Source organism: Sycon ciliatum, chromosome 9 (assembly GCF_964019385.1).
Source record: "Sycon ciliatum chromosome 9, ocSycCili1.1, whole genome shotgun sequence".
Lineage (NCBI taxonomy): Eukaryota > Metazoa > Porifera > Calcarea > Leucosolenida > Sycettidae > Sycon > Sycon ciliatum.
This window is the reverse complement of record NC_088651.1, coordinates 26,969,098-27,113,276: the sequence shown is the minus strand read 5'-3', so window position 1 is coordinate 27,113,276 and position 144,179 is coordinate 26,969,098. Positions and strand designations below refer to the sequence as shown.

Below are 144,179 nucleotides of genomic sequence, written 5' to 3'. Positions count from 1 at the left end.
GAAGATCCCTTTCTTCCAGTTTCTCTTCCAGCTGCTTGTTGTAGGTTTTAACCGCTTCGATTTGGTAGCAAAGCTCGCTGTTTGCAGATGATCCACACAGGTCAACTAGAACAGGTGAAAGCAGAGCAAAATCTCCCAAGAATATCAACTGTTATCTCGGGTCCGTCCGTAATTATCCATCACTACCAAACGAAACACATTGTATTTAGGCGTGTGTAGGACTGCTGTGTCCCTGTGAGCGTACTCAGTAGGAATCAACAGACGTTTAGTCCGGCTGAATGTGAAATGGTATGCAGCTTTAAAAGCATCCAAAAGTGATATCGGTATGTTATGTCTTTGGAGCTGGAAACGACCACATTGCCCGATTCAGACCTTTCCAATGAGCCTCATATCTAGGAGGTCCAACAAGGTATGGAAAATGGGGTTCGATTTTGTTCCATGACGTGAATGCAGTTTTTGAAACGAGGTTAAGTGCGTTGACAACCCAATCGCCCTGGGAATACGAGGCCAACAGTGAACATGTCTCAACCCTTTCAGTCAGTTACCATGCTCAAAAGAAAATCCCGTTTGCATTTCCTTCAAGTCCATTTGGCACATCTCTACTCACGGATAGTGCAGTTCAAGGTTTTGACGATCCCTAGAAAGGACTGCCATCCGGAGCACACGAAGCACAAGAAGCGTGTGTTCCTAGTTGGAACAATCAACTTCATGACTATTACCGCCGAAGTCGCAACTTCTAAGTTCGTATTGTTGTCCCTCACGCGGACGTGCGACTAATTGTTGGAGGTGACAGCGTTGCGAATAGCTATACTGGCTCTCAACGTAGGTTTATCACAACTCCATGAGCGACTCTGACTCACGCTGCTACCTGGAGCTTCACGAGGTGTTTGTCGCGCTGGAAACAAAGCGTCTCTGTAAGTTTGTATCCCTGGTGATGGTTTGGCCTGGAGAGCAGTATATAAGTGGTGCTTTTCAGGCACAATCTTCCTCAGCCTACTCAAGCTCAACTGATGAGGGGTGAATTCCCCGAAACACCGTGTATTGAGCAGGGAGTGGTGCTTTCTTGCAGGTTTGCCGAGTGGAAGGCGCGACGTGCTCCTCGTGTGCTCCGGATGGCAGTCGTGAGTCAGTCAAGTGTCAAGTTCGGCAAGAAGCGTGTGTTCCTAGTTGGAACAATCAACTTCATCTCTGTAGTCTGTCCACGAATATTGAACTTCTGTGTTCCTGTCCTTTCTGGCCTCCAAAATACACTGTATGTCTGCGGTTTCCTAGACCTGTCAAACTATACTGCATTCGACGCCATCAACAGTATGACACTTACCTTGGCAGTTAGTACCATCTCCCTTGTACCCAGATTGACAGTAACAAGAGTATGAACCAACAGTGTTATTACACATTGCATGTTCATTACACTCATGTACACCATCTGTACATTCATCTAGATCTGGAAAGAGAATGTGAATAAAGGGAAAAGTCCGGGTATTCAACCAGTGCAATATACACATGACAGTGCTGGAAGGATGGGAGGTAGTCGTCCAAACTGTTATCATTAGCCACTGTTCAGTTTCGGTACTAGGAGCATAACTTGAAATCATATTCGGATGAATAAGCAAAATCATGATCATAAGAGAACTCGTGGCCGCATCATACTGCTGCTACACTTCAACTGAACGCAGGAGTATTTTTAATAGCTCACACGATGAACTCTTTTGCTGAAACTAGCAACATCGCGATTACCACAGCTAACTAACAAAAGTGTCTGCTAATGCTTGGCTTCATTTGCTCTCTGTCTCTTTCTCTCTCTCTCTCTCTCTCTCTCTCTCTCTCTCTCTCTCTCTCTCTCTCTCTGTCTAGATATTTATAATGACACCAATAATATTCAACATTTTGAAGGACGCTTCACGCAGCTTCATTGCACTTGACAATAATATTTTAGACAAATGACCCTCCGTATGTATGGCAGTTTATAGCCGAGCCCGACAAAAGTCTTGATCTCAAAGGCTTTTGTAACAGTAGACAATGCTCAGTGATCATAGAGGAAAACTGGAGCAGTTAAATGGGATTCAATGGGACTGCAGGGTATGACATTCCATGACACAGTAGGAAATACGAAGTTTGCTTCAATGTTGCCAGGACAAGTATGAATGAGGCTGCCTCCAATTTTAGCCATAACACGCCCAGCGACGTGCCTTTACTTGGCCTCATTGCCGGATTTCCCCAGTGAGTGGTTGCTATATTGAATTTGGCTTCGATTGGTTGCCCAGTTGGCAATGCCAACACATGCTCCCCGGTAACTCACCATTACACAAGCGTCCATCGGCTTTGAATCCCGTGTTGCATTCACACCCAAATGATCCATGAAAATTATAGCAAGTTGCCACAGCGGGTTGGTCACAGTTGTTCAAGTCTGGTTGACTACACTCATCTATGTCTGCACGTTCATGGAGTGTGGACAAACATACAAAGAAATGCTTACTGATGAGCTGAGGTGCTAATTACTTGCAGAAGTGATGGATACAACGAGGACAGGGGCAGAACACACAAGTTAGCGAGGGAAAAGGCTACTTATTAACTGTTCAACGCTGAGTTCCATTGAAATTCACCAAACTTCTACTGTATTAGCTCACTTATGAAATGAAAATACACCAATAGCCTTTCATTCATAATATCTTTCCTTTGTAGTGTGATGACGATCTCTGATGATTCTCACATAAAAACGACGTTCCAATCGTTTAAAAAAAGATTGTTCCATTGTTCTCTTGGTATGAGTGCACTCACTTTGCTTTCATCAATGTTTACATTTTGTTGCTTTTGTTGTACAAAATGAAGGGAAGCCCTTTACAAAGGGTTTCGCTTCTTTTTCGATGATCCTGCATGACACTCACCTGCATCACACCTCCTTCCAGTCAAACCAGCGGGACAAATACAAACAGCAAATTGCTGTGTAGTGTTGAACACACATTCTCCAGAGACTGAGCAAGGTAGGCGACTTGTGAAGTCAGCTGTGGGGCACTCTGGCGTTCGATCTGGATACAATTTGAGCGAAGGCAGAGCAGATGTCAGGAAAGAAAATTAGCAAACTATTCGGCAATTCCAAATTGATGTCACAGCAATACTGAACCTAGGAGAAGGCAGTGCATTGCCCCTGGTTTTTATTGGGCTATCCTGAAATATCCTATGCATTCGTTCTGATGTCTTCAGTCATTATCGGAGTCTTATATCCTCTAATCAGAAGTGGTTTTCCTAATTGTGACTTAACTCCTGCATTTGTGATCATGATAATCCTCTGGAAATTTTCAGCAGCAAGCGCTTCCGCCCGTACAGTAGCACCCTCACTTAGCTCCTGTCATGTTGTATTTCTCGCGAAATATTTTCAGTTGCAAATATGGCATCGGGTGTGTTCTTTATTGTCGCTTCTTTTCCTGACTTCTTCAGTCAGTTTTGAGTCTCACCAGTGTCCCTGCCCTCCCACCCTTCATTTCTTTGAATATTATCATGGCTTTTAACACTGTTTGCAGTGATGTGCTTGCCATGCCTACATGATGCCTAATCGCCATTGGGGATATACACCCGTTTTTTTCCTCACAACTGCGTCCGTAGTCGCGAGGGTTTTTTTCCCGGCTGGCTAGGTCCAGGAAAATTAATCTGACGGTCCCAATTGGTTCTGCATCATGGCCTATTTTTGCTATCCACTGGCACGCCTATTCTATCTGAGACACTCTGTTCTCAGTCCTTGCTTCCATACCTCACTCGTTATCCGGTTCACATCTGGCTGCGGCCAACTACCCTTCACTGTGTATGTTGTCGCTATTGCTGTCTATGTCTCTGTGTATGCCAGTATATGTGCAGCGAGAAATGTCTGGCATAGCTTGTTGGTAAGTTACATCGATTAGCTTGTGGCACATACTTGACATGACAAGGGAACTTATTTGCTTGATTCGACGTCAGTTTTGTACCAGCTGAGCTCATGAAGCAATCTCCTATTTATGGAGTCGAGTAATGCTGATAAATGCATGGCGGAAGCTTAATAACTACTATTGAGGTCTGCATGTAGGGAACATACGTCACAATGAAGCGGAGCTACCTGGCCATCCATGTGTATGCGCATTTTAACACTGACATCTAGCGATAACGTGCTTTTCAAATAACAAAAAAGAATTGTCGTGAAAACATTTTGACTTTGTGACTCGTTAGACTTTCCGGTTTTACAGCATACAAGTCTGTAGGCGCACGCCATTGTTCAGGGTTACAGAAGGAATGTGATTGCCATATTATCCAGCTTGGGGGGAAGCACTTGTGTGTGTGTGTGTGTGTGTGTTTGTCAGTGCGCGTGTGTGTGCGTGTGTGTGTGTGCATGTGTGTGCGCGCGCATGTGTGTGTAAGCTTGTTTGGATGCGATAACTTCACTTTGTCTTCTATAGAAAAATAGACATCTGAAGACTATTTGGACACAAATCGCGATAAACAATATATTTGAGAAATGTTGAGATTTAGAGCTTAGTATGCTCAGAAGGTTCAGGGGCACATTCCAACCTGACTATAACCGCATGCACTTCACAACTGGTAACACATAATGGATTCCCGTTTTGAGTCTTTCCCTCAAACCAGTTAACATAATGGATTTATAATCAAACCGCAACTATCTTTGTTGATCATTTTCCGAAAAAAGGTGAATGGGGTACTATTTGTGCTGGTACTCGTTAGCAACAATCCGAACTAGCGCACACACTGCACTGCATTGCTTTGTACTGCATCCAAGACTGACGTCATGCGCTTTGTTTTGCTGCGTAATCACAAATGGCACCCAGCCTCGTTTCGCTGAAAAGAACAAACAAATCTTGCTTGCCCTGTTGTGCTCTTCCAGACAACGGATCGAGCTTCAGCAGTGTTTCTTTTCCCACCATCCCTCCCTATCCAACTTATTGAAACCATCATTATAATTATCGTACCCACTAATCGGGTCCACTCTCACAACTGGTGTTATCTAGCTATTTGCTGCGACTCTGCCTTGCGCTATAACGTGATTACATTCATTTAGCATTGCAGCTTACGTTGAACTAACAGCAGCTCTACTTTGAGCTAACAGCAGCACTACTTTGAGATAACAGCAGCTCTACTTTGAGTTAACAGCAGCTCTACCTTGAGCTAACAGCAGCTCTACTTTGAGCTAACGCAGCTCTACTTCAAGCTAACAGCAGCTCTACTTTGAGCTAACCGCAGCTCTACGTTGAGCTAATGGTAGCTCTACTTTGAGCTAACAGCAGCTCTACTTTGAGCTAACCGCAGCTCTACTTTGAGCTAACCGCAGCTCTACTTTGAGCTAACCACAGCTCTAGTCTGAGCTAAAAGCAGCTCTACTCTGAGCTAACAGCAGCTCTACTTTGAGCTGACAGCAGCTCTACTCTGAGCTAACAGCAACTCTACTTTGAGCTTCAAACCAGTTGTTTCGAAACCAGCACTCCTCAATCCAAAGATGCCTCATTGCTGACTTGTTTGTTTGAATGATGGGGCTGAATGGGTATAACATCTTAAAGGGGAAGTAAGCCTGAAATCAAATTTTCGCCAGATGTAGTCTTCGGGGTGCTGAGTCGAATGGTCCTGGTCCGAGGAATCTGACACGCTCCCTTCCTCCTGTATTCCCAATTGAACTCGAGCACTTCTACCGAAACTGGGTGACTGAGCCCTACTAGATGGGGATTTGTATGCAAAATGTCACTGAAAGCGCCATGTCGTTCTTATAAAAGCACGGATGACCACGATTGGCCCATATGTTGTAGCCGTTTGGACGCTGAGTCGACTAGTTTTGGTCCGAAAAGGCTGTAATGCAGCGTTTGGCCCTTATGCCCAATCGAACATGGCCGAACAAGCGGTCACGTGCTGCTGCGTACACCAGTCACCTGGTCACCGCGCCAGCAGGCGACAATCTTCACACCAAGGTTCAAATAAAAGGTTCAACTCGAGTGACAGAAACCCAGTTGTACTTACTCTAAGATTGTGCAGAAATAACAAGGTCTACTTACGGATGCAGTGTTTGAGGTCTGCTGCAAGCTGCGGTGCGTAACCCAAGAGGAGACTTAAGAAGAATTGCTCTTGGTGCTTGACAACCTTCTCATCTAACATTGCTTGAATGGCAGCTGGTGTGTTGGGAATGGTGAGAGCTCTTGCACGACTGGAGTTGGCAATCAGTAGCCATTCCGTCATGCAGCTGGTGTCTTCAGTGACCATCGCAGCTGGTGTATCTATTGACAGAGCGACAAAATATTGGAAATTGGAAGTTTGAAGATCAAAAAATTGAAATAAGGTAGGCACAGCCACAATCAAGAATTAGTGTAATATGCCGTCACGGCTATGTCTTCACACTCTAGGGCTAAGCGTGTAGTTTTCTCCAATCCAAAATAGAGCTTGTGTGCAGTCACTTCTCATCCTTCTGCGGGACTACGGGAGTATAATCAATACTTCAAGTATAGGCATAGCCGCGTGTACATGTAATACCGGTGTGCCGCGGCCACAGATTAGTTTAGGATGAAAGGCTTCAATGAAAGGAGAGAGGAGAGAAAGAAACGGGAGTAGTGGATCAAAGGTCAAGACTTTAAACAGACGGTTTTTGCCAAGTTCTAGTATCCGTGCATTGCTAGGATATCACCAAGATTGAACCACCTAAGACAGGAATGTCAGTCCTACTTGGAGTTTAATGGTGAACTATCATCAAGATTCCGGATGCAAACACATTAAAACCAAGTATTGATTTCAGAAGTAATGATACGAAAGGCTTCATCCGATCTACAACTTTGTCTCTTCGTGCGCTAATATGTTTCCCTCATGTTGCGTGGTGATGTCTGAGGCATTCATACTTTCTGTAGCTCTTATCAAACTATTGTGTCTGTATAGATAATACCTGTTCCAGTGCCTGTAAGACGTATCCCCTCATCTCTACCGTCAGGTGCTGCACCTGCCGCTGGATTTATCGGGTGCTTGGGGCCATCTTGACTTCCAATTGGGGAATGGACACGATAATTTACTTTTACTTAATTTGTTATCATCAAGATGATGTTCTGTCCTCATGAAACCCGTAGACTAGTTGTATCCGACTATGCTGACTACAGCGTTACGGTTCTCCAGTCCAAACAGTAAGAACTGGTTTTCAAAATGAAAGTCCACAACTGTGCATCCTGCATTGTTATGTCATATTACCAGGATTACGGTCCTAACCTTCACTAGTAAACACATTACAATCCTAGGTGAGAAATATCTTTTTCCCATTTGCAAATTCATAATGTCAGCTGGTCAGGTTGGCATGATTTCAAAATTATACATGTTTTGATCAATATTTATGCACTTTAGAAAAATGTGGGCACAATGTATCCTATCGAGTCCACCAGCTAAAACAGATTTTGAACGGTCAGACGTGCATAATCTAGCACAAAATCACGTCGGACTGTTCAAAAATCTGGCTTAGTTGGTGGACTCGATCGCACAACTTGTGCACTCACTTTTGCATGCTATAATATTTCCCTTGGTTCACCATCAAAGGTCTTTAAAAATGTATGTACTTTGGATGATAATTGGCGAAATGTTCACGAAGGTACACCGGTTGTGTGGCTACATCTTACATTTTCGTAAAAATAAAATCCGGTGAATACATTAGTTTTACCACGCACTCGCTTCTGAACAGAACAAAATTAATGATGAATTTCAATTCAAACCCTTCTTTTTGCTGCATTTTGTCCAAGACTTATTGTCAATTTTTGCGAAAGGTGAAACGATATCCATGTGAACTAGTGGTGGATCGGTATATAGTACAATAACAAAGCTTCCAATCTCTCTCTTGTGTATGTGTACAATACACAAAAAGCGAGAATTCCCAGAATTCCTAGAGTGCTCAACAGCACAAGTATGGAGCAATACCACAAAGGCAGACGAGAACATATACAAGAGTCCAGATCAGAGTTGGAAAGCTGCGTTTCATTCATACATGTATGGTACGGCTAAGGTAAACCTCAGACAACTGACTCAGTTGTCTGAGGTTTACCTTAGCCCTGCCATGTGCATGAAACGCAGCGTTTCAACGATGATCTAACTGGTTTGCTCTGTTGTCTTGTACATTCTACAATGTACACTGTACATGCATTACTTTCTTGCATGCACTTAGTCGCTGGCTGCTTTGACAGGTTCCTGTCATACAGCTGTCAACAGACCAGCCCTGTGCAGTAGTGAGTTCAGCAGGGGATGCATGACGTTATCAGTTTATGCTTTGGCTCAGAGACCATACAGTCCTGTTAGTGAGTTTTACGCTACAGTGCTGCTGCAGTTATGTACACAAGTCAGTGGACAGCAACAGTTACTGTTTCGCTCTGTTAGAGCTCATCAGCACAGCTCAGAGGACCGAAGCGCAGCTCGTCGCAATGAAATACGTTTCCGTGAAGCAAAGCATTTTTATAAGAGCTCCAAACCCCTTACAGTGGAGACAAAATGCTGTGCAGCTATAACTTCAAGTTAGTCTTGGCCATCATCATACAGCAGCACTTGGATGCATGCCAAATGCTGCTGTATGATAATCAATGAAATGAAAATGGAATTTACAGCCACACCGGCTTCCGCCTCCATTGTATGTTAATACTGATCTACCAATTAGTTCATAGAGCAGTCAGATTTAAGCTGCCCTGACCAATCTGAATGTTTAGTTACTCCTTTAAAATTGTTTCTGACCAGTTATAACAAAATTGAATTGAGTTTCATGCACATCACACCGCTGATTGTCATAAACGTCAACACACACAAGATAACAATGTACATGTACGTCGTCTACAACGTACGTGGTGTTTGACTGTTATCAAACTTCTTACCGCCATCATCCGGCACCACTGGTGTTGGTGAGGCCATAGCCTGTCCACAGTTCACCGTCATCACCAGCAGCAGCAGCAATGGAGCCAGATACAGTAGTAGGCATGCCATGATACTGCCTAGCTGTAGGCTGCGCATAGCTACACCTGATGATCCCAGAGGTTAGTTCGCAGTATCACTATCAGACTAGTGGGTGAGCTATCGGACTCGAGAACACCTGATGATCAACTGGAGAGGAATTGGTTGAGAAACAAGAATTGTGGGCCAGTGAACGTTTTCAGCACCTAATATTCTAACTCACTGCCGCTTATACTCATGTACATATGTTGAGCGGAGTAAAGCTTGAATATGTACATTGCGGCCTTGGCGGCTCCAAATCCGTGCCTGGAACGGCGATCGCGAGTCACCTCACGCCCTAGTAGTGACAACCTGTCTGGTTACAGAACATGACACTGACAGTTTTGCACACAATAAACCAGTCCATGGCTGACAAAGCAACGTTGTCCTACATCACGTATACTCACGCCTGTACACAGTTGAGCATGTCCGTGGTGTTTGCATGCTTGCAGTTGCTAGGTGATGTGTGCTACTCCAAGTACATCTACGAGTCTACTACATAACAAGGTTTATCTAATACTGGTTTTGAACCAGTGTGAGGTTATAATAATAATAATAATAATTATTATTATTATTGCAAATAACGCTGAGTAATTACACGAATGCATAAAAACCAGCATTTGCTTCCGGGAAGGATTCACAAACATAAGACAAAAACACCATGGCTCAATGTAACTGCACATACGAAAAGCAGCATCTATTGTCAAGTTCGAGTGGCAATGTCAGAAAGATGGTAGACTGTTCGGCGTGCACGATGTTCAACCTGCAGGTATTATTATAATAATACCATGTAGTTAATAGTAATGTATTCCAGCTCAACCACATTTGGCGACACCAATATTCCGTTCTACCTACCAATGATCGACACTGACCCACGCTGCTTTCTGGCGTCACGTGGTGATCGCCGCACTGGAAACCGAGTGTCTCTGTACGTTTCCAGGCCTGGTGATGTTTGGAACCACAACATTATACAACCTTGTTGTGGTGCTCTTCGGACAGAATCTTCCTCAGCCCACTCAAGCTCAACTGTTGAAGCGAGGATTCCCGGAAACATGGCCAATTGAGCAGAGAGTGGTGCTTTCCTGGTGAAGTCAAGTCAGCGGGAAAGCGCCAGCTCCGGTGTACGGAGCAACAAACGTTGATATGACTGGAAAAAAAAATTTCGCATGAAAATGATGAATGGATGATGGATGAAGAATGAATTATGTTGAAGTTAAGATGCTATACTGCGCCATTACTAGATGTACTTCTGAAGTAAATAGTAGAACACACATCAGAACTAGTTACAAGTATAGTAACTTTAACATCCAAGACTGTAGCAAGATAATCAGCAGGCTGAAGGTGCAGATCGTCCAAGATCTCAGAGGCATGTCAGTTCTGTGCCTTTTCATTGCACGTTCTGACTGCTTATTATCTTGTTACAATCGTGGATAGTTGTTTCAAAATTAGTTCTCACGTGGTTCCTTCTCTTTTAGATAAATTATTTACTGATGAATGAATGCTTTCACATGAAAATGTTGAATGGTGTTGCCAGGTGGGAACACAACTGAAGAAGATGACCCTCGTCTTACATGTCCTCCTTCGCCTCAGCGCTGAAGGATGCGATCATCCAAAGCAATTACTTGTTGTCTGTTGCTGCTGTGCCACTATTATCAGCTCTTGCACTGTGCTTGTAATTGAAGTAAAAGTGCTGGAAACTGAAATCCGACCCCCTGGGCGGCGCGGCGCGCCGCCCAGGGGGTCGGATTTCAGTTTCCAACGCTGTACATGTACAATTTATACATGTACAGCATTCTTGAATATAAGTAGGATTGTCCGTATTTTGCTGTGGTGATTCAAACAGATTTTGTTGTTTTGAACTTCGAGTTGAACGTTGTCCAACACTTTGGTTATCAAAATATGCTATACGTGTATGGGCACGTGCATGTGTATGCAAACCTACGTCGTTAAGCCGGAGGCATGACAGCGCTGGCACTTGGATGCACTGTAACTTGAATCCAGTGCTGCATTGTAAGTCTCCGCTGTGCAACACATGCTACACGCTATGTATTGTAGTTTGACGTTCATGTACTAGTAAACCTCCACCACACCTAAGACGGGACCTTTCAAAACTGTCACTATTATGCTACGGTAGTGCTGGTTCAACTTTAAAAAAGTAAGGCTCAACTCTCTGCATTACAATCGTCTTAGAAAGCTAGGGAGCAGATTTATTGGTTTGAACCTATAAGCTCGTCTCAATTTGTTGTGGCATACAATTCTAACAACCACCTGGCAATTGTCCTTGGCATGCTCATACATGTATTGCTGCCAGACTAGGAAAATGTAGATACATAATGTTGTATTTCAAGTAGTTACTGAATCTGAGGACAGAACTGTTTCGTCCTTTGTGGACTCATCGGCGCACCACAGAGAAAATTAGGCAGAACCAGATATCGGTAGTAATGAAATGTAAAATTTCCAAAAGCCAGATTTATACCAGGCCGGAAAGTACCTTGCAGGGCTGCTCAAACTGACAAGTCAATGAGCTCTGCATAGCGCAAACAACAAAGTCACTACCCATACGAGAGAGGTCAACTGCTACAACCTCAAGAGGAGGAGCGAAATGCTTTTAAAATCTACGGGCAGAACTGTTTCGTCCTTTGTAGACTCATCAGCGCAGCACAGAGAAAATGAGGCGGAATCTTATGGCAATGAAAAATAGAATTTCCAAAGCCAGATTTAAACCAGGCCCAAACGTACCTTGCTGGAATGCAGTAAATATTGAACTTGGACAGAATATACAGGTATAGGTACATGCAGATAGATAATAGATAGAGTGAATAGAGAGAGTGAATAGATAGAAAGATCTACAGACAGGATACAATGTAGAATAACGGGAGACAAGTTGCATGTTCTAACGCCATGTTTCCTGCCCCACGGCGACTACCAGAAAACAATACAAACTACTAGATTGCTACATAGATGGAAAGAGGGGAGAGAGAGAGTAGAGAGGGGGGGGGGGCAGAGGGATTGGGAGGCAAACAGTTAGTTCTGTTGATTATTGCAAAGTTCTTCGATATGCAGAGTGGATGTGAGGGTACCTGTACCAGGGTGGTAACCCAGGCGATAATCGCTTGTACCGCATTGTGCCTCTATGTGTGTAGAGAACGACAGCGGACCTGAAGTGTTGATATTGCAAATACCACTCACAACACCAGCATGTATTTGAAAGTGGGCTGTTGAACCAGAGCTTCCACTTCTGATAGGGGCTGGGTCTGAACAGTCTCTGCCGTTGATACGCACTGACACCTTCACACAATGCCAATTATTGCCCCCATGCTGAAATCCAATAGAGGTTGTGTACACCACTCTGATAACAGTGTCAGGTCTAGTCTTGTTGAACACGACTCCACTGAACGGGTTTCTAACACTACTCGATGTATCCATTGTAAATGTCTTCCATGATACAATACCGCACTGCGAATGACATACATGTAGAAGATATGATATGAGCGTAATATGCCCAATTTGTGGCACGCGGTAGTGATTGTTAATTAGCCAGAACAATGTTGAGTAGCCATTTTCACTGCTGTCAAACAGGGTTAACTGGGCCGTCGTGAGTTCCATTAGGGAACGGACACGATAATATACTCTTTTTGTTTACTTAAACTCCCGAATAGAGACGGAGGTGAGGTAGTGCTGGGAGACAGCTAAAACAATACTTCTGAAGTTATAAGCAGTTATACCTCAGAGAGCATCAATGGACCAGACTACCAATCTCTCCCGGCCTTAGCCCATCATGAAACTGTTAAGCACAAGCCAAGCAGACTGTGTGTAGGCAGTGGAGACGTCCAGTGGAACAATTATTTACACTACAACTGCCAAACTGTGACAATCTTATCGTTCTCCTCTTTGAAGTTGTCACGTATATTATGTACATATAGGTACAGTTTGTTGACATCTTGCTACTGCCAGTTAGTTTCCTGTTGCGCGTTCTCATTGTTTCTGTAGTTGTGGTTCATTCTTCTCTAACCTGATTCATGACATGTTTGGGTTGTCGTTCACTTGAACCAATCCTGAACTCAGTTGGAACTACTACACGCAGCAGTAAAAACCACTAGACATTGTACAATTACAAATAAAGCTGTGGAAAAAATTGTGGTTTTACCGAATATAGGCTTTCTTACGACTGTGGAAAAGACTCGCAAAGCAGCACCAAGGAGAGCCCTTGTTTCAACATTCACTTGCAAAGAGCATGGTCTGCACCAGTTGACTCTGGAAAATAGGGCATGCCTTCAAAATGAGCTTGGAAGAAAATGTTTATAAAAAAAATTCCTTACATAATAATACGTATCAACATAATCCGATCACCTGCCGGTATCAAGTCTACTATGCATCTCATTTAAACCTGCTTCAAGCCTTCAACAGCCTTCGAACAAAGCTACCCCTCCTCAGTACAGTCCAATTCAGGCTCTCCTTCTTGCACTCTCTTGACTCTAATCTCTCCCTCTCAGGCTAGTCACGTGAATCGATTAGACGCCGAGGCCTCTTTTTAAAAGTCATTTCAAGGAAAGCACTTCATACTCTTAGTCGTATTGCTAGTATTCTATTACATTGCATAACAGAAATGCTTAACTAACCTTCTTTCTTTCCTCCTGCAGAGTAGCACTGATTGTTGAAAGCTGCTCAACAGAATGTTGCTTAATAGACTTGAAATGTTGCTTCGTCTGTTGGAAAAGATTTGAAAAATGATCAGATAGACACTACTGAAGAATAGTAAACGTGTTTTGCAATATATGTATGAAGCTATTTTGTATATAGTATGTTCCCATTCCGTTTTTGCTTTGGTGTAGCCCTGAGGTTGATTGCTTATTTATTTCTACCCTCCTCTCTCCATACTTCTGTCCCCCCCCTCTCTCTCATTCCTTCTGTCGTCCACATGTATCAAAGGAGGCGAAATCGCCTGTTTGTGGTGCGACGTTAAATAAACTTCTACAACAACAACAACAACAACACTAACCCTTTTCTCCGGTGTTTTTCAAATATTCTCATTCATTTTTAATACTGGCATGAATTACAGAATCCTAGATAAATATGTGCATGTTCCAGTCTGAGGATTTAAGTTGCATAATAAACACTGTCACTCTGCAATATGTGAAATACCAAAGATTAGGTGAAAAAGTCGATGTTTGACGACTTGAGCCAGACTGTTTATTAGGAACGTACATGACTGTATCTCTGGATATCTCGACAAAACTACAGAATGTGTGCTCTGACTGATTTCATGTTTTGTTTGGCGTTAGGTAAAAGCTTGTCCTGCCATCTGTGCAAGCAGTCGGGTAAGTTGCTGCCCATTTGGCCAATTGAGCATTGAAGTCTGCTTGGAAGGATTGTGGCAACTCTGTTGTGATTCATGGTTGATTATGATCTCTTGGCCTGGATGGAATACCCTGGTGCAGTGATTGAGATTTCCATCCAGCACATTATTGCAGTTCTGATCTACTCGAGTATCACCTGCTACAAGGAGCTGTGACATATGCCCCTTGATCTGCTCTCAATAACAGAATCCCATGCAAGCCGTACGGCATGCACCTTTCATATCTAGGAAATACTGCATTGCTTTCCTACCTTCTGTCCTTCCTCCGTCAAAGTGGCATTGATTGCAGCAAACTGTGGAGCAGAATGTAGCTGCATGTTCCTGAGGTGTTGCTTTGTCTGTGAGAAGGAGTTCAAGTAAAATGAATTAGACTCAAATGTACCAGGACTTTGCTTGCCCAGAGCTAGCTTGACTACACACTCACTCAGGTTGTCTGAGCATGCCAAAGTGTTCATTGCCTAGCTACCGATTCGGATCACTTCCATTTGCTGTAGCTCTGGGAGAAAAGTACTCTTTAACGTTCTTCAATGCAGACACCGGGTCCTGTGTCTGCTCTTCCGAGAGGTCAAAAGTTATGCGACTCTCAAAATTCTATTGTCTCATGGACGACGTAGGTGTGGGATCTTCCCAAAAAAATTGCGCGAGACTCATTCGGAAACCGAATTTTCCGCATCCGTCGGAACAACACCACCCTTCAAGGATCAAGGCGCAGATCCTCCCAAAACTCGACTGATATTAAATTAGGCTGAGTACTGTGAACTGATTCGAATTTCTACAGGAAAATCAGGTGAGTTTAATGGAGACTTGGTCATGACATCACGGAGTCAAATCCTTACTGAACATCCAACTGTTTACAAACAACAACTTCCTACTCCGTTGTACATGTATGCAGACGTATCACTTTTTTAGTAGCTGTGTCTGCGTTTAAATTTTCAGCCTGAGTGAATCTCACAAGGCGTTTGAGATATTTTCAATTGGATAGGGCACATTCACACACACACACACACACACACACACACACACACACACACACACACACACACACACACACACACACACACACACACACACACACACACACACACACACACACACACACACACAGGCTTGGATGCCTTGTATTATGATACCAGTGAAATACTTCATTGTGGTACGCTTACCCTTTGCCCTTCTTCCAGCAGAGTGGCGTTGATTGATTCAAACTGCTTAGCAGAATGTTGCTGGATGTCCCTGAAGTGTTCTTTAGTCTGTAGAAAGAATTGAATTAAAATCAAAGGAACTCACTTTCCCCTGGGCTTGCATTTCATAACCAAACATATGCAGACCCTAAAATGTCTGTTTTGAACATCTATGGCCCAAATGAAGCCAAAACAAAATATCCGTCCGCTTAGACACTACAGGAAGTTGAGGCATTTTTGTACTTCATATCTTCGATCATATTATGATCACCTCCAATCGCAGCTGGATAATACATTTGCAATAATTGCTATGTTGCATATGGCCACTTGGATTGGAATTCTTGGAGCAGTGTTTTTAATAGCAGGTTCCCTTCCCTTCTTCTCCTGTGATTGCTGGGATACGTTCAATGACGTCATGTCATCCTTAATGGAGAGGAGTTTAACCTTGTTCCGCAAATACAGCGCAAACCAATATCCTGTGTGAAAGGAGCCAAAACAGTACTGCTACATATTGCTGTAGAGTGTCAGAAAAAGTGTTGATTGTGATTAGATGTTTAAAAACCAAACGAGAAAGCCACAAGAGATTGTCACCTGAATTTCCATTTGATCCACCTTCGTCTTCTGCTGGACAAATATGGTTGTCAGTACTTTCATGTCGGAGAGTAGTTTATTGATTTGGAGATCCCTTTCTTCCAGTTTCTCTTCCACATGCTTGTTGTCGGTTTTAACCGCTTCGATTTGGTAGCAAAGCTCGCTGTTTGCAGATGATCCGCACAGATCAACTAGAACGGGTGAAAGCAGAACAAAATTCCTCAAGAATATCAACTGTTATCTTGGATCCGTCCTTAATTATCCATCGCTGCTACCAAACGAAACACATTGCATTTAGGCGTGTGTAGGACTGCCGTGTGCCTGTGTGCATGCCCAGTAGGAATCAACAGAATTTTTAGTCCGACTGAAAGTGATATGGTATGCATCTTTAAAAGCATCTAAAACTGATAGTGGTATGTTATGGCTATGGAGCTGGAAATAACCACATTGCTCGGCTCAGACCTTTCCAATGAGCCTTATATTTAGGAGGTCCAGCAAGGTATGGAAAATGGGGTTCGATTTTGTTCCATGACGTGGATGAAGAGTTTGAAAGGAGGTTTAGTGCGCTGAAAACTCAGCCGCCCTGGGAAAACGAGGCCAACAGTGAACGTGTCTTAATCCCTTTCAAAAGTCAGTGACCATGCTCAAAAGGAAATCCCCGTTACATTTCCTTCAAGCCCATTTGGCACATGTCTATTCACAGATAGTGGAGTTCAAGGGTTCGACGATCTTCCGAAAGGAACAGAATGAAATCTGGTTTTAACCGCTTCGATTTGGTAGCAAAGCTCGCTGTTTGCAGATGATCCGCACAGATCAACTAGAACGGGTGAAAGCAGAACAAAATTCCTCAAGAATATCAACTGTTATCTTGGATCCGTCCTTAATTATCCATCGCTGCTACCAAACGAAACACATTGCATTTAGGCGTGTGTAGGACTGCCGTGTGCCTGTGTGCATGCCCAGTAGGAATCAACAGAATTTTTAGTCCGACTGAAAGTGATATGGTATGCATCTTTAAAAGCATCTAAAACTGATAGTGGTATGTTATGGCTATGGAGCTGGAAATAACCACATTGCTCGGCTCAGACCTTTCCAATGAGCCTTATATTTAGGAGGTCCAGCAAGGTATGGAAAATGGGGTTCGATTTTGTTCCATGACGTGGATGAAGAGTTTGAAAGGAGGTTTAGTGCGCTGAAAACTCAGCCGCCCTGGGAAAACGAGGCCAACAGTGAACGTGTCTTAATCCCTTTCAAAAGTCAGTGACCATGCTCAAAAGGAAATCCCCGTTACATTTCCTTCAAGCCCATTTGGCACATGTCTATTCACAGATAGTGGAGTTCAAGGGTTCGACGATCTTCCGAAAGGAACAGAATGAAATCTGAAGGTGATTGATGGTGGATGCTTCCTGTCGCAAATATTCATGAGTATCTCTGTAGTCTGTTCATGAATATTGAACTTCTATGTTTCTGTCCTTTCTCGACTCCAAAACTCACTGTACGTATGCGGTTTCCTAGACCTGTCAAACTATACTGCATTCGACGCCATCAACAGTATGTCACTTACCTTGGCAGTTAGTACCATCTCCCTTGTACCCAGATTGACAGTAACAAGAGTATGATCCCACAGTGTTATTACACATTGCATGTTCATTACACTGATGTACACCAGCTGTACATTCATCTACGTCTGGACAGTGAGCACAGTGGAATTTATAGCAGATACGTCTTTAACTGTAGGTTGAAAGGTGTTTGTGGACGGAAAGCTCCATCCCGTTCTTTGCTTTAGATGTAAAAAGTCCGCTCGGTTTCTAATTCAACCAATAGCAACTAGCCAAGCCATACTACGCTATCACACAATTCTCTAAGTATCCCGCAGTAGGCGCAGATTATGCTCGCGCAATCATTGCAGAATACTTTCATGGCTGCTCGAATTATGCTCGCAATATCCTCATTATTATTCTTTGGTATGCAGGCATTCTTAATCACGAAGTTGTACTGATGGAACCTCAAAGTTCGGAATGTTATGCGTTTTTCATACTTGCAAGTGGCTACATGCACAGCAAAATAGATGAGTTTCGCCATACCAAGGTGTCCATGCATGCTAGAGATCCGCATAGAAAAGAAAAAAATCATCAGTTGACTTCTTTTGTGAAATACTTCTTCATTGCCAAACTCAGATCGAGCCACCGTTGAACAGTATCTTAATCAACTGTCTTCATTTTCGCCATACTCGTCCGGCACGTCAACCTCACCCTGCGAATAATCAGCTCATCTCTCCCGCAGCTCCACCTCTCCTTTTATCATGACTGAACACCTCGGACCTCGGGTAGACGAGTACAGAATAGTACCCGAAAACCCGAAGTCGCAGATGACATCATGTACAGTGCAGGGAGTCTACGCCGACGTCGCACTAACCTCTTCTTCACACAGTTTCCATAACTAAAATAGCATGCACCACATGCAACTTCCAAAAGGCTCTCCGCAAAATTTGTCTACATTTTTGTTAGCTTTTTGTGAAGACTGACCCAAAGCTTAGGGGTAGAGCATCGCAGGACATTAGAGAGGGTCTCTGGTTCGAGTCTTGGTGGTGACAGTCATTTTGTCTTCAGACCTTTCCAGATTGAAAATTTCCCCTCAAATAAAATGATTTGTGGATTAATGTTTTGTTTGTGGGCTTAGTGAGCTACTTCGGAACATGGTGTAGCTGTCATCCCAGCAAAGACCGTTCATCATTTTCTTCAGATTTCGTAACTCACGCTTCCGTATCTTACAGTATTATGCATAGCTGAATTTACCTCTGTTTAGTAGAAAGGCTCTCGGGGGGGGGGGGGGGGGTACACTTACCCTCACATTCTCGTCCGTTGCCATCAAATCCTGTATTGCACTCACACCCAAATGATCCATAACTGTTAATGCAATAAGCTACAGGCGGTTGGTCACAATTGTTCAGATCTGGTCGACTGCATTCATCAATATCTGTAGAGGAGAAATTTCAAGAACTGATCATGTGGCTTATAACAGGAGTTTTCGATGATGCACAGTGTGCGCTTGCGTGGGTGGTAGTAGTAGTAGTATTTATTATATAGATCTAGGAACCGGGAATCGCCAAGCTGGACCGCTTCCCCGAGCCTGCGGCTGGACACTGGAGTCAAACAGAGCAGCACGCTAGAGTACTACAAGCTCAGAACACAATGCCAGGGCAGTACTAGCTCTGAACACGGTGCCAGAGTATGGTATAAGCAACAGCAGCAGCAGCAACAGCAGCAGCAGCAGCAACAGCCGCTATGCCGGAGCATGGTGATGTATGCCACTAGAGTACAGCTGGTGGTGGTGGGGGTGTATTCTGAACTTTGCTATCCCATTATCGGTGCAGTACCTTCTGCACACTAGTATTATGAAAGAAGCCAGCATTTCACTCACCTACGTCACACTTCATTCCGGTCATTCCTGCTTGACAAACACACACCGCTGACTGTAGTGTAGCGTTGAACACACATTCTCCAGCAACGGAGCAAGGTAGATGCCTTGTTAAATCCGTTGTGGGGCATGATGGCCTTCGACCTGCAATGGCATTTCAGTGAGGGTAGACCAAACGCAACGAAGGAAACTTAGACACGCAGCAAGTCCAAATCCATGAATGCATAATGGATAGGCGAAATCAGTGCATTGCCCAGCTTTCCCAATGTCCTAGCTTGTACAGTCATTGCCAAACAAATCCGGCCAGTGCTATGCTGGCTACCCAGGCGCGTGCCCCGTATGGGTTCCTGGGTGCCCGGAACCCCTTTTTTCACTCAAAATGCAGGATTTTGCTTCATTTTTTGAAAATTTTCCCGGGGGAGGTCCCCCCAAAAACCCCCCTTGAAGGGCACCGGCGCACGCGCCTGCTACCGGTAGCTGTGGCCGCACACACTACCACTGCTAGTATAGTAGTACTACTGTCCGAGTGCACTGAACATGCGCTGCCGTCAAGGCCTGCATATACTCAGTGCAGTGCTCGATACGACTGCAGTAGTCGACTGCATGCGGTGCTGGTAGACTACGAGTACTGAGTGCATGCATTCCGCCATATGAACGGTGAAGGCGTACCATACGCGAAGGACTAAAGGGACCGTCACTTAATTTTTTAATTTTTAATTTTTTTCTGTATCCATGACGACTGTATTAGTGTTTCTCTCAAACCAGTGAATATTGTATTAGTGTGTTTGTGTTTGACCTGTTGTCTCCGTTTTTCTCCAGTAAATATAGTGTAGTTTCTCGCTTGTGGCACGTAAATTCTCCACCAAGTTCTCCCAAGAAGCGCCTCCTCTGCCACTAACTCTACCATCAGTTGGCTTTTGAGTTTTGACGCCTCGTCGACGGTGGCATATACGGCATAGCTGGCTGGTGTGTCAGTTTGTATGGTGTAGGGAACCTAATGTGTTTTAAAGCATCGTTTTGTATTGGGCTCGATCCGGTCAAAACTACTGCACATCCACGTGTCGCATGATCTACAGACAATATTCTCTATCCAGACTACGAACACGAAAGGTACCTAAGTCAGAAACTTCAGCAACCATGCATGGCTGTACGTCTTAGTGCTGGCAAGGAAGGCAAAATATTGCACTTTGGTACGCCAGCGTTGACAGAATGTGGGGCCGCTTTATGCAGGTCAGGTGCGGCACTTGGTATGCTAAAAGTGATGTGACGCAGGTGATTGCTGTTTCTGGTGCAGCGACAATGCAAAAATGCCTGTACTGTATAATGGAAAATTGCCATCAAAATTAGGTAGTCACGGGTACAAGTGTTACTTAACTGGCAGATACCAGGGTTAACTTACGAATGCAGTGTTTAAGGTCTGCTGCAAGCTGGGGTGCGTAACCCAAGATGAGACTTAAGAAGAATTGGTCTTGGTGCTTGACAACCTTCTCATCTAACATTGCTTGTATGGCGGCTGGTGTGTTGGGAATGGTGAGAGCTCTTGCACGACTGGAGTTGGCAATCAGTAGCCATTCAGTCATGCAAGTGATATCTTCAGTGACCATCGTAGCTGGTGTATCTATTGACAAAGGGACAAAATATTAGATATTGGAATTTGAAGATCAGAATGTGTCTGCCCACTCTAAGGCTGAGCGTGGAGCTGTCTCTCAACAGTATTTGAGTTTGTTTGCAATCATCTCTCATCCTCCTATGAGCCTATGCGAGTATAATTATTATAAGCATCTCCGCGTTGAAATGTAATAATAATCGGTATGTCACGTCAACAGCTTAGGTTATGCCGAATGGCTTCAATGAGAGGAGAGAGGAGAGAAGTCAAGACTTTACAAAATGTTTTTGTCAAGTATTAGTATCCATGCATTGCTAGGATATAACCAAGATTGAGCCACCAAGGTCGGCAGAGCATCCCAGACCACGCCACCACTCCCTAACTTGACAGGAACGTCAGTCCTACTCGGAGTTTAATGGTGAACTATCATCAAGATTCCGGATGCAAACACATTAAAACCAAGTATTGATTTCTGAAGTAATGGTGCCAAAGGCTTCATCCGATCTACAACTTTGGTTCTTCGTGCGCTAATATGTTTCCCTCATTTTGCGTGGTGATGTCTGAGGCATTCATACTTTCTCTAGCTCTTATCAAACTATTGTATCTACATCTATATAGTTTTGGAGTGAGCTATCATCAAGATAACACCTGTTCCAGTGCCTGTGAGACGTATCCCCTCACCTCTACCGTCAGGTGCTGCACCTGTCGCTGGATTGTTCGGGTGCTTGGGGCCATCGGGAGATCCATTCGGGAATGGACACGATAATTTACTTTTACATAATTTGTTATCATCAAGATGAAGTTCTGTCCTCATGAAACCCGTAGACTAGTTGTATCCGACTATGCTGACTACAGCGTTACGGTTCTCCAGTCCGGACAGGGAGAACTGGTTTTCAAAATGAAAGTCCACAACTGTGCATCCTGCATTGTTAAGTATTATTACCAGGATTACAATCCTAACCTTCACTAGTAGACACATAACGATCCTAACCTTGACTAGTAGACACATTACAATCCTAGGTGAGAAATATCTTTTTCCCATTTGCAAATTCATAATGTCAGCTGGTCAGGTTGGCATGATTTCAAAATTATACATGTTTTGATCAATATTTATGCACTTTAGAAAACTGTGGGCACAAGGTATGCTATCGAGTCCACCAGCTAAAACAGATTTTGGACAGTCAGACGTGCATAATCTAGCACAAACGTACGTCAGATTGTTCAAAATCTGGTTTAGTTGGCGGAATCGGTCGCGCAACTTGTGCACTCACTTTTGCATGCTAAAATATTTCCCTTGGCTCACCATCAAAAATCTTTAAAAAAATTATGTACTTTGGATGATAATTGGGGAAATGTTCACGAAGATACACCTGTTGTCTGGCTACATCCCTCATTTTCGGTAAAATAAAATCCGCCGAACACCTTTACCACACACTCGCTTCTGAACAGAACAAAATTTATGATTAATTAAAATTCAATCCCTTCTTTTTGCTGCTTTTTTTCCAAAGGATTATTGTCAATTGTTACGAAAGGTGAAACGATATCCACGTGAACTAGTGGTGGATCTGTGTACATGTCCAATATACAAAAGCGAGAATTCTCAGAATTCCCTGAGTGCTCAACACCACAAGGATGGAGCAATACCACAAAGGCAGACGAGAACATAGACAAGAGTCCAGATCAGAGTTGGAAAGCTGCGTTTCATTCATACATGTATAGTAGGGCTAAGGTAAACCTCAGACAACTGATTCAGTTGTCTCAGGTTTCCCTTAGCCTTGCTATGTACATTAAGGTGGCCCCATACATGGCTAAAAAAACGTGATATTTTGGACTTGGAGCAAAATTCTGCACACTTTCGCGTGTTTCCATGATACGACAAGTTGCGCACGGTCTGTTCACAATCACTACAGTGCTGCCAAAAAATGACAGCGTGCAACAAAAAATCTTTCCTTGCAAGGGCATATTTTCGGCCATATCTCTTGAAGGGCTGGTCAGATCGAGACAAATTTGTCAGAGATTTTGCAGCTATGCATTCTCTTTGAACTGATGTAGCGTTCGACATAAATTTACAAATTCGATTTTTTAGGAAATCTTTGGGTGATATGCCTACCCATAAATTTCATATGGCATTCAATTGACCGTAACTTTGGTGTCTCTCAATGGATTTGAGTGACATTTTCACACACACTCCTGCCACTATCCTGGTCCTCTGGACATGATTTAAATGTTCTTGCGCCTCACTGGAATGGCTTTCCAGGCCGGAAAAACTCAAAATTCCGGCATAGTGCCACGGTGTGCGAGCCATCCAGGAGCCAAAAAAATGCATTTACAAATTTTTTTCACATTTTCTTGCCCATTCTGTCCCTGCGCGGGATCCAAACCTAAAAGAAGTCCAGAAGCAGCCATGGGTGATGGGATAGGGCCCTCAACGTGCCCCTGGAATTTGTCACAACGGCACGAGTGGGCGTTCTCTCACAGACTGCCACAGACCGAAGTAAATTTTTAATTTTTTTTTGTTTAGCACGTGCTACGAGGTCGTACCTTTGATACAACATCCAGTGCTGGGACCTCCACAGCAAGCCATTTCCACAGCGCTGCAAACCAAATCCAGGATACCCGCAAAATCGGCAAAGACTACCACTCACGTTCCACAACTGCCTAGTACTGAATCCTACCTGACTTCTTGACACGACTCAAACTTGCCAAAGTCACTAACTCAACGTCAACTACAATAATCAAGCCACATATCTGCAACGTAACGGGGGTGCTGGCAAAAGTCCTGCTGCATGGCGGCGGGCGAAGCCCCCCCCCCCCCCCGCTATGCAGCCCAAAACATTGCTAAAAAACGTGATTTTTGGACTTGGAGCAAAATTCTGCACACTTTCGCGTTTCCATGATACGACAAGACGGTCTGCCCAGATTCAAATACAGTGCTGCCAAAAAATGACAGCGTGCAACAAAAAATCTTTCCTTGCAAGGGCACATTTTCGGCCATAACTCTTGAATGGCTGGTCAGATCGAGACAAGATTTTCAGAGATTTTGTAGCTATTCATCCAACAATGATCTAGCTGATTTTCTCTGTTCTCTTTTACAGTCTACTATAATTATGTATGTACATGCATTACGTTCTGGCATGCAATTATTTTGTACTACTTTGTGTCTGGCTGGTTTGACAAGTTCCTGTCATACAGCTATCACCAGACCAGCCCTGTGAGTGCAGCAGGGCATGCATGACTTTATGCTTTGGCACATACAACTGTATAGCCGGTGGTAACGCGGACGTGCAAACTTTACTTTACTTTACAGAGATCATACAATACTCTTAGGCTGCAATGCTGGTACATGTATGAATTGTACAAATTGCTAGCTGTACATGTACACATACAATGGAGACAAAATGCTGTGCAGCTGTAACTTCAGGTCTTGGCCACCATCACACAGCAGCATTTGGATGCATGCCAAATGCTGCTGTATGATAATCACCGACATGAAAGTTGAATTCACAGCCACACTGGCTTCCGCCTCCATTATGTCGTCACTGTTATTACTGTTCTATACATTAGTTCATAGAGCACTCTGAAGTCTGATTCAAGCGGCATCGACCAATCTGAATGTGTAGATAGTCCTTTACACAAGAGAGATAGATTGGAAGCTTTGTTACAACTCTGAGGTTCACGTAATACTACGATCAGCAGGCAGCTGATGGATCCAAAACAGGCAGCCAGAACATAAGGGGGAGCAAGGTGGGAAATTCCGAGCGGTATCATAATCCTATAAAACTGTTTCTGACCAGTCATAATGATCACAATGTACATGTACGTCGTCTACAACGTACGTGTGCATGGACGTTGGGTTTGACTGTTATCAATCTGCTTACTGGCATCATCCGGCACCACTGGTGTTGGTGTGGCCATAGCCTGTCCACAGTTCACCGTCATCACCAGCAGCAGCAGCAATGGAGCCAGATACAGTAGTAGGCATGCCATGATACTGCCTAGCTGTAGGCTGCGAATAGCTACACCTGATGATACCAGAGGTTAGTTCGCAGTATCACTAACAGACTACTGGGTCAGCTCTCTGACTCGAGAACACCTGATGATCAACTGGAGAGGAATTGGTTGAGAAACAAGAATTGTGGGCCAGTCAACGTTTTTAGCACCTATTCTAACTCACTGCCGTTCATGTACATTCAAACGTTAGACGGAGTACAGCTTGAATATGTACATTGCGGCCTTGGCGGCTCCAAATCCGTGCCTGGAACGGCGATCGCGAGTCACCTCACTCCCTAGTAGTGACAACCTGTCTGGTTCCACACATGACACTGACAGTTTGACACACAATAAACCAGTCCATGGCTGACAAAATAACTTTGTCCTACATCACGTATACTCACGCCTGTACACAGTTGAGCATGTCCGTGGTGTTTGCATGCTTGCAGTTGCTAGGTGATGTGTGCTACTCCAAGTACATCTACGAGTCTACAACATGTCCATGCTCATGTGGTTACTATAAATGTATTCAAGCTAGACCAGATGTAGCAACACCAATATTATTCCGTTCTGCCTACCAAGGATCGACACTGACCAACGCTGCTATCTGGTGTCACGTGGTGATTGTCGCACCACTGGAAACTGAGTGTCTCTGTACGTTTGCAGCCCTGATGATGTTTGCAGCCCTGGTGATGTTTGCAGCCCTGGTGATGTTTCCGGCCCTGGTGATGTTTGCAGCCCTGGTGATGTTTGGCACCCAGAACATTATACTAACCCTCTTGTGGTGCTCTTCGGACAGAATCTTCCTCAGCCTACTCCAGTTCACTGTTGAAGCGAGGATTCCCGGAAACATGGCGCATTTCCTGTTCTGTGCTTGAGTTTTTGTGATTTTACAGGTATTCATCCCAAGTGGTGATGGGTTTTCACCACAGTTCAACCGGCGGTCTCGAGGTCCCTTGCGTGAGGAACTCCCGCCATTTTCCTAATCAACATTCCAATTACCGCTATCTTCTGGAAGAACGCTCTCTCTCTACTCACTGTCAATCCCTTATTACACAGGATATCAGTGTGGACAGTGGCATATACCGTAAAACAGCATACATCTTACCACACTTCTTTCTTGCAATATGATGATTTCTTTTGACCTTTATGACAACCCCATTTCATTATTGCAATTTCAAATTTCATTATTGTTATTAACTTATTACTATTGCCAGGTCTCATTGTTGTAGCATCAATGTATGCATGCTCTTATACCATTAACTTTCCAACAAGTTTAAAAAAATGGAAACCGAGCACAGACGTGTGTATGTGTCTTTGCGTGTGTTTCGTGTTCGTGCACAAGGAAGCAAGATAGTGGGTGGGTGGCTATGACAGACAGATTATATTGAGTCACACTCTACTGTACTTTGGTCTTTGGTCTTATTATATCTATGATAGTATTGTGCGTCACAACAAGACATCTCGGATCTCATCTCGGATCTCAATGCAATACTCCTCTGTGCTTTTATAGTGCCACAAAATCAATGGAAAAAGAAATAAAATTGAAGATAGGCTGGGGTTTGAACCCACAACTTCATAGTCCACAGACAGCAAAATAATAGCAAAAAAGGTTATGAGTTGAAGATAGGCTGGGGTTTGAACCTACAACTTCATGGTCAGCAGACAGCATGCATAACCACGAGGCCAAACAGACATACGTAAATCGCGGGTTTTTGATAAAAATCGCTACTGGCGTCCTGGGCAAAGTCGAAACCATTGGAAAAGGCCGGAAACCTGGCCGAAATTCTAACTCCTTAACGGCTGGTCCAATTGTTCCGAAACCTTCACAGAAAAATTTGCCGTGTCCTAACAAGCCATTCCATGTACTTTGTTGTCCAAATTTCTCTTATCTTCATACTTTTTAGGACCCAAACCTGATTGTAAATCTTTTTGAAACAGACCGTACATGTATTGGTTACAGTGAAACCTGTCTAAGACGACCACTCAAGGGACCTTCAAATTCTGGTCTCTGTTACCAGGTGGGCTGCTTATCCAGGGTCATTAGACTGGAAATAGCAACCCTTGGTTCTGGCTAAAGTGGTCTTCTGGGGCAGGTGGTCGCCTTATCCGAGTGGTCGCCTTGACAGGTTTTACTGTACATGTACTTGACAATCAGTTCATGCGATAGCATTGCACGACACTGAAACTATTGTTAGTTGTAGAATGTCAGTACCGTCGGTCAGTGTCGTGCAATGTTATCGCATGAGCTGATTGTCAGGTAAATGGTGATGTTAGTGGACCTTATAGCATAATTTGTAGTTCCTTGGTCATTAAATTTCTGTAAAGCACCGCTGGATCTCCATCTGAGTCCACTGTGAATCTTACTGTGTAAACAGTTCTTCTGAAAACTGCAAATTTCATGAAAATTGGGACAAAGAAACGTAAAACAGCTGATGACGCCCGCATGGGTGCAAATTTGGAAGAGATCTACATGTATTTGAAGCGGGGCAGTGAAGGACTAAACACGTTTCTGCAGTGACTAAAGAACAATTGTATGATAGCCGAAATAGAAAGGCAGTGAGTTCATCGTATTCATTACGAAACACAGTATTTCATACTGGCAGCAGACATATACAATGTAGATGCATTTGAAACAGACTGCGGGTATTGTTGAGACGTAGACGACCATAGACATACAAGTACATGTACTCGTGCTGGTCGGTGTTGGTACGGGAAAGATAATAGAATGCACAGGAGAAGTTTTAGTAAAGATACAACTTGGCAAGGGGAGGCTGGTTAGAATGTATAGGATAGAGTGGGTGGATACAACAACAAAAATCGACGGGTTCGCGTACCGGGCAGGTCAAGAACAAGGAGTCGTACAACTCCCGGGTCAAGAACTACCTTTCGGCTTCCGTGGGACGCCACCACCCCATGATCATGCGTCAGATGCGCCTCCTAAACGGTGGGGATGGATAGATCAATGGATGCAAAGAATGTTCAAACGATTGGGTAAGCTGTAGAAGGAACAGGAAACAAGTTGAATGTTAAAAAGAAAAGAGACAAGAGCACTGTATACTGTACTAGTACAAGTAATAGACCTTTTTCTGTACTTGTGCGCTCATATCTGCCAGTAAAAGTGGCTTCTTCAGTACACTTAAAAAAAAGGTTGAGTGTTTTAACGCCGTGTTTCCAGCACCAGGGCGACTACCAAACACAGGTACAAACTTCTAGATTGATACAAAGATGGTAAAATGGAGAGATAAGATAGGGGTCAGGGGATGGGGATGCAAATACCTAGTTCTGTTGATTATTGCAAAGTTCCTCGATATGCAGAGTGGATGTGATGGTACCTGTACCAGGGTAGTAACCCAGGTGATACTGGGATGTACCGCATTGTGCCTCTATGTGTGTAGAGAAGTACAGTGGACCTGAAGTGTTGATATTACAAATACCACTCACAACACCAGCATGTGCCTGATAGTGGGCTGTTGAGCCAAAGCTTCCACTTCTGATCGGGGCTGGGTCTGAACAGTCTCTGCCGTTGATACGCACTGACACCTTCACACAATGCATTGCAGTGTTCGGATGATAAAATCCAATAGAGGTTGTGTACACCACTCTGATAACAGTGTCAGGTCTTCTCTTGTTGAACCGAACTCCACTGAACGGGTTTCGATGGCTACTCGATGTCTGCATTGTAAATGTCTTCCAGGATACAATACCGCACTGAAAATGACATACATGTAGAAGTAGATTACAAACATGCACATGATATGAGTGTAATATGCCCAATTTGTGGCACGCGGTAGTGATTGTTAATTAGCCAGAACAATGTTGAGTAGCCATTTTCACTGCTGTCAAACCCAGGAATAGGGTTTACTGGGCCTTCGTGAGTTCCATTAGGGAACGGACACGATAATATACTCTTTTTGTTTATTTAAACTCAGGAATAGAGACGGAGATGAGGTAGTGCTGGGAGACAGCTAAAACAATACTTCTGAAGTTATAAGCAGTTATACCTAAGAGATCATCAATGGACCAGACTAACAATCTCTCCCGGCCTTAGCCCGTCATGAAACTATTAAGCACAAGCCAGGCAGACTGTGTGTAGACAGTGGAGACGTCCAGTGGAACAGTTTACACAACAACTGCCAAACTGTCACAATCTTATTGTTATCTTCTTTGATATTGTCACATATAGGTACAGTTTGTTGACATCTTGCCACTGCCAGTTCGTTTCCTGTTGCTCGCTCTCATTGTTTCTGTTGTTGTGTTTCACTCTTTTATAACCTGATTCATGACATGTTTGGGTTGTCGTTCACTTGAACCAATCCTGGAACTAAGTTGGAACTACTACACGCAGCAGTAAAACCAACTAGACATTGTACAATTACAAATAAAGCTGTGGAAAAATTGTGGTTTTACCGAATATAGGCTTTCTTACGACTGTGAAAAAGACTCGCAAAGCAGCACCAAGGAGAGCCCTCGTTTCAACATTCACTTGCAAAGGGCATGGTCTGCACCAGTTGACTCGGGAAAACAGGGCATGCCTTCAAAATGAGCTTGGAAGAAAATGTTTATAAAAAAATCTTCCTGACATAATTGTACGTATCAACATAATTCGATCACCCGCCTGTACTAGTCAAGTCTACTCTGCATCTCATTTAAACCTGCTTCAAGCCTTCACCAGCCTTCGAACAAAGCTACCCCTCCTCAGTGCAGTCCAATTCAGGCTCTCCTTCTTGCACTTTCTTGACTCTAATCTCTCCCTCTCAGGCTAGTGAATCGATTAGACGCCGAGGCCTCTTTTTAAAAGTCATTTCAAGGAAAGCACTTGTTACTCTTAGTCGTATTGCTAGTATTCTATTACATTGCATAACAGAAATGCTTAACTAACCTTCTTTCTTTCCTCCTGCAGAGTAGCACTGATTGTTGAAAGCTGCTCAACAGAATGTTGCTTCATTGACTTGAAATGTTGCTGCGTCTGTTGGCAAATATTTGAAAAATTATCAGATTGACACAAAGCCCTTTTCTCCGGTGTATTTCAAATATTCTCATTCATTTTTAATACTGGCATGAAGTACAGACACCTAGATAAATATGTGCATGTTCCAGTCCGAGGATTTAAGTTGCATAATAGGCACTGTCATGTTGCAATGTGCGAAAGGCCAAAGATTATATGAAAAAAGTCGATGTTTGACGACTTGAGCCGGACTGTCATTTGGAACGTACATGACTGTATCTCTACATATCTCGACAAAACTACAGAATGTGTGCTCTGACTGATTTCATGTTTTTTTGGCGTTAGGTAAAAGCTTGTCCTGCCATCTGTGCAAGCAGTCGGGTAAGTTGTTGCCCATTCGACCACTTGGATTCTGCTTTTGTAAGGATTTTAGAAACTCTGTTGTGACTCACGGTTGATTATGATCTCTTGGCCTGGATGTATGGAACACACAGGGGTGCAGTGGTTTGGATTTCCATACTTTTAGCACAGTTCTAATCTACTGGAGTATCACCTGCTGCAAGGAGCTGTCGCATGTGCCAGTTGATCTGCTCTGAATAACTGAATCCCACGCAAGCCGTACGGCATGCACCTTGCATATGGAAACACTGCATTGCTTTCCTACCTTCTGTCCTTCCTCAGTCAAAGTGGCATTGATTGCAGCAAACTGTTGAGCAGAATGTAGCTGCATGTTCCTGAGGTGTTGCTTGGTCTGTGAGAATGAGTTCAAGTAAAATGAATTAGACTCGAATATACCAGGAATTTGCTTGCCCAGAGCTAGCTTGACTACATGTACACACTAACTCAGGTTGTCTGAGCATGCTAAAGTGTTCATTGCCTAGCTACCGATTTGGATCATTTCCATTAGCTGTAGCTCTGGAAGAAAAGTACTCTTTAACGTTATTTAATGCAGACACCGGATCCTGTGTCTGCTCTTCCAAGAGGTCACAAGTTACACTATTCTCAAAATTCTATTGTCTCACGGATGACGTAGGTGTGGGATCTTCCCAAAAACTCGACTGATATTTAATCAGGCTGAGTACTAAGAACTGATTCGACTTTCTACAGGAAAATTCACGTGAGTTCAATGGAGACTTGGTCATGACATCACGAGTTCTAATCCTTACTGGACATCCTACTGTTTACAGGACAACGACATCCTACTGCGCTGTACATGTATGCTCGCGTGTCACTCGTTCAGTAGCTGAGCCTACAATTAAATTTTCAGTTTGAGATATTTCAATCGGATAGGGCACATTCACATACACAGGCTTGGATGCCTTGTATTATGATACCAGTGAAATACTGCATTGGTATGCTTACCTTTCGCCCTTCTTCCTGCAGAGTGGCATTTATTGATTCAAACTGCTTAGCAGAATGTTGTTGGATGGTCCTGAAGTTTTGCTTGGTCTGTGGAAAGAAATGGATTGAAATCCGCAAAGAAACACACTTCCACCTTGGCTTGCATTTGTTGACCAAACGGATGCAGACACGACAGCGTGTTTTTTGAACATATATGGTGGAAATGAAACCAGTAAAAATATCCACCAGCTTAGTCACTACGTCTAAGACCATGATTGAGAAACGAGAGGTACCAGGTTCAAGTCTTGCTTGGAAGCGGAAGGATTTTTCCAACCGTGCTGCGACCCACAGTAACTGTTAATTGGGAACTCGTGACCTGGCATGAGTAAAACATGGATGCGGCAAATGGATTGAGGCCTTTGGCCTCTGGTTGGTGTGGATCTGATCTAGCCTCTCCCACGGTTTAGGAGCCGCATCTGACGCCTGATCACGGGATGGTGGCGCCACACGGAAGCAGAAAGGTGGTTCTTGACCAGGGAGTTGTACGACTCCTTGTTCTTGACCTGCCCGGCACGCGAACCCGTCGATTTTAATTTTTTTCAATTTTTAATCACTACGACAAGTCGAGGCATTTTTGTACTTTATAACTGCAATCATTCTGTATGATTGAGATATTTTCAATCGGATATGGTACATTCACACAGGCGTGGATACATGTTAATATCAGTGAAATACTGCATTGCTCTGCTTACCTTTCGCCCTTCTTCCTCCAGAGTGGCATTTATTGATTCAAACTGCTGAGCAGAATGTTGTTGGATGGTCCTGAAGTTTTGCTTGGTCTGTGGGAAAGAATTAAGTTTTAACCGCAGGGACACATGCCCATCGCTGGTAACCAAACAGATGCAGAAATTTAAGGTTTTGTGTGTGTATATTAATACTCCAAACGAAGCGAGTAAAATGATTCGGCCTCTGAGACACTTGCTGTAATTATTTGTACGTATATCTTCCACCATTCTGTGGTTGGTCTTAACTGATCACCTCCAGTCGTTGCTGGAAATATTATTTACAAAGATATCAGTACTGCATAATGTACATATGGGTTGGAATGCTTGGAGCAGATTGCCGAGTGTCTGCATTTTCTATCACACTTTACCTTCTTCTCCTGGGCTTGTTGGGATAAGTTCAATGACGTCATTTCCTCCTCAATCGCGAGCAGTTTTATCTTATTCTGCAATTATAGCGCAAACACAGTAATCCGTGTGAAAGACTGTAGATTTAATGCTGGTTAAACTCGGATACTGAGCCAGTCATAAATGTAAAAAAGAGAAGAAACACATGAGAACGAGTTATGCAGCAACTATCCACGACTGTAACAAGATGATAAACGGTCAGAAAGTGCACTAATATGGCACAAAACTGAGAGGCTACTGAGACATTCAGCGACCCGAGACCTAGCTCTAACACATCTCCAGGGCGCAAACCAACGCCTTCCAACTTGGAAGGCTCATGGTTACGTAGGACGAAGAGGGGAAGGTGAGCGGAGCGAAAATGTGCACAAGCTAAGTCCCGCGGCAAAAAAGAATGCCGACTGTTACAGGACGATGACGAGACCAGTTAATAACATGAAAATGCGGTCTGACTTGTAAATATAGAGATAACACTGTGGTAAATCGACTGCTTGTATTGTTACAATAGTTCTGACGATATTAGTTATTTGATTGTATTCTTACTTTGTAGCTGCGTCCAGGCTCGTTGGAATTCTCATCACGGACTCCATTCTAGTTTCGAAGAGATATAATTATATTCTTGTCCAATTGTTCTCAACAAATTCCTCGTCTTGTGTATTTGTTATCAAACAAATTCTTCGTAGTATTTGCAGTACGTAGTCTCGCGCTCTTTGATTTGTTTGACTCGCGCGTGACTTTCCTTTCTTTTCTTTTTGTCATGTATGACGTATCGGTATGACGTGAGTGTGTACGCACTCTGTTTATGACCACGTGACTGCATGCTCACGTGGAACTACAGTCAGTAGGCTAGTGCATTTTAGCGACTGCAGCGATCCGATCTTCTTGCTGCAGCGCTGTTTCTTCTTCTTCACTTGTGTCTTTTCTTTGGTCGCTGCACTAGTTTGTGATTACCATGATTACGCGTCAATGGACGACATGGTCGCCATTTTGTGCATGTCCTTTTTCCTGATGGATCTTGGATCTCGTGGAAAAAGAAGGGTTTTCTTTTCTCCCAACTTTACCACTATTTCAATATTTCAACTCTCTTGATTCCTTGTTAATAGTTGTGGCTCAGTGCATGTGCGAGTGTGCTGGAGTGCTAGCTGGAAGAGATAGAGAGCATAGTGGTGGAGTAACAGACTACAATTCGAAGCAGCAAAGCAACACACCACCCAACTTGGGTGGGCCAGCAATATCAGAGATAAAGGAAGGGGGAAGCTTCGCGAAGACGAATTGTACAAAACTGGACGCCAATATCTAACGGTACGCCTCATGCATGATACTATTGTGGACGAGTTGACTACGTAACCATGAACCTTCCGAGTTGGAAGGCTGTTGGTTTGCGCACTGGAGATATGTTAGAGCTAGGTCTCGGGTCGCAGAATGTCTCAGTAGCCTGTGAGTTTTGTGCCATATTATCGCACTTTCTGACCGTTTATCATCTTGTTACAGTCGTGGATAGTTGCTGCATAACTCATTCTGATGTGTTTCTTCTCTTTTTACATTAAATGCCTCAATGCTGTGTCATACTTTTAGGCTTGGAAACAGGGAGGAATACGATGCACGTGCAAGGAGTGGATGGAACAATTTCCAGGCTCACAGATATTGGTGAGGCATAACAGGAAAGTTGAAGCAGTGATTTTGATGATGGGCACTGATTGCTGACCAAAGTTGTCACCAATGGGTTCGCTCAGAAACACGTTGAACATTTTGAAAACATCCTAAATAACAATATCTACGTTGGGTTGTAGTGTGTCACTACAAGATTGATTTGGTGACTGTAATCAGAAGTTAAAACAAAACAGGGAGGCCACAAGCGTTTGTGTGTGTACCCTTTCCCGTCGCTGGTAACCAAACAGATGCAGAAATTTAAAGTTTTGTTTGTGTACACTAACACTCCAAACGAAGCCAGTAAAATTATTCGGCCTCTGAGACACTTGATGTAATTTGTACGTATATCTTCCACCATTCTGTGGTTGGTCTTAACTGATCACCTCCAGTCGTTGCTGGAAATATATTTACAAAGATATCAGTACTGCATATGTACATCTGGGTTGGAATGCTTGGAGCAGATTGCCGAGTGTCTGCATTTTCTATCACACTTTACCTTCTTCTCCTGGGCTTGTTGGGATAAATTCAATGACGTCATCTCCTCCTCAATTGCGAGCAGTTTCACAAGTTTTATATGAGCCGTCAGATGAGAAAACAGACCTTATCGAAAAACTGTACAGTGCAGAAAAGTGCACTTGAAAGTTGGCGAGTTTACCCACTGGTGCGTCTGGACAACCAAGCTACAAACCGTCTTATTTCAGTCAAATATCGGTCTTTTGGGACAATCCAAGTATGTAAATCGAAGAGAAAACTCCAAGGAATCCAATGCAGCAAGCGCGATCGTGGCACGATGCTGCGTTCCCGAGATGCGAAGCCTGCAAGATACGTCACGGCACTTTGCATTTCTACACGCGAGTCAAACGCTCCAGACCAGGGATTTCCCCCTTTTCAAGCAATCTACGATCTCGGCAACAGGCTCAGTCAGACGTCTTGGAAGCGCTCACTGCATCTTCACGAAAAAAATTGGGCGTCCTGGGATAATGGAGATGGAAATGGCGAGCGATTTTCGTGTGACGGCGCAAGTCTAGCGCTGAAGCGATGTCTGAAGCTTGTTGCGCTGGAGCTGTGCTTTATTTGCTATCGGATTTGGGCCCAACGGGTTGCTTGTAGCCAGAGCTTTCCAGAAAGCCCAAGTTTGTTGAAATCGGTCAAAGGAAACAGAAAATATTATCCAAAGTAGGTGAAACAATTGTTGGTATTGCACCCAAAATTGAGGTGCAATTTGTAATGGTCTCCTACTGTCGAGGCTATAACTTTACTTTCCCTGGTCCAAATCAACTCTAGTTTTCTGCATACGATTTCTGGTGCTCCTGGCAATCAGATAGCACCACAAACAAAAATATGACTTTTTTGTGATAAGGTCTGTTTTCTCATCTGACGGCTCATATTACTCTGCAATTATAGCGCAAAAAAACAGTAACTCTTTGTGTGACATACTGTTCATGAATTTCTGTGTCCTACTTTTGTCTTGGAAACAGGAAGGAATGAGATGCAAATGGAAGGAGTGGATGGAACAATTTCCAGGCTCACAGATATTGGTGATGTATACTAGTAACAGGGAAGTTGTAGCAGTGATTATGATGATGTGCACTGATTGCTGACCAAAGTTGTCACCGATGGGTTTGCTCAGAAACAAGTTGAACATTTTGAAAACGTCCTAAAATAAGAATCTCTACGTTCGATTGTAGAGTGTCACCAACAGAATGATTTCGTGACTGTAATCAGAAGTTAAAACGAAACAGGGAGGCCACAAGCGATTGTGGGTGTACCTGAATCTCCATTTCATCCACTTTTGTCTTCTGTTGGACAAATATGGTAGTCAGTACTTTCATGTCGGAGAGTAGCTTATGGATTTGAAGATCCCTTGCTTCCAGTTTCTCTTCCAGCTGCTTGTTGTATGTTTTAACCTCTTCAATTTGGTAGCAAAGCTCGCTGTTTGCAGATGATCCGCACAGATCGACTAACACAGGTAAAATCAGAGCAAAGTTGCAGAACAAAATTTTTTTCACGATAATCATTGTTTTTCTAACAGGCGGCGAGGTGACAACAATTTTAAGATGGCAATAAACAGAATCAACTGAAGAGACATGTTACGAAGGTTTTATTGAGATGTGAAGTGGAATGGTCTTTGTCCATTACCACTTTACATCTCAATAAAACCTTTGTAATATTACGCTTCAGCTGATTCTTTTTATTGCCATCTTAAAATAATTGTTTTTCTTTCCCTGATATTCAATGTTGTGCATTCAAACCCAGTCAGTCCCAGACGTTGAAAAATTCTTCATGAATTGCCTCACGGAGTCTTTCTCTGCGGCTGACCACACGCACTTCCCAAAAAAGCAAGAGGTTCCTTCTGACCACCTAATTCATTCGCCGGCTGTTTTCTGTCAATGACACCTGATCAGAAATTTGGTGGAAAAATATGCACAAAGCTGCAGCCTCTTTCTGTGGTAGGAAGTGTATGTGGTTGGTCACAGATCGCGATGGATCCGTACTCGGAGATTAACTTTCCGGACTTCTGCCCTTCCAAAATTGGAATATTTATCATGCAAGTCAGTGAAGTCTTTCCAAGCGTATTGTGCTTCTTTGTGTGTCTCGTCCTGGGTTTGTCCATATCTAGTACTTGTAATATTGAACACCGTCAACAATGTGACACTTACCTTGGCAGTTAGTACCATCTCCCTTGTACCCAGATTGACAGTAACAAGAGTATGATCCAACAGTGTTATTACACATTGCATGTTCATTACACTGATGTACACCAGATATACATTCATCCAGATCTGGACAGAGAGCGCAGTGGAATACATAGCAGAAAGATACTGATACATCAAGACTTTCAGTAAGAAACGTGTTTCTCTAGTACAAAACAGAACCAGTATTTGCTTTCTTGGCATTAGATGCACGCGGTCCGTTCAGTTTTCGAACAAACATAGAGGTAAACTGGCATTGGCAAAAGGCACATACAGGTAAATGAAGGGTCAATGATTGAAATAGACTGCACACAATGCAATCTTCAAGAGAATTCCCAGGAAAAGTCTTTATTATTTATTATTATTATTTCACCGTCCAATAACAGAAGCCAATGCAAAGGAGGGGGCGTTAGCCAGCCACGGCAAGAGAAGAAAAAATGAGGGTGTCCGTCATCATGTCACAAAATGAGGTAAGTTCAGGTAGGGATTGCGAAGGAGGGCGATACTGACAGCGAATGAGTATAGGATTAGCACCCAGGTCTGCAGGAAGTCCAAGCTCAACCCATATGTTTTCGCGTTGGGGAGAGTCAAGGTCTGAGCGCTGGGCTGCATGCAAAAATGTCCCATCTCGTACAAGGATGGCAACACCACCATAACCTCGGAACTGGGCCCTTTGGTTTGCTGGTATTTGCCTATCTCGGCGGAAGCACGTATAACCGGGTACACTGAGCATATGTATCGGGCAGAGCCAGGTTTCTGTCAGACATAGGATAGTCGGTGTGTTGGATCGACACAATGCATGGAGTTCAGGGATTTTGTTCGACACGGAGCGACAATTAATCATAACAATAGTGATATTATGTTGAGTCTTAGGAAAATATGGGAAGGCCTGGGCGCTCAGCGGTGCGGAAGCCATCATTCTGACGACGTGGAGGTTTTACCTGGCTTGTTCGTATTTGAATCTGCAAACCGCCACTTTCTTACGGTTTGCTGGATAGTTGCAGGCCAGAATCCGTCACCCAGTACCTTTTCTGTAGCTGAGGCTGGGAATGTCACTCTGGCGTAAGCTGTTCCGAAGGTGCGGGATTCCAAGATGGTGCAGTTGAGCACATCCTCTGCACGCTCTTGGCACCAATCCTTGATGGAGTCGGCACTGCAGCCCATGTGGACGTTTCCTACATAGAATATCGCTTTGTCCACCTTTTCGACACCTGTCAGGACTACAGGGTTTGTTTCGGCCGTGGGCATAGGCTTGACGTACCGAGATGTGACCCGACGTCGTACAACATCTACCCAAGTCCATCTGATTTGTTGCGGGAACTGCTGTCCGTAGTGACGTGACCGTTGCTAGCAGGTCTAGGTGCTGTACGAGTAGTGTCTCTGGACTGGGAAGCGGCACGTGGTTGCGAGTGCATACCGGTAGTACGGTCATCTGAACTTGAGCGTGCATGCTGCGATGTGGAGGTGTGCTGTGATTGCGGTGCAGTGGTGATGGATGTGTCAGTTTCATACAGGGAGGGCTCTACGGTAACTTCGTTAGCACTTGTGCGACGGTTGTGGGTGTCATTGGCAGTTTGAGAAAGTGCGCCTGTAGTGAAGTTCCTCAGCTCTAGTACTTCCAATTTTAGGCTGGAAACCTCATCCCGAAGTGAAGAAACAAAGGCATTATCATGCTTCGCTTGCTCAAGTTGCTCTCTTAGCTCTATCACTACACATACAAGCTCGTTTAGAGACTTCAGACTACTGGTAGTACTTTAGGGTTCTAATATAGCTATGAATAGGATGAAGGCCGCAGACATCATGCAACTACGTTACTTGTTTGACATGTATTACTGTGTATTTTATAACAAAAATATTATTGAAAACCCAGAATCGATTTTCTCGTTCCTATCATCAGTGGGAAAAAACGGAACTAAGGATACAACCAAAGAAACTGAAGTTAAGTACTGTAAATAGAAAGGTGTTAGAAATAACATCAAGATACAAGTGCAATAAAACCACTAGGGGAAACGCAAAAACTGTGTATTTTGTTATAAAATACACAGTAATACATGTCAAACAAGTAACGTAGTTGCGTGATGTCTGCGGCCTTCATCCTATTCATAGCTATATTAAAATTATTATCTCCACGTAGGTTACTTTAGGGTTCGTTCGTTTTATTATTGGTAGGCTGATTTGGCTGAGGTTGGTCAAACTGCAATGTGCTCTGCTCTTCCCCTTTTTGTCCTGTTCCTTGACTCCCTGGAAACACGCACTGTGAATGCCTGAAGGCGAAACCTCAGATCAGCGGGATACGTCAATTACACCACCAGAGATGCGAGTTCAAACCCCTCTACTTTGCAGTATCTGTTCCTCAGGTGTGTGACCTTTCGTGAACAAAGTCTCTCGCCCACAATCGAATCATCACAGTGGTGTTAAATTATCATCACGCTTACCCCCGCACACTCGTCCGTTGCCATCAAACCCTGTATTGCACTCGCAACGAAATGATCCATACATGTTATAGCATGTTGCCACTGCGGGTTGGTCACAATTGTTACGACCTGGTGCATTACATTCATCTATATCTGCAGTGAAGCAATCGCAAGAAAAATGAGCGAATGGGTGTCAATAAAAAAGAAGTTGGATGAAAGCCAACAATCTCGTATTCCAATCTTTAATATCAGATTATCGGTGCAGGGCCTATTACAGACTAGTATTACAAAAGAAACAGCGGTAGTAGTAAACTCACCTACGTCACACTTCTTTCCAGTCATTCCTGCCTGACAAACACAAACAGCGGACTGTTGTGTTGCGTTGAACACACACTCTCCAGCAACGGAGCAAGGTAGACGGCTTGTTAAGTCTGCTGTGGGGCATGACGTCCTTCGACCTGCAATGGGATTCGAGTCAGGAAGACCAAATGTTAGAAAGGAAACTTTGACATACAGCGAGTCTATAATTATGCATTTGCCCATCACAATAGATTGGTGAAACTAAAGCATTTCGGTGTCTCTCCTATGTCCTGTCTTCTTGTGTTTGCGTTTGCCCTGACGTCTTCTGTAGAAAACGTGTCCAGTGATTGTAATGTATTTTTACCGCTGTGCCACTTCACTCGTGAAGTTAAAAAAGTGTAAATTACCAGCAACACTCTCACATCAAGCCCTTATATTGCCACCCCTATCATTAGTTTGCTCGTTTACCCATCATCGATGCATGGGTGGTGACATATTTGGCATAGCATGCTTGTATATGCACCGCAATTTGTATGGTGTGACAAACCTAATGTAAGAGAAACTTGCCTGTTGTGCTGGACTCTATTCACTCCAAGCTACAGCACATCCTTGTTTTTAGTTTTTCTCTACAAAATCCATGCATCTCCCGACACTCAGGTGAATGTGTTGGATGACCTACAGACAAGACCCCAGGCTACATCCAAACTACGAACACGAAAGGTACCTATCCCAGAAATCTCAGAAACCATGCATGGCTGTACGTCTTAGTGCTTGCAAGGAAGGCAAAATATTGCACTTTGGTACGCCACCGTTGACAGAATGTGGGGCCGTTTTCTGCAGGTCAGGTGCGGCACTTGGTATGCTAAAAGTGGTGCCACGCAGGTGGTTGCTGTTTCTGGTGCTGTTTCCATGCAGAAATGCCAGAAGTGGAAAACTGCAATCACAATCGCGAGGTCACTAATACAGGAGATACATTATACCAGGTTTAATGTTACACTACTGGCAGAAATACCAGGGTTAACTTACGAATGCAGTGCTTAAGGTCTGCTGCAAGCTGCGGTGCGTAACCCAAGATGTGACTTAAGAAGAATTTCTCTTGGTGCTTGACAACCTTCTCATCTAACATTGCTTGAATGGCAGCTGGTGTGTTGGGAATGGTGAGAGCTCTTGCACGACTGGAGTTGGCAATCAGTAGCCCTTCAGTCATGCAATTGTTCTCTTCAGTGACCATCGCCGCTGGTGTATCCATTGACAAAGCGACAAATCATTCGAAAATGAATTTGAAGATCAGAAATTTGGAAATTGGGTTAGCACAGCCACAGTCTTAATGATCAGTGCATTGTGACGTCACGGCTGTGTCTGCCCACTCTAAGGCTAAGCGTGGACCTGTCTCTCGACAATATTAGAGTTTGTATTTTTTTTTTTTTTTTTTTTTTTTTTTTACGAGAAACCACGAACCTCGAGAACAGAATACTGCATGGTAGAGGTGGTTGCAGACGCAACTGTGGTGGTGAAAACTGGAGCATCTCCGCCGACCTGAGGTCTCGGCTTCAGCGACACTTCAGAGCACCAAAAACTGGGGAGGAGTAGGCACAGGGGGAGGGGAGGGGGGGGGGTACATTTATATAGAGGAAGGAAAAACGGAAAGATGATACATGTGATAGAGGAAGAAAATAAAAAATAAAAATAAAAAATAAATAAAATAATAAAAAATAAAAAAATAAATAAAAAAGGGGGGAGCCAGGGTGCAAGCAGAGAGGGTGTTCAGGGAGTGTTCAGAGGGCATCTGTGGCTGAACGCCAGTCTCGGCTGCGGAGCGACTTGTAGGCGCCTTCCTTGAATGCCTGCATTCCCTTCTGCGTGGGAAGGTTGCGTAGCAGGGCAGATGGGAGACGATTCCAGTCTTGGATCGTGGCATGGGGGAATGATCGGAGAGCACTATTACGGGCTCCGGCGGGCAGTGTCGGTGCTAGTTGGTGCTGGTGCTGGTTCTTTTGCTGGTGGCGAGTGGAGCGCCGGTGCTGGTTTGCAACTGCCCTCGGTGGTGTCATGGTGGTCAGGATTGGGGGACCGTCGATCCAATGCAGCTTGTACAGGAATGTGAGTGCTGCGACTTGACGCCGAACAGTGAGGCTTGGGAGGTATGACCCTGGGCCGATGAGCTTTAGGGCTCGGTGCTGTACCCGGTCCAGCTGGTTCAGGGTAGACTGGGACGCACCCAACCATGAAAGCGGGCAGTACTCAAGTACTGGGCGGACGAAGCCGCGATACACTGCATACTTGGCCTTGCTGTCGAGAATGGGCAGGGCCTTCCTCATGAAGCCAAGACGTTGGTGACCACGGACTGCAACCTGTCGAATGTGGGAGCGAAAGGAGAGGCTCCGATCAAAGAGCACTCCGAGCAACTTCAGCTCCTCCACTTTCTCTATGGCCACCCCATTGAAAGTGGCTGGAGGAATCGGCCAGGGTTGACGGTGATGCGAAGTTGTCAAGACTTGCGACTTTGTCGGCTCGAATGCGATCTTCCAGCTCTGGCCCCATTCAGCTAAGGCATCCACAGCAGTCTGGAGCTGCGCTAGGCCAACTGGGAGAGCGGTCAGGGATGGGATGCACTGATAAAGCGTGGTGTCATCTGCATATATGGCGAGCTGGGTTGTGGCTGGGAGGTGGTCCTCCATGTCATTGACATATAGGAGGAACAGAGTGGGGCCCAGTATGCTCCCTTGCGGCACACCTGAGCTGATTCGGAATTTAGGTGAGGTTTGTCCACTCACAACGGCCTGGATTCGTCTATCCGCCAGGTAGCTGTGGAGCCACTTGAGGAGGTTCCCGGACACTCCGTAAGCCTTTGCCTTGTGAAGGACACCTGCGTGGGAGACTTTATCGAAGGCCCCCGCAATGTCGACGGCAACAATACGTACAGCACCGCCAGCAGCTGCTATCTTGCTCCATTGGTGGTGTAGTCCTGTTAGGAGATCAGCAGGTCCTATCCCTCGACGAAAACCGAACTGGTGGTTTGAGAGTATATTATTTCGTTCGAGAAAGTTGGTGAGAGCACGGTTAACAACTGCTTCCATTGTCTTGGAGATGAGCGACAGGAGGGAAATGGGCCGATAGTTCGATGGGGCTGACTTTGACCGTTTCTTATGGACTGGGACGACACTTGCCACTTTCCAAGACTGTGGTTGTGTCCCCGACGTCATGCACTGGCGGAAGAGCAAGCATAGTGGCACTGCAAGGTGCTCAGCGTTGGCTTTGAGGACTCTGCCCGGAACTGCATCAGGGCCTGACGCTTTCGAAGGATCAAGGGCCCTCAGCAATTTACGGACCTCAGCAGGGCGGAAGCGAATACTTAGGAGACGGCTTTGGGAGCGAGGCTGGACAAAGGGGAATTCAGATTCCTCATTGAAGTCCTGTGGGCCGAGGCTGCACTTATCGGCGAAGTACTGACCAAGGCACTTGGCCTTCTCCTGACTGGTTGTGTACTCAGTTCCATCAGCAGATCGGAGTGTTGGTATATCAGCGCTGCGGCCCTTGCCACCCGCACGCTTGATAGTGGACCACCATTCCTTGTCCCGAAGGCTACCAGTGGTGAGTTTCTGCCGGAGCATGGTAATATGCCGTTCTCTGTTTCGCTGGATGGTACTGCGTGCAGAGGCTGCAGCTGTGCGGTAGTGTGCTTTCTTATCAGCACTGTCGGGATTTGAGCGCATCTGGTGCCACATCTGTCGCTTGGTGTTGACTGCAGCTGTACACTCCGGTGTCCACCAAGGTTCGTCGGAGGGGCGCGATGAGATAACTCTGTTGGGTATGAATTGTGCCATTCCTTCGAGGATCCTCTTGGTGATGTTGTCGCAGCTGAGATCCGGTTCAGGTCCGAGCATGCTCTCCCAGTCTGTTGTTCGGTAGAAGTGGGCAAGCCGCTCCCAGTCTGCGCAGTGGTATCGCCAGACTCTACGCGATGTCTTGGGCTCACGGGTGAGCTTCACAGGAAAGTCAACTTGGAGGACAGCATGATCAGAGAGTCCAATAGGCGGGTGTGCCTTAACAGTTGCTGGTGAAGGGAAATCAGACATCACCAGGTCCAGGGTGTTATCACCTCGGGTGGGTACGTCGACATGTTGACTCAGGCCATGGTAGCAGCAGATATCCTCTGCATACTCTCCAGCTCGGGTGGTCTTGTTGCTGCAGAGCCAGGCAGCGTTATGCACATTGAAGTCGCCGGTCACAATGACATTTGATCCGTAGGTACGGGATGCCTCCAGCGTGTTGTCCAAGTATTCCAATAGCTGGAGATCTGTCTCCGAACAGGACCCGGGCCGATAGGCTGCACAGATAACAACTTTCTGTCCACTCTGCGTCGTGACACTCAGCCAGATGATCTCGTGATCATGGCACTGGATGTGATCAAGATGTTCATATCCTAGGCCAGCCTTCACCCAGACTGCTACTCCACCACCGTGTGCAGAGCGATCCTTGCGGATGGGGGTGTGATAGCCAGGCATGGCTGCTTCAGATTCGCTGCACTTCTCTGGCGTAAATTTTGTCTCTGTAACTACTGCTATATCTGGCTTCAGGGTCTGGAGGGTGTGGCGGAATTCTGCAAGCTTGGACGATAGGCCAAAGGCATTCGTCACCAAGAGTCTGAACATCGTTGGTTGGCTACTGGGCATCGTGCATGCTAGACGATCCCTTGAGGGCACCAGACGATTCATCAGTGTGCTGGAACTCACCAAGTTTGGATTGCAGTCCTAAGGCATTTGTCAGCAGGAGCGTTAGGCTTGGGGGAATCATTTGGATTGCTGCTCAGTGCGTTCCTTAAATCGCCATGGCCTCGCGTACAGGGGCCTTGGCCAGAAATTCTCAGTTGTGACCAGGGTGAGGTCCTTAGCGTCCACAGTTAGGTGGGTAGACACTCTTCCTGCCTCCGTGGTGTGGAGGCTGCAAGTGTGCACCGTTGCCGTACCCCCTGCTGCAACTGCACGCTGGCGGGTGAAGCATTTCAGTCCCTCCTCAGTACAGCTTGAGCTTAAATTGCCTACATACAAAACTGCCCTCCTGGACCTGGGAGGCTCTCCTGACACCAGTTGCCAGCTGTCGTCGTCTAAGACCTCCAGGACTGGCTTGGAGCGATGTTTAGCGCTCCTGCTGTAGGGGCCCTCAATGCCAATGTCAATGATCTCAGAATTACTGTCTTCCTCACCGGACGCCTCAGGGTCACTGCCAGTGTCACCCACGCTACGGGGCTCACCCGTACTAGCAGTGCACGCGGCAGCCTGGCCTGTGCGGGTACGGGTACGATTTCTTGACGATTTCGTAGATCTACTCTTCGTACGCTGGCTCTGCTGAGGAGCTTGAATATTTGGGAGAACACTTGCCTTGGCAATGGCGGCTTCCTTGAGGGAGACAACTTCCTGAGTCAGGCCTGACACTTGCCGCGACAGGTCATTGATTCTTTTGTTGAGGCGATCCTCACGATCGGCCGACTCGGACGCTAAGTTCGCCAGGGTCTTGATAACCTCAATCACAGACGACTCGATACCCGGGAGGGAGCACAACAGTTTTGTCTCTACCTCTGAGAGCCCCTTGAGGGCGGCCTTTGTAGCTGGGGGCATGGCCGCCAGAGGTGGGCCAGCCCTACTACACGATACTAACTAACTAATACTGCTAGTGGTCCTCTTGGCCACGCCGACGGGCTGCCAGAGACTGAAAAACTGCGGAGCTCAAAAATTTGCTTCCACTTCAGAAAAAAAACTCCAATATATGTATGCAATCATCTCTCATCCTTCCACGGGACTACGCGAGTATAGTTACTATAAGCATCTCCGCGTTGAAATGTGATACCGATATGACACGTCCACAGCTTAGGTTATGCCGAATGGCTACAATGAGAGGAGAGAAGTCAAGACTTTGCAAAAGGTTTTTGCTAAGTATTAGTATTCATGCATTGCAATGATATAACCAAGATTGAGCCACCTGGGACAGGGACGTCAGTCCAACTCGGAGTTTAATGGTGAACTATCATCAAGATTCCGGATGCAAACACATTAAAACCAAGTATTGATTTCAGAAGTAATGATACGAAAGGCTTCATCAGATCTACAACTTTGGTTCTTCGTGCGCAAATATGTTTCCCTCATGTTGCGTGATGATGTCTGAGGCATTCATACTTTCTCTAACTCTTATAAAACTATTGTGTCTGTATAGATTAAGTGAGCTATCATCAAGATAATACCTGTTCCAGTGCCTGTAAGACGTATCCCCTCACCTCTACCGTCAGGCGCTGCACCTGCCGCTGGATTTATCGGGTGCTTGGGGCCATCGTGACTTCCAATTGGGGAATGGACACGATAATTTACTTTTACTTAAATTGTTATCATCAAGATGATGTTCTGTCCTCATGAAACCCGTAGACTAGTTGTATCCGACTATGCTGACTACAGCGTTACGGTTCTCCAGTCCAAACAGTGAGAACTGGTTTTCAAAACGAAAGTCCACAACTGTGCATCCTGTATTGTTATGTCATATTACCAGGATTACGATCCTAACCTTTACCAGTAGACACATTACAATCCTAGGTGAGAAATATCTTTTTCCCATTTGAAAATTCATAATGTCAGCTGGTCAGGTTGGCATGATTTCAAAATTATACATGTTTTACAAATAATCTACGTGGAGGTAAAAGTTTAATAATAGCAATGAAAAGTATGAATGCCGCAGACATCACCACGCAACATGACAATTTGTTCAAGGTTTGGTTTTGCGTGTTTCCAAAATCGATTTTCACGTTCCGATCATCAGTGGAAATACGGAACTAAAGAGATCAAGGGAAAAACAAAGGTTAAAAATCCAAAGAAGTGTGACACATGACGGGTAACTTGTGGTAAGTATTACAAAAAGTGAGAACTAAAATAAAGAGTAAGTGTGACAAACGGGCATGAACAGTGCAGAAACAACTCATGAACACGGGGTGCAAACTCACGAAAATAACCTAAGTGCTAAAACATGTTCTTTTTGCTTACACAAATCGGGCTTATGCGTACGAATACAAACAGCTTCAAGGAACGATGAAATTGTAACGTCAATATACAGGAAACCAACATTTACCGGACAATATATCGTGTTTGACTCGTATTGTTCGTACCTGTATAAGGTCAACCTGGTGAAGAATCTGGTGGATAGAGCGCGGCGAATCTGTTCCCCCTCTCGACTCAAGGATGAGCTAGGTTTTCTGAAATCTGTGTTTCTCAAAAATGGTTACCCGGAGGAACTGCTAAACAAGCTACTAAAATCAGCATCAAAACCAAAGGTCGTCATCATAGGTCCAAGTCGTTGCCCAGTCTACCTTTCCTTACCTTGGAAAGGAGAGGCATCACAGACATTGTGCCGCACAATCAAAACACTAGTTACACAAACATACTTTGCGGCGCACTTCATCCCTGTGTTCACTACGATTCGTGCGTTCACGGTGAGGAAGGATGTCCTACCATCCCACCTATTGAGCCACTTGGTCTACCAATTTGAGTGCCGGAATTGTGATAGCCGGTACGTTGGTAGGACCCTTCAACACCTGAGCGCACGTATCAAGCAGCATGTGCCACTTCACATGCTGCCGGACGCAGCAAAAGCGAAGCGCCCGAAGCGGGGAAGACCACGCAAGAACCCGCTCCCTCTACCCCCGACACAACCAGAGCAATTCGAACACACGGTGCAGAGGAAGAGTGGTGGATCACTAAGCCAACCGAATGTGCCTTCTCCACCGTTGCCCTTGCCGCCACCGGAGCCACCACCAGTGCCGTTGGTGGCTGGGGTTGGGGAGGAGTCGGCAACAACGACAGTACCGCCAATCACAGAAATTGAGCCCATTTCTTTGACACAGTATCCGGCTGTGCGGACACCGCAGCACCCTCCGGCGCTTGATCCGTGGGTCCAGAGACCACGGAGGTCGACCGCCAATTATTCAACCGAAATATATGCTAGGAATGGCCAAGGCCCACGCGGAGCATCGAAGGAGACCGGAAGCCGGGGGCAAAACGGAACACAATCTCGGGACGTAGATGAGGTACGGGATCACAAACCACCTTGGACTTAGTATTTAGTACGTTGCTGTGCAGAGCCCCAACCATTGTCTCCCCAGTATCATTTAGTGACCATTCGGCTGTCATCTCTACCCTGGCAACCACTGCTGACTGTGCACCCCAGAGTGCTCAACCGCAGACTCGGCACCTCCGAGGCATCAACATGGAAATCTTTCGCAATGACCTCGTGGCTGCAAACTTGTGCTCCTTGGATGGATCGTGTGATGAGATGTGGACTCGATGGCTGCAGAACTTCCTGGATATCCTAGACAAACATGCTCCTTTGAGGACCCGCCGCACCAAAACACGCAAACATGTTCCTTGGATGGATGCAAACCTGCTGGCCACAATATCTAGTCGAAACCGGGCCCACCGCAAATGGCTACGCACCTGCAACCCTGTGGACCATGAAGCTTTCCGCCAGACCAGACGTGATGTGAACCAGCTTAACCGACGACTCAAGGCCTGCTACTATCAGGATCAGTTTGCCAATGCGGAAGGTCAGCCAAGACAAACATGGAGAGTGATTAACCAGGTATCAGGCAGAACACGGACCCACACTGCTCCTCAATGCCCCCCGGATGACATCGGACAAGTGTTTGCGGACATCGTCACAGATGTGACTCGCCCAAAGGTGCTGTCCATCCCCTCTGGTCCGCATGCAAGTACTCACCTCTGCTGTTTCAAGCCAGTATCCATCGCATGTGTACGCAAGTTGCTCAGCAGTGTAGACACGACAAAGTCAACGGGCAGTGACGGCGTACCTGCTCTTGTACTAGCAGCATGCTCTGACCTCTTAGCTCCATCAGTAACTCTCATCTTCAACAAGTCACTTTCCGAAGGGAGATTTCCACTATCCATGAAACTTGCAAATATCACCCCTGTGTACAAGAGCGGCGACCCTACTAAGGCCACCAATTTCAGGCCTGTTTCTCTGTTGCCTATTATCTCAAAGATCCTTGAGCGCATCGTACATTCGCAACTCACTGAATTCTTGACTACCCACAGCCTCTACCCAGATTGCCAGTTCGGATTCCGGAAACAGCACTCAACAGAGGATGCTGTTGTGATGGCATCAGAGGCCTTTTCCAATGCCAAAGACTCCGGACTCTCAACTTGCGCCGCCTTTGTTGACATGTCGAAGGCATTCGACAAGGTTCAACATGGCACCCTCATCCGCGACCTCTTCAGTATTGGTGTTGGTGGAAGTGCGCTGAATTGGCTGGCAGACTACTTAAGTGACCGGCAGCAAAGAGTTGTCATTGGGAACCAGCACGGCAAGGTATTCCAGCCCAGCAGTGGTGTGCCCCAGGGTTCCGTACTTGGTCCTCTGCTGTTTGTCCTCTATGTCCGTGGTGTGGCAGCTGAAGTGCAACCGTGTGGTGTGCGGACAGTTCAGTTCGCAGATGACATCATGCTCTATATTAGTAGCAGGGACAGACATCAGCTGGAACGCAGTATGTCTTCTGCAGTTACACACCTGGCCAGATGGCTTGCCAGCAGGAACCTGGTACTAAACGAGAGTAAAACCCAGATTTTGTTCATCCCTGCCCATCGTTCTGTGAATCCTCGTGTCAGCGTTATGTGCTCTGGAGTTCAACTGACACAAGTAGAATCCGCAAAGTATCTTGGTGTCCACATGGGCCAAGATCTCAAGTGGACCACAATGGTCAACCAGATCGCTAAGCGAGCTGCCTGTGAAATTGCTGTCCTGTTTAGAAACAGGCGCTGCATGCCCCTCCCGTGCCGCATCACGTACCTGAAGTCCCTGATCCTTCCTGACTTCCTGTATGCTAGCAACTGTTTCTCTGCTGGCCTCACCTCACATCAGCTCGAGCGCCTAGAGCGGCTACTCAAGCGCGCAGTCCGCTGTGTCTATAACGCTCCATTTGCATCCCCATCTGCGCCGCTGTATTGCCAATTGCGATTGCACTCGCTAGAAGTTATGTACTGCCACAAGCTTCTTGGCTACACTTGGCGCTGCCTTCAGGGTAAATGCAGCACATTCCTTACCGATATGTTCAGTCCTCTTAATGCCGGCCGTGCTACACGTAGTCAGGGAAATCGAGCACTTAAATTTCCAGTCACTAAGACATCCGCTGGCACACATTCTGCCTCATTCCAATGTGTATCACTGTGGAACAGGCTCCAGCCCGACATCAGGAAAATCCCACAGTACCACCGATTCATGCGATCCCTCCCAGCACATGCTGCTTTTCAGTAATGCCACTGCCCGCTGTATTATTATTTCCTTTACTGGCCTAACTGGCTTTTACAATGACGTAAAACTTTACTACCCACTCTACTCAGTGTCATTACCTTCATTGGCCTTTTATAATTTATTCTCCTTTTTAGTCGATATCATGTAATTAGGCAAATTTGCCTGTTTGTTCTTCGACTCTAAATAAACAAACAACAACAACAACAAGGTAAGGACAGTGACACGGGACAGACGTAGGAAGGAGAACATGGATGGTATCAGACGACTGACTGGTGGTGAATATGAGTTGGGTGATGATGCGGCGGATGACGAGAATACAGATGACGACGAGGCGGATGACGGCGAGGATACAGATGACGACGAGGCGGGTGATGACGAGGCGGCGGATGAAGACGAGGCGGATGACGGTGAGACGGCTGGTGGAGATGGTGATAAAACTTTAGAAAAATGTGGGCACAATGTATCCTATCGAGTCCACCAGCTAAAACAGATTTTGAACGGTCAGACGTGCATAATCTAGCACAAAATCACGTCGGACTGTTCAAAAATCTGGCTCAGTTGGTGGACTCGATCGCACAACTTGTGCACTCACTTTTGCATGCTATAATATTTCCCTTGGCTCAACATCAAAGGTCTTTAAAAAAATTATGTACTTTGGATGATAATTGGCGAAATGTTCACGAAGGTACACCGGTTGTGTGGCTACATCTTACATTTTCGTAAAAATAAAATCCGGTGAATACATTAATTTTACCACGCACTCGCTTCTGAACAGAACAAAATGAATTTCAATTCAAACCCTTCTTTTTGCTGCATTTTTTCCAAGACTTATTGTCAATATTTGCGAAAGGTGAAACGATATCCATGTGAACTAGTGGTGGATCTGTATATAGTACAATAACAAAGCTTCCAATCTCTCTCTTGTGTATGTGTACAATGCACAAAAAGCGAGAATTCCCAGAATTCCTAGAGTGCTCAACAGCACAAGTATGTAGCAATACCACAAAGGCAGACGAAAACATAGACAAGAGTCCAGATCAGTGTTGGAAAGCTGCGTTTCATTCATACATGTATAGCAGGGCTAAGGTAAACCTCAGACAACTGACTCAGTTGTCTGAGGTTTACCTTAGCCTTGCTATGTACATGAAACGCAGCGTTTCAACGATGATCTAACTGGTATGCTCTGTTGTCTTGTACAATCTACAATGTACACTGTACAAACGGCGAGGAGACAACAATTTGATAACCGCAATCAGTAATACAAGCTGGATCGACATTTGTGTACACTGTATTCATGTATTGTAAAACTGTGGAGACAATGTGCAATAAAACGATGAAAAATGTGAAGAAATTGTGTAGAGAAAGAAAGGGATTCAAACAAGTTTTCGTACAACACTCATCAGGAATCGTCGTTGTACTAAAGGACACTGAAACAAAAATTGAACTATTATAGAAAATCTAAGTTAGAGAAATAACACTAAGAGCAACAACAGTGAAATTTACAAGTGTGAATTTTAACAATCAAAGCGAGAAATGAACAAAGGAGAAAGGAAGGAAAGACAACGTGATAACACATAACAGCAGTACATTACACCTAGAACATTAACGGCCAAGCTTGGCCGCACTAAACACGACACGTTACTTGAACAATTTCAAACCAATTATACTATCTTTCTGTACACACAAATTAGGCTTGTACAGACGCTGATAGATAGCTTCCAACACTTTTAACTGTAGTCCATAACCATGACGACCACGGCACAATACAGTGAACGAAGAGTCGGAATACGTACCGCAACAATCAGGACTAGCCAGCAGATGAGTGGGCAAGTCTCACAACCACTGGCACAAGTGCCGAAAACGACCCCGTTAGCTGCATCCATGTACCCCTTGTGCCTGGCCACAAGTTCCCAGTTGACTGTGGGTAGCAGCACGGCTGGAAAAACCGCTCCCAGGCAGGACTTGAACCAGGTACCTCTCGTATCTCAATCATGGTCTTTGACCAACCCACTGTGCCTGCCTGGTCAGTAGCAGATAAAGTAAGGGGGAAGCTTTGTATCCGAGTTTAAATTTTACACACATGATGAGCCGTCACTAACAACGCGGCGAAACGTACGTCGTGTGGAACTACTTGTTATTGTAGTCAACTCGTCGACAATAGTGTCATGCATGAGGAGTACTGCTAGATATTGGCGTCCGGTTGTGTACAACTCGTTTTCGCAAAGCTTTTCCCTTCCTTTATCTCTGATATTGCTGACCCACCCAAGTTGGGTGGTGTGTTGCTTTGCTGCTTCGAATTGTAGTCAGACCACATTTTTATGTTAATAACTAAACTCGTCATCGTCCTGTAACAGTCGGCATTCTTTGTTGTCGCGGGACTTAGCTTGTGCACATTCTTCGCTGCGCTCACCTTCCCCTCTTCGGTCCTACGTAACCATGAGCCTTCCAAGTTGGAAGACTGTTGTTTTGCGCCCTGGAAATGTGTTGAAGCTAGGTCTCGGGTCGCTGAATGTCTCAGTAGCCTCTCAGTTTTGTGCCATATTATCGCACATTTTGACCGTTTATCATTTGTGACAGTCGTGGATAGTCGCTGCATAACTCGTTCTCATGTGTTTCTTCTCTTTTTTAATGTTGGGTTAGCTTTTGGGCTAACCCTAGTTAGCGATAAGACCGATGCGCTGCTCTCTATCTCATGCTAGCTGCGATCGAGCTGGCTTTACACGTGCACTCAACTGCTGCGCATGCGCGCCCAAATTGCCTTGGGTAGCTCTTGCTGCGCTGACTTTGGCTTGCGCTTTCCTTTGCAGTGTCACTGAGCAGCAACCGGAATTTGTTTGTTGAGAATAGAATTAATTATTCAGACTCCTTGTAGATTCCTCGCAGCCGTTTACTGCACGACAAACATGTTGTCTACCTCTGAAGCACGCCGTATGAACGTGTCGGACTTGCGGGCCGAGCTGGAAGGCCGTGGGCTGAATTCGAGCGGAACAAAGCCCCAGCTTCTTGCCCGTTTGCTGCTCAGTATCCAGGACACGTCGAGCTCGGCGGCACGGGAACCTCGATCTCCGTCGGCCACGCCATCCTCGCGGCAGGAGCACGAGCAGGAGCAAGAGCAGGATCTGGAGAGTGCTGCAGCAGGTTCTCCGACTCCCCAGATCCCGGACCGGAGCAGTAATGACGATTTGCGCCAGTTTGTGCGGCAGGAAGTACATTCCGCCGTCACCGTTGCCTTGTCGGAGGCGATCGCTCCAATGCTGGCCACCATCACTGCCCCTGGATCCGCTGGAACTCAACCTTCGGCGGAGTCTTCCAACGCTGGTAATCTCTCCGTTCCCCAGACTATACGAGAGAAAATATTGAAGGGTGACTTTGTAGATTTCACCCAGCTGCTGCCCGATACTATCGCCACCTCGTATTCTGCCCCACGCCAGCTTCAGCTGCAGTTCAGCAGTGGCGGCCAGTCTCTGGAGGTGGTGGAAGGTGGAGCGGCGCAGCCCGTTCGTCGACGCGTCCACGACTTGCCGACATGGCTGGAGGCATGGACTCTCTTCATGAACGTCGTGTGTTCTGCCAACCCGTCCCGCCTGCAGGAGATGCTCTCCTACCAAGCCACCATAGTTGCAGCCAACAGGCAATACTATCCGGAGGCTTGGCTGTCGTACGACACCCAGTTTCGCTCTGCCATTTCTGCTCAGCCAGGCAAGCGCTTTGACGTCATCGACATAAATCTGTGGCAAATGTCCGTGACTAGCCGATCAAGGCCCACATGTGAGTCCTGCCGCCTCATCCATCCCGGAGGCGGCCAGTGTCCCTTTCGTCCGCAACGTAACAACCAGCAAGCCTTCAATGGAGTCCGTACGGTGTCTAATGGCCAACCGATCTGCCGGAACTTCAACGCTGGGCGGTGCAGTCTCAGCACGTGCAAGTACGCCCATGTCTGCAACCGCTGCGGGTCCAAGGACCACAACGGATCTAAGTGCGGTAGGCGCCAGTAACTCTGCTGCTTTGGCTGCAGCTCCCGCGATTGTACATATTTCTCCCAGCACTTCACGTTCTACTGATTTCACAAGCGCATGTCCTGCTGTCCACACACCCCTCTCTGTTTCTCGCTTCGAATCACTGCTCCGTAACCACCCTGACAGTTCATTAGCTTCGTATGTTATTAACGGCCTCCGCTGCGGCTTTGACATTGGCTTTACCGGCAACCGCATAACTAACCAGCACTCGTCCAACCTCTCATCAGCATTCCAGCACTCTGCATTTGTGTCTGCACAGCTCACCGCTTCCTGCAACGCCGGCTACACGGCTGGCCCATTTGACTCGCCCCCATTCCCATTTATGTACTGCTCTGGCATTGGCGCTGTTCCGAAAAAGAATGGCAAGCTACGCTTGATACACCACCTGTCCAGCCCTGCCGGCTCCAGCGTTAACGACGGGATCCCTGCCGAGCCTTTCTCTTTGCAGTACATCAGCATTGATGAAGCCATTAACATCATTATGTCCTCCCCGTCTCCTGTCTATCTCTCTAAACTCGATGTGAAGAGTGCTTTTCGTCAAACACCTGTCCGCCCACAGGATTGGCATCTCCTCGGCATCCTGTGGCAGGGGAAGTACTACTACGACCGTGTCTTGCCATTTGGGCTCCGCTCTAGCCCGGCGGTATTTGATGCAGTGGCAGCCACCATCGAATGGATAATGCACCACGAATTCTCCATCCCTAATTTGCTGCATTTCCTGGACGACTACTTGTGCGTGAGCGTGGGCCAGGCAGTGGCGAATCGGCAGCTGGCCATTCTTCTCCGTGCATTCTCATACCTCGGAGTCCCGCTCGCGCCTGCAAAGGTGGAAGGCCCGTCTCGTACCCTGACATTCCTGGGCATTATCCTGGATTGTGAGAAGATGGAAGCCCGGCTCCCTGACGACAAATTGGCCGACATCAAGCGCCTGTTGACTGCAGCGAGCATCAACCCCACCATGGCTCAGCGCGAACTCGAATCTCTTCTGGGGAAACTCTCCTTCGCTGCAAGAGTCATCGTACCCGGCCGGACATTTATGCGGCGCCTGTGGTCTATTTGCAGTCGCTACCAGCAGCCTCACTACCGCATCAGTCTGACTACCGAATGCCAGGAAGATATCCAATGGTGGCTACGGCTCCTGGAACAATGGAACGGAAAATCATTCTTCCTGTTCCCAGATTGGACACCATCTCCAGACTTGGAGCTGTTCACTGATGCCAGTGGCACCCTGGGCTGGGGCGCATTCAACAGCGGCCGCTGGCTTCAAGGGACCTGGTCGCCTGAGCAACTCACTCACAGCATTGAGTGGAAGGAGCTCTACGCGTTGGTCACAGCGTGCTGCACGTGGGCCAAGGAATGGCGCCAGCTTCGTATCACAATGCACTGCGACAACAAGGCTGTGGTAGATTGCATCCGCTCCGGCACATCCAAGTCCCCGCCAGTGATGACCCTGATCAGGGAGCTGTTCTTTGTGTGCGCCCGCTTCAATTTCACCGTCACTGCTGCTCACATTGCTGGCCAGTCAAACTGCGTTGCCGATTCGCTGTCTCGTTTCCGCATGGAGGAATTCCGACGTCTCGCCCCAGCTGCTCAAGCACAACCAGACCGAGCAGTGCTGCCATTCCAGTCGATGTAATATAGCCTTGACATACAGGTACCGATTGTCATTGCTAAATTGCCGTATTGAGAACCTGCGTTGGATTTCATCCATCTGCATGCCTACCTTTATCCATCTCGTGCCTTAATCACTTGTTCTTAGCTCTCGTGCATTGGTGGTGAACGCTTGCTGGGGTGCCGTGTGCTGGTTTTCTGGGAACAGCTTCCTTCAACTGGTTGCTTTGCTGCTACTATCTCTGCTTAAAATTGCATACTATTGGTCGGCTGTTTGCGACGCCAATCAGTAGTCATTGCACCCGGTCGCGGGTACTATTGCCGCTCAAGCATGAGCGATTGCTTTGGCCGTTTGCAACGCCAACTGCTTCACCCTGGTTGGCTGTTTGCAACGTCGATCAGGGAACTTTGCACCCGGTCGCGGGTACTGCTGCAGCTCAGTCGTGAGCGATCACTTTGGCTGTTTGCAACGCCAATCGCTTCACCAGTTGATCGAAACCAGCACACTGGTGTACCCCAATCATCCTTGTGCGGTGTTGTGAGAATACGTGGGTATGCATGCAGCTTTGCTCTGTGACTTTCCATTGCATGTAGTCACTTGGCTCTCCCATTTCCTATACACTGCTCTGATGCATTCGGGTGCAAGCGCTAAATGTTGGGTTAGCTTTTGGGCTAACCCTAGTTAGCGATAAGACCGATGCGCTGCTCTCTATCTCATGCTAGCTGCGATCGAGCTGGCTTTACACGTGCACTCAACTGCTGCGCATGCGCGCCCAAATCGCCTTGGGTAGCTCTTGCTGCGCTGACTTTGGCTTGCGCTTTCCTTTGCAGTGTCACTGAGCAGCAACCGGAATTTGTTTGCCACCCACCCTCCCATTCCCACATTATATAGGTGGGAACAGCTTCCTTCAACTGGTTGCTTTGCTGCTACTATCTCTGCTTAAAATTGCATACTATTGGTCGGCTGTTTGCGACGCCAATCAGTAGTCATTGCACCCGGTCGCGGGTACTATTGCCGCTCAAGCATGAGCGATTGCTTTGGCCGTTTGCAACGCCAACTGCTTCACCCTGGTTGGCTGTTTGCAACGTCGATCAGGGAACTTTGCACCCGGTCGCGGGTACTGCTGCAGCTCAGTCGTGAGCGATCACTTTGGCTGTTTGCAACGCCAATCGCTTCACCAGTTGATCGAAACCAGCACACTGGTGTACCCCAATCATCCTTGTGCGGTGTTGTGAGAATACGTGGGTATGCATGCAGCTTTGCTCTGTGACTTTCCATTGCATGTAGTCACTTGGCTCTCCCATTTCCTATACACTGCTCTGATGCATTCGGGTGCAAGCGCTAATATCTTACTTTGTGAACTGTATTCCTGAAACCGCAAATTACATGAAGAATAGGACAACGAAATCCAGAACTGCTGATGATGCCGTCATGAGCACAAAGATGGAAGACATTTTAAAATTGAAGCGGGGTAGTGAAGCATTGAAAACGTTTCTGCAGTGATTACAGAGCAAACCTTTATGAATTATAACCGAAATCGAAAGGAGTAGACGAAAAATGTGGTAAATTGCGAGTTCCTTACTAAGGCCGCTGTTGTAACAACCGCGTGTCCCAAAAAAGGCAAGTCAATAATGTCAATAACAAGGAGCGCATAGCATAATAGTAACAGAGTTGCAGTTGAAAACGAATTGTGGTAGTTGGAGATGTAGAGCAACATAGATACATTGATACTTACAAGATACAAGAAACATAAATGTACTCGTGCTGTTCAATGTTGGTAAGGGAAAGATGATACATTTATAAAATAAGTAAAGATTCAATTTAGACAGAACAGATAGGTATATAGGTACAAATAGAACTGATAGATATTAGGGATAGAGTGGATAGAGTGGATAGATAGAAAGATGGATAGACAGGATACTATGTAGAAAAACGGGAAACAGGTTGTATGTTCTAACGCCGTGTTTCCTGCCTCAGGGAGACTACCAGACAACCATACAAACTACTAGATTGTTACATAGATGGAAAGAGGGGAGAGAGAGAGTAGAGAGGGGGGGGGGGGCAGAGGGATTGGGAGGCAAACACCTAGTTCTGTTGATTATTGCAAAGTTCTTCGATATGCAGAGTGGATGTGATGGTACCTGTACCAGCGTAGAAACCCAGGCGATAATCACCTGTAGTGCATTGTGCCTCTATGCGTGTAGAGAAGGACAGCGGACCTGAAGTGTTGAGATTGCAAATACCACTCACAACACCAGCATGTATTTGATAGTGGGCTGTTGAACCAGTGCTTCCACTTCTGATAGGGGCTGGGTCTGAACAGTCACTGCCGTTGATACGCACTGACACCTTCACACAATGCCAGTTATTGTCCCCATGAAAAAATCCAATAGAGGTTGTGTACACCACTCTGATAACAGTGTCAGGTCTAGTCTTGTTGAACACGACTCCACTGAACGGGTTTACTCTAGCACTACTATGAGATGTCTCCATTGTAAATGTCTTCCAGGATACAATACCGCACTGAAAATGACATAGAAATAGATTACAAACATGCACATGATATGAGTGTAATATGCCCAATTTGTGGCACGCGGTAGTGATTGTTAATTAGCCAGAACAATGTTGAGTAGCCATTTTCACTGCTGTCAAACCCAGGAATAGGGTTTACTGGGCCGTCGTGAGTTCCATTAGTGAATGGACACGATAATATACTCTTTTTGTTTACTTCAACTCAGGAATAGAGACGGAGATGAGGTAGTGCTGGGAGACAACTAAAACAATACTTCTGAAGTAATAAGCAGTTATACCTAAGAGAGCATCAATGGACCAGACTACCAATCTCTCCCGGCCTTAGCCCATCATGAAACTGTTAAGCACAAGCCAGGCAGACTGTGTGTAGGCAGTGGAGACGTCCAGTGGAACAGTTGACACAACAACTGCCAAACTGTCACAATCTTATTGTTATCCTCTTTGATATTGTCACATATATGTACATTTAAAATATACTAATAAAAACCTCTGCATATTTTTGTGATGAATGCAAGTTGTTTATATCGTGTATAGACCTCAATAAAAAACCTGTAGCTATAAAACATGGCTGTAATAACCTGCCAGTGATAAAAAACCTGTGTAAAAAACCTGTAGCTATAAAAAACCTGTAGCTATAAAAAACCACTTTTTAGGGATTGAATAGGAGAATATGCAGAAAAATAGAGTAGAGCGTAGAGTAATAGAACGAGAGATCACAACAAGAACAAGAGATACAAAAATTCACTTATCATCATCATCATGCTCCTTCTTTGGCTTCTTCTTCAATTTCAAACTCGGGCGATTCTTACGTTTCTCAGGCAGCTGTGGAGTTACGTTGATAGTAACATTCGACCAAGTTGAGCCTTGAGCAGAGAACAGAGAGCCCAGTGGTGAAGGACTAGATGATGCAGCAGCAGCAGCGACAGCAGCAGGCGGTGCAGACACGGGTGAAGCAGGTACAGGTGCTGGTGATGTCTGCGGACTAACATTTTCCTTGTCAATTGCTTTTGACAAAGCCACGACATCCGATGCCGTCGGTCGGTCATATGCCTGAAGTGACTGCACATTGCGATGACCACTTACGGTGCAGATCTTGCGATCCTCAGCTCCGGAGGCCTTCATGTGGGATATAGAAGTAACACGGACGCAGTGGTTAGTGTACGTCTGGCCAAGGCCAGCGGCTGAAGAAATCTCCTTCATCATCTTTCCTGCATAGCAGTATCACAAAATATACAGAAACAGATATCTTAATGAGTGAAATGAGTCATTCATCACAACCTCCAGAATCTCAATAAAAATTAGGTACAAGTATAGAACACCTGAGAGGGAACACTGACACCAATCACAGAAGCTTGGAACAAGAGTTATACAAAACGCCGTTCAAAATGGGAGAAAATACAGCTACTTACCCAATGTGTTGTGTCCAAGTGCCGACTTCATAAACCAAACATCACAGTCCATGGCGAGCACCCCACTTCCGTACTTTGCCCGCTGGAATAGACGATCCATTTCTGGATGGAGCTTTGACAGGTACCTTCGGAAAACAGCGATCATATCAGATCTTGTGATTGCTCCGCTGGTCTCAGTATGGCTCCCTGTCAGACCACCCTGATGGTTCTTTGACATATAATCAGCGTGCAGAACAATGGCTTCCTCACCAGCGATTGTCGTGAATACGAGGTCGGATGGCTTGAGCTGGGATTGTGCCTCGTTTCCACGAAGACAGAAATGGATCGTGCAGTTGAACCACACGTACTGAGTGAGCTTCTTTACGTCAAGAGTAGTGCTCACGTCTGCGAAATACCCGGACAGTTTCTCCCAGTCTGCATCGCAAATCGTCTCCTTGTGCGTGACCGGGGCCTCTCGACCATTCTTCTTTTTGTCCTTGAGAACAGCATCGAGCAGTTTGTTGGCGCGGTCGAACTTTAGACTTTTCAAGTCAATTCCTCTGTTGAAGATATTGAGTTGGCGCTGGATAGCACCTCTGGCTGCAATCATCGAAGCACGCTTGTACTCAGTTTTATCCTTTTTCCTGGCACAGCAGTAAAAGGACTCCAATAAAGAGGCTAATGTTTCCTCTTCGATGCTCATCCAGTCAGCGTCCTTTTCCTGTAGAAGTTTTCGGGCATCTTCATTGTCCGAACAAAAGTCTTTGAACACAGACATCCAAAACCTCGTTGCCTGCTTTGTTTTCTGAGGTACTGCTTCGTCTAGAAGACGAGCCTTCTCTTCGTCAGAAACTGGAACGAAACGAGAAGAGGAAGCTGAATCTGCCATCTTGCCAAAGTTGCCCAAAGACAGAAAGAACGAAAACGCACGATGAGCCTGCAAAAAGATTGATCCAAAATGGAGTCTCATGAAAATCGTTTTTTATTAGTTTATTTTAAAAAGAATAGAAAGCGAACTATTCTATAAATAGGTACAGTTTGTTGACATCTTGCCACAGCCAGTTCGTTTCCTGTTGCGCGTTCTCATTGGTTCTGTAGTTGTGTTTCACTCTTCTCTAACCTGATTCATGGCATGTTTGGGTTGTCGTTCACTTGAACCAATCCTGGAACTAAGTTGGAACTACTACACGTAGCAGTAAAAACAACTAGACATTGTACAATTACAAATAAAGCTGTGGAAAAAATTGTGGTTTTACCGAATATAGGCTTTCTTACGACTGTGAAAAAAACTCGCAAAGCAGCACCAAGGAGAGCCCTCGTTTCAACATTCACTTGCAAAGGGCATGCTCTGCACCAGTTGACTAGGGAAAACAGGGCATGCCTTCAAAATGAATTTGTAAGAAAATGTTTTTAAGTTGTTTGCTGACACCATAATTATACATATCAACAGATCATCTGATCACATGCGGGTATCATGTCTACTCTACATCTCACATTAAAAAACCTGCTGCGGACCTGCAACAGCCTTTGAACAAAACTCTCCCTGTCAGTACAGTCCAATTCGGGCTCTTCCATTTTCGGACTTCTTGGACTCTAATCTCTCCCTGTGAGGCTAATCACTTGAATCGATTAGACACCGATGCCTTGTAAGTCATATCAGGGACAGTACTTTCAATAGTCTTATTGCGAGTACTGACAAAAATTTAACTAACCTTCTGTCTTTCCTCCTGCAGAGTAGCATTGATTAATGCAATCTGCTCAATAGAATGTTGCTTCATTGACTTGAAGTGTTGCGTCGTCTGTTGGAAAATATTTAAAAAATGATCAGATAGACACTAAACCATCGGCCAGTATTTCATTATCTAACTCACGCCTGTATTTACTTGATTTATAGTCAACTATTCCATCACAATCATTGTATTTCACGAGGATTACTGTAGGATACTGGCGTTAGGTTGCGTACAAGTCGTTTTCGGCAAAATTCCTATTCCGTATGTGACTTCGATATTTCTGGGGCACCTAAGAGGGGTGGTGTACTGCTTTTCTCCTTCGAATTGTAGTTTGACCACTTTGTAAAGTCTTTTACTGTTTTTGTGATTGCCCAGCAACATTCGACATTCTTTGCTACCATGGGACTTCACACGTACTCACTTTGGTTTTGCTATCCTTCCCATCTTTCGTCTATGCAGAACATTGAACCTTCCTAGTTTGAAGGCGGTTGGTAACCACTATTAAGCTTGGAGCTCCTGCTCCATCCATGTTTTCTTTCAAAGTATCGAAAGATTGGCCTTTTGACCATATGTACGCCTTCGGAGATCGCCGACTATGAAGAACCACGAAGGCCCACGCAAGTGAAACCATATCCTCATCCACTCTCTTCGTCAATATTTTCCTTTCTGCATTGTGTTTCTTTCTGCTCGTCGTTTTCTCGTTGCATGCATTGTTTACCATGGTTTACAGTCCATAGGTCAAGCATTGGCGCCAACCTGTCTGGCCAAACATTTTCGGAACATTTTCTGTGTCCGTGTTTTGTGCATACTATATACTGGCTGCATGTCTAGTGTCTTGTTAGGATATCTGCTAGCTGGGTAGTAGAGTCTAGCTACACTGTGTCCGTAGAGTAGTTGCCTATTTGGAATTGTCTCTGCCAAATTTAGTTGTTTGCCGCTACGCACGATAGGTTACGTAATAGATTTAGAATTAGATCGATAGTTGATCGAGTCCACGGGAAATTTTTGCAGATAATTTTTTTTCGAAAATTCAAAAATTCAAAAACAAATTTTTTTGCACAATGGGCCGTTCAGCGAAATCCAAGAGACAAGAAAAGCTAGAGCGTAGCTTCGTTGAAGCTGGCTGTGACATAAACATTGCTGAAGAGCGCGAGAGTTCGCCGGTACAAGGGTTGTCCCATCGTTTTCGTTTGCCGGACACAGACACACCACATGCACGTCCACTGCCGAAGCCAGTTTTGCTTCCTGAGACATTCGGAAATCAGCCAGGCCAAGATTTCACCACGTACATGAGGCATTTCGTCCACACATGCGAGCTGAGTGGGTACGACGACGAACAAAAGCTACGGCTACTACCTGCTCGCCTTGTTGGTACAGCTCATGAGATGTTCACCGAAATTCTAACTCACACGCCTGACATAAACTTTTCCGACGCAGTCGAGGCTCTGCATGTCCGTCTTGAGCCGCCCCAGCAAGCATTGATGCACGAGGCCAGTCTTCGCCAGCGAGTGAAGCTGGCGAGTGAAACTCAGCACGGGTATGCCACGGAACTTCGTCTGCTCGCTCGTCGAGCCTACCCAGGACAACAAGGTGCACTGCTTGATTCCATGCTTTTGCAACTTTTTATTGATGGCCAGGCATCGAAGGATTTGCGCTTGGCATTGGCGTCACCTCGGCCCACTGATTTGGATGCGGCGGTCCAAAAGGCCATCGAGGTAGGTGCTATTTATGCTCGCGAGCAGGCCCGCACCGTACCTTACCAGTATGCACAGCCCGTATTTGCTGCTGCTCCGGAAGTGAAGCCCCGTCGCACTGCTCATGGTCGTGACCCCTACGTATACGCAGCAGTCGGTCCACTGAAATCGGAATCTGAGCGAGACCAGTTGGCTTCGCTTTTGTCGAGTTTTGATTCGCGTCTCTCTGCTTTGGAGGCGAAAATGGAGAGCGTGAGTCTGTATCGCCCCACCCGACCCCAGCAAGACCATGTACGTTTTGTTGCTCGTGGTGCTGGTGCTGGTGCGCCCAGTCGTGGTCGTGGCCAGAGTTTTGCGAGGCCTGTCCGTGGAGTGTGCCATGGATGTGGTGAAGAGGGCCACTTCATTGCATCTTGCCCGCACGCAAAAAACTAGGTTGGACTGGTGACACGGGGCCGCCGTCAGTCGTCCGAGTGGAGCCCCTCGAGGAGGTATGTGGTGCGATCTCACCCATTATTGTGCACGTTGATGTTTGTCTTTCGTCTTCGTCTTCGTCTCCTGTTGTGGCTCTTGTTTATTCTGGTTCAAGTGTGTCGTTAGTGCATTCTAAATTGTTGCCTAATTTGACAGAGCGACCTCCTCTAGAGTCTGCTCCGCGGTTGTGTGCAGTCAATGGCGCACAACTTCCTGTCGTTGGATCCATGGATCTGTGTATGTCGCTAGGAAATCTGTCTTTCCAGCACACGGTTGTTGTCTCTCCTGGTATTCACTGCGACATGATTCTTGGTTCCGATTTTTTGTTGCAGCATGGTGGTGTATTAGACATTGCTCGTGGTGTTGTGATGTTTGGCGATGTGTCTGTTCCGTTGCATGTTTCTGGTTCTGGGTGTCCTCCGTCACGTACGCCCTATGATCGTATTGTTCCGCGTAATACTTCCCCCTCATGTAATACTCATACTCCTCATTCTGATGCATGCTCCGATGATGTACCTGTTTCGTCGTATTCTTCTCGTGTTGCCCTTGACGATTCATTGTCTGCACGGGTTGTTGAACCCATGGCTCAACCTGGCGTTGTCCCGGCGTGTGCGCCCGAAAGTGTGGCCGACCCTGTGGTATACTCATCTCGTGTGGTGTTTGAGATGGAGTTGTCGGTACCTGCAGGACATGTTGTCTTGGTGCCTTGTGCAGCTGTTGATGTGTGCATGGTTGCGATGGATTGCGTGGCAGATCCATTGGAGTCCTTTATGGCGAAGCATCCAGATGTGGCAGTGACTCCTAGTCTTGTGACTGTTGGCCCTAACCAAACACGTGTGGTTGTGGCTGTTGAAAATCATGCAAATCATCCTATACTCATTCATAAAAATACCAATGTTGCCGAACTTCATCAAATTCCTACAGATTGTGAACATATTGACGACACTGAAGCTATGGTTTCCTCAGTTTCACCCGACCCGATCCCGCTAACTGAGCAACGCAAGAAAGTCATCGATGAATATATCAACGCACAAAATCATCTCTCCACAGAACAGTCTCGCACGCTCACTGAACTACTTCATGATAACCACGATTTATTTATCTTGCATGATGATGACTATGGCTACTGTGACATATTCCCTTATAAAATTAACACAGGACAAAATAACCCTATAAAACAACCTACCAGGCGGATTCCATATCACCGCCGGAAGGCTCTGCAAGATCTACTGAATCCGCTGTTAAAGCAAGGCATAATACAAGAATCGATTAGTCCGTGGGCATCACCCATAGTATTGGTGCCAAAGAAGGATGGCTCTCTTCGACTCTGTATCGACTACAGGAAGTTGAACTCTGTGACCGAGCCTGATGCTTACCCGATTCCCCGGGCGGATGACATGCTTGATTCCCTGTCTGGCTGTCGGTATTTCACGTCCCTTGACTTAGCGTCAGGGTACTGGCAAATAGCAATGGAAGGAAGCGACAAGGCTAAGACGGCATTTACCACGCCACTGGGCTTGTTTGAGTATAATGTTTTGCCGATGGGCTGCAGGAATGGCCCAGCGACATTTCAGCGCGTAATGGAAGCAGTCCTGAGTGGCTTATGTAACACACCGGCTCAGCCATTCTGCCGTGTGTTCTTTGATGATGTCCTGAATGCCAGCGAAACGCTGTCTGGCCAACTCCAGATTCTGCTGCCCGTGTTCGCGCGAGTTCGGTCCGCTGGACTGCGGTTCAATCTGAAGAAATGCTCCTTCTTCCAGGAGGAGGTCACTTTCTTAGGACACCGCGTGTCAGCGGAGGGCATCTCCCCGGATGAAGCCAAACTCGTCGCGGTCAGGAACTGGAAGACTCCGAAATCTGTCACAGCTGTCCGCGAGTTCCTTGGCTTCGCTGGATATTATCGCCGCTTCATCCGTGGGTTCGCCCAGCGTGCTGCTCCGCTGACTGCTCTGACAGGCAAGAATGCTCGCTTTGCGTGGTCGAAAGCTTGCGAAACGGCGTTCCAGGCTCTGAAGCGTTCGCTTGCCAGTGCGCCGGTGATGGCGTACCCCCAGTTTGAAGCTTCAGCAGGTGCATTCATTCTGGACACCGATGCGAGCAATGTGTCGATTGGTGCAGTCCTCAGCCAGATCCAGGATGGAACTGAGCGACCAATTGGGTACGGCAGCCGTGTACGGACGAAAGCTGAGCGCAACTACGATGCTAGCGATCGTGAGGCCCTTGCTCTGGTCTATTTTGCGGAGTATTTCAGGCACTACTTGTTGGCACAACCATTTGTTGCCAGGACGGACAATACTGCGTTGACTGCACTCCGGAACCTGAAGGAACCCCGCGGACGGAAAGCACGTTGGCTTGACTGTTTATCCGAATATGAATTCCGAGTCGTCCACCGTCCAGGTCGCCAACATCTGAATGCTGATGGTCTGTCGCGCTTGCTAGCCGAACCTGAAGCACATGTGCACAGTGAGTCTCCGCCACTGGCACCAACGCCGCCGCAAGATGCTGCCCCGTCTCCTCCGCCGAGTCCGCCGCCTCTTGCCCGTGATGTTCCGCTGTCAGCTGCTGATGAAATGCCACTTGCTGCTGATGTTCCTCCGGCTGCCGAGATTCTTCCTCCGGCCGTTTTTGTTCGTCCTCCTGGTGCCTCTGCCGCTGGACCGTCGCCGGATTGTTTCAAGCCTCAGAGTCTTCTTGCTCCGTTTGCTGATCCTGCTCTGTCTGAGTGTTTCACCCGATATGATGCTGCCAGTGGCAAGTTTGTTCGTCCGCCTGAAGCCGTTTCCCGTCCTCCCGACTGTCAACCGCCTGCCGTTACTGCTTCTCGTCCTGACCCGATTACGCTGTCCGATGATGATTTTCCACCGCTACAGCCGCCGTCGTCTGATCCGGTCCGTACTTCTTCTCCTGTTTCTCGTCGTTCTGGCCGGGTTCGCACTGCACCTGCTCGACTAGCTGAGTATGTCCTGGACTGAGTTTATTATTTGGTTTGTTTTCTTTTGTTTGTTTCCTAGGTATTTCGTTCATTCCCGTGGACGCGAATTTTAGCTAGGGGGGCACAGTGTAATAGGTGTATGTATGCTACGACCTGAATACTCACTATTCATATTTCCCGCTCGTTCCCCTTGGCAATGAGCCACTCACATAGAAGAGCGCATGCTCCAGGTTCTGTTCTGTTCTAGTCTAGTCTTGAGTTGTCGTTGTCCTGTTCTCCTTCTGTTTACACTCTTATCGAATACTTCTAATTATCCAATTATAATACCCTTGTGTTCCGGTGTGAGGGGGCATCATTAGCCGGGAGCAGCTAACAAGTTTATACTGCAGGAACTGTCTGGCAATTACTTAAACGTGAAAGAGTCTGTCAAGCAGATTGATCTGCATGGAAAACCTGGTTGGTGCCAAGTCACACTTTCAAGTAGAGCTCAGCGCGAGACGGTTTTGAGCAAGGGACTTTGCATACGAGGTGAGCAGTTGGAACTGCATCTCCCCGACGAGGGCTCCACCCCAGCTCCATGTGTTTGGTTGCCCTGTCGGAATGCCTGATGGTGTAACAGATTCACTGTTACACTAACACTAAGAATAGGATACACTTATCACCTGCTATTATCACGCTGCTGCTGTTAGGTGTTACGTCCATCATTGCTTGTTCATGTATATAAGAATGCATTATGGCAAGGATCATTGCTTATTCCAAGAATGACTACTGAAGTTAGTTGGACTGTTACACTGGTGGCAAGAGGATGGTTTTTCTTTTCGTCATGTTCGGGCTATGCGCAGTGGCCGCATTAGTCGCCTACGGTATATTCGAGATTCAGAAGCGTCTGAATCACCTTATCGCACTCGGTCAGTGCGATGGATCAGATCAAACGCCAAGACGTGCTCAAGCTCCCAGCGGAGAGAGGCCACGCATGCGCCATGTTAAATCTCCGCCTGTGTTTCGTGGAGATACAAGAGAGTTCAAGGAGTGGGCCTTCGCCATCGAACTCGCCATGAAGTCCCTGCAGCTGGACAACGCGGAGGAGCGCTTGAGCTACGCGGCGAGTTTTCTGGAGGGCAACGCTCGTCTTTGGTTTATCGCCTCTCAGGAGGCAAACACGCTGTTTTCCGACTGGCCAGACCTGAAGAGCAAGCTGGGAGAAGTGTACGGCCCGGTTTATGACAGGGAACAGGCGCGCATCGACTTATTCGCTCTTCACCAAGATGAGACTCTTGACGAATACATCAACAAATTTTCGCGGCTTAGCTTACAAGTTCCCGAGCTTGATGACCACTGCAGAGCTATCTTGTTCACGCGTGGGCTGGCTCAGGGCCTAAGCGGTGAGGTACTTAGGGAGCATCCGCAACATTTGGCCCAAGCCATATGAGCTGCGGTCTCAGCAGACCAGTCGATGCGGCTAGCCCAAGCAAGCTACGCCAAGGCAGTGCGCGCACCAGGGCATCAGAGGCGCCAGCCTGGACCCTGGTCAAGCCAACCAACACCATCCGGTGGGAGAGAAACCAGGGAGCCAGAGGGTCGTTCAAGGCTGTGTTTCACCTGCAGGAAACCCGGCCATATTGCCAGATTCTGTCCAGAAGGAGGGAGGAACGCCACAAGCAAGCCTTCTTTAAACGATGGACGCCAGTAAGGAAGGGAGTGCGACTACTGGCGAACACGAGAGCACCCAGGAATAGGCCACGAATCAAAGTTCAGAACAAATTCAGCCCCTTAGCAAATGAGGAACCACGCCTCGAGGAGACCGAAATTCAAGCCTCGCCTGTCAAGCATTCGTCACCTGATACTGTTGGCCGGCCTAATGAAGTAACCACCAGCACAGGGAGCATTTCCGCCGACAACGAACACGACCTAATGCGCGTCCAGGGCAAGATAAATGGACGTCGCGTTACCATGCTACTGGATTCTGGGTCAACCCACGACTTCATTTCAACTGACCTTGTCAAGAAGCACAACATCTCCACAACAACCGGTAGCGACGTCCTGAACGTCACACTTGCTGATGGATCGGTCCGCTCACAGCCTATTACGAAAACGGACAGCTTGAAGACCGTAGTCGGCGACTTTAGCGAGCACCAACAGTTCCTAGTATTCCCTATGACGCGGTATGACGTGATCCTCGGCAAGCCATGGCTGACCCGGACGAACCCACAGATCAATTTTCGTACCAATGAAATGAAGCTGGAGGGTGGATCCATCATCTGTCAACCGAGTGAAAGTGATGGCACGGACAAATCCAACCCACCGATCGAGACGTTCCTCATCTCAGGGAAGCAGGCTAGGCATGCAATGAGAGGTGGCGCAGAAGGAATCCTAGCGTATGTGATCCGGACGAGCCACAGACGGTGGATAGTCCGGGTAGGGAGGATCAGAAGGATTTCAAGGACCTGCTGAAGGAGTTCGGGGACGTCTTTCCCGATGAGCTTCCAAACAAGCTGCCACCCAGAAGAGGCGCAGATCACGAGATAAAAACGGAAGAAGGAGCTAAACCGCCATCTCGTGCAGCATATCGTTTACCAAAACCAGAGATGGATGAGCTTCAAGCTCAGCTCACCGAGCTGCTCCGTAGAAGATTCATCCAGCCCAGCAAATCCCCATACGGAGCCCCTGTGTTCTTCGTAAAGAAGGCGGATGGAACACTTCGAATGGTATGCGACTGGCGTGAGCTAAACCGCATAACCATTAAGAACAAGGCATGCCTACCGAATATTGACGGCCTCTTTGATACCGTCCAAGGCAGTGCGTATTTCACCAAGCTAGATCTGAGGTCCGGTTACAATCAGATTCGAATAGAAGAAACAGATATTCCGAAGACAGCAATAAATACCCCATTCGGTCACTTTCAGTTCACAGTGATGGGTTTCGGCCTAACAAATGCCCCGGCAACATTCCAAACCTTGATGAACAGTGTCCTCCAGCCATACCTGCGTAAATTCGTTGTGGTGTTTCTAGACGATATCCTCATATTCAGCAAATCATGGGAGGAGCACCTCGATCATGTCAGAACCATCTTAAACGCCCTCAGGAGGAATGAGCTATATTGCAAACCGTCTAAATGTGAATTCGGCCGGACAGACGTTCTGTTTCTTGGGCACCGGATAGACGGCCAATGCATTTCTCCAGATCCAGAGAAGATCAAGGCCGTGCATAACTGGCCTGTCCCGACGACGGTCACGCACGTAAGACAGTTTCTGGGATTCGCTAATTACTTTCGAAGGTTCATTAACCATTTCTCGGCCATCTCCAAACCCCTGGAGGAACTGACAGGGAAACATGTGCGCTTCGAGTGGAATCAGACTCGACAGGAGGCATTTGAGCGATTGAAGTCTGCTCTGCTGGATGCACCAGTGTTGCGACTAGCAAACGTCAGTCAGGATTTCCGCGTTGAGACTGACGCAAGTGACTTTGCTGTGGCAGGAGTCTTAACGCAGCAAGCAGAGGACCAGTCCTGGCATCCTGTGGCTTACGTGAGCCGAAAGCTGTCTTCTGCCGAACGGAATTACACGGCCGCCGAGCGAGAAACTTTGGCTGTAGTGTACGCCCTGCAGTGCTGGCGAGTCTACCTATTTCGCCACTTTCAACTCTACACCGACAACATGGGAGTTGTCTACCTCAGGACCAAACCAAACTTAACCAAGAGAGAGGCTCGATGGATTGAATTCCTGGCCGACTATGACTACACGGTACATCACAAGCCAGGGAAGTGTAACATAGCAGACCCGTTGTCACGTCGACCAGACTTGGAACTGAATGGAATCGAGTTCTCTCTGGATGTGAATCAAGGAATTGCGAATCAGATCTCAGCAGGGTATGATAGTGACCCAGAGCTTTCGCCAGTAATCAAGCGCTTGATGGCTTGCAGCGAAGACGCCATGCATGAGCGATACGTCTGGAACAGTGTGGACCGGCGGCTGTACCTAGTAACATCGGGCGATGCTCACCTCTGCATTCCTCGCGGTCCGGTACGGCTGCAACTGCTCAAACAGAATCATGATTGCCTGACGGCCGGCCATCCAGGGAGAGACAGGACCTACCTGAAGCTGAGCAGATACTTCTATTGGCCAGGCATGAGAAGTACTGTGAAGGACTTCGTTAAATCTTGCGCCCGGTGCCAACGCGTAAAGGGTAGCCAGACCAAGGCAGGACTGTTGCAGTCCCTTCCAGTCCCCGAACAGCCCTGGACAGACATCAGCATGGATTTCATCATGGCACTGCCGCTGACCTGCCGAGGACATAGCGCCATTCTAACCTTTGTGGACCGTCTGACGAAGTATGTGCACCTGATCCCGACGACTGTTCATGTTGACTCTAAGGAGGCAGCCCGATTGTACGTGGATCATGTGTTTGCTGCCCATGGCTTGAGCAAAACGATAGTTTGTGATCGAGATCCGCGATTCACGTCGGCGTTCTTCAAGGAGGTTTTCAGTATTCTTGGCGTGGACCTAAAAATGAGCACGGCCAACCACCCGCAGACCGATGGCATGACTGAGCGTGTGAACCGTGTCATTGAGGATACGCTAAGAGCTTTCGTCAACCATAGGCAAAACAATTGGGATGAGCTCCTATCGCTATGTGAGTTTGCGATCAACAATGCCGATCAAGCGTCAACAGGTAACACGCCATTTTTCCTCAACCATGGATGCCATCCAGTTACTCCCTCGAGCTTATTGACGAAGCAGAAAGCTGGAGCTGGCATGGACACGAATGGTCCGCTGTCATGGCTGGATGGCCGCGTAGAGGCACTACGTGAGGCACAGGATGCCATCGTGGCGGCGCAGGCCCGGCAATCATTGTATGCGGATCGAGGACGGGTGGAGGACGCCCTGAACTGGGAGGGGGATGAGGTGTTGGTCTTCAGGGACTTCCTGCTGACGCCCGAGGAACGAGACAGGCCTTCACACAAATTAAGGCTCAAGTGGTATGGGCCGTTCAAGGTGCAGAAGAAAGTGGCCCCGAATGCGTACAGATTAGCTCTTCCAAGAATCATTCGGGCCCATCCAGTGTTCAATATTGCTGCCCTCAAGCTGTACCATGGCAATGAGATACCGGGCCGTACTCAGCCGGCACCTCCACCCCTAACCGATGCGGATGGCCATACGCGGTACATTGTCGAAAAGGTGTTGTCGCACAAGAAGAGAGGACGGCGCACGCAGTACCTAGTGAAATGGAAGGGCTACCGAGATGCCACCTGGGAGCCGGAGGAATACTTGATGGATGAAGCAGGAGACGCTATTATTCCACTGAAAACCTACCTGGACCGTTTTTCATAAAATTGCTATTTAATTGGCAGCCACAGTTGTATTGCTAGTTTCTACGTGTTGCAATAGAAATGTAGCATTCTGCATGATTAGGATAGTGGCTTTAGTGCTTCCCTGCCAGCCAGGCGTTATATGCAGAGGACATGCACTGGATCTTGAGTTCATCAGTGTTGTTTTCGGCTACCATGCATTCCACATATCCATGCATGATCATTAGTTACCATAACTGTTCCTTCGAATTGGTACTGTTCTGACAGTTGAGAGGGGGGAATGGTGTAACAGATTCACTGTTACTACTAACACTAGGAATAGGATACACTTATCACCTGCTATTATCACGCTGCTGCTGTTAGGTGTTACGTCCATCATTGCTTGTTCATGTATATAAGAATGCATTATGGCAAGGATCATTGTTTATTCCAAGAATGACTACTGAAGTTAGTTGGACTGTTCCAGATGGCCCACTTTCGGCATCTTTGTCAGTTTTCGGCAAGCTCATTAGGGAGGTTCTGCGCTACGTTTTGGGAATGCAACGCAAAGAATCACGCGAACTTTCTTCGCGTTCCCGTAAGGTCACACTGCGACCAAAACCAGCGTCCATGCGGCCATGCGGCCAAGTTGCATGGCAACGGCATGAACTTGACCAAAACGTCGCGGCCACGTTTCAAATCGTGCCCGCGACCTCCGGAGGGGGGTGCCACGACTTGGCGACAACATGATCGTAGACGTGAAGCGTATTTGTGTACAACCTGGCCTGAAGGATGTTCAATTTCTCAAATTCCGGTGTGTTGATTCATGAAAATCGGCGGTTGTCGATGTCACCTCGACATTTGCACATTTTTTAAAATTTTGTAGTTGTGGTCCTGCACGCACGCACCGCCATATACATTATATATGCATTCTTTGCCCTTTTCGGACGATGTCGATTTTGTTTTTGTTTTTGTAGTTGCTTCGTTGTGATCGGGTGAGTGACCAATTTCTACAGTGTAATCGTTCAATACGATGGTAGCTTGGTCTGGCTTTGCGGTTTCGGAAATCATCTTTCTCTACTTTTCTGCGATGATGGAATGCCGTACCTCAAGACATTTCATCGGAAAATACAGTTCTCATCTTGGCAACAGACAAAAGAAACCACTACCGGAATTTCCACTGCACTGGCACTTGCTCTGACCACGAGGTCAGGAAAGCGAAAGCGCTTGGATGTCAGCGGCAGTCCCTCAAGAGTCCAAACCTACCTGATTGTATGAATTATTTTCGTCGACTTCAAGAATACGAGCCACGAGGCACTTCCTCCAACATGCAACATGCGAAAATTTACATCCAAAACGGGCCACAACTTTATTAGGAAACGCACGAACTCTTTTGGATACGAACTGCAATTCGTAAAGTTTGCGTGACAAGTTCACGTCTACGCGTGTACGAGGCCCAGTGTGAGCACGACTGCCCCGTTTCTGCGTTTTGCTGACGCATGGACGCGTGCTCATGGTCGCAGTGTGAGCGCGCCCTAACGTAAAGAAATGCTGTTCTGCTCTACGTTTCACCTAGAGAAGTCACGTGGAATGTGTACTGGGAATTTCCCTTCCATATTTGGCAGTTTTCTGCATGCAGTTGATCGATACCCAGCAAATCCGTACGCATTTTCTCTGCGTGTACCACAACGTAGAGAACCCCATCTCCGCGTAGAAATCTGGAGCCAAAACACGCGAAGCCGTAGACTCTAACCCAGACATCTGCTCTCTACGTGATTTCTCTACGTTTCACGTTTAGCAGAACCTCCCTATTGATCCGCCATCACACGGCAAGATCAGCTTCGAAGGCACGTCCTTCAAGACAGGAATCAGTACGTCAATATCGTACTGTCTAAACCCGTACCGTCGTGTGTGACCGTTGAGAAGAGAAAGTTGCGGGTGTGGCACAGGGGGCAGACCCAGACGTGCTGGCGCTGTGGCACTGTTGTTGTTTTCTTTATTTGAATTCGCTAAAACCAAACGGACAGAACTGTCCAGTGACAAGGGAGCGAATGATGAGCGTCATAATCACTATGCATCAAAACATCTCAGGACAAAATGAGACAGACTATATTAAGGGAGGGTCTGCACAACACTTGTACATAAAGGGGAGTACGAGAACAAAGGCGCGGCAGAAGTCGAAGCAAGAAAGCAATCAACGCCAGAGATATTTTTGTCCACCAAAAACAGAGAGAGAGAGAGAGAGAGAGAGAGAGAGAGAGAGAGAGATCCGAGAGCGAGAGAGAGACAGAGAGAGAGAGAGACTAACAAATGAGGGCTGAGACCTCTACAGCAGGGCTTTACGTCTGAAAACAACCGCACGAATTAACAAGCAAGTTGTCAGAGAACAGGGAGAGACGGGCAGGCAGGCCAACAGGCAGGCATATAATGAAAATATGGCGATAGTGATCCGTCTGACCTCAAGGGTTCATGCTGTGTGGAACAGCAGCAGTGCGAAATTGGGCCGGGTGCGGTATGGCCCGCACCTCGCTGGGCAACGCATTCCAGAGCCTAGCTCCTTGGAACGCGAGACAACCCTTACCCAGCTCAGTGCGGGTTGGCGGTGGTCTTAGACCCATAGATAATTGCAGCCGAGTAGGAGCGCCACTGGTTGGTAGCAACAGCACTTGCAGTGTGGGGCTAGCACGGGAGTAGCGGCAGCGCCAAACCAGGAAGATGAGCTTCTGGATGAAGATCTCCCGGACACGGTAGGCGCCGAGTTGGACTAGCAGGTTTCTGGCAGAGGTGCGCGGCGAGCATCCGTACACAGCTCGAGCCGCACGATTCTGCAGAACTTGGAGACGGTCCAGGTGCTTACCCGCCAGCGATGCTGAGAAGGCATTGGAGCCATATGAGAAATCAGGCATGATCACCGACTTGAAGTACTGGATGCGGCTTTGCATGCTGAGGCAGCGGCGCATCCGCCACAGCACACCGACTTTCTTGGTGAGGCGGGCAACGCACCTATCCATCTGGGTGTTCCAAGACATGGCGCTGTCAATGTGAACTCCGAGGTAGCGAGCAGAAGAGACAGATGGCAGCTTAGTCGCATGACACCATACGTCCAGTTCAGGTTGCGCTTCTAGCTTCCCAGCCGGTACTACCAATGCCTGACTTTTTGATGCATTAAGGATCAAACCTCGCTGCTTCAGCCAGTCAGCAATGCATGTCACTGCTCTGGAGAGAGTGGCGGTCAGTTCCTGTTGTGTTGGGCGACTGCAGGTCAGTGCGATGTCATCTGCGAACTGGATGGACTCAGCTTGCTGGGCAACAGATGGTATGTCCCGGGTGTAAAGGCTGAACAGCAGTGGACCTAATACCGACCCCTGTGGTACTCCACAGGAGCAGGCTGCCACTGTGCTAAGCTGGGATCCCAGCTGGACAATCTGGCAGCGATCAGACAAGTATGACATGAGCCACTGGAGCGCTGTTCCAGTGACGCCCACACAGAAGAGATCTTCGACTAGTTGCTGGTGGCGAACCTTGTCGAACGCCTTAGACATATCCAGGAGGACCACACCCGTGAACATGCGGCGGTCTCTTGAGGCGAGGATCCTGTTTACCATCAGCACAAGGGCATCCTCCGTGGAATGTCCTGTCCGGAATGCAAACTGTGTGCTGGGCAGAGAACCAGCCATATCCAGAAAGGTGACAAGTGCCTTCTGCACCACCTTATCTAGCAGCTTCGAGAGAATTGGGAGCAGGGACACAGGACGGAAATTGTTGGCGACAGATGGATCGCCAGCCTTGTGCAATGGGGTCACATACGCACGCTTAAAGCCAGCGGGTACAGTGCCGGAGGTCAGGGACGCATTGAAAAGTGCTGCAACTGATGGTGCTAGCAGGTCGGCACAGTACTTTAGAAGTAAGCCTGGGATGCCGTCGCTCCCAGTTGCTTTGCGCGGGTAGATGCGCTTCAAAAGACACAACGGGTCATGAAGCACGAGAGTGTAAAGTAAGGGCGGGCAGAGAGCCTGAAAGTTCAAGTCGTACTAACAGTAACTCTAGTTCTGAACCTTCAGATTCTGTACCTCAGTTGACCTGCGAACGTGGGAGTACTCGTACGAATTGCGTAGGTTCGAACTCTGAAGTGAACTCCAACGCATCCCAGCACGGTGACAGCGTATCTAGCATACCCACTACACGCACAAAAGCTCAGCAACCTACATCTACGCTGAGTATGGCCAGTGCTACTGCGGAGGACGATCCACCACCTGTACACATCATCCAGGTACCTGAGGTAGTGACAGTTCGAGCTTCAGAACACCATGACACAGCCGTACCAGTCCCACCTGCCGCGGGACACGTACCTGAACCCGGTGGTCATGGAGACAACACAACTCCCCGGAAACCTTTTGTGGCTGCATCTTCTAACGACCACGTGCAACACAACAATAGCCTTGTGTCCAATACAAATGCAGTACATGTAGCCGGTCCTGAAGCAGCTGTAACTTCCACTCCAGCTCCTGGATCTTCTGTCCCTACCCCGGTGCAAGATTGGCACGTCGCAGGTGGAAAGTGTTCTACTTTTTCTCCAATAATCTTGCAACAAACCGTCTCCGCTTTTCCCTCTGTCGCGAACCGCTTCAGTGCGCTGGAGCACTCCATGGAGAGGAAGCGTAAGCGAGGAGCCAGGAGTGATGCATCATCCAGTGCCGACTTGTCCGCGAAGGCTGTCTACCCGACCACCAAGACAGACGACTTCTATGGTAGAGGGTCGGACTCCGAGGAAGAGTGTGCGGGTGACGGCGGCCGCGGTAGGAGCCGTCATGAAGTGGTGCAGTGAACTGCACCTTGAAATAGTATGCTTGAACTGCCTGTGTATTTTTTGTTTTAGGTTTTGGATTAGTTTCTAGATGTAGTGCTTCCTTATAGATCGACTAAATGAATCCACAATTACATAGAACTACTGTCGGTCGACAGAAGTCTTGTAAACTTGCTTTTCTGAATGTATGCAGCCTTAGAAAGAAGTTAGGAGAAATCCAAAACTTCATAAACTACCACAATGTAGATATCTTCGGCATTGCTGAAACTTGGCTTGATTGTTCGATTTCTGACTCATCCATTCATATACCTCATTATAGACTCTTTAGGCGCGATCGCGGGCAGAGACCTGGTGGCGGTATAGCTGTATACAGTCGAGATACCCTGGCTGTTTCCAGACACGCTGAACTCGAGAGTGACACAATCGAAAATCTGATACTCACCTTGAAGACAGAATCCGGTGAACCCTTCACCCTCGCTACGTTCTACTTTCCGTCTTCCACTTCTGCTGCAGTATGGAAAGACCTAGAAATCAGTCTGAACAATCTAACCTTGCGACGAAACAACCGCGTGGTCACCATTGGTGACTTCAATGTGGACATGTGCTCGGGACACAGCCGGATGCACACCATGCTCCAGCGGTTTGATCTGGAAAACTACATCCGGACACCGACAAGAGTAACGGCATCAACTTCCACCCTAATAGATCTGCTCCTCGCCCCTAAGTCTCTAGTTGGAACATGCACGGTCATCAAGTGTGACATCAGCAACCACTACGCATTTGTGGCCAACATTATCATCGCCACCCGGCAGTCCGAACGAGTCGCATCTCGAAAGAGGCGAGTGTGGAGGATAAACTGGGAGCACTTTAACGCTGACTTGCAGGACTGCAATCTTGAGATTTTCAGCAAGTCGAATGATGTTGATGCAATGATAAGCGAATGGTACGCAAAGGTTTTTACTGCTCTAGATCGTCACGCCCCCTTACAACCTCCTCGTAAGCCGAGGCGCCGACCTTGCCCATGGTTGTGTCCTGAACTTGTATCTGCTGTGCGTCAACGAAACAAGGCCCACCGACTTCTTTCACGCTCTCCAAACGATGTCCGCCTGCGAGAGCAACACCGCACTCTCCGCGCAGCCGCGCGCAAGCTAGATCGGAGGCTAAAGGATCAGTATTTTCAAGCTCGCCTACAGTCGGCCGGAAAGGATGGACGGAAGCTCTGGAATATGATAAACATGGTGACTGGACGAGCAAAAAGTTCAAGCCCACCACAAGTACCTGTTGGAATCCTCTCCCGCACTTTTGCCAGTTTTGGCGAAGTTGTACATGACCCTGGAGATATGTGGATTTTGTAGAAAAAAAACCCTGGACGACCAGACGCGCTGTGCGCCAACGCACCAGCCGAATGTGAAGCAACAGCATTTACGGAATTTGCGCCTGTTTCGACGGAGGACATTACGGCCCTTCTCCAGTCCGTTGACGCATCAAAAGCGACTGGACATGATGACTTGCCGGGTATTGTCCTTAGAAACTCGGCATCAATACTGGCTCCCTCGCTCACCATGATTTTCAATACTTCGCTATGTCAGGGGTGTGTTCCCCATCAGTTTAAAATTGCTAAAGTGTCGCCGCTATTCAAAGGTGGCGGCCTTGACCCTTGTCAGCCTACTGCGTATCGACCTATTTCTCTACTACCAGTCGTTTCTCGCCTCCTCGAGAAGATCCTCAAAGCTCAGCTTACATCCTTTCTGACCGATCACAGTATTCTCCCTGACTCGCAGTTCGCGTACAGGAAGAACTACAGTACGGAGGACGCTCTTGTGCTAGCTGTCAATCGCTGGCTGAAAGCGAAGTATGAGCGCAAACTCAAAGGTTTGATATTCGTGGATATGTCGAAGGCTTTCGACTGTGTCAAACACACCATCTTGGCACAGGAGCTATCCGACATTGGGGTCGGCGGTACTGTCCAGCTATGGTTCACTAGTTACCTGAGTGAGCGGCTTCAACGCGTAGCTGTGGGCGGAAATTGCTCGGAATACGTCGCATGCAGTCGAGGGGTGCCGCAAGGATCCGTCCTCGGCCCCCTCCTGTTCACACTATACATCCGTAACCTTCGATGCTGCTTGCCCCAGCAGGTCACAAACCAGGAATTTGCAGACGATATTGCAATTGAAGCCTCGGGCAGTTGCGAACAGGTGTGCTCTTCTCTAAGCACAGCCATCACTGGCCTGTCGCAGTGGTTGGAGGACCGCGGACTAATGCTGAACCAAAAGAAAACGTAAGCTCTGTTGATTACCCCAAGAGGCCCAGCCCCTGACACAGATAACATTCGAACTCGCTGTGGGAATGCAGCCCTTGCAGTTGTGCAACAAGCCCGGTCCCTGGGCGTAATGGTAGATGGGCAGCTCTCCTGGGAGCCCCACGTCAATCACACAATCCAGCAGGTGCGGAAGTCAGTAGGTGCCCTGTGGCGGAGCTGCCGAAGCCTCACCCTGGTGTCAAAGATCCTGTTTTACAGGTCGATGATCCAGGGTAGGTTGTCGTACGCTTCCAACGCCTTTTATCCGTCACTTCAAATTGGCAACATGGAGCCCCTCACACGTCTAACGAAGTGCGCTATCCGCGGCTACTTCGGTCTGCCACCGTGGTCGCGCACCAGCCCGATCTTTGAACAGCTCCGCCTCACCACCCTGGAGGACATGTTTAACATTAAGCTCCTCATCTTTGTCCGTCGTTGTCTGTTCTCCCGAGCTAGCTTCCTCTTCACCAGCTTCTTCGTGAGAGTTACTGGTGACCGCACTCGGGGAGCAGCACATCACCTCGTTCGAGTACCATTTTGGCCCGGTCCTGCGGGTCGAGCAACCATGCAGTTCATCAGCGCAGTCCTGTGGAACCAACTCCCGCCTGATCTCCGTTCCGAGCCCAGCCACCTTCAGTTCTGTGCCGTGCTAAAAGCGCATCATGGTTCCGTTTAAATGCTTTTCGGCTAGTGTGTTTCTGTGGTATAGTGGACTGAAGAATAGTAAACGTGTTTTGCAATATATGTATGACGCTATTTTGTATATAGTATGTTCCCATTCCGTTTTTGCTTTGGTGTAGCCCTGAGGTTGATTTGCTTATTTATTTCTACCCTTCCTCTCTCCGTACTTCTGTTCCCCCCCCCCTCTCTCTCTCTCATTCCTTCTGTCGTCCAACTGTATCAAAGGAGGCGAAATCGCCTGTTTGTGGTGCGACGTTAAATAAACTTCTACAACAACAACAACAACAACAACAACAATAAACATTACGCTTGATAGCGCTTTCTGCAATCCATAAACTGTTGCCACCTAGCCGCCTTTTCAAATATTTTGAACCAACAAAAGCATTATAAACTTAGAAGTTGCGACTTCGGCGGTAATAGTCATGAAGTTGATTGTTCCAACTAAGAACACACGCTTCTTGCCGAACTTGACACTTGACTGACTCACGACTGCCATCCGGAGCACACGAGGAGCAGGTCGCACCTTCCACTCGGCAAACCTGCAAGAAAGCACCACTCCCTGCTCAATACACGGTGTTTCGGGGAATTCACCCCTCATCAGTTGAGCTTGAGTAGGCTGAGGAAGATTGTGCCTGAAAAGCACCACTTATATACTGCTCTCCAGGCCAAACCATCACCAGGGACACAAACTTACAGAGACGCTTTGTTTCCAGCGCGACAAACACCTCGTGAAGCTCCAGGTAGCAGCGTGAGTCAGAGTCGCTCATGGAGTTGTGATAAACAGACGTTGAGAGCCAGTATAGCTATTCGCAACGCTGTCACCTCCAACAACTAGTCGCACGTCCACGTGAGGGACAACAATACGAACTTAGAAGTTGCGACTGTGTTAAGTTTGGCAAGAAGCGTGTGTTCCTAGTTGGAACAATCAACTTCAAAAGCATTATAAATATAATTATATTACCGCGATAATTCCGTAAGTGCCTCGGAGCTGAAACTCATGTACATGTATAATGCTGAATACTCACTCTGCGGACAGAACTGTTCTGTCCTTTGTGGACTCATTAGCGCAGCAGAGAGAAAATGAGGCCGAACCTGATTGCAATGAAATATAAATTTTCCAACGCCAGATATAAATCAGGCCCGTACGTACCTTGCCAGAGTGCTCAAACTGACAAGTCAGTTAGCTCTGCATGATGCAAACACCAAAGGCAATACCCCACATGAGAGTGCTCAACTGCTTCAAGAGCAGGAGCGAAATACTGAAACTGCGGGCAGAACTGTTTCGTACTTTGTGAACTCATCAGCGCAGCACAGAGGAAATGAGGCCGAACCTAGCCTGGCCTGGCAGAACTATAATGCGGGATATATTGCGGCATTGCCCGCTGGCCCTAGTAGTTGCATTATTTTCGTTTTAACTAAAATAATGCCAAGGTCTTTCATGTAAGAAAAGTGTTGGCTCTCCACACCAGAGCTCCCCCCTTTCCACCTACTTGACCGTAATATAATAATATTCAGTTATTTGTCAGCCTAGTCACCTCTCCTGATAACAGGATAGTTCAGCATGTATCCAGTTGTGTTTAGGGCCCGGCGGATTCTGCCGGCAGAAAAATCGGCAGAATTCGGTACTTTTTCTGGTAAGTTTATGCATGTTTGGTATGTGGATAAAAAAAATGGAGCAGAATTCGAGGAATTGCCCGCCATAAGGTTTGTATGGTTCTGCCAATTTCACTGCTTTTCGAGCAGAATCTGCCACCTTTTTGAGCAGAATCCGCCGGTCCCTAGTTGTGTTTGAACATTGCGATTTCCCTTTCCCCGGTTGGGCGGTGTTTTTGAAATAAAAAACAACAACACGACGAGTATATTCCTCACTTTCTTGTCTTGAGCTTGAAGGGATGAATTCAGTGACGTCATATCGTCCTCAATTGACAGAAATTGCCTTGTGTTCTGCGATGAGAAGAACAATAGATATTCTAAAAATCCGGCGTACAGACCAGAATTGTGGTAAGGCTAGAAAGAGTGTGCGCACAGTCATATCATGACATGTATTGATGTTGAAGTTGAAGACACCACTGCAGCTGTACTTATGGTTGATAAATATGGTGGTTAAGACACACCTGGCAATATGGCGGTAAACACACGCCTGCCCACACACGCTCTGTAGGCTGCAAAGTTCTGGCACAGAGCTCTCCTTCTCACCACCACCACCATCAGTTCGCGCCTGGCGCCTGGTCGCTGCATGGCTGGCGGTATCCGGCATAGCAGGCTGGTACATCAAGTAGCGCATGGCACATAGACGATGACACAGCAACGACATAGCTCGATTGCGACGTACGTTTCGCACCCGCTGGACTCATCAGGCAATCTTCTTCTTTACCGCCATATTGCCAGGTGTGTCTTTACCACCATATTTATCAACCATAAGTACAGCTGCAGTGGTGTCTTGAACTTCATTCTCCCGAGTCAAGCTCCGTATGAAGACATCCAAGAAGAAGATTGCCTGATGAATCCAGCGTGGACGAAACGTACTTCGCAATCGAGCTATGTCGTTGCTGTGTCATCATCTATGTGCCATGCCCTACTTGATGTACCAGCCTGCTATGCCGGATACCGCTAGCCATGCATCGACCAGGCGCCAGGCGCGAACTGATGGTGGTGGTGGTGGTGGTGAGAAGGAGAGCTCTGTGCCAGAACTTTGCAGCCTACAGAGCATGTGTGGGCAGGCGTGTGTTTACCACCATATTGCCAGGTGTGTCTTTACCACCATATTTATGAACTGTGTTGATGTTCTATTATTATAGTATTACTGCCTGCACACTCTTTCTAGCAGTACATATTCTGTAAGCTATGGCGGTCAATCCTTGCGAATGTGCTCAACAACAAGACAGCAGAGAGCAGAGGAAACATTCCCAAGTTAGCAATCAAACGAGGTTGTGATTAAGAACCTGATTTCTCAGCCTCGCTACATTGCTAACTTGGGTGTGAATGAGTAGAGCGTAAAAGGCAGTGAATATGCGCTGTGGGATATAAACATTAAACGAAGAACCCAGTCTACACTAGCCTCCGTTTCTTTTCTTTCTGAAATATGGGTAAAGAGAGAATAAGGCAAAACGAACCCGGAGAATGATAAGGACACTCAACTTGCATTGATTGATTCACAGTTCAAACTGTACTCACATCAAATCACTGGTGGATGAGTTGGGCACATGATCTTTCAAAAACTCAAAACTGTTTTTTGGAAATGTTTCGAACTTCCACAGGAAAAGTTGCGTGAGTTCGCCGAAGCCCTGATCATGACCCCCGAGTTCAACTCCTTACTGGATATCCGACTGTTACCACGACAACGACTACCGACTTCATCTTGCATGCTATCGTTTTTTGATGAGGTGAGTCTGCAACTTGATAATTTCACCATGATTGAATTTCTCACGAAATCTGAGATTTTTCACAAACTAGGGTGTATATACAACGGTTTGGATACCTATGGTACCAGTGAACTGCTGTATTGGTTAGCTAACCTTGCGCCGTTCTTCCTGCAGAGTAGCATTCATTGATGCATGCAGAGTGGCATGCAGAGTGGCATTCATTGATGCAACCTGGTCTGCAGAATGTTGCCGAATAGTCCTTATTAGGTGTTGCTTGGTCTGTGGAGTTGAAATAAAATAAAAGGAACACTTACACATCATTAATGCATTCTGCATTTGGTGACCAAACAGATATTGACATTGAAGTGTGTTCTGCGAACAATTATGGTCCAAAGAAAGAAAATATAATGCCCGTACGCTTAGACACGGCGGGAAGTTGAAACACTTTTGTATTTTATACATTCGACCATTATGTATGAGATATTTCAATCGGATAGAGGTTATGCGATACACGTCATATAATTAATTATAGTACGTTCAAACACAGGCTGGATGCATTGTGTGACTGTGAGTGTTGCATCACAGCTGTTACACGCCAGCGTATTGACAGTCTGTTTGGCTACGGCCTGCTAGCGGAATGTGCACGCGCAATTCCTGTGTAAAAGTAACCGTCTTGTTTTAAGAATAATGTCGAATCCAACAACACCTTCCTTCTGTGCTGAACGGTTACATTATGATACCAGTGAAATGCTTCATTTTGGTGCGTTTACCTTTTGCCCTTCTTCCTGCAGAGTGGTGTTGATTGATTCCAACTGCTGAGTAGAATGTTGCTGGATTTCCCTGAAGTGTTCTTTGGTCTGTAGAAAGAATTGAATTAAAATCAAAGGAACTCACTTTCCCCCTGGGCTTGCATTTCATAACCAAACATATGCAGACCCTAAAATGTCTGTTTTGAACATCTACTGTCCAAATGAAGCCAAAACAAATATGCGTTTGCTTAGACACTACGGGAAGCTGAGGCATTTTTGTACTAAATATATTCGATCATTCTATGGTTGGTCATTATGATCACCTCTGATCGCCGCTGGATATTATATTTGCAATAAATGCTGTGTTGCATATGGCAGTTGGATTGGAATTCTTAGAACAGTGTTTTTGATAGCAGTTTTCCTTACCTTCTTCTCCTGTGCTTGCTGAGATATGTTCAATGACATCATCACAGAGTACGGCTGGCTTTTCTCGGATTGGCTATCTCGATGCTGACCGGTGGAATATGCTGCCTTCCACTGTTCGTACTTGTACCGATTACCGCTCATTTATTCGCTCATGCATAACCTTCCTAGGGGCTCCCGTAAGAAGACCATAGGTCTGTGGGAAACACCCTAGTAAAATAAAAGTTAATAATAATAATAATAATAATAATAATCATCTCCTCCCTAATGGAGAGGAGTTTAACCTTGTTCTGCAAATACAGCGCAAACCAATATCCTGTGCGAAAGAGCCAAAACAGTTTTTGCTTGCCGAGAGATAGCTAGACTACACACGCACTCAGGTTGTCTGAGCATGTCAAAGTGTTCATTGCCTAGCTACCGATTTGGATCATTTCCATTAGCTGTAGCTCTGGGAGAAAAGTACACTTTAACGTCAATGCAGACGCCGGGTCCTGTGGCTGCTCTTCCGAGAGGTCAAAGTTTCGCTACTCTCAAAATTCTATTGTCTCACGGACGTAGGTGTGGGATCGTCCCCAAAAAAATGCGTGAGACTCAGTTGGAAGCAGAGTTTTGCGCATCCGTAGGAACGACACCACCCTTCAAGGATCAAGGCGCAGATCCTCCGAAAACTCGATTGATATTAAAATAGGCTGAGTACTGTGAACTGATTCGACTTTCTACAGGAAAATCACGTGAGCTCAATGGAGATTTGGTCATGACATCACGAAGTCAAATCCTTACTGGACATCCTACTGTTTAGAAACAACAACTTCCTACTGCGCTGTACATGTATGCACATGTATCACGTGTTCAGTAGCTGAGTCTGCGATTAAAGTTTCAGCCTGACTGAATCTCACAAGGCGTTTGAGATATTTCAATCGGATAGGGCACATTCACACACAGGCTTGGATGCCTTGTATTATGATACCAGTGAAATACTTCATTGTGGTCCGCTTACCCTTTGCCCTTCTTCCTGCAGAGTGGTGTTGATTGATTCTAACTGCTTAGCAGAATGTTGCTGGATGGCCCTGAAGTGTTGTTTGGTCTGTGGAAATAATTGAATTAAAATCAAAGGAACTCACTTTCCCCCTGGGCTTGCATTTGATAACCAAACATATGCAGACCCTAAAATGTCTGTTTTGAACATATACGGTCCAAATGAAGCCAAAACAATATATCCGTCCGCTTAGACACTACAGGAAGTTGAGGCATTTTTGTACTTCATATATTCGATCATTCTGTGGTTGGTTATTATGATCACCTCCAATCGCAGCTGGATAATACATTTGCAATAATTGCTATGTTGCATATGGCTACTTGATTGGAATTCTTGTACTTAAGTAGTAGTGTTTTCAATAACAGTTTCCCTTCCCTTCTTCTCCTGTGCTTGCTGGGATATGTTCAATGACATCATCTCCTCCCTAATGGAGAGGAGTTTAACTTTGTTCCGCAAATACAGCGCAAACCAATATCCTGTGTGAAAGGAACCAAAACAGTACTGCTACATATGGCTGTAGAGTGTCAGAAAAATTGTTGATTGAGATCAGATAGTTAAAAGACCAAACGAGAATTCCACAAGAGATTGTCACCTGTATTTCCATTCGATCTATCTTCGTCTTCTGCTGGACAAATATGGTTGTCAGTACTTTCATGTCGGAGAGTAGTTTATTGATTTGAAGATCCCTTGCTTCCAGTTTCTCTTCCAGCTGCTTGTTGTAGGTCTTAACCTCTTCGATTTGGTAGCAAAGCCCGCTGTTTGCAGATGATCCGCACACATCAACTAGAACAGGTGAAAGCAAAGCAAAATTCTCCAAGAATATCATGGGTCCGTCCGTAATTATCCAGCACTACTACCAAACGAAACACATTGCATTTAGGCGTGTGTGGGACTGATGTGTCCTTTTGCGCGTACCATTAGGAATCAACTGAATTTTTAGTCCGTTTGAAAGGGATACGGCATGCAGCTTTAAGAGCATCTAAAAGTGATATTGGCATGTCTATGGAGCTGGAAACGACCACACTGCTGAGGTCAGACATTTCCAATGAGCCTTATATCTAGGAGGTCCATCTTGTAGCTATGGAAAATGGGTTCGAATTTTGTTCCATGAGGTGAATGCAGAGTTTTAAAGGAGGTTTAGTGCGTTGAAAACCTAGCCGCCCTGGGGAAACGTGTCGCAGCCTTTCAGCAGTTACCTCGGAAATCTCGGTTACATTTCCTTCAAGCACATTAGGCACATGTCTACTCACATAGTACAGTTCAAGGATTTGACGATGCTCAGAAGGGAACAGAATGAAATCTGAAGATGATTGATGGTGGATTGTTCCTGTCGCGAATACTCATGTTTATGTTTTTCTTATTGAACGAAAGTTCACTATAAAACCAGGGGGAGGGGTGGAGGAGGGGAAATGAATAATAGTGAGGAACGAGGACAATGGGTAGATAGTAGTGAGAGAGGCAGAGTGAAAGATAACATCACATTGTGGTCAGGAGGGAGGGAGCGTGGTAGTGAGGCGCTGGCCTAACCCATTTCATAGGGCGTCGGTGGCTGTTTGCCAGTTCAGGTGCAGCAGATACTTGTGGCCCTTTCCTTGAAGGACTGAAGCTGTCTGGATTGCGGCCGTGCTGGTAGAGTGGTCGTTGGTAGGCTGTTCCACATGGGAATAATGCAGTCTGGGTAGAAACCCTGGAGGCTGCTACGAGTGCGCATGGGCAACGGTGAATTGAGCTGGAGCGGGTGGCAGCAGGCAGTCTCCGTGGCTAACCCAGTGGATCGACCACCCACTGGGCGAGGGTTTGCTGGAGGTGGGAGGATAGGTTTCAGGGGGCTTGTTGTTAGAAGGTAGGGCAGGTGGAAGGTGATCGAAAGCGCAGCAACCAGTCGTCGGTGTTTCATGCTGGGGGGCCCGGCGCCTGGGCCAATATCCTTAGTATCTCTGTAGTCTGTTCATGAATATTGAACTGTCTTCTGCGTTTCAGTCCTTTCTCGACTCCAAAACACACTGTACGCCTGCGGTTTCCTAGACGTGTCGCCCTATACTGCATTCAACACCATCTATAGTGTGACACTTACCTTGGCAGTTAGTACCATCTCCCTTGTACCCAGATTGACAGTAACAAGAGTATGATCCTACAGTGTTATTACACATTGCATGTTCATTACACTCATGAACACCAGTTGTACATTCATCGAGGTCTGGACAGAGAATGTGAATGAAGGGAAAAGTCCGGGTATTCAACCAGTGCAATATACACATGACCATGCTGGCAGAAAGCATGTGGTCGTAAAAACTGCTATTACTAGCCACCGTTCAGTTTCGGCAGTAGGAGCTAAATTGAAATCATATTCGGACGAATAAGCAAAAGCGTAATCATAAGCGAAGCTGTCGACCCATCACACTGCTGCTACACTTCAACTGAACGCAGAAATATTTTGAATTACTCCCACAATGTACTGTTTTACTGGTACTAGCCACAGCGCAATTACTACAGCTAACTAGCACAAATAAAAGGGGGTTTGTCAACTGACAACCGCCATTAATCATTTTTCGACATCATTAAGAAAAGAAATTTCATCTGAAGAGTGAATAGCAACTAAATAGAACGGTTTTCAGTTGAAAAAACCCTTTTATTTACAATGCAGTAGCATGATGTCCACCACTTTCTGAACTAGCTAACACAAGTTTCTCCAAATGTTTAGCTTCATTTGCTCTCTCTATCTCTTTCTCTCTACATAATAATAATAACGACAATAATATTTTGGACAAAAAACTATCCGTATGTGTGTCAGTTTATAGCGGAGCCCGACAACAGTCTTGCTTTCAAAGGCTTTTGTTACAGTAGACAATGGTCAGTTATCATAGAGGAAAACTGGAGCAGTTGAATGGGATTCAACGGGACTGCAGGGTATGACATTCCGTGACGCAGTACTTCAAGTAGGAAATACGAAGTTTGCTTCAATGTTGTCAGGACAAGTATGAATGAGGCTGCCTCCAATTTTAGCCATAACACGCCCAGTGATGTGCCTTTACTTGGCCTCATTGCCGGATTTCCCCAGTGAGTGGTTGTTATTCTGAATTTGGCTTCGAATACATGTAGTTGAACATGCTCCCCGGTAACTCACCATTACAGACTCGTCCGTCGCCTTTGAATCCTGGTTTACACTGACAACCAAATGATCCATGAACATTATAGCAAGTTGCCACGGCTGGTTGGTCACAGTTGTTCAAGTCTGGTTGACTACACTCATCTATGTCTGCACGTACATGGAGTATGCACAAATACAAAATAGAACGATTTACACACAAGTTGAGTTCATAATTACTTGCAAAACGTCCTGGATCCAGCGAGGACAAAGGGCAGATGACACAAGATAGCAATGGAGCAAGGCTATATATGTGCTGCTCCTCTGAGTTTTATGGTTTTTCACCAATCTTCAGCTGTACTAACTGATTTGTGAACAAACAAACAAAATGATCACTCAAACCTGTTATTCAAAAGTTTCAAGGGCTTATTAATTACTTCATAATTTTGCATAATAATTGATGGTTGCTAGTAGTCTGCAATGCAGAGATGTTGTTCTGATGCAAAGATGGAATTTTTTTGTGTGTTGCTGTGTATATAAACGTAATCCTGCATGACACCTACCTGAATCACACCTCCTTCCAGTCAGTCCTGCCGGACAAACACAAACTGCTGATTGTTGTGTAGTGTTGTAAACACATTCTCCGTCAATTGAGCAAGGTAGACGCCTTGTTAAATCAGCTGTGGGGCACGACGGTCGTCGACCTGGATACAATTTGAACGAGGGCAGTAAAGACGTCAGGAAAGGAAAACAGCAAATTGTTGGCCAATTCCAAATTGATTGAGCCGAAATACTGTACCTGGGCGAAGTTACAATGTTCCCCTGGTTCCGGGGCTGGTTGGCATTGTGATATCCTGAAAATGTTGCATGAATTAGTTCTGATGTCTTCAGTCATAATAATATTATATCCTCTAATAATTCGCTCCTGCTCTTGTAGTAGTTGAGCAATCTCATGTGGGGTAGTGCCTTGCTGTTTGCATTACGCAGAGCTCACTGACTTGTCAGTTTGAGCACTCTGGCAAGGTACGTTCGGGCCTGATTAAAATCTGGCTTTGGAAATTTTATGTTCATTGGTATCAGGTTAGGCCTCATTTTCTCTGTGCTGCGCAGAGTAGTTCACAAAGAACGAAACAGCATGCTGTCCGCAGATTGAGTAACTATGGCAACAGCATACTGTCCGAAGATTGAGTATCCTCTACTAAGAGGGGGGTTTCCCCATTACAACATAACTCATCAACATTCAAACTTGGGAGTGTTAAATTAAGGGTGAAACAATAGTACCGAATACTCGAGTACTCGCTCGGTTTTTTCAAACATAATCGTCCTCAGAATAAATCAGAGTACTCGTTCATACATGGTGCCTGCATTGACAGCAGAAATCTGCAGGTTCAGAGCAGCAATCAGTAGATATTGATGTGCAGACTGTGTGGTGAACATTATTTTGTACACAAGTAGAGGGAGCCCAAATGACCCAACAATCGATTTAAGAGAGAAAAATACTGCTAATCGGTTCAATCAGGGTTGTATCATTATGATGTTTAAGACCCTTAGAATGCAATTTGGGAGGTGAAGAATACTCGAATATTCAATTATCGAAAACGATTAGAGTACTCGAAATCAGGATCTCAGGGCAAACTTTCACCCCTAGTAAAAATATTTTCAGCAGCAAGCGGTTACCCTCACAATCCCTTTGTACATGTCCCTGGTTCCTATGGATACAGTCATGGTTGTGAAAGGTCTGGCTTAGCTGAATGGTGGATCAGTTAACACGACGTGTTGCATGGAAAATGATACAGAAACATTTTTGCTTGATGTGATGTTGGTTTCCTAGCAGCTGAACTCAAGAAACAACCTCCTACTTGGATTTTTTGTGTAGTCGAGAATTGCTGCTAGTGAACGCCGGGGAAATATATGGAAACTACTATTAATTCGCAATGGAGGCAAACGCTAGTTGAGGTTTTAAACTAAGTATTGTCAAAAGGTATATGGGCTGCTTCATATTCCTAATGCAGCTAAAGCGACGTAAACACTGGTAACCAATCATGGACTTACAAGTAAAAAAGCTATCAGCTTCCAGCTCAGTCTCACGAGAACCATGAAATTTATTTATTTATTTTTTAATTAAAAAGCAAATCCCACATAAACTACGTCCCTTTGTTGGAGATCATCTGAAAATTGATCCCATTGGTACCCATGTTGCGAGTTGCATCTCAACTCTTTATTTCAATCTTCCCAGAACTGGAAGCCACATGGGTATGATCCGAAACCCTGGCTCCACCACATCTAACACTGCGTGTCACGTTATGGCCAACCTCGGCAATCATTAGAAAACTTCTTGATTCGAGCAGAATCAATTCCTAGGAAAATGTGCAGGGCTAACTTGAGAGGTTGCACACAACGAAAATTTGCATGATTTTGACCGTCCGGGTTCGAGTAACGAAAGTTGCTGCAAAGATGAGTCCAAACTCGACGAATATTCGTTAGCTTTTTTCGTTAAAAATATTCGTTACTGCGCTACAAAATTTCGTTGTGCACAGTCTCTCTACTGAAACAAATCTTACCGCATGTTCTGGGAAGGACAGGGACAGCAGACTTTCTCCACTGACGGGAGAAGCCTAAAAGATCGTGCAGAAATAACAAGGTCTACTTACGGATGCAGTGTTTGAGGTCTGCTGCAAGCTGTGGTGCATAACCCAAGATGAGACTTAAGAAGAATTGCTCTTGGTGCTTGACAACCTTCTCATCTAACATTGCCTGAATGGCAGCTGGTGTATTGGGAATGGTGACAGCTCTTGCACGACCGGAGTTGGCAATCAGTAGCCATTCCGTCATGCAATTGGTACCCTCAGTGACCATCGAAGCTGGTGTATCTATTGACAGAGCGACAAAATATTGGAAAATCGAAATTGAAGATCAGAAATTTGCAAATTACATGTAGGTAGGCACAGCCACAATCATGAATTAGTGCATTGTGACGCCCCGGCTATGTCTTCACACTCCAGGGCTAAGCGTGGAATTTTCTCCAATACAAAATAGAGCTTATGTGCAGTCACTTCTCATCCTTCTACGGGACTACGGGACTACGGGAGTATAATCAATACTTCAAGTATAGGCATATCCGCGTGTAATACCGGTATGCCGCGGCCACAGCTTAGTTTAGGATGAAAGGCTTCAATGAAAGGAGAGAGGAGAGAAAGAAACGAGAGTAGTGGATCAAAAGCCAAGACTTTACAAAATGTTTTTGCCAAGTACTAGTAACCGTGCATTGCTAGGATATCACCAAGATTTAACCACCTAAGACAGGAATGTCAGTCCTACTTGGAGTTTAATGGTGAGCTATCATCAAGATTCCGGATACAAACACATTAAAGCCAAGTAGTGATTTCAGAAGTAATGGTCCGAAAGGCTTCATCCGATCTACAACTTTGTCTCTTCCTGCGCTAATATGTTTCCCTCATGTTGCGTGGTGATGTCTGAGGCATTCATACTTTCTTAGCTCATATAAAACTATTGTATCTATATAGATTGAGTGAGCTATCATCAATATAACACTTGTTCCAGTGCCTGTCAGACTTATCCCCTCACCTCTAACGTCAGGTGCTGCACCTGCCGCTGGATTGTTCGAGTGCTTGGGGCCATCGTGAGTTCCATTCAGTAATGGACACGATAATAATTTATTTACCTTTACTTAAAATTAATTTGTTATCATCAAGATGATGTTCTGTCTTCATGAAACCTATACCAGGTAGTTGTATCCGACTATGCTGACTACAGCGTTAAGGTTCTCCAGCCCGGACAGTGAGAACTGTTTTTCAAAGTGAAAGTCCTCAACTGTGCATCCAGCATTGTTATGTATTATTACCAAGTTTACAATCCCAGGTGAGAAATATCTTCTTCCCATTTGGCTTGGCAAATTCATAATGTCAGCTCTAGGCATATGCGGATAATGCCGGCCGAAAAATTAGCAGAATTCGGTATTTTTCTGGTAAGTTTCATGCATGTTTAATAAATAATAAGGCACCCATTTTGATAGTCATGCAGTTTTTGCCTCTCCCCAGATTTGAAATTTTCCATCGTGTAGGTTCATTCTACTGGCACGTAGCTTGCCCTGTTACCTTCCATTTGACTTTTTAAGTCGGCTGCAGTGGTTTTATCGGTGGTGATTTGGCCTGCTCTGCTATTCTTGAGACCCAGGTGATTCACTGTCCTGCCGGTTCTCCATTGACATTGAAGTTTTAGGCTGCCCTCCCGTTTGTTGAAGCTGGGTGGCTGTGTGTAGCCTTCCTCGTCGGCCTTGTACTTTGGAGACGCTAGTTGCCACACCGACTACGTTGTTGTCACGGACAAGCCCAGTGTGCTGTTTGCGCACCTGGCTTGGCATTCACACTTCTGTTGGATGCTGGGACTAGTGAGAGGCGTGAGAGGCACGCGCTGTTGAAACCACGTCAACACAGCTACAGAGCAATCATGTCGTTCGAGGGGATGGTGCGGGCCTTGGAGGCTCTAGCTGGAACGCCAGCAAGTGCTGCCTCTCTGGAACGGAGGCATGTTGGTGCGAGTGCTGTCAGGGATTGCGCACATGTACAGCCTCGACCTGTGTTTGAGCTGGGAGAGCTGTCGGAGTCACTTGAGAGTGTTGCTTCCAGCGTTGGCGTTGGTACCGGTCGAAAGTCGCCGACACAACTCCCCGCACCGGACTCTGTTGGCATCGTAAATGCAGACCACCTCATGAAACAGTTCCGCACCTGCATGAGCGATCTTTTAGAAGAGCGCATGGAAACGGTCCTAGATTCCATTGCTCGTATCCGTGAGGAGGTGTCAGCCGTCAGTAACTCGTTCAATGGCTTGGATACTCGACTCAATATTCTTGAAAGAAGGCTTGAGAAGACGGATACCGGACCCTTGGAGCAAGCGATCAGGTCGCAAGGCGAAGAAATCCGAGGTGTGGCTGCTAGCGCGGACGTAACTTGCAGTCGAGTAAGGAAGCTGGGGGAGTGCCTGGCTGGCACCCAACCAGCCTGTACCAGTCCTTCACCGCGGGTACATCTACGGCCCGCGCAGGCTGTGGGTGCGTGCCAGGCGCAGATGCACCCCACTCCTACTCCAGGGCTGCGGCTGCGCCGGCTACCGATGGCTTTCGTGCCAAGGCTGCCCAGGCTGCACCAGACAGGACGAATGCAGGCTCAGTAACGGAGCCCCCACTTCAGGCAACGGTGACATATTGCTATCAGAGCCCTGCACGCAAGCACGACCGGTTAAGGGGTGCCAGTCGGCTAAAGTGCAAGGCCGTCTACGTTGGCCGTGTTGATGTCGGTTGCTCGGCAAGTTCAATCGCTAAATGGTGCGAGGACCGCAGTGTGACTGCAATCAAATGCTCAGTATCTGCGGCACGGTATTTTGGTCTGGCGTATGCCCACCTTGTTATTTCGGAGGAGCATTGGCAGAAGGTCCAGAGTCTAGACTTCTGGCCAAGTGGCATTTCGGTTCGTGAATGGCGCTTCAAATCAGACCGCATCACTCAACAGAACTGAGTGCGTCGCTCAATCCACTTGCGCCACCATTCCTTCCTGATTCTGGACGACAAACTAATAAAACTCCCAATCAACCTGCCCAATTACCTTCATCCTTCTCAGTGCTCTCACTTAACTGCCGCTCCATAGTAAATAAGTTAGCTGAGCTTAGTCAAGTCTGTGAGCAGTATTCTCCAGACATAATCTGCCTATGTGAAACGTGGCTGACAGCTGCCATAGACGTCTCAATTCCAGGCTACACGTCATACCGCCTGGACCGCCCACCCACGACCAGCTCTGATAACCTGCCAGCAAGAGGCTATGGCGGTGTTGCTACTCTTGTAGCTGACAGATCGTTCATGTCCATCAAGCGCCGCTTCGACCTTGAGCGCTGTGGACTGGAGGCGGTTTGGCTCGAATTGCGGCCAGTGATCCTTCCCTCACTCCCCCTCATCATCTGCTCTGTTTACAGACCCCCTGGAGACAGCATCTCCCAAGTCCAGGCATTTAGTGACCTCCTAGAGGACTGTCTGTCCAATATTAGCCTCCCCAATTCGGCGATTGTACTTTCAGGAGACTTGAATGCTCGCCACTCTGACTGGTCTCCTAGTGACACCACGAATCGTGCTGGAAGGGAGTTCCGTAACCTCTTCTCTTGTTTTGGCCTTGAGCAAATGGTGACATTCCCCACACACTTTACCCCCACGGCTCAACATCGTGTATTGACGTTGTACTCACGGATCATCCTCACCTACTACTCTCTGTTACATCTGTTGCTCCTCTTGGTGCATCTGACCACGCACAGATCCTCAGTCATTTCCTACTGCCTACTGATGCTGTTTACCGTGAGGAACCTGCTGCAAGCGGACATCCCGCTGCTGCACCCCGAAGCCAGTTCAGCAATGTTCCTGCAAAGCCGGAATATGACTTTACCCGTGCCATCTTCCGTCTGGGATAGTGTGAATGCAGAGCTCTCTGATATTGACTGGAGCTGGCACCTGCGTGCCAGCAACGTCAATGATGCGCTTTCGCACTTTTCTTCCATTCTCAACAGTGCCCTTGAGAAGCACCTCTGGCCATTCGGAAAGCAGCCGTATTCTCACCGCTGCCCACGGCCCAGTCAGCCACCCTGGGTTGATGCCCATGTCCGCACAGCAATCAAGTGGAAATATGATCTCTATAGCATTTTTAAGAAGTACCCAACACAACAAAACAAACAAGCATACCAACAGCAGCGACATAGTGAAAACCCTGACGCGGACAAAGTACAGAGCTTATATCCGCTCAGTGCAAACTACTTTGCAGGGTAGACACCGTCCATCGCTTCACCAGTTTGTGAGACAAGCAAGAATTCGAAACGTATCACGAGAAATTCCGTCACTCACAACAGGGACTCAGCAGGCGGCTGACCCTTTGGCCAGAGCTACGGCATTAAACGCCCAGTTTGCCTCTGTGACTCGGCCAGATGACCCGTTGCTCTCTATTCCCCCTATTCTCACCCCCTCGGAGCCCTCAGCTTGTTTCACGTCCGTCATCACCACAACTGCCACTGTCCGGCGTCATCTGAAGAAGCTTCCGACGTGCAAGGCGTCTGGTCCTGACGGCATCCCCAACCGGGTCCTCAAGGCCCTGGCACCATCCATAGCATTCCCTTTGTGCCATATTTTCAACATGTCATTTACCACGGGCATATTCCCTTCCGCATGGAAAACAGCGAAAGTCATACCTGTATTCAAGAAAGGTTCCCGTCACGAACCTGCAAACTACCGCCCTATCTCTCTTCTTCCCTGCGTGTCCAAAGTATGTGAACGCATCTTTTATGACCACTTATACAGACATGTTTCGCCGTTTCTGAGTCCCGCACAATCTGGGTTTCGTAAAGGCGACTCCACCTCCCTTCAACTGACCCGCATCGTGCAGCAGGTGTGCCAGCATAGGGATAACAGAGCGCTTGCTGGCATTTGCTTCTTTGACTTGGCCAAGGCTTTTGATACCGTCTGGCATCGAGGACTTTTGGCAAAGCTCGAGCATGCATTCAGGGTACGCAAACAACCACTCTCCTGGCTGAAATCTTATCTCTCTGGGCGTTATCAGTACGTAACTGTGATTGGCACATCCTCGGCTGCAGAGCCAGTATTGTCAGGCGTTCCTCAAGGATCAATTCTTGGTCCCCTACTATTTATAATTTACGTAAACGACTTACCAGCAGTCTTCCCTGGAACGTCTCTGTTTGCTGACGACACGACCCTTCTCACCTCATCAGCTTCCCTCACTGGCCTGAAAAACAACTTGCGTGCTGGCATTCAGGAAGTTCTTTCCTGGATGTCGTCCTGGAGGTTGTCCCCAAATCTATCAAAAACAAAGATCATGCTCTTCCCGCCCCAGCCGGAGTTCACAACCCTCATCCATGCCAACTTTCCAAATCCAATTGACATAGTGTCTTCTCACAAACACCTTGGCATTGTGATTGACTCTGCACTCTCTTGGGTACCTCACATCGAATATATCTGTAAAAAATCAAGTAAATCCTTAGGAATTCTCTCCCCCCACTGCTCCTACCTTCCACTTTCTTGCAAGCTTCTTTTTTATTTAGCCTACCTTCGCCCAATATTCGATTATGCAGATACGTCTTGGGTTGGGTTATCCTCTTCCGCTGCTGCAAAGCTTGAAGTACATCAGAAGAAAATCCTTAAAATTCTCCTCCGTCAACCCCGCATGCTCTCATCATCCGCCCTTTATAAAATCGCTCACACAACCCCGTTATCACATGGACGCAGTGCACACCTGGCTTCTCTTGTCCATTCTATTAAGCTTGAGTTGTGCCCACCTCATCTCATGTGTTTTAATTGGTTCTCTTCTCTAAGAACTAGAAACTCGCTCTTACTCCCTAAGTGTAACTCATCCACTCTTTTGCGCTCCCCTCTCTTTATTGCTTATTCTGTTTGGCTTACTCTACCCAGAGAAGTTAAGGACCTGACCTCACTCCGCCTTTTTAAGATCCGTGCCGCCACCTATTTACTACGACACACATAGCTCATTATCCACATGTCCTTTGCGCCTCTGTGTTTTTCACTGTTTTTATCTTTCTTTACGAAGTTGTTGTTGCTGTTCGTTTTGCTACTCTTTCTTTTTCCCTCCCCTTATTTCTATTTGTCGCCGTGGTTGGCAATCACCCACTGTCGTAACATTGGCCGGTATTTTCGCCGAGTCTTCGAGATGTTGTAATAAATAATAATAAGGCCAAAACAAAAAATAGGCTTGTTTCCGGTCGGCAACCCCTCAAAAAGGAGACTCGGTCGGCCGGAATGAAACTTTTTTTGGATACTTTTTTTGGTTCCTCAATCGTTGTGGCATTGATGGACAAGAGCACCTACACATGTACATTGTACATTATATCATGGCAAGGATCAATGTCAAAGTTGACTGACTCACTGTTCTTGTACAGCATGTGGTGTATTCCTGTTTTCGTACATCCTGAGAAATCAAGCAAACAGTTCGAGTCCTTCCAGCTCCGTTATTCTAGCTCGTATCGACCCCGGAGGTTTTCGAGCCGCCAGCTGAGAATCTCTGCTACCTTGTAGGTGTTTCAATTGTGGAATTCGGTTGAGATTTGACTGAGTTATGACTCGTTTAGTGCACTTGCACACATGGCATTGCCACCGTTTGCATACATTTGGGACCAAAAAAAAGTTTCTGAATTTCTGAATTTGGGAAAAAGTGGCCCGGTCGGGCGACCGGAAACAAGGTCATTATTTGTTTTGGCCTAATAATAATAATTTGAAACTCGGATGTTGAGCCATAAATAAGTGTGGAAGAGAAAAGACATATGGATACGAGTTAAGAGTAACTCTCCATCACTGTAACATGATACTATATACAGTCAGAAAGTGCAATAACTAGGCACAAAACTGACAGAGTACTGAAACATTCGACGTCCTGACACCTAGCTTCAACACATCTCCGTAGCGCTAACCGACAGCCTTCCAACTTGGAAGGTTCAAGGTTATGGAAAGACCAAAGAGGGGAAGGCAAGCGCAACGAAAACGAGCAAAAGCTACAGTCCCAACGGAACAAAGAATGTCGATTGTTACCCTCTTTGGTCTTTCCATAACCTTGAACCTTCCAAGTTGGAAGGCTGTCGGTTAGCGCTACGGAGATGTGTTGAAGCTAGGTGTCAGGACGTCGAATGTTTCAGTACTCTGTCAGTTTTGTGCCTAGTTATTGCACCTTCTGACTGTATATAGTATCATGTTACAGTGATGGAGAGTTACTCTTAACTCGTATCCATATGTCTTTTCTCTTCCACAATAATAATAATGTTTGGTATTTGGATAAAGAAATGGAGCAGAATTCGAGGAATTGCCCGCCATAAGGTTTGTATGGTTCTGCCAATTCCACTGCTTTTCGAACAGTATCTGCTACCTTTTCGAGCATTTTCCCCACACCTCTAGTCAGCTCGTCAAAATGGCAATAATGATTTCAAATTTTACATGTTTTGTTCAATATTTATGCACTTTAGAAAAATTTGGGTACAAGGTATGCTCTCGAGTCCACCAGCTAAAACAGATTTTGAACAGTCAGACGTGCATAATCTAGAACAAAAGCACGTTGGATTGCTCTTTACTTGGCTCACAATCTGAGTACCATTACTTGTACAAATTATGTACTTTTGATGATAATTGGGGAATTTTCGCGAAGATTACGCCTGTTGCCTGGTTACATCTTTCATTTTCGGGAAATTAAACTCCTCCAAACACCTTCACCACGCACTCGCTTCTGAATAGAACGAAATTAATGATAACTTTCAATTCAAACCCTTCTTTTTGCATCCATTTTTTCCCAAAGGCTTATTGCCAATTTTTGCGAAAGGTGAAACGATATCCACGCGAACTAGTGGTGGATCTGTATGCTTTTGCAATATACAAAAGCGAGAATTCCCAGAATTCCTAAATTGCTTAACAGCACAAGGATGGAGTAATACCACAAATGCAGACGAAACAGAGACAAGAGTCCAGATCGGTGTTGTAAAGCTGCGTTTCATTCATACATGTACATATCAAGGCTAAGGTAAACCTCAGACAACTGACTCAGTTGTCTGAGGTTTACCTTAGCCTTGATATGTGCATGAAACGCAGCGTTTCAACGATGATCTAACTGGTTTGCTCTGTTGTCTTGTACAATCTACAATGTACACTGTACATGCATTACTTTCTTGCATGCACTTAGTCGCTGGCTGCTTTGACAAGTTCCTGTCATACAGCTGTCAACAGACCAGCCCAGTGCAGTAGTGAGTTCAGCAGGGGATGCATGACGTTATCAGTTTATGCTTTGGCTCAGAGACCATACAGTACTGTTAGTGAGTTTTACGCTACAGTGCTGCTGCAGTACCTGTACATATGTACACAATACAATGGAGACAAAATGCTGTGCAGCTGTAACTTCAAGTCTTGGCCATCATCACACAGCCGCAATTGGATGCATGCCGAATGCTGCTGTATGATAATCAATGAAATGAAATTGGAATTTACAGCCACACCGGCTTCCGCCTCCATTGTATGTTAATACTGATCTACCAATTAGTTCATAGAGCACTCAGATTAAAGCTGCCCTGACGAATCTGAATGTTTAGTTAGTCCTTTAAAATTGTTTCTGACCAGTCATAATATTATTGAATTGAGTTTCATGCACATCACACCGCTGATTGCCATAAAGGTCAACACACACACAAGATAACAATGTACATGTACGTCGTCTACAACGTACGTGGTGTTCGACTGTTATCAAACTTCTTACCGCCATCATCCGGCACCACTGGTGTTGGTGAGGCCATAGCCTGTCCACAGTTCACCGTCATCACCAGCAGCAGCAGCAATGGAGCCAGATACAGTAGTAGGCATGCCATGATACTGCCTAGCTGTAGGCCGCGCATAGCTACACCTGATACCAGAGGGTAGTTCGCAGTATCACTAACAAACTACTGGGTTAGCTATCGGACTCGAGAACACCTGATGATCAACTGGAGAGGAATTGGTTGAGAAACAAGAATTGTGGGCCAGTCAACGTTTTTAGCATCTAATATTCTAACTCACTGCCGCTCATGTACATTCATACGTTGAGCGGAGTAAAGCTTGAATATGCACATTGCGGCCTTGACGACTCCAAATCCGTGCCTGGAACGGCGATCGCGAGTAACCTCACGCCCTAGTAGTGACAACCTGTCTGGTTCCAGAACATGACATTGACAGTTTTGCACACAATAAACCAGTCCATGGCTGACAAAATAACTTTGTCCTACATCACGTATACTCACGCCTGTACACAGCTAGCTAAACATGACCATAGTGTTTGCACTCTTGCAGTTGCTAAGTGATGTGTCCTACTCCAAGTACATCTACGAGTCTACTAGATGCACATGTGTAGCGGGCCGCAGTCTCTCGGAGGCAAAAATACAAGGATCTCAGTGAACACACTGCAACTGGCAATTGAAATGTACTGGAAACTGGAAATGAAATTAACTATAACTGATTGGCAACTAAATTAACTAACTAACTATAAAAGAATAGTGCGCAGCAGCTTTGATACAAAGGCAGACTCCGTACGCTAATGTACGGGGATACAGTACGGGGATATGTTATACTCTAAACACTATACGCTTTGAAGTCCCCAGCGTGCCAACGATACACATGTTCAACACTTCCTCTGTCCTCCAATTGTTTGATGTACATGTTCATGTGGTTACTGTAAATGTATTCAAGCTCGACCAGATTTAGCAACACCAATATTATACCGTTCTACCTACCAATGATCGACACTGACCCACGCTGCTATCTGGTGTCACGTGGTGATTGTCGCACCACTGGAAACTGAGTGTCTCTGTACGTTTCCAGCCCTGGTGATGTTTCCAGCCCTGGTGATGTTTCCAGCCCTGGTGATGTTTCCAGCCCTGGTGATGTTTCCAGCCCTGGTGAGGTTTGCAGCCCTGGTGATGTTTGCAGCCCTGGTGAGGTTTGCAGCCCTGGTGATGTTTGCAGCCCTGGTGATGTTTCCAGCCCTGGTAATGTTTCCAGCCCTGGTGATGTTTCCAGCCCTGGTGATGTTTCCAGCCCTGGTGATGTTTCCAGCCCTGGTGAGGTTTGCAGCCCTGGTGATGTTTGCAGCCCTGGTGAGGTTTGCAGCCCTGGTGATGTTTCCAGCCCTGGTGAGGTTTGCAGCCCTGGTGATGTTTGCAGCCCTGGTGATGTTTCCAGCCCTGGTAATGTTTCCAGCCCTGGTGATGTTTCCAGCCCTGGTGATGTTTCCAGCCCTGGTGATGTTTCCAGCCCCGGTGATGTTTCCAGCCCTGGTGATGTTTACAGCCCTGGTGATGTTTGCAGCCCCGGTGATGTTTGCAGCCCCGGTGATGTTTGGAACCCAGAACATTATACTAACCCTGTGGTGGTGCTCTTCGAACAGAATCTTCCTCGGCCTACTCAAGCTCAACTGTTGAAACGAGGATTCCCGCAAACATGACGCATTGAGCAGGGAGTGGTGCTTTCCTGGTGAAGTCAAGTCAGCGGGAAAGTGCCAGCTCCGGTGTACGGAACAACAAACGTTGATATGATTGGAAAAAGAATTTCGCATGAAAATGACGAATGGATGATGGATGAAGAATGAAATATTTTGAAGTTGAAATCGGATACTGGGACATTACTAGATGTACTTCTGGTGTAAAATCGATGAAAACACATGAGAACTCGTTATATAACAACTTTAAAATCCAAAACTGTAGCAAGATAACAAGTAGTCAAAAGGGGCAGATCGTTGAAGGTCTCAGTTGCCTGTCAGTTTTGTTCCCTTTCATTGTACTTTCTGACTGCTTATTATCTTGTTACAACCGTCGATAGTTTGTTTCATAACTAGTTCCCATTTGTTTTCTTCTCTTTTTGATGGATGATGAATGAATGCTTTCACACGAAAATGATGAATGGTGCTTCCAGTTGGCGACACAACTCAAGAACATGACCCTCAGTGTACATGTCCTCCTTCGCCTCAGCGCTGAACTTGAGATGCGACCATCCATAGCAAATACCTGTTATCTGTTGCTACTGTGCCACTATTACCAGTTCTAGCACTGTGCGTGTACTTCAAGTACATGTACAGCATTTATGAATGTAAGTAGCACTAATTTATGGAAGAAGAAAAAAGGACCAAGGAACTACAAGTTACGCTATAATGTCCACCAGTGACTAAACAATCAGATCATGCTATAACCTGGCATGACACAGACCGACGGTACTGACGTTCCACAACTAACTGGCTAACAGCTCTAGCACATCTTGGATGCGCACTCCCACAGCCTTCCAACTTGGAAGGCTCTAAGTTATAGAAATAACACATAAGGAGGTGGTGTTAAGTAGTGGTTGCGACTTCGGCGATGATTTGTAAGAAAGGGTTTGCTCCCCACACCGGAGCTCGCGCTATTCCGCCGACTTTACTTGACACTTGACTGACTCACGACTGCCATCCAGAGCACACGAGAAGTCCATCGAACCTTCGACTCGGCAAACCTGCACGAAAGCACCACTCCCTGTTAGTGGACATTATAATGTAACTTGTAGTTCCTTGGTCCTATCTTTCTTCTATAAATCAATCCTTGGTTCTCCATCCGAGTTCATTCCTGCAAGTAACGTAAGTACTTTCCAGATTTTGTCGTGGTGATCTAAACTCATTTTGTTATTTTAGAACGTGGATTTGAATGTTGTCGAACACTTTTGTTTATTTTGTAAGTAAAATATGTTACACGTGCATGGGCATGTGCATGCAAACGTACGTCGTTAAAGGCCGGAGGCCTGACACTTGGATCCACTGTAACTTGAATCCAGTGCTGCATTGTAAGTCTCAGCATTGCAACACATGCTACATGCTATGTATTGTAAGTCTCAGCATTGCAACACATGCTACATGCTATGTATTGTAGTTTGACGTGCATGTTCTGGTAAAACTCCACCGCACCTAACACGTGACCTTTCAAAACTGTCACTATTATGCTACGGTAGTGCTGGTTCAACTAAAAAAAAGGCTCAACTCTCTGCGTTACAATCGTCTTAGTTACCTAGGGAGCAAATGTATTGGTTTGAACCTACGTGCTCGTCTCAATTTGTTGTCGCATACAATTCTAACAATCACCTGGCAATTGTCCTTGGCATGCTCATACATGTATTGCTGCCAGACCAGGAAAATGTAGATACAGTCATAATGTTGCATTTCAAGTAGTTACTGAATCTGCGGACAGAACTGTTTCGTCCTTTGTGGACTCAACGGCGCAAAACAGAGAAAATTAGGCAGAACCAGATACCGGTAGTAATGAAATGTAAAATTTCCAAAAGCAAGATTTAAAGCAGGCCCGAACGTACCTTGCCGGGCTGCTCAAAGTGACAAATCCGTGACCTCTGCATAGCGCAAACAACAAAGTCACTACCCCACACGAGAGTGGTCAACTCCTACAACGTCAAGAGTAGGAGCGAAATACTTTTAAAATCTACGGACAGAACTGTTTTGTCCTTTGTAGACTCATCAACGCAGCACAGAGAAAATGAGGCGGAACCTGATAGCAATGAAAAATAGAATTTCCAAAGCCAGATTTAAACCAGGCCCGGATGTACCTTGCCGGAATGCTCAAACTGACAAGTCAATGAGCTCTGCATAATGCAAACAGCAAAGTCACTACCCCACACAAGAGTACTCAACTGCTACAAGAGCAAGACTACATGTATAATAGTGAGCGACGACCAAATAAAATCATTCTTCCCAAATTTAAATCATTGTCTAAGTCTCTCTTCATTTTCCGAACTGCTATTCTATGGAACTGTTTACCCCCCAGTCTAACATCGGAAGCCTCGCTCTATAAGTTCAAAGCTGCCCTCAGGAAATTTACAGCTGACTATGCTTATGCAATCAACGGAATTCCGCCACCTTGCAGTTGATTTTCCCCATTTCTCTCCTCATCAATCCCTACTTCTCTTTGTACATACATCTACATCTACTGTTGTTTCAATCAAATGAACCCCTCGATAGGCACATTGCCTTTGGGTCATTTCATAATAATAATAATAATTATAATTTTATTAACTGGCTCAATATTCGACTTATGTCTCGTTATGAACTGACAAGTGACAAGGAGAAGGAGGGGCACTCCGGGAATTTTTACGGTAGTGTGTTCTCTTCATGGGGGCCTTATATGGCCTCCAAGGAATGGGGAATCGCGAAAACTAGACCCAAAAAGTCGATATAATTATGAAGCCAGGGAGGGCCAAGTTTGTCTGCTCCGCGGAGGGTTTTGATGACGTCACCTGTGATTAGTATTCAAATTCCCTGCATTTGAAGGTGTTAGTTGTTTGCATTTTCTGGTGATGAAGAACGATGTTTGGTCGACATTCCCAAGCTTCACAACTGCAGCCATACTCCAAGGAACCCGAAGGGCCTCCTCAGGTGTCCCTGGTAGCAGCGCAGCGTGATGAGGGCCAGGAGATTGGAGCAGACGACTTCACTGGTCGACAAGGAAGAACCGATTGGTGTTCCTGCTAGAAATGTGGAGTGATGCAGAGGGCAGTCGATTGCCTTTGCTGTCGAGAGAGCGATGGAGCTGTTAGCATTGACAGCGCTTTGACATGCGCTACGCATCACCCCGACTTCACGTTTGCTTGTCTAAACATGTACCAGCTCCCAAACGGATCCCTCCTCCTGCTCGCGTTTTCGATTGAGGTAAAGTGATTCCTTTCGAGGCCGTTTTCAACGTGGAACTAGACTTTGCAGACATGCCTGAACTCTAAAATAACGTAAGCAATGCACCCTCCACGCGACGAGCTTACGAGGTCGATTTTTGCCTGACTGGCTGCTCATCGCTCCGCTAGCCATAAATTCGCTCATCAGATTGAGCTGAAAGCAGGTCCGTTCAAAGTGGGCTGAACACAAACGATCCCAATTTATTGGCTCCAAGAGCTTGTGCGTTTTCCCACCGGCGACTCGAGCTGCTCTACCCATGTTTTTGACCTATGAAAGCCGCAACTCAGCGTCGTAGGAAACGTAAACCTCGTCAAAATTGTGCATGCCTCATCCTTCGAATCGTTTGAACAGACGGGAGCACAGCACCTCGGCATGACAGACGGGAAATCTGAAGCTGGCACCTCGAAGACATGCAAGAAACAAACTTGAAAACTACCCTGGAACGCTTCACCTCGACAGTTTCAGCAGTGTTCCCATTCGAGCTCCTGGAGCGCGATTGAGCTCCTAATCACACGTGACGTCATCAAAACCTCCGCGGAGGAGACAAAATTGGCCCTCCCTGGCTTCATAATTATATCGACTTTTTGCGTCTAGTTTTCGCGACTCCCCGTTCCTTGGGGGGCATACGAAGCCCCCACGAACAGAACACACTACCGAAATAATTCCCGGAATGCCCCTTTAACTCCAAATCTCTCCCTCACACAATGTATAACGCTTCACTTTTCCAAATCCAACAACGTCTTGTTATGGACTTCCAGGAGTTCCCCTAACCCTTAGTAAATTCACTGTGTGGTACATAGGCGAGAATAGGCCACTGATTGCCTGCAGAGAAGCACTCACCATACCTCTCAGGGTGACAGCAAATTGAATATTTGGTTACTTACTTTGACCCTGAATGCCAAGTGCAATAACAGTACAAATATTCCCATGACCAGAATCCATTTCCTTTGATTTCGGACTGGAATTTCACACAATGTAAATCCTACTTCGTAAACCGTTCTTCCTGAAACCGCAAATTACTAATAGAATAGGACAAAGAAATGCCGAACAGCTTAAGATGCCGTCATGTGCACAAAATGGAAGACGTTTTTTTAATTATAATTGAAGTGGGGTAGTGAAGCATTGAAAACGTTTCTGCATTGACTACAGAGCAAGTGTATTCTACGCTGTTGTAACAACCGCGTGTCCCACAAAAGTAGAGTCAATCTTGTGCATTAGAAGGAAAGCATTGCATACTGGGAACAGAGGTGCAGTTGAAAACGAATTGTGGTAGTTTTGAGATGTAGAACAACATACATACATAGGTACAACATACATACATAGGTACATGCATACATACATGGGTACATGCATACATACATGGGTACATGCAGATAGATAGAATGGATAGATACAAGGGATAGATTGAGTGATTAGATAAAATGGATATTTCAAAGTAGATAAAGTGGATAGATAAAAAGGTCAATAGACAGAATACAATGTAGAGAGACGAGAAACAACTTGTATATTCTAACGCCGTGTTGCCTGCCTCAGGAAGACTACCAGTCAACAGTAAACACTACTAGATTGTTACAGAGATGGAAAGGGGGAGAGAGAGAGTGGTGGAGGAGGGGGGGGGGCAGAGGGATTGGGTGGCAGACTTCTAGTTCTGTTGATTATTGCAAAGTTCTTCGATATGCAGAGTGGATGTGAGGGTACCTGTACCAGCGTAGTAACCCAGGTAAGAGCTGGATGTAGTGCATTGTGCCTGTATGTGTGTAGAGAAGGACAGTGGACCTGAAGTGTTGATATTGCAAATACCACTCACAACACCAGCATAGATTTGATAGCGCTCTGAAGTACTAGAGCTTCCACCTCTGATAGGGGCTGGGTCTGAACAGTCACTGCCGTTGATACGCACTGACACCTTCACACAATGCCATTGAGTGTTCCCATGCATAAATCCCATAGAGGTTGTGTACACCACTCTGATAACAGTGTCAGGTCTAGTCTTGTTGAACACGACTCCACTGAACGGGTTTACTCTAGCACTACTATGAGATGTCTCCATTGTAAATGTCTTCCAGGATACAATACCGCACTGCAAATGACATACATGTAGAAGTAGATTACAAACATGCACATGATATGAGTGTAATATGCCCAATTTGTGGCACGCGGTAGTGATTGTTAATTAGCCAGAACAATGTTGAGTAGCCATTTTCACTGCTGTCAAACCCAGGAATAGGGTTTACTGGGCCGTCGTGAGTTCCATTAGGGAACGGACACGATAATATACTCTTTTTGTTTACTTAAACTCCGGAATAGAGAGAGAGGTGAGGTACTGCTGGGAGACAGCTAAAACAATACTTCTGAAGTAATAAGTAGTTATACCTAAGAGAGTATTAATGGACCAGACTACCAATCTTTCCCGGCCTTAGCCCATCATGAAACTGTTAAGCACAAGCCAGGCAGACTGTGTGTAGACAGTGGAGACGTCCAGTGGAACAGTTTACACAACAACTGCCAAACTGTCACAATCTTATCGTTATCCTCTTTGATATTGTCACATATATGTACATATAGGTACAGTTTGTTGACATCTTGCCACTGCCAGTTAGTTTCCTGTTGCCCGTTCTCATCGCTTCTGTAGTTGTGGCTCACTCTTCTCTAACCTGATTCATGACATGTTTGGGTTGTCGTTCACTTGAACCAATCCTGGAACTAAGTTGGAACTACTACACGTAGCAGTAAAAACAACTAGACATTGTACAATTACAAATAAAGCTGTGGAAAAAATTGTGGTTTTGTCAAATATAGGCTTTCTTACGACTGTGAAAAAAACTCGCAAAGCAGCAGCAAGGAGAGCCCTCGTTTCAACATTCACTTGCAAAGGGCATGCTCTGCACCAGTTGACTAGGGAAAACAGGGCATGCCTTCAAAATGAATTTGTAAGAAAATGTTTTTAAGTTGTTTGCTGACACCATAATTATACATATCAACAGATCATCCGATCACATGCGGGTATCATGTCTACTCTACATCTCACATTAAAAAACCTGCTGCGGACCTGCAACAGCCTTTGAACAAAACTCTCCCTGTCAGTACAGTCCAATTCGGGCTCTTCCATTTTCGGACTTCTTCGACTCTAATCTCTCCCTGTGAGGCTAATCACTTGAATCGATTAGACACCGATGCCTCGTAAGTCATATCAGTGGACAGTACTTTCAATAGTCTTATTGCGAGTACTGACAAAAATTTAACTAACCTTCTGTCTTTCCTCCTGCAGAGTAGCATTGATTAATGCAATCTGCTCAACAGAATGTTGCTTCATTGACTTGAAGTGTTGCGTTGTCTGTTGGGAAATGTATTCAAGCTCGACCAGATATAGCAACACCAATAATATTATATTCCGTTCTGCCTACCAATTATCGACACTGACCCACGCTGCTTTCTGGTATCACGTGGTGATTGTCGCACCACTGGAAACTGAGTGTCTCTGTACGTTTGCAGCCCTGGTGATGTTTCCAGCCCTGGTGATGTTTCCAGCCCTGGTGATGTTTGCAGCCCTGGTGATGTTTGCAGCCCTGGTGATGTTTGCAGCCCTGATGATGTTTGGCACCCAGAACATTATACTAACCCTGTGGTGGTGCTCTTCGGACAGAATCTTCCTCAGCGTACTCAATGTCAACTGTTGAAGCGAGGATTCCCGGAAACATGGCGCATTGAGCAGGGAGTGGTGCTTTCCTGGTGAAGTTAAGTCAGCGGGAAAGCGCCAGCTCCGGTGTACGGAGCAACAAACGTTGATATGACTGGAAAAAAAACTTTCGCATGAAAATGATGAATGGATGATGGATGAAGAATGAAATATTTTGAAGTTGAAATCGGATACTGGGACATTACTAGATGTACTTCTGAAGTAAAGTAGACGAAAACACATGAGAACTAGTTATAATTATAGCAACTTAATATCCAAGACTGCAACAAGATAACAAGCAGTCAAAAGGGGCAGATCGTTGAAGGTCTCACTGGCCTGTCAGTTTTGTTCCCTTTCATTGTACTTTCTGACTGCTTATTATCTTGTTACAACCCTCGATAGTTGGTTTCATAACTAGTTCCCATTTGTTTTCTTCTCTTTTAGATGAATGATGAATGAATGCTTTCACATGAAAATGATGAACGGTGCTTCCAGTTGGGGACACAACTCAAGAACATGACCATCAGTGTACATGTCCTCCTTCGCCTCAGCGCTGAACTTGAGATGCGACCATCCATAGCAAGTACATATGGTCTGTTGCTACTGTGCCACTATTATCAGTTCTAGCACTGTGCGTGTACTTCAAGTACATGTACAGCATTCTTGAATGTAAGTCGCACTAATTTATAGAAGAAGAAAAAGGATCAAGGAACTACAAGTTACGCTATAATGTCCACCAGTTACTAATTATTATTATTATTATGTGCATTTTCGCGTTGAAGTCGACCAAAAGGTCCACTTCTTCACGTGTGCTGGACAACGAAGGCAGGAGGATAACAGATGATACGCTGTTGGAAAAAATCAAACGATCACTGTATCAGAACCAAAACAGCACGAATCAGAAGAAAAGGGGCAAAGGAGCCGCAGAAGTATAAAGTCAATGGTGGGTGAACAATGCAGTAGAGAGCATTGAGTGATGGTGTGGTGGATCAGCAACAAAGGCACCATCCAAACATCCAAACATACAAGGTTACATGTACTTGTACGTTGTTGAGAAGAAGACAGATATTGCAGTGTCCTCCATCTCTTACAGATCCTTTTCTGTCACCCGTTGACACAGAGCTCGCCACTCGGCCCTATCCACTGCAATCTTCCTGATTCTGTGCAAGTCCTCCAGACTACCCAGCTTTCCGGCATCTGCTGCCTCCAAGTCAGCAGATAGTGTACCCGGCAGGCTGGTCCTCGGCCGTCCTCTCCAGCCCTTGAGGTCCTTGTTGGTGTAGTAGCTGACCATTGCCTGGACGGCTGGTGTGCTGTCAGACAGACGGAGGACATGTCCGAATAGCTTCCATCGCAATAGCTTGATGCCAACACCAGTAACTGTTTGGTCATATTCTACGCCTCCCTGAAGCAACAACAGCGCAGGTGAGCATGACAGCGTATTTCCAGCGACAGAATCGGGGCTGGCTCGGACGCCCGCGCATCACCCTACCAGTGGTGATAGACAACGAATTAGCCAAGGCAACGTCCATGCGTCTCCGGAGTCTGAAGGACCTGGAGACACTGCGTTTGGTGGCTCGGAACAGGCAATAATTTAACGATATAATCGCACAGGTCACATTGTAGAGTGCAGATCACCTAGTGCTTTAAAACAATAATAACGTACTTCCACATTATGGGAATTTGGTATAACCCCACACCCGTCATTGTTGAATATTCGATAATAGCGTGGATTTCCCCAACAATATTTTTCATTTTTTGTTATCCTCTCCCATGCAGTTGTACATAAGCGGCTTGCCGCGGATATGTCAATACTACTAATACCAGTTACTAAGCAATCAGCAAATGCGATAACATTGCACGACACTGACCGACGGTACTGACGTTCTACAACTAACTGACCGTACAGCTCTAGCACATCTTAGATGCGCACTCCAACAGCCTTCCGACTTGGAAGGCTCTAAGTTAAAGAAATAACACATAGGGAGGTGGTGTTGGTGGACATGATAGTGTAACTTGTAGGTCCTTGGTCCTTTCTTTCTTCTATAAATCAATCCTTGGTTCTCCATCCAAGTCGACTCCTGCAAGTAGTACTGTCCAGATGTTGCTGTGGTCATCTAAACTCATCTTGTTATTTTAGAACGTGGATTTGAATGTTGTCGAACACTTTTTGTTTATTTTGTAAGTAAAATATGTTACACGTGGATGGGCATGGGCGTATGCATGCAAACGTACGTCGTTAAAAGCCGGAGGCCTGACAACGCTGACACTTGGATCCACTGTAACTTGAATCCAGTGCTGCATTGTAACCCTCAGCATTGCAACACATGCTACATGCTATGTATTGTAGTTTGGCGTACTTCGAAGTACATGTACTAGTAAAACTCCACCACACCTAACACGGGACCTTTCAAAACCGTCACTATTATGCTACGGTAGTGCTGGTTCAACTAAAAAGTAAGTAAGGCTCAACTCTCTGCGTTACAATCGTCTTAGAAAGCTAGGGAGCAAATTTATTGGTTTGAACCTACATGCTAGTCTCAATTTGTTGTCGCATACAACTCTAACAACCACCTGGCAATTGTCCTTGGCATGCTCATACATGTATTGCTGCCAGACCAGGAAAATGTAGATACAGTCATAATGTTGCATTTCAAGTAGTTACTGAATCTGCGGACAGAACTGTTTCGTCCTTTGTGGACTCAACGGCGCAGAACAGAGGAAATTAGGCAGAACCAGATACCGGTAGTAATGAAATGTAAAATTTCCAAAAGCAAGATTTAAAGCAGGCCCGAACGTACCTTGCCGGGCTGCTCAAACTGACAAATCAGTGACCTCTGCATAGCGCAAACAACAAAGTCACTACCCCACACGAGAGTGGTCAACTCCTACAACGTCAAGAGTAGGAGCGAAATACTTTTAAAATCTACGGACAGAACTGTTTTGTCCTTTGTACACTCATCAGCGCAGCACAGAGAAAATGAGGCGGAACCTGATAGCAATGAAAAATAGAATTCCAAAGCCATATTTAAACCGGGCACGGATGTACCTTGCCGGAATGCTCAAACGGACAAGTCAATGAGCTCTGCATAATGCAAACAGCAAAGTCACTACCCCACACAAGAGTACTCAAATGCTACAAGAGCGGGACTACCTGTATTGTAATTTTATTAACTGGCTCAATATTCGACTTATGTCTTGTTATGAACTGACAAGTGACAAGGAGAAGGAGGAGCACTCCGGGAATTTTTACGGTAGTGTGTTCTCTTCATGGGGGCCTCATATGGCCTCCAAGGAATGGGGAATCGCGAAAACTAGACCCAAAAAGTCGATATAATTATGAAGCCAGGGAGGGCCAAGTTTGTCTGCTCCGCGGAGGGGTTTGATGACGTCACCTGTGATTAGTATTCAAATTCCCTGCATTTGAAGGTGTTAGTTGTTTGCATTTTCTGGTGATGAAGAACGATGTTTGGTCGACATTCCCAAGCTTCACAACTGCAGCCATACTCCAAGGAACCCGAAGGGCCTCCTCAGGTGTCCCTGGTAGCAGCGCAGCGTGATGAGGGCCAGGAGATTGGAGCAGACGACTTCACTGGTCGACAAGGAAGAACCGATTGGTGTTCCTGCTAGAAATGTGGAGGTTTGCAGAGGGCAGTCGATTGCCTTTGCTGTCGAGAGAGCGATGGAGCTGTTAGCATTGACAGCGCTTTGACATGCGTTACGCATCACCCCGACTTCACGTTTGCTTGTCTAAACATGTACCAGCTCCCCATCCGATCCCTCCTCCTGCTCGCGTTTTCGATTGAGGTAAAGTGATTCCTTTCGAGGCCGTTCAACGTGGAACTAGACTTTGCAGACATGCCTGAACTCTAAAATAACGTAAGCAATGCACCCTCCACGCGACGAGCTTACGAGGTCGATTTTTGCCTGACTGGCTGCTCATCGCTCCGTTAGCCATAAATTCGCTCATCAGATTGAGCTGAAAGCAGGTCCGTTCAAAGTGGGCTGAACACAAACGATCCTAATTTATTGGCTCTAAGAGCTTGTGCGTTTTCCCACCGGCGACTCGAGCTGCTCTACCCATGTTTTTGACCTATGAAAGCCGCAACTCAGCGTCGTAGGAAACGTAAACCTCGTCAAAATTGTGCATGCCTCATCCTTCGAATCGGAGCACAGCACCTCGGCATGACAGACGGGAAATCTGAAGTTGGCACCTCGACGACATGCAAGAAACAAACTTGAAAACTACCCTGGAACGCTTCACCTCGACAGTTTCAGCAGTGTTCCCATTCGAGCTCCTGGAGCGCGATTGAGCTCCTAATCACACGTGACGTCATCAAAACCTCCGCGGAGGAGACAAACTTGGCCCTCCCTGGCTTCATAATTATATCGACTTTTTGCGTCTAGTTTTCGCGACTCCCCGTTCCTTGGGGGGCATACGAAGCCCCCACGAACAGAACACACTACCGAAATAATTCCCGGAATGCCCATTTAACTCCAAATCTCCCCCTCACAGAATGTATAACACTTCACTTTTCTAAACCCAACAACGTCTTTTCATGGACTTCCAGGAGTTCCACTAACCCAACAACGTCTTGTTATGGACTTCCAGGAGTTTCACTAACCCTTAGTAAATTCACTGTGTGGTACGTAGGCGAGAATAGGCCACTGATTGTCTGCAGACCAGCACTCACCACACCTCTCAGGGTGACAGCAAATTGAATATTTCTTTACTTACTTTGACCCTGAATGCCAAGTGCAATAACAGTACAAATATTCTCATGACCAGAATCCATTTCCTTTGATTTCGGACTGGAATTTCACACAATGTAAATCCTACTTTGTAAACCGTTCTTCCTGAAACCGCAAATTACTAATAGAATAGGACAAAGAAATGCCGAACAGCCGATGATGCCGTCATGAGCACAAAATGGAAGACGTTTTTTAATTATAATAGAAGTGGGGTAGTGAAGCATTGAAAACGTTTCTGCATTGACTACAGAGCAAGTGTATTCTACGCTGTTGTAACAACCGCGTGTCCCACAAAAGTAGAGTCAATCTTGTGCATTAGAAGGAAAGCATTGCATACTGGGAACAGAGGTGCACTTGAAAACGAATTGTGGTAGTTTTGAGATGTAGAACAACATACATACATAGGTACAACATACATACATAGGTACATGCATACATACATGGGTACATGCAGATAGATAGAATGGATAGATACAAGGGATAGATTGAGTGATTAGATAAAATGGATATTTCAAAGTAGATAAAGTGGATAGATAAAAAGGTCAATAGACAGAATACAATGTAGAGAAACGGGAAACAACTTGTATATTCTAACGCCGTGTTGCCTGCCTCAGGAAGACTACCAGTCAACAGTAAACACTACTAGATTGTTACAGAGATGGAAAGGGGGGGGGGAGAGAGAGAGTAGAGAGGGAGGGGGGGGGGCAGAGGAATTGGGAGGCAGACTTCTAGTTCTGTTGATTATTGCAAAGTTCTTCGATATGCAGAGTGGATGTGATGCTACCTGTACCATAGTAGTAACCCAGGTAATCTGTGTTTGTACTGCATTGTGCCTGTATGTGTGTAGAGAAGGACAGTGGACCTGAAGTGTGAATATTACAAATACCACTCACAACACCAGCATGTATTTGATAGTAAGGTGAAGTACTAGAGGTTCCACTTCTGATCGGGGCTGGGTCTGAACAGTCACTGCCGTTAATACGCACTGACACCTTCACACAATGCCATGCATTGTTCCCATGCTGAAATCCAATAGAGGTTGTGTACACCACTCTGATAACAGTGTCAGGTCTAGTCTTGTTGAACACGACTCCACTGAACGGGTTTCGATGGCTATTAGATGTCTCCATTGTAAATGTCTTCCATGATACAATACCGCACTGAAAATGACATAGAAGTACATAATACAAACATGCATATGATATGAGCATAATTTACCCAATTTGTGGCACGCGGTAGTGATTGTTAATTATTCAGAACAATGTTGAGTAGCCATTTTCACTGCTGTCAAACCCAGGAATAGGGTTTACTGGGCCGTCGTGAGTTCCATTAGGGAACGGACACGATAATATACTCTTTTTGTTTATTTAAACTCCGGAATATAGAGAGAGGTGAGGTACTGCTGGGAGACAGCTAAAACAATACTTCTGAAGTAATAAGTAGTTATACCCAAGAGAGTATCAATGGACCAGACTACCAATCTCTCCCGGCCTTAGCCCATCATGAAACTGTTAAGCACAAGCCAGGCAGACTGTGTGTAGACAGTGGAGACGTCCAGTGGAACAGTTTACACAACAACTGCCAAACTGTCACAATCTTATCGTTATCCTCTTTGATATTATCACATATAATAGTTTGTTCACTTCTTGCCACTGCCAGTTCGTTTCCTGTTGCGCGTTCTCATTGTTTCTGTAGTTGTATTTCACTCTTTTATAACCTGATTCATGACATGTTTGGGTTGTCGTTCACTTGCACCAATCCTGGAACTAAGTTGGAACTACTACCCGCAGCAGTAACAACCACTAGACATTGTACAATTACAAATAAAGCTGTGGACAATATTGTGGGTTGACCGAGTATAGGCTTTCTTATGACTGTGAAAAAGACTCGCAAAGCAGCACCAAGGAGAGCCCTCGTTTCAACATTCACTTGCAAAGGGCATGGTCTGCACCAGTTGACTCGGGAAAACAGGGCATGCCTTCAAAATGAGCTTGGAAGAAAATGTTTATAAAAAAATCTTCCTGACATAATTATACGTATCAACATATCATGCTATCACCTGCCGGTATCAAGTCTATTCTGCATCTCATTTAAACCTGCTTCACGCCTTCACCAGCCTTCGAACAAAGCTACCCCTCCGCCGTACAGTCCAATTCAGGCTCTCCTTTTTGGACTCTCTTGACTCTAATCTCTCCCTCTCAGGCTAGTGAATCGATTAGACGCCGAGGCCTCTTTTTAAAAGTCATTTAAAGGAAAGCACTTCTTACTCTTAGTCGTATTGCTAGTATTCTATTACATTGCATAACAGAAATGCTTAACTAACCTTCTTTCTTTCCTCCTGCAGAGTAGCACTGATTGTTGAATGCTGCTCAACAAAATGTTGCTTCATTGACTTGAAATGTTGCTTCGTCTGTTGGAAAATATTTGAAAAATGATCAGATAGACACTAACCCTTTTCTCCGGTGTTTTTCAAATATTCTCATTCATTTTTAATACTGGCATGAAGTACAGAAATCTAGATAACATGTGTATGTTCCAGTCCGAGGATTTAAGTTGCATAATAGACACTGTCATTCTGCAATGTGTGAAAGGCCAAAGATTATGTGAAAAAGTCGATATTTGACGACTTGAGCCAGACTGCCATTTGGAACGTACATGACTGTATCTCTGGATATCTCGACAAAACTACAGAATGTGTGCTCTGGTTGATTTCATGTTTTGTTTGGCGTTAGGTAAAAGCTTGTCCTGCCATCTGTGCAAGCAGTCGGGTAAGTTGTTGCCCTTTTGGCCAATTCAGCATTGAATTCTGCTTGGAAGGATTGTGGCAACTCTGTTGTGACTCATGGTTGGTTATGATCTCTTGGCCTGTATTTATGGAATACGGTGCAGTGATTGAAATTTTCATCCAGCACATTATTGCAGTTCTGATCTACTCGAGTATCACCTGCTACAAGGAGCTGTGACATATGCCCCTTGATCTGCTCTCAATAACAGAATCCCACGCAAGCCGTACGGCATGCACCTTGCGTATGGAAACACTGCATTGCTTTCCTATCTTCTGTCCTTCCTCCGTCAAAGTGGCATTGATTGCAGCAAACTGTTGAGCAGAATGCAGCTGCATGTTCATGAGGTGTTGCTTTGTCTGTGAGAAGAAGTTCAAGTAAAATGAATTAGACTCAAATATACCAGGAATTTGCTTGCCGAGAGCTAGCTTGACTACACACTCACTCAGGTTGTCTGAGCATGCCAAAGTGTTCATTGCCTAGCTACCGATTCGGATCACTTCCATTTGCTGTAGCTCTGGGAGAAAAGTACTCTTTAACGTTATTCAATGCGGACACCGGGTCCTGTGTCTGCTCTTCCGAGAGGTCAAAAGTTATGCTATTCTCAAGATTCTATTCTCTCACGGACGACGTAGGTGTGGGATCTTCCCAAAAAAATTGCGTGAGACTCGGTTGGAAACCGAATATTCCGCGTCCGTAGGAACGACACCACCCTTCAAAGATCAAGGCGCAGATCCTCCCAAAACTCGACTGATATTAAATTAGGCTGAGTACTGTGAACTGATTCGACTTTCTACAGGAAAATCAAGTGAGTTTAATGGAGACTTGGTCATGACATCACGAAGTCAAATCCTTACTGGACATCCTACTGTTTAGAAACAACAACTTCCTACTCCGTTGTTTATGTACTTGTACATGTATGCACACGTATCACTTTTTTAGTAGCTGAGTCTGCGATAAAATTTTCAGCCTGAGTGAATCTCACAAGGCGTTTGAGATATTTTCAATCGGATAGGGCACATTTACACACACACACACACACACAGGCTTGGATGCCTTGTATTATGATACCAGTGAAATACTTCATTGTGGTACGCTTACCCTTTGCCCTTCTTCCTGCAGAGTGGTGTTGATTGAATCAAACTCCTTAGCAGAATGTTGCTGGATGGCCCTGAAGTGTTGCTTGGTCTGTGGGAAAGAATTGAATTAAAATCAAAGGAACTCACGTTCCCGGGCTTGCATTTTATAACCAAACATATGCAGACCCTAAAATGTCTGTTTTGAACATCTACGGTCCAAATGAAGCCCAAAAAAATATGCGTTTGCTTAGACACTACGGGATGTTGAGACATTTCTGTACTTTTTATATTCGATCATTCTATGGTATGTCAATATTGGCACCTCTGATCGCCGCTGGATATTATATTTGCAATAATTGCTGTGTTGCATATGGCCACTTGGATTGGAATTCTTAGAACAGTGTTTTTGATAGCAGTTTCCTTACCTTCTTCTCCTGTGCTTGCTGAGATAAGTTCAATGACGTCATGTCCTCCTTAATGGATAGGAGTTTAACCGTGTTCTGCAAATACAGCGCAAACCAATATCCTGTGTGAAAGGAGCCAAAACAGTTTTTGCTTGCTGAGAGCTAGCTTGACTACACACTCACTCAGGTTGTCTGAGCATGCCAAAGTGTTCATTGCCTAGCTACCGATTTGGATCATTTCCATTAGCTGTAGCTCTGGGAGAAAAGGACTCTTTAACGTTATTCCATGCAGACACCGGTTATTGTGGCTGCTCTTCCAAGAGGTCACAAGTTGCACTATTCTCAAAATTTTATTGTCTCACGGATGACGGAGGTGTGGAATCTTCCCAAAACTCGACTGATATTAATCAGGCTGAGTACTATGAACAGATTCGACTTTCTACAGGAAAAGTCACGTGAGTTCAATGGAGACTTGGTCATGATATCACGAGTTCAAATCCTTGCTGGAAATCCTACTGTTTACAGGACAACGACTTCCTACTCCGTTGTACATGTATGCTCACGTATCACTTGTTTAGTAGCTGAGTCTGCGACTAAATTTTCAGCCTGAGTGAATCTCACAAGAAGTTTAAAATATTTCAGTTTGATAGGGTACATTCACACACACACACACACACACACACACACACACACACACACACACACACACACACACACACACACACACATACACACACACACACACACACACACACACACACACACACACACACACTACTACTACTACTACTACTACTACTACTACTACTACTACTACTACTACTACTACTACTACTACTACTACTACTACTACTACTACTACTACTACTACTGTAGCTTGGTTGCCACAAGGGCCACACCATTCCGAAAGGAGCAGGAGTCATTGTCAGGAGCAGAAACGGAGATGACGACTCAGGTCACTGTGTCGAAGGAACTGACGGTTGCAGCGAGAACAGCGAACACCATACGACGCTCTATCAGACTCGGTTGCTCGATGGCCACGGTCGCACTTGTGACACACACACACACACACAACCACACACACTCACACACACGCGCTCGCACACACACACACACACACACACACACACACACACACACACACTTGCACACACACACACACACACACACACACACACACACACACACACACACACACACACACACACACACACACACACACACACATTCACACAGGCTTGGATGCATTGTAGTATGGTATCAGTGAAATACTGCATTGGTATGCTTACCTTTCGCCCTTCTTCCTGGAGAGTGGCATTCATTGATTCAAACTGCTTAGTAGAATGTTGCTGGATGGTCCTGAAGTGTTGCTTGGTCTGTAGAAAGAATTGAATTAACACCAAAGGAACTCACTTTCCCCCTGGGCTTGCATTTGATAACCAAACATATGGAGACCCTACGCAAGAGGTACACAAAAGGAAGTAAATAGGGCTGTGGTTTTGTTATAACTCAGAGTTTCATGGCAAAAACCAATCATCAGAAAACATAAGGAGATTAGGAAAACGCAGGTATATGAAGGCAAGCAGAGGAGATAGAATAATTCAGTGCAGACGATATGATAATCAAACCCTCCCACTATTGCAGGTTTAGGCGCATAGCCTCTATGCAGACCCTATGTCTGTTTTGAACATCATCGGGTCCAAATGAAGCCAAAACAAAATATCCGTCCGCTTAGACACTACGGGAAGTTGAGGCATTTTTGTACTTTATATTCGATCATCCTGTGGTTGGCTATTATGATTACCTCTGATCGCCGCTGGCTAATATATTTGCAATAAATGTTATGTTGCATGTGGCCACTTAGACTGGAATTCTTGGAACAGTGTTTTTCACATCACTTTCCCTTCCCTTCTTCTCCTGTGCTTGCTGAGATATGTTCAATGACATCATCTCCTCCCTAATGGAGAGGAGTTTAACCTTGTTCTGCAAATACAGAGCAAACCAATAATATTATCCTGTATCAAAGCAGCCAAAACAGTACTGCTACATATAGCTGTAGAGTGTCAAACAATTGTTTATTGTGATCAGATGTTTAAAAACCAAACGAGAAAGCCACAAGAGATTGTCACCTGAATTTCCATTTGATCCACCTTCGTCTTCTGCTGGACAAATATGGTTGTCAGTACTTTCATGTCGGAGAGTAGTTTATTGATTTGGAGATCCCTTTCTTCCAGTTTCTCTTCCAGCTGCTTGTTGTAGGTTTTAACCTCTTCAATTTGGTAGCAAAGCTCGCTGTTTGCAGATGATCCGCACAGATCAACTAGAAGGGGTGAAAACAGAGCAAAACCCCAAGAATATCAACTGTTATCTTGGGTCCGTCCGTAATTATCCATCACTGCTACCAAACGAAACACATTGCATTTAGGCGTGTGTGGGACTGCTGTGTCCCTGTGTGCGTACCCAGTAAGAATCAACAGAATTTTTAGTCCGACTGAAAGTGATATGGCATGCAGCTTTAAAAGCATCTAAAAGTCAAAGTGATACATGTAATTATATTATGTCTATGGAGCTGGAAACGACCACCTTGCCCGGTTCAGACCTTTCCAATGAGCCTCATATCTAGGAGGTCCATCAATGTATGGAAAATGGGGTTCGATTTTGTTCCGTGACATGAATGCAGTTTTTGAAACGAGGTTAAGTGCGTTAAAAACCCAGTCGCCCTGGGAAAACGAGACCAACAGTGAACGTGTCCCAACCCTTTCAGTCAGTTACTGTGCTCAAAAGGAAATCCCGGTTACATTTCCTTAAAGTCCACTTGGCACATCTCTACTCACGGATAGTGCAGTTCAAGGGTTTGATGATCCTCAGAAAGGAACAGAACGAAATATAAAGATGATTGTTTGTGGATGCTTCCTGTCGCGAATATTCGCGATTTTGTTCCATGACGTGGATGAAGAGTTTGAAAGGCGGTTTAGTGCGTTGAAAACTCAGCCGCCCTGGGAAAATGAGGCCAACAGTGAACGTGCCTTAGCCCCTTTCAAAAGTCAGTGACCATGCTCAAAAGGAAATCCCGGTTACATTTCCTTCAAGCCCATTTGGCACTTGTCTACTCATAGATAGTGCAGTTCAAGGGTTTGACGATCTTCAGAAAGGAACAGAATGAAATCTGAAGGTGTTTGATGGTGGATGCTTCCTGTCGCAAATATCCATGAGTGTCTCTGTAGTCTGTTCATGAATATTGAACTTCGGTATTTCTGTCCTTTTTCGACTCCAAAACACACTGTACGTATGCGGTTTCCTAGACCTGTGAAACTATATTGCATTCGATGCCATCAATAGTGTGACACTTACCTTGGCAGTTAGTACCATCTCCCTTGTATCCAGATTGACAGTAACAAGAGTATGATCCTACAGTGTTATTACACATTGCATGTTCATTACACTCATGTACACCATCTGTACATTCATCTAGGTCTGGACAGAGAATGTGAATGAAGGGAACAGTTCGGGTATTCAACCAGTGCAATATACACATGACCATGCTGGGAGAAAGCATGTGGTCGTAAAAACTGCTATTACTAGCCACTGTTCAGTTTCGGCAGTAGGAGCTAAATTGAAATCATATTCGGACGAATAAGCAAAAGCATAATCATAAGCGAAGCTGTGGACCCATCATACTGCTGTTACACTTCAACTGAACGCAGAAATATTGTGAATTACTCACACAATGTACTGTTTCACTGGTACTAGCCACATCGCAATCAATGCAACTAACTAACACAAATAAAAGGGGGTTTGTCAACTGACAACCGCTCTATTTAGTTGCTACTCACTCTCTAGATGAACATTCTTTTATTAACGATGTCGAAATATCATGAGCGGTTGTCAGCTGACAAACCCCTTTTATTTACAATGCAGTTGCGTGATGTCCACCACTTTCTGAAGTAGCTAACACAAGTTTAGCTTCATTTGCTCTCTCTCTTTCTCTCTACATAATTATAATAATGACAATAATATTTTGGTCAAAAAACTATCCCTATGTATGTCAGATTATAGCGGAGCCCGACAACAGTCTTGCTTTCAAAGGCTTTTGTTACAGTAGACAATGCTCAGTTATCATAGAGGAAAACTGGAGCAGTTGAATGGGATTCAACGGGACTGCAGGGTATGACATTCCATGACGCAGTAGAAAATACGAAGTTTGCTTCAATGTTGTCAGGACAAGTATGAATGAGGCTGCCTCCAATTTTAGCCATAACACGTCCCGCGATGGGCCTTTACTTGGCCTCATTGCCGGATTTCCCCAGTGAGTGGTTGTTATACTGAATTTGGCTTCGATTAGTTAGACATGCTTCCCGGCAACTCACCATTACACAAGCGTCCATCGCCTTTGAATCCCGTGTTGCACTCACACCCAAATGATCCATAACTGTTGATGCAAAATGCTACAGCTGGTTGGTCACAGTTGTTCAAGTCTGGTCGACTACACTCATCTATGTCTGCACGTACACGCAGTAGGGACAAACAGACAAATAGAAAGATTTACACACAAGGGGAGTTCATAATGCTTACTGACGAGCTGAGGTGCTAATTACTTGCGAAATGTCAGAAGACACAAGTTGGCAATGGAAAAGGCTACTTATTTACTGTTCAACGCTGAGTTCCATTGAAATTCACCAAACGTCTGCTGTTTTTGTTCACTTTTGAAATGAAAACACACCAACAGCCTTTCATTCATAATATCTTTCCTTTGTAGTCCAACTCTCAATGTGATGACGATCTCTGATGATTCTCACATAAAAACGACGCTCAAACCGTTTAAAAACACTATTGTTAAATTGTTCTCGTGGTATGAGTGCGCTCACTTTGCTTTCATCCATGTTTACATAACATTTTCTGTTGCTTTTGTTGTACATAATGAAGCGGAGCCATTTACAAAGGGTTTTCGCCTCTTTTTCAATGATCCTGCATGACACTCACCTGCATCACACCTCCTTCCAGTCAGTCCAGCTGGACAAACACAAACAGCAGATTGCTGTGTAGTGTTGAACACACATTCTCCAGAGACTGAGCAAGGTAGACGCCTTGTTAAGTCAGCTGTGGGGCACTCTGGCGTTCGATCTGGATACAATTTGAGTGAAGGCAGAGCAGATGTCAGGAAAGAAAATTAGCAAACTCTGCGGCATTTCCAAATTGATGAAACAGCAATACTGAACCTGGGAGAAGGCAGTGCATTTCCCCTGGTTTTCATTGTGCTATCCTGAAAATGTCCTATGCATTCGTTCTGATGTCTTCAGTCATTATCGGAGTCTTATATCCTCTAATCAGAAGTGGTTTTCCTTATTTTGACTTAACTCATGCATTTGTGATCGTGATAATCCTCTCGAAATTTTCAGCAGCAAGCACTTCCGCCCGTACAGTAGCACCCTCCCTTAGCTCCTGTCAAGTTGTATTTCTCGCGAAATATTTTCATTTGCAACTATGGCATCGGGTGTGTTCTTTATTGTCGCTTCTTTTCCTGGCTTCTTCAGTCAGTTTTGAGTCTCACCAGTGGCCCTGCCCTCCCACCCTTCATTTCTGTGCATATTATCATTGCTTTTAACACTGTTTGCAGTGATGTGCTTGCCATGCCTACATGATGCCTAATCACCATTGGGGATATATTGATTTTAAATAGGTAAGGTCATGTTGCAAGTTTTTAAGCTCCGCTTACTTTAGGTCCCTGTGGCAGAGAACTTGATCTGGACACACTAGGAATATGGCATTGAATATGGACATCGACCTCGCCTTGCTGACTTTCGAAGAGCTGCGGCATCTCGCCAAACAACATCCTATTGACGGAGCCGAGTCAAAGAGCCGAGTTGATCTTGTGGTTTCCCTAAGACAAGCTGGTGTGGGTGTAACCCCGATCAAGGCCAATGAGGTCAGTACTAGTAGTAGTCTGAAGTCTCTAAACGAGCTTGTATGTGTAGTGATAGAGCTAAGAGAGCAACTTGAGCAAGCGAAGCATGATAATGCCATTGTTTCTTCACTTCGGGATGAGGTTTCCAGCCTAAAATTGGAAGTACTAGAGCTGAGGAACTTCACTACAGGCGCACTTTCTCAAACTGCCAATGACACCCACAACCGTCGCACAAGTGCTAACGAAGTTACCGTAGAGCCCTCCCTGTATGAAACTGACACATCCATCACCACTGCACCGCAATCACAGCACACCTCCACATCGCAGCATGCACGCTCAAGTTCAAATGACCGTACTACCGGTATGCACTCGCAACCACGTGCCGCTTCCCAGTCCAGCGACACTACTCGTGCAGCACCTAGACCTGCTGGCAACGGTCACGTCACTACGGACAGCAGTTCCCGCAACAAATCAGATGGACAGAGCTCTTGGGTCGATGTTGTACGACGTCGGGTCACATCTCGGTACGTCAAGCCTATGCCCACGGTCGAAACAAACCCTGTAGTCCTGACAGGTGTCGAAAAGGTGGACAAAGCGAAATTCTATGTAGGAAACGTCCACATGGGCTGCAGTGCCGACTCCATCAAGGATTGGTGTCAAGAGCGTGCAGTGGATGTGCTCAACTGCACCATCTTGGAATCCCGCACCTTCGGAACAGCTTACGCCAGAGTGACATTCCCAGCCTCAGCTACGGAAAAGGTACTGGGTGACGGATTCTGGCCTGCAACTATCCAGCACACCGTAAGAAAGTGGCGGTTTGCAGATTCAAATACGAACAAACCAGGTAAAACCTCCACGTCGTCAGAATGATGGCTTCCGCACCGCTGAGCGCCCAGGCCTTCCCATATTTTCCTAAGACTCAACATAACATCACTATTGTTACGATTAATTGTCGCTCCGTGTCGAACAAAATCCCTGAACTCCATGCATTGTGTCGATCCAACACACCGACTATCCTATGTCTGACAGAAACCTGGCTCTGCCAGATACATATGCTCAGTGTACCCGGTTATACGTGCTTCCGTCGAGATAGGCCAATACCAGCGAACCAAAGGGCCCAGTTCCGAGGTTATGGTGGTGTTGCCATCCTTGTACGAGATGGGACATTTTTGCATGCAGCCCAGCGCTCAGACCTTGATTCTCCCCAATGCGAAAACATATGGGTTGAGCTTGGACTTCCTGCAGACCTGGGTGCTAATCCTATACTCATTGGCTGTCAGTATCGCCCTCCTTCGCAATCCCTACCTGAACTTACCTCATTTTGTGACATGATGACGGATACCCTACGGGCTGTAGACCTCTCATCCGTTGATATATTCCTCACTGGTGACTACAATGCTCACAACTCTGACTGGTGGAGCGGTGACGCTACATCACGCGCTGGAAAGGAACTTTCGCATATATTCTCCAGCTTCAGTCTCTCCCAGCTGGTAGATTTTCCCACTCACACCTCTCCTAACGGACCCCTGTCGTGCCTAGACTTGCTCGCTACCAATCGTCCTCAATCAGTATTCTCTGTCGACGACGCTTGGTGCGTCCGACCATTCACAGGTAGCTACCACCCTTTTCTACAGAACTGTAACCCGAATGCCTGCAAAGGAAGTACCATGCTATCCTGCCCGTAGTTCCCCAGCCACTCCATGCAATTTTGCGCAAGTGCCACCTTCTGTCTGGGTAGCAGTAAATATGTACCTTTCCTCGCTCATCTGGTATGATCTCATGGACACACCAGATGTCGACGACGCATTAGCCAGATTCTCCTCTTCCTTGAATGATGCATTTTCCCACTACCTGTCGCCTTATTGGAAAATCTCTTCCTCCACCCAGCGAGCTGTATCTAGGAAATATCCTCCGTGGGTTAATCGAGATTTAGTACTTGCCATCAAGTTGAAGTACGAACTCTACAGCCGATATAGGAAGTTCCCAACCCCAGCTAACCAGTCTGCCTTCAAAGTTCAGCGTAACAGAGTATGAAACTTATCTCGATCTCTTCACCGTGACTATTTGGCATCTATACAGGCCAGCATGGCGTCAGGTAACCTTAACATGTACCAGTTTGTTCGTTCTCAGCGGAATCGTCAGCAGGATCGTGGCCTTCCTCACCTCATTGATGAAGGCGGTCATCCAGTTTCTGGCAGTTTCGACAAGGCTACAGTCCTCAACCAGCAGTTCGCCTCCGTTGCTGTGCCGGACGATCCATCGTTATCACTTCCAGCTCTTCGTGCCCACAGCCAACTTCATGAAACATTTGTTCAGGTCATCACCACAACTTCGGATGTTAGAAAGGCTATCGCCCGACTAAAGTCTCGCCGCAGTCCTGGCTTGGACACCATTACGAATGATGTCCTGAAGAAACTTGCCCCGTCGATTTCGTACCCCCTCTGCCGTATTTTTAATGTGTCCTTTTCGACGGGTAAATTTCCAGCAGCATGGAAACTCGCGAAGGTTGTTCCGGTTTACAAGAGCAAAGGCTCCAAGTCACAAGCCAGCAATTACCGTCCTATCTCCTTGTTGTCCTGTGTATCGAAACTATGTGAGCGATTATTCTTTGATACGCTTTATGCTCATGTGTCGCCGGCCCTTGCCCCAGTCCAATCTGGTTTTCAACGAGGAGACTCAACCACCATGCAGCTGACACGCCTTGTGCAGGACATTGTGGCCCTTCGTCATGACCACCAACATGTTGGCATGTGTTTTTTAGACCTAGCCAAGGCGTTTGACACAGTATGGTTCCGTGGACTCCTAGCTAAATTATCTGCGATGTACAATGTTTCCGGAGCGTCTCTGGCGTGGATTACGGACTACCTAACAGATAGAACGCAATCAGTGTCAGTCGAAGGGGTACTCTCAGACCCACTGCCTGTGAAGTCGGGAGTCCCCCAGGGATCTATACTGGGGCCTCTACTATTCTTGTTGTGTATAAACGATCTACCTGACTGTATAGATGGTTTGTCACTATTTGCTGATGACACAGCCCTCATTCAGTTTGACGCTGACATTGCAAACCTGTGTACGAAGCTTCAGACTGGAATCAATGTTGTTCATGAATGGATGTTGTCATGGCGTCTGAAACCCAATATCTTGAAAACAGAAATAGTCTTTCTCCCTCAAATAGACCACCCTCCTACATTTACCCTTCCCGGACTTGATTCGGCTATTAATATTACTATTGTAGATACGCACAGGCATTTGGGTGTTGTATTTGACTCGCAATTGTCCTGGAATTCTCACGTAGATTTTGTATGCAACAAAGTTAGCAAATCTGTAGGTTGCCTGATGTCTCACTGCTCCCACTTGTCTCCCGAATGCATTCGTCTCTTCTATAAATGCTACCTCCTTCCTATCTTTCTGTACGGCGCCACTGCTTGGCATTCCCTGCTTAGTAAATCTGCTGTACAGACACTAGAAATACATCATAAACGTGTGTTGAAAATTATTTTTCGTAAACCCACTCTTTTCCCCTCTACTGAGCTATATAGTTTGGCCTCCACCAGCCCCATCTCTATCCTGTCGCAGAGACAGTCATGCATTCTGGTCCATCGTATTAAACTGAACATTGTCTCTGAACATCTCACCAAGTATAATTGGTTTACTTTCGCACGGGACACTCGCAATGGCATAGCTATAAGTTCAAAGCTGCCCTCAGGAAATTTACAGCTGACTATGCTTATGCAATCAACGGAATTCCGCCACCTTGCAGTTGATTTTCCCCATTTCTCTCCTCATCAATCCCTACTTCTCTTTGTGCATACATCTACATCTACTGTTCTTTCAATCAAATGAACCCCTCGATAGGCACATTGCCTTTGGGTCATTTCATAATAATAAATAAATAAATAGTACTTCCCAGAGCTTTGTCAACTATGTTTACCAAATCTCCTATCTTCTCTGCATACTCGTATTGGCTCAAGCTGCCCATGGAAATGAAGACAATATCCAATATTAGACAGTTCATAGACCATGTTAAATGTCATGCCACGTTGTAGGCTCACTTGCCTCTTTTGCTAGCTTATCTCGCCGCTCTCCACCATGGTCAACATAGTGATACATTTCACCCCGCTGATGCATTATTTTCTTCCGATTATCATCTTTTTTCCTTCATTCTTTCTTCTTTTTTCTTCTCTTGCCATGGCTGGCTAACGCCCCCTCCTTTGCATTGGCTTCTGCCATTGGACGGTGAAATAATAATAATAATAATAATAATACGAAGTAGTGGTTGCGACTTCGGCGATGATTTGTAAGAAATGGTTTGCTCCCCACACCGGAGCTCGCGCTATTCCGCCGACTTTACTTGACACTTGACTGACTCACGACTGCCATCCAGAGCACACGAGAAGTCCATCGAACCTTCGACTCGGCAAACCTGCAAGAAAGCACCACTCCCTGCTCAATACACAGTGTTTCGGGGAATTCACCCCTCATCAGTTGAGCTTGAGGAGGCTGAGGAAGATTGTGCCTGAAGAGCACCACTTATATAGTGCTCTCCAGGCACAAACATCACCAGGGATACAAACTTACAGAGACGCTCCGCTTCCAGCGCGATAAACACCTCGTGAACACCAGATAGCAGCGTGAGTCATTGTCGCTCCTGGACGGTGAGACAGACGTCGAGGACCCTCGGTCATTCGCAACGCTGTCACCTCCAAACTGTACTAGCTGGTGTGGGGAGCAAACCTTTCTTACAAATCATCGCCGAAGTCGCAACCACTACTTAAGAGAGCATGTCTGAGAAAACCAGAACATATGTGCAAGTCGATCTCTCAGATTTCGCTCAAATTTTGCAGGTAGGTTTGCTTTGGGGTGTAGATCGACATTCCAAAGCCCGCGCAAAATCTTTTGAAGGGAACCATGAAATTGGCATGCCCCTCAATATTGGCCCAATATTGGCACGATTTATGGGTCTACAAACGAGCCACGGCACAGCGTACAAGAACAAGCTACGAACAAAACTCCATCAAGCCATCATTACCTCACCTTAGAAGAGTTCTTGGGGCAGCACCACTTAGCCACGCCAGCATCCCAGAAGACGAGGGAAATCATCCCTTGACGCCACAAAGGATCGTCTTGAAAATAGCCAAGTTACAAGCGCTGATAAAACAGCGAGCTACGTCCTCAATTAGCAAACACTATACACCGGCAGATAGTAGAACACCTCTTCTAGCACTGAGGACATGTCCCCCATCATCCTTTTGGGGTTTTCTTGAAATAAACAATTTTGAATTTTTCCACTCGACCATTCTGAAATACGTCCAAACTCATACCTGCGCAGGAAAGCTCGCCCCTCCGCGACGTCTAGTCAGCAATTTCTACTCCAACACCACTCCCAACGCTGCAGAACAAAGTGTATTGTTGACTCTGACAAGGAAAAGCAGCGGTGATCACTTGTCACTCCAAACGACAAGCTTCTCCTTGCGCCACCAACATTTTTCGTTGCAACAGTTGATGCAAAAGTGACTGAATTTTTGCGTGTAGTTTTTGGATTTTACTGCAAGAGGAATGATGAAATCACGTGCCTCGTGACACAAGAATGCCAGGTCTCGTAGATCACGGTTCAGCAGTTGTTCCGAGTCACCTAGATCAAGCGCTCCTGCACTACATGGATCACCCGTTGATCTGGATCGGATCAAGTGCATCTTGATGTCCAGCTCAAGAGCACGCATGTCGTGTTGTAGGCCTTCCAGCTGGGACTTTCCCTCAACATGCAGCACAGAGACTATGGCGAGTAGGGTCAAATCACGTTGTTCATGACGTAAGAAATCTGCCCTGTGGGCGCGCCACATACCTCATGGAACCAGTGTTGGCCGCGCGCTGGTCAACTCCAAGCGACCTTGATGGCATGGACCACGCTCATTCCTTGCTGTTGCAGATCTACGTGGATCATGAGCATGTAAACCAGCCGTAGTTCCTGTTGAACCATGTTCGGGATGAGCGAGGTTAGTGTGAAAAAATGCATCCCTGTTCTTACTGCAAGAGGAAATATCTCCAAGAATTCTTGCCAATGCAATACTGCTAGCGTTATAACGATAGTTTCTGCATGTTCTGAGCAGAGCATGCAAGAAATATAATGCATCTTACCTCCTCCCTCATGGTCCGTTTCGAATAGCGCCTCAGGAACGATCGTGATCGTGTGCATTGTGTCGTGTACCAGAAAGCATTATTCTACGTCACGATCCACGTGATTTCTTCATTCCTCTTGCAGTAAAATCCAAAAACTACACACAAAAATTCAGTCACTTTTGCATCAACTGTTGCAACGAAAAATGTTGGTGGCGCAAGGAGAAGCTTGTCGTTTGGAGTGACAAGTGATCACCGCTGCTTTTCCTTGTCAGAGTCAACAATACACTTTGTTCTGCAGCGTTGGGAGTGGTGTTGGAGTAGAAATTGCTGACCAGACGTCGCGGAGGGGCGAGCTTTCCTGCGCAGGTATGAGTTTGGACGTATTTCAGAATGGTCGAGTGGAAAAATTCAAAATTGTTTATTTCAAGAAAACCCCAAAAGGATGATGGGGGACATGTCCTCAGTGCTAGAAGAGGTGTTCTACTATCTGCCGGTGTAAAGTGTTTGCTAATTGAGGACGTAGCTCGCTGTTTTATCAGCGCTTGTAATTTGGCTATTTTCAAGACGATCTTTTGTGGCGTCAAGGGATGATTTCCCTCGTCTTCTGGGATGCTGGCGTGGCTAAGTGGTGCTGCCCCAAGAACTCTTGTAAGGTGAGGTAATGATGGCTTGATGGAGTTTTGTTCGTAGCTTGTTCTTGCACGCTGTGCAGTGGCTCGTTTGTTGACCCATAAATCGTGCCAATATTGGGCCAATATTGAGGGGTATACCAATTTCATGGTTCCCTTCAAAAGATTTTGTGCGGGCTTTGGAATGTCGATCTACACCCCAAAGCAAACCTACCTGCAAAATTTGAGCGAAATCTGAGAGATCGACTTGCACATATGTTCTGGTTTTCTCAGACATGCTCTCTTAATAATAATAATAATAATAATAATAATATACACCCGGTTTTTTCCCTCACAACTGCGTCCGTAGGCGCGAGGGTTTTTCCCGGCTGGCTCGGTCCAGGAAAATTAATCTGATGGTCCCAATTGGTTCTGCATCATGGCCTATTTCTGCTATCCACTGGCACGCCTATTCTATCTGAGACACTCTGTTCTCAGTCCTTGCTTCCATACCTCACTCGTTATCCGGTTCACATCTGGCTGCGGCCAACTACCCTTCACTGTGTATGTTGTCGCTATTGCTGTCTATGTCTCTGTGTATGCCAGTATCTGTGGAGCGAGAAATGTCTGGCATAGCTTGTTGGTAAGTTACATCGATTAGCTTGTGGCACATACTTGACATGACAAGGGAACTTATTTGCTTGATTCGACGTCAGTTTTGTACTAGCTGAGCTCATGAAGCAATCTCCTATTTATGGAGTCGAGTAATGCTGATAAATGCATGGCGGAAGCTTAATAACTACTACAGGTCGTCCCTCTTTAATACATAATCTCTGGGACTTGACAAATGTTATGTATTAACGGGGTTTATGTACTAAACGAAAGTGTACATAACTTGCTTCTATTAGAATTTTTCACCTTTTTCAACTTTTATGAGTGTTTCTTGCTGCCATGACTAGGGAGCGAGATATTCTTGATTCTCTCGATATAACATAAAAATTGTGTGAGTATTTCGCTCCTGCTCTTGTAGCAGTTGATAATATGGGTGTTGTCTATTTACGAACCAAACCGACTCTCACCAAGCGTGAGGCAAGATGGGTAGAGTTTTTAGCTGACTATGACTTTACGGTCTTTCACAAACCAGGAAAGAAAAACATTGCTGATCCGTTTCCACGCCGTCCAGATCTGTTCAGTGATTCTGAAAGAGGCGGGTCATCCTATCCTCCTAACATTCAGTTGAATGCCATAGAGCATACCCTAGAGATTAATCCAGACATAGGGCAGTTAATTGTCAGCGGTTACATTTGCGACAAGGATCTTGCTCACATTATCAGGAGACTGAAAAATTCAAGCCATGACAATCTGCACGACCGTTACCTTCTAAATGAAACACCCGGTTATCTTTATCTCAGATCTTCACCACAGAACAGGTTATGCATTCCAAAGAGTAGCAAACTCCGACTCGCCCTGCTTCAAGAATACCATGACTGTGTGACTGCGGGGCATCCCGGTCGAGATCGCACCTATTTGAGACTCGCTAGATATTTCTATTGGCCCGGAATGGGACTGGATGTAAAGGCGTTTGTCAAGTCAAGTGACGTCTGCCAACGAGTTAAAGGCGGCCAGCTAAAAACTGGTCTCTTGCTGAATTTACCAGTGCCCAGTCAGCCGTGGGCGGATATCTCGATGGATTTTATCATGGGTTTGCCTAGGACCGATACAGGTCATGATGCTATATAATTATGTATTTGTAGACCGCTTGACAAAGTGTGTACATTTAGCACCTACTTCCTCTACTATTGACGCTAAAGGAAGTGCTGATCTGTATATTCAACATGTATTTCGACTGCATGGTTTGAGTTCTAGTATTGTATGTGATCGTGATCCAAGATATACTGCAGCATTTTTTCAGGAATTGTTTGATCGCTTAGGACCGAAACTAGCATTTAGTACTGCCAATCACCCACAGACAGATGGCCTAACTGAACGAGTAAACAGAATAGTAGAGGATGTGCTGAGGGCTTTTGTAAATCATAAGCAAGATAACTGGGATATGCTCCTACATCTCTGTGAGGTTTCTATCAACAGCGCCACTCAGTCATCTACAGGAAACACACCGTTCTTCTTAAATTAAAGTCTAAATCCCAGAGCGCCACCCGACTTCCTCAACCCTATTCACGAAGGCAGAGATTCAGCTGATTGGTTGCAAGCAAGACAAGACGCGGTCAAGATCTCACAAGATGCGCTAGTGGCAGCTCAAGCTCGTCAGGCCTTCTATGCAGATCGGACAAAGGTCGAGGGAAAGCTGAAGGTGGGAGATTCGGTAACGGTCTACCGGGATTTCCTTCTGACTCCTGAAGCTCGGGACCGACCATCCCATAAATTACGCCCCAAGTGGTTTGGCCCCTTTCCTATAACCCAGGTGGTCGGCCCGAATGCCTACAAGCTCAAGTTGTCTCATACCAGCCGCTGTCAACCGGTATTTAATGTGTCGGCACTCCGTGCCTACTAGAAGAACGCTATTCCTAGTAGGAGCTGAAGATACCCATGCAGCATCCATCCGTCGAAGGCTCGCAGCGGGTGGTTTATCCAGTTGTGAATGGTGGTCCACTGTCAAGCGTGCCGGTGGATGTGGGCGTAGCCATGATATCCCTACCCTCAAGGAGGAAAACGGCGAGGAGCTAACCACCAGTAAGGACAAAGCAGAGAGCTTTGCCCGCTACTTTTCAGCGAAATGCAGCCTTGGTGATGACCTTGATGCCAGCGACCTCCCGTATGTACGCCCGCGATCTGATGCTTGTCTGAGTACCATCCACTTTAGGCCACGAACGGTATGCCGTGAACTGAGGAGGATTGTCCCGTCCAAAGCCACTGGCTCGGATGGTGTACCAGGACAAGTGTTGAAGCAGTGCTGTGAGGAACTGTGCAGGCCTGTGGCCCAGCTCTTCAGCAAAGCATTCCGCCAAGGCCGGAAACCGTCACTGTGGAAGCTTGCCTCAGTTGTACCTGTGCACAAGAAGGGTTCAAAGTACGCAACAAAGAACTACCGACCCATATCCCTGCTGCCAATACTGTCAAAGGTCATGGAAGCTATCATCAATCGTAGCCTTATGGGATTCCTTGAGCGCCGGCACATCCTCACCACTAACCAGTACGGCTTTCGCTCCGGCCTGGGAACGCAGGACCTCCTTACCCTACTACACCATCGTTGGAGTACCATGGCTGCAGGGGGCGGAGCTGTGCGGGGTGTTGCTGTGGATATTGCTGGAGCGTTCGATCGAGTCTCCCACCAGGTCTGATCCACAAAGCCCAGCAGTACGGTGTATCCGGCATGCTCCTTGCATGGTTGGGGGACTACCTGCTGGACAGGCGCCTGAGTGTTGTCGTTGGTGGGCAGTAGTCCAGCCCACACCGCATCACAGCCGGTGTTCCGCAAGGTAGCTTGTTGGGACCGACACTGTTCCTCCTCTATACGAACGATGCCGATGACCACCTTCCACCAGGTGTGGATCTGGCCCCTTATGCCGACGACACAACGCTGTTTCAGTGCCTGTCCACCATGGATACCATTGACCACAGCTCGACAGTCCTGCAAAATGCTCTGGATGCCCTTTTGAATTGGGGCACCAGCTGGAGAATTGCGTTCGAGCCAGCCAAGTCCCAGGCCATGACTATTGACCATCACCGCCCCGCCTGGGACCTACCAGCAGTACAGTTTGCGGGTGTCCCCCTGAATGGAGAGAGTAACCTCAAGCTTCTTGGGGTAACCTTGGACAGCCAACTTTCCCACCGCAACCACCTCCGTACCATCGCCATCAGAGCACGCCAGCGTCTCGGGCTCCTGCGGAAGGCCTCGCCGCTCCTGGATTCTCGCAGCCGAGCTACAGTGTACCGTGGGTTTGTACGCCCAGTAATGGAGTACTGCCCATTGGTCTGGATGGGCGCAGCAGATTTTCACTTGCAGCGACTTGACCAGACGCAACGCTCAGCCCTCCACTTGATTGGCCCCGGCGCAATGCTGCAAAGCCTGTCTATCCGGCGCATGGTAGCTGCATGTACCTACATTTACAAGCTACTGTGCTGCAATCCTACCAGCCCACTTCGTCAGCTCTTGCCTCCCTCTCAAGCCCCCCGACCAGCCCATGTTCGACCCACTTGTCTCTCTCTCGTCCGTCTCGACATGCATAACTACCAGCTTGAGACAGGGCTACCTGTCAATAGCCGGGAAAGTTGCCGTAGAGCTTTCCCCGCCTGTGCTGTCCCTGTATGGAATGCCCTGCCACCCGCCGTCCTCAGCCAGCCACCTGACCGGAAACGGCTGCAAAGTTTCAAAGTGTCTGTCTTCCAGCACCTCCGTGCCCACCAATGGCACTGGGCCACTGACACTTTGTAAGATGTATGCACATCTGCCCACACACTGCTGCATATTGCCATACGCCTCGTGCCCTGCTTACTCTTTTCTCTGGTTCTGAATGTGCACCCCTTACGCATTATATAATTATACTATATTTAGTTCTCTCCCCCTCTCTTGCGCCCAACCCTCCCCGCTCGCTCTCTCTCTCTCTCTCTCCCTCTCTCTCTCCCTCTCTCTCTCTCTCATTTTTTATTATTATACTTTATTTAGTTCTCTTTTTTAGTTCTCTTGCTCCCCAACCCTCCCCGATATCTCTCTCTCTCTCTCTCTCTCTATGTCTCTCTCTCTCTCTCTCTTTCTCTCTCTGCTATTGGCGCGCCTGGTTGTGATGAAGCCGAGACCCAAGTTCGGCAGAGCATCCCAGACCACGCCACCACTCCCCTTATTCATGGCTCACACAGGACGGGTTTACGTGGCTCTAGTGAAAAAAAAATGAAAAAAAGGAGACAGCCTACGCCTCCGCCTATCACGGACCTTGATGGTAATACCCGCTATGTGGTGGAGAACGTTCTCAGTCACCGCCGCCGGCAGAATCAGCTTTAGTACCTAGTCAAGTGGCAAGGCTACTCTGATGCCACTTGGGACCCTGAACATTATTTGTTGGATGAATCTGGTAATGACATTGTTCCACTTCAGAAGTACAAAACCTTGGCTTCTGCCCGCTGAGTTTTGCAGTTGAACTTCTAGTTTTCACCTTGTTTTGAGCTTATTACACTTTTATTTGCATGGAGTTTCAGTCGTCTTGTGTTACTTCAGTGTGAAGCCTTTTTTCGTCTCGCACGTGTTTGCGCTTATTGTACTCTATTCCACGTGAACATTTGGGTTATATGCTCCTTCCTCTCCATAGGAGGGGGATGATGTAACAGTTTTCCCCTGTTCGCTTTAACTTTACACTCCCTCGCACCTCGTGCATCTTACGCCTGTCTATTAGCACCTTCATTGGCGCCATTGCCACATGTGTACAATCACCTTTTGCATATAACTGGTTGAGGCACGCTCAACCAGGTCTCCTTCTTTTCAAGTTCGATTAAACCTGTTACAAATGGCAGCTCTACTTTAAGCTAACAGCAGCTCTACTTTGAGCTAACCGAAGCTCTACTTTGAGCTAACCGCAGCTCTACTTTGAGTTAACAGCAGCTCTACTTTTAGCTACCAGCAGCTCTACTTTGAGCTAACCGCAGCTCTACTCTGAGCTAAAAGCAGCTCTACTCTGAGCTAACAGCAACTCTACTTTGAGCTTCAAACCAGTTTTTTTCGAAACCAGCACTCCTCAATCCAAAGATGCCTCATTGCTGACTTGTTTGTTTGAATGATGGGCCTAATTGGGTATAACATCCTAAAGGGGAAGTAAGCCTGAAATCAAATTTTCACCAGATGTAGTCTTCGGGGTGCTGAGTTGAATGGTCTTGGTCCGAGGAAGCTGAGACGCTCCCTTCCCCCTGTATTCCCAATCAAACTGGAGCACTTCCACCGAAACTGGATGACTGCGCCCCACCAGATGGAGATTTGTATGCAAATGTCACTAAAAGCGCCATTTCGTTTTTATAAAAGCACGGATGACTACGATTGGCCCATATGTTGTAGTCTGTTGGACGCTGAGTCGACTGGTTTTGGTCCGAAAAGGCTGCAATGCAGCGCTTGGCCCTCATGCCCAATCGAACATGGCCGAACAAGCGGTCACGTGCTGCTGCATACACCAGTCACCTGGTCACCGCGCCAGCAGGTGACAATTTTCACACCAAGGTTCAACTCAAAGGTTCAACCCGAGTGACTGAAACCCAGTTGTACTTACTCTACGTACGGCAGAAGCCTAAGATTGTGCAGAAATAACAAGGTCTACTTACGGATGCAGTGTTTGAGGTCTGCTGCAAGCTGCGGAGCGTATCCCAAGAGCAGACTTAAGAAGAATTGCTCTTGGTGCTTGACAACCTTCTCATCTAACATTGCTTGAATGGACGCTGGTGTGTTGGGAATGGTGAGAGCTCTTGCGCGACTGGAGTTGGCAATCAGTAGCCATTCCGTCATGCAGTTGGTGTCTTCAGTGACCACCGCAGCTGGTGAATCTATTGAGAAGGCGACAGGATATTGGAAAATGAAATTTGCAGATCAAACATTTGGAAATTCGGTAGGCACATCCTCACGGGAAGACATCGGAAAGAAACTAGGTGCTTTTCGACGTGGAAGGAGGAACCTTGCTGTCCAGGCCAGAAGGCAGTTCTACTTGTCAGTAGTCCAGAGCAAGCTCGAGTACGCCAGCACTGCCTACGTCCACGGCCTCGCTGACAATGTGAGAGATCAGCTGCTACGCATAAGTAAGAGAGCACTTAGATGCATATTTGAGCATGACACATTCACGCGGACATCATACTTGCTTGAGCGATACCACATAATTAGCTTAGACAAAAGATATCATACTAAGTCCATATTCTTCGTGTTCCGTTGCATCCACAATATCTGCAGTTCACTCCTCTCTGACATGTTCTCCCTACGCCGTGACTGCGCTCACACAGACAGAGTAACCCGCGGCCAAGTCAATAATTCCCTTTCCTTACCCATTGTGCAAGCTCAAGCTGGATACAGATCTATTTCACTCCTTGGTGCTGACCGCTTTAATGCGCTTCCCGAATCCCTTCGCACAAATCATATCCCCAATTCATTTCGCCAGGAACTTAACAATTTCATTCATCTTGGGCACCCTGTAAGAAGACCTTAGGGTCTGTTGGGAATGCCCAAGTAAAATAATAAAATACAATACAATACAATACACACTTAACCCACAGTGCATTGTGACATCATGGCTGCGTCTGCACACTCTAGGGCTAAGCGTGGAGTTTTCTCTCATCCAAAAATGGTGTGCAGTCATCTCTCATCCTTCTACGGGACTACGGGAGTATAATCAATACTTCAAGTATAGGCATATCCGGGTGTAATACCGGTATGCCGCGGCCACAGCTTAGTTTAGGCTAAATGGCTTCAATGAAAGGAGAGAGGAGAGAAAGAAACGGGAATAGTGGATCAAATTCAAGACTTTACACAAGGTTTTTGCCAAGTATTAGTAGCCGTGCATTGCTGGGATATAACCAAGATTGAACCACATAAGACAGGTACGTCGGTCCTACTCGGAATTTAATGGTGAGCTTTCATCAAGATTTCGGATAAAAACACATTAAAACCAAGTACTGATTTCAGAAGTAATGGTACGATAGGCCTCATCAGATCTACAACTTCGTCTCTTCGTGCGCTAATATGCTCCCGTCATATTGCGTGGTGATGTCTGAGGCATTCATACTTTCCTTAGCTCTGATAAAACTATTGTATCTATAACAGATACAGGTTCCACTTTGTTCTCTTGAAATTTAGTGGAACCTGTATTGAGTAACTGAGTTTTATGTTTCGTTACATTGTCGACAGATCTCCTGTGTACCGGTTTTATGGCACAATGATTATAGCCATTTGTCGTCTCCATTCTTGTGCAATCATGCATATGTAGGTTGGTTCTCTTCATCTTATTGTGACCTATGTCATAGATGCTGGTTGCCTTGTTGCTTTCTCTCCCCTCTCCTCTCACCCAAGCCATTCTGCATAAGGGAAGCTGTGGACGCAGCATACTGCTGCTACACTTCAGCGCGGGAATGCGTATACTAATACAGGGGTGCCGGAAGGTATTTTAGGGTGGTGCGGTCAGTCATCTGAAGTACGGTTTTCTCATGGGGGGAGGGATGGCGGAGCGGAAATTTTTGGAAAATTAGAGTCCAGATCAGTGTATTTTAATGATTCACGGGGTACCTGGGGCAAAAAGTGGTACGGTCAATACCGTAGTGACCGTACCGTGTCCAAAGCCCCTGTAATAATTATATACATTGAGTGAGCTATCATCAAGATAACACCTGTTCCAGTGTCAGTCAGACGTATCCCCTCACCTCTACCGTCAGGTGCTTCACCTGCCGCCGGATTTATCGGGTGCTTGGGGCCATCGTGAGTTCCATTCAGGAATGGACACGATCATTTACTTTTATGTTCTTAATTTGTTACCATCAAGTTGATGTTCTGTCCTCTTGAAGCCCGTGGTTGTATCGGACTATGCTGACTACAGCGTTATGGTTCTCCAGTCCGGACAGTGAGAACTGGTTTTCAAAATGAAAGTACACAACTGTGCATCCTGCATTGTTATGTCATATTACCAGGATTACGATCCTAACCTTCACTAGTAGACACATTACAATCCTAGGTGAGAAATATCTTTTTCCCATTTGCAAATTCATAATGTCAGCTGGTCAGGTTGGTATGATTTCAGTATTATACATGTTTTGATCAATATTTATGCACTTTAGAAAACTGTGGGCACAAGGTATGCTATCGAGTCCACCAGCTAAAACAGATTTTGAACAGTCAGACGTGCATAATCTAGCACAAACGTACGTCAGATTGTTCAAAATCTGGCTAAGTTGGCGGAATCGGTCGCGCAACTTGTGCACTCACTTTTGCATGCTAAAATATTTCCCTTGGCTCACCATCAAAAATCTTTAAAAAAATTATGTACTTTGGATGATAATTGGGGAAATGTTCACGAAGATACACCTGTTGTCTGGCTACATCTCTCATTTTCGGTAAAATAAAATCCGCCGAACACCTTTACCACACACTCGCTTCTGAACAGAACAAAATTTATGATGAATTTCAATTCAAACTCTTCTTTTTGCTGCTTTTTTTTCCAAAGGCTTATTGTCAATTTTTACAAAAGGTGAAACGATACCCACGTAAACTAGTGGTGGATCTGTGTACATGTCCAATATACAAAAGCGAGAATTCTCAGAATTCCTTGAGTGATACCACAAAGGCAGACGAGAACATAGACAAGAGTCCAGATCAGAGTTGCAAAGCTGCGTTTCATTCATACATGTATAGCAAGGCTAAGGTAAACCTCAGACAACTGACTCAGTTGTCTGAGGTTTACCTTAGCCTTGCTATGTGCATTAAGGTGGCCCCATACATGGCTAAAAAGACGTGATTTTTTGGACTTGGAGCAAAATTCTGCACACTTTCGCGTGTTTCCATGATACGACAAGTTGCGCACGGTCTGTTCACAATCAATACAGTGCTGCCAAAAAATGACAGCGTGCAACAAAAAATCTTTCCTTGCAAGGGCACATTTTCGGCCATATCTCTTGAACGGCTGGTCAGATCGAGACAAATTTATTTTTCAGAGATTTTGCAGCTATTCATGCTATTTCAACTGATCTAGCGTTCGCCATGAATTTACAAATCCGATTTTTTAGGAAATTGTTAGGTGATATGTCACCTCAATTAATTAAGGTGGCAGCTTACCCATAAATTTCATATGGCATTCAATTGACCGTAACTTTGGTGTCTCTCAATGGATTTGAGTGACATTTTTTTACACACTCCTGCCACTATCCTGGTCCTCTGGACATGATTTAAAAGTTCTTGCGCCTCACTGAAATGGCTTTCCAGGCCGGAAAAACTCAAAATTCCGGCATAGTGCCACGGTGTGCGAGCCATCCAGGAGCCAAAAAAATGCATTTACAATTTTTTCACATTTTCTTGCCCATTCTGTCCCTGCGCCGCGGGATCCAAACCTAAAAGAAGTCCAGAAGCAGCCATGGGTGGTGGGATAGGGCCCCTGAACGTGCCCCTGGAATTTGTCACAACGGCACGAGTGGGCGTTCTCTCACAGACTCCCACAGACCCAAGTCAATTTTTGTTTTGTTTTTGTTTAGCACGTGCTACGAGGTCGTACCTTTGATAAAACTTACAGTGCTGGGGCCTCCACAGCAAGCCATTTCCACAGCGCTGCACACCAAATCCAGGATACCCGAAAAATCGGCAAAGACTACCACTCACGTTCCACAACTGCCTAGTACTGAATCCTACCTGACTTCTTGACACGACTCAAACTTGCCAAAGTCACTAACTCAACGTCAACTACAATAATCAAGCCACATATCTGCAACGTAACCATTGGTAACGGGGGTGCTGGCAAAAGTCCTGCTGCACGGCGGCGGGCGAAGCCCCCCCCCCCCCCGCCCCCGCTGTGCAGCCCAATACATGGCTAAAAAACGTGATTTTTGGACTTGGAGCAAAATTCTGCACACTTTCGGGTTTCCATGACCATGATACGACAAGACGGTCTGCCCAGATTCAAATACAGTGCTAGTGCTGCCAAAAAGTGACAGCGTGCAACAAAAAAAATCAAAAAAATCTTTCCTTGCAAGGGCACATTTTCGGCCATAACTCTTGAACGGCTGGTCAGATCGAGACAAGATTTTCAGGGTTTTGTAGCTATTCATCCAACAATGATCTAGCTGATTTTCTCTGTTCTCTTCTACAGTCTACTATAATTATGTATGTACTTGTACATGCATTACTTGCTTGCATGCAAATACTACTTTGTGTCTGGCTGGTTTGACAAGTTCCTGTCATACAGCTGTCACCAGACCAGCCCTGTGAGTACAGCAGGTGATGCATGACTTTATGCTTTGGCACAGAGATCATACAATACTCTTAGGCTGCAATGCTGGTACATGTATGAATTGTACATATTATTAGATGTACATGTACACATACAATGGAGACAAAATGCTGTGGAGCTGTAACTTCAAGTCTTGGCCACCATCACACAGCCGCGCTTGGATGCATGCCGAATGCTGCTGTATGATAATCACCGATATGAAAGTTGAATTCACAGCCACACTGGCGTCCGCATCCATTATGTCATCACTGTTCTATACATTAGTTCATAGAGCACTCTGATTCAAGCGGCCTCGACCAATCTGAATGTTTAGATAGTTCTTTAAAAAAACTGTTTCTGACCGGTCATAATAAAATTGAATTGAGTTTCATGCACATCACACCGCTGATTGCCATAAACGTCTACACACACACAAGATAACAATGTACATGTACGTCGTCTACAACGTACGTGGTGTTTGACTGTTATCAAACTTCTTACCGCCATCGTCCGGCACCACTGGTGTTGGTGAGGCCATAGCCTGTCCACAGTTCACCGTCATCACCAGCAGCAGCAGCAATGGAGCCAGATACAGTAGTAGGTATGCCATGATACTGCCTAGCTGTAGGCTGCGCATAGCTACACCTGACACCAGAGGGTAGTTCGCAGTATCACTATCAGACTACTGGGTTAGCTATCGGACTCGAGAACACCTGATGATCAACTGGAGAGGAATTGGTTGAGAAACAAGAATTGTGGGCCAGTCAACGTTTTTAGCACCTAATATTCTAACTCACTTCCGTTCATGTACATTCATACGTTGAGCGGAGTAAAGCTTGAATATGCACATTGCGGCCTTGGCGGCTCCAAATCCGTGCCTGGAACGGCGATCGCGAGTCACCTCACGCCCTAGTAGTGACAACCTGTCTGGTTCCAGAACATGACATTGACAGTCTGGCACACAATAAACAAGTCCATGGCTGACAAAGCAACTTAGTCTTTGTCCTACATCACGTATACTCACGCCTGTACACAGTTGAGCATGTCCGTGGTGTTTGGACTCTTGCAGTTGCTAGGTGATGTGTGCTACTCCAAGTACATCTACGAGTCTACAACATGTTCATGTTCATGTAGTTACCAGGGGCGTACATAGGGCGGTTCCCGGGATGCCCGGGAACCAGTAAAAAAAGTTCGATATGGGTACAGAGAATTTTTTGATCCAGTCCCAGCGCTAGTAATGCGCTCACAGACTCACAGACTCAGTGCAAGTGCATGTCTAGTCTGGAGTCCGCCTGCCGGTCCGAGGACGGTGACTAGCCCAGGTGTGAAAGTGGTGCTGGGAGTGGGACACAGCGTAGATCTACTGAACTGGGCCATGCCTGAACCCATCTTGGGTTCAACAAAGTCTCTAGTCTAGTTACATCGCCGGATTCCTCGATCTCAGAGTCAAATTTTCTGTTGGAGTTCGTTTTGACAAAGTTGGTCGTGTTTTGACGATGCTTTCGCTTTGTGGAAAAGAAAAATGAAGCGTCGACATCCAGAGGGCCAGCGCTCTATTCAGAGCTATTTTGAGCTGCACTCCTGCAGGCAAAGTGTGCAGCCAGTGCTCATGGTGCTAGTGGCGAAGGTCAAGCGATAGATGAGAATGCAGACGCACCTGACGTGCAAGTGAAGTATGCATGCAACGAGCAGCGCTGAGGAAGAAATCGTCGGCGAAGCTGTAGAGCGACCGTTGTTGGAAGCTGCTGGATCATCCAAAACTTACTTCAATGACATGGGAGTGTGTTGGAAGGGATATTCTGAAAGTCGACGTCCACAGTGGAATCCAGTCCCCCGAAATTTGCTGGACACGGAAAAGATTTCCGTCATCGACAATCATTGTGCGCCACCGCAGGCGAAGGATTTCATTTCCTGTGCGTGTCCAGATGGATGGCAAACAGCGCCACTTTCAACTATCCTTGTTGGAGGAGTTACCCTGGACAGTCTTTTGACAGGCATGCAATGGTGGCTTCTGCTTGCCCTGTGTGATGTTTGCTCCAGATAATTCGAAACTTAGGCAGCTTTCAAGACTGCATGCAATCGTCATGCTGAACAAAACATCCATAAAACGGGGAAAAGTTCAGTCCTTTAAAATCATAAATGCGTAGCAATGACATCGTCCAGCAGCTTGTGGATGGCAATTTCACCCAGTCTGAGGAGAATATGCAGAAACTCTGTGGGGTACGAAAAACAGCACTTCAATTGTGTGTAATGGTGGTTCATCAGTTGGCATGGGAACCACTCCTGGAGGCGAGCGGCGTACGCCCCTGGTTACTATAAAATAATGTTTTCAAGCTCCACCAGATTTAGCAACACCAATGCTATTCCGTTCTGCGTACCAATGATTGACACCGACTCACGCTGCTATCTGGTGTCACGTGGTGATTGTCGCACCACTGGAAACTGAGTGTCTCTGTACGTTTGCAGCCCTGGTGATGTTTGGCACTGGGAACTGAGTGTCTCTGTACGTTTGCAGCCCTGGTGATGTTTCCAGCCCTGGTGATGTTTGCAGCCCTGGTGATGTTTCCAGCCCTGGTGATGTTTGCAGCCCTGGTGATGTTTGCAGCCCTGGTGATGTTTGAAACCCAGAACATTATACTAACCCTGTGGTGGTGCTCTTCGGACAGAATCTTTCTCAGCCTACTCAATGTCAACTGTTGAAGCGAGGATTCCCGGAAACATGGTGCATTGAGCAGGGAGTGGTGCTTTCCTGGTGAAGTCAAGTCAGCGTGAAAACGCCAGCTCCGGTGCACGGAGCAACAAACGTTGATATGACTGGAAAAAGAACTTTCGCATGAAAGTGATGAATGGATGATGGATGAAGAATGAAATATTTTGAAGTTAAAATCGGATACTGCGCCATTACTATTTATACATGTACTTCGGAAGTAAAATGGAAGAAAACACATGAGAACTAGTTATGTAGCAACTTAATATCCAAGAATGTAACAAGACAATAAGAAGTCAGTGGCGCAGATCATTCAAGGTCTCAGTTGCCTGTCAGTTTTGTGCGCTGTCATTGTACTTTCTCACTGCTTATTATCTTGTTACAATCGTGGATAGTTGTTTCATAACTTGTTTCCATGTGTTTCTTTCTCTTTTAGATAATTTTTTTATAATGATGAATGATTGCTTTCACATGAAAATGTTGAATGGTGTTGCCAGGTGGGAACACAACTCAAAAGAACATGACTCTCGTTTTACATGTCCTCCTTCTCCTCAGCGCTGAACTTGAGATGCGACCATCCATAGCAAATACCTGTTGTCTGTTGCTGCTGTGCCACTATTACCAGTTCTAGCACTGTGCGTGTACCTCAAGTACATGTACTTCATTCTTGAATGTAAGTAGGATTGTCCGTTTTTTGCTGCGGTGATTCAAACAGATGTTGTTGTTTTGAACTTCAAGTTGAACGTTGTCGAACACTTTGTTTATCAAAATATGCTTCACGTGCCTGGGCTCGTGCATGTGTATGCAAACGTACGTCGTTGAGCCGGAGCCATAACAACGCTGACACTTGGATCCACTGTAACGTGAATCCAGTGCTGCATTGTAAGTCTCAGCATTGCAACACATGCTACATGCTATGTATTGTAAGTCTCAGCATTGCAACACATGCTACATGCTATGTATTG

General features: G+C 46.1%; 6 protein-coding genes across 9 annotated transcripts in view; all 6 read right to left on the bottom strand.

Annotated features, from left to right (window-relative positions):
- Window positions 1–9,099, bottom strand: part of LOC135825197 (uncharacterized) — a 17,177-nt gene extending 8,078 nt beyond the window's left edge. Inside the window, exons 1-6 of the mRNA XM_065337931.1 lie at window positions 8,844–9,099; window positions 6,021–6,239; window positions 2,886–3,026; window positions 2,300–2,431; window positions 1,322–1,444; window positions 1–105 (exon numbers count right to left, since the gene is read on the bottom strand). The exon at window positions 1–105 is cut by the window's left edge and continues 86 nt beyond it. Coding sequence (XP_065194003.1) covers window positions 1–105; window positions 1,322–1,444; window positions 2,300–2,431; window positions 2,886–3,026; window positions 6,021–6,239; window positions 8,844–8,979 — 856 coding nt within the window. The 5' untranslated portion in view covers window positions 8,980–9,099. The remainder of the gene's footprint in view (window positions 106–1,321; window positions 1,445–2,299; window positions 2,432–2,885; window positions 3,027–6,020; window positions 6,240–8,843) is intronic.
- A 2,429-nt stretch (window positions 9,100–11,528) lies between these two features.
- Window positions 11,529–25,227, bottom strand: LOC135825196 (adhesion G protein-coupled receptor L4-like). Its single transcript, XM_065337930.1, has 10 exons — window positions 24,985–25,227; window positions 20,900–21,118; window positions 19,504–19,644; window positions 18,928–19,059; window positions 17,648–17,770; window positions 16,084–16,274; window positions 15,475–15,561; window positions 14,566–14,652; window positions 13,578–13,664; window positions 11,529–12,414 (listed from the first exon to the last, which is right to left on the bottom strand). Exons 1-10 carry the CDS (start codon window positions 25,091–25,093, stop codon window positions 11,983–11,985), a joined length of 1,608 nt encoding a protein of 535 aa, XP_065194002.1. The 5' UTR covers window positions 25,094–25,227; the 3' UTR covers window positions 11,529–11,982.
- Window positions 25,228–27,513: 2,286 nt separating this feature from the next.
- Window positions 27,514–32,615, bottom strand: LOC135825199 (uncharacterized). Its single transcript, XM_065337933.1, has 6 exons — window positions 32,539–32,615; window positions 32,138–32,224; window positions 31,407–31,493; window positions 30,709–30,795; window positions 29,979–30,065; window positions 27,514–28,807 (listed from the first exon to the last, which is right to left on the bottom strand). The coding sequence occupies exons 1-6, from the start codon at window positions 32,578–32,580 to the stop codon at window positions 28,376–28,378; spliced, it is 822 nt and encodes a 273-aa protein (XP_065194005.1). The 5' UTR covers window positions 32,581–32,615; the 3' UTR covers window positions 27,514–28,375.
- A 24,290-nt stretch (window positions 32,616–56,905) lies between these two features.
- LOC135825193 (laminin subunit gamma-2-like) lies at window positions 56,906–99,630 on the bottom strand. 3 transcript variants are annotated; one of them, XM_065337922.1, is made up of 14 exons: window positions 99,336–99,630; window positions 90,684–90,902; window positions 88,596–88,736; window positions 88,072–88,203; window positions 87,022–87,144; window positions 85,540–85,730; window positions 84,909–84,995; window positions 84,170–84,201; window positions 83,915–83,957; window positions 83,510–83,596; window positions 82,893–83,018; window positions 81,247–81,321; window positions 61,189–61,275; window positions 56,906–58,079 (listed from the first exon to the last, which is right to left on the bottom strand). In XM_065337922.1, the coding sequence occupies exons 1-14, from the start codon at window positions 99,469–99,471 to the stop codon at window positions 57,642–57,644; spliced, it is 1,917 nt and encodes a 638-aa protein (XP_065193994.1). In that variant the 5' UTR covers window positions 99,472–99,630; the 3' UTR covers window positions 56,906–57,641. The 3 variants fall into 3 exon arrangements, with proteins under 3 accessions (XP_065193994.1, XP_065193996.1, XP_065193995.1); XM_065337924.1 differs by lacking the exon at window positions 87,022–87,144; XM_065337923.1 differs by lacking the exons at window positions 83,915–83,957; window positions 84,170–84,201.
- On the bottom strand, window positions 58,698–60,379 carry LOC135825295 (uncharacterized). Its single transcript, XM_065338034.1, has 2 exons — window positions 59,498–60,379; window positions 58,698–59,296 (listed from the first exon to the last, which is right to left on the bottom strand). Exons 1-2 carry the CDS (start codon window positions 60,363–60,365, stop codon window positions 58,830–58,832), a joined length of 1,335 nt encoding a protein of 444 aa, XP_065194106.1. The 5' UTR covers window positions 60,366–60,379; the 3' UTR covers window positions 58,698–58,829.
- A 13,142-nt stretch (window positions 99,631–112,772) lies between the features above and the next one.
- On the bottom strand, window positions 112,773–141,291 carry LOC135825194 (adhesion G protein-coupled receptor E1-like). 2 transcript variants are annotated; one of them, XM_065337925.1, is made up of 12 exons: window positions 141,009–141,291; window positions 135,883–136,101; window positions 121,978–122,118; window positions 121,365–121,496; window positions 120,349–120,471; window positions 119,127–119,317; window positions 118,287–118,373; window positions 117,019–117,093; window positions 116,616–116,702; window positions 115,789–115,873; window positions 115,055–115,143; window positions 112,773–113,891 (listed from the first exon to the last, which is right to left on the bottom strand). In XM_065337925.1, the coding sequence occupies exons 1-12, from the start codon at window positions 141,142–141,144 to the stop codon at window positions 113,460–113,462; spliced, it is 1,797 nt and encodes a 598-aa protein (XP_065193997.1). In that variant the 5' UTR covers window positions 141,145–141,291; the 3' UTR covers window positions 112,773–113,459. The 2 variants fall into 2 exon arrangements, with proteins under 2 accessions (XP_065193997.1, XP_065193998.1); XM_065337926.1 differs by lacking the exon at window positions 115,789–115,873 and having other exon boundaries at window positions 115,055–115,141.
- Between the last annotated feature and the right edge of the window lie 2,888 nt (window positions 141,292–144,179).

What these genes read in the sequence shown, in the direction of transcription:
- LOC135825196 (XM_065337930.1), bottom strand. Translation starts at nt 25,093, where the DNA reads ATGGCATGCCTACTACTGTATCTGGCTCCATTGCTGCTGCTGCTGGTG. An exon ending in CGGAATGAAGTGTGACGTAG is followed by an intron (nt 19,060 to 19,503) that starts GTGAGTGAAATG and finishes TCTCCTCTACAG; the next exon opens with ATATTGATGAATGCAGTCGA. An exon ending in TGCTGGAAGAAGGGCAAAGG is followed by an intron (nt 14,653 to 15,474) that starts GTAAGCGTACCA and finishes TCCTTCTCACAG; the next exon opens with ACAAAGCAACACCTCAGGAA.
- LOC135825199 (XM_065337933.1), bottom strand. Translation starts at nt 32,580, where the DNA reads ATGACGTCATTGAACTTATCCCAACAAGCCCAGGAGAAGAAG. An exon ending in AACAAGCCCAGGAGAAGAAG is followed by an intron (nt 32,225 to 32,538) that starts GTAAAGTGTGAT and finishes TCTTTCCCACAG; the next exon opens with ACCAAGCAAAACTTCAGGAC. An exon ending in TGCAGGAGGAAAGAAAGAAG is followed by an intron (nt 28,808 to 29,978) that starts GTTAGTTAAGCA and finishes TGTCATTTTCAG; the next exon opens with TGCGGTATTGTATCCTGGAA.
- LOC135825295 (XM_065338034.1), bottom strand. Translation starts at nt 60,365, where the DNA reads ATGGCAGATTCAGCTTCCTCTTCTCGTTTCGTTCCAGTTTCTGACGAA. An exon ending in ACTTGGACACAACACATTGG is followed by an intron (nt 59,297 to 59,497) that starts GTAAGTAGCTGT and finishes ACTGCTATGCAG; the next exon opens with GAAAGATGATGAAGGAGATT.
- LOC135825193 (XM_065337922.1), bottom strand. Translation starts at nt 99,471, where the DNA reads ATGCGCGGCCTACAGCTAGGCAGTATCATGGCATGCCTACTACTGTAT. An exon ending in TAGATCGAATGGAAATACAG is followed by an intron (nt 84,996 to 85,539) that starts GTGACAATCTCT and finishes TTATTTCCACAG; the next exon opens with ACCAAACAACACTTCAGGGC. An exon ending in TGCAGGAGGAAAGACAGAAG is followed by an intron (nt 58,080 to 61,188) that starts GTTAGTTAAATT and finishes TGTCATTTTCAG; the next exon opens with TGCGGTATTGTATCCTGGAA.
- LOC135825194 (XM_065337925.1), bottom strand. Translation starts at nt 141,144, where the DNA reads ATGCGCAGCCTACAGCTAGGCAGTATCATGGCATACCTACTACTGTAT. An exon ending in AGATGGTACTAACTGCCAAG is followed by an intron (nt 119,318 to 120,348) that starts GTAAGTGTCACA and finishes CACCCCTTCTAG; the next exon opens with TTGATCTGTGCGGATCATCT. An exon ending in TGCAGGAAGAAGGGCAAAGG is followed by an intron (nt 115,874 to 116,615) that starts GTAAGCGTACCA and finishes TTCTTCTCACAG; the next exon opens with ACAAAGCAACACCTCATGAA.